The 144179-nt window shown below is 38.4% G+C and overlaps 2 protein-coding genes and 1 non-coding gene across 3 annotated transcripts in view; all 3 read left to right on the plus strand.

The window, feature by feature from the left end:
• The first annotated feature begins 3235 nt into the window (after nucleotides 1-3235).
• Nucleotides 3236-116154, plus strand: IARS1 (isoleucyl-tRNA synthetase 1). The gene is made up of 35 exons (XM_075053537.1): nucleotides 3236-3364; nucleotides 5906-5996; nucleotides 8667-8786; nucleotides 9324-9480; nucleotides 9966-10085; nucleotides 13018-13100; nucleotides 21757-21874; nucleotides 24657-24804; nucleotides 26738-26825; nucleotides 31007-31067; nucleotides 32629-32724; nucleotides 38741-38863; nucleotides 40334-40425; nucleotides 45393-45491; nucleotides 56918-57044; nucleotides 61979-62052; nucleotides 62409-62603; nucleotides 68487-68573; nucleotides 69283-69366; nucleotides 73388-73535; nucleotides 77558-77678; nucleotides 82156-82247; nucleotides 82616-82693; nucleotides 83173-83294; nucleotides 86435-86537; nucleotides 86750-86833; nucleotides 94584-94758; nucleotides 95528-95640; nucleotides 95921-96016; nucleotides 98076-98252; nucleotides 101990-102101; nucleotides 103170-103295; nucleotides 109752-109895; nucleotides 110890-111042; nucleotides 115535-116154. Exons 3-35 carry the CDS (start codon nucleotides 8668-8670, stop codon nucleotides 115615-115617), a joined length of 3798 nt encoding a protein of 1265 aa, XP_074909638.1. The 5' UTR covers nucleotides 3236-3364; nucleotides 5906-5996; nucleotide 8667; the 3' UTR covers nucleotides 115618-116154.
• Nucleotides 6574-6708, plus strand: LOC142042998 (small nucleolar RNA SNORA84). Its single transcript, XR_012653915.1, has one exon. It is a non-coding gene; the product is annotated as a small nucleolar RNA SNORA84 (small nucleolar RNA).
• Nucleotides 116155-137356: 21202 nt separating the features above from the next.
• Nucleotides 137357-144179, plus strand: part of ATP2B2 (ATPase plasma membrane Ca2+ transporting 2) — a 440103-nt gene continuing 433280 nt past the window's right edge. Inside the window, exon 1 of the mRNA XM_075053370.1 lies at nucleotides 137357-137555. The gene's annotated coding sequence lies outside the window, so the exon portion shown is untranslated. The remainder of the gene's footprint in view (nucleotides 137556-144179) is intronic.

The following is a 144179-nucleotide window of genomic DNA, read 5'->3' on the forward strand; positions in this document are numbered from 1 at the left end:
CCGGGCCGTCGGCGCCGCTGGCAGCGGCCTGGGGCCCGTGACCAAGCGCTGGAAAGCGGCGGCGCTCCGTACCGGCGCCTCCTGTCCCCCTTCCCCCGTAACTTCGGACGGGGCCCGGCGCCCTCCCCGGGGAAGGGCGATCTTCCCGCCCGTAGCCCACAAAATGGTGCCCGTGCCTGAGCGAGGGGTGACCGCGCCTGCCCCCCTCGACGCCCGGGGAGAGGAGGTTTCCCCCGCCGTGTCGGCGAGAACGGGCCCGGCGGGCCGCCGCCGCACGCCTCGGGGGCGGGGAGGGACACACGCTGCGGTGGGGGTTCTCTCCGGGCTGCCCCGCTCCGGGGACGCGGGCGGGGGGAGGCATCGCTTGACCGGCGACGACAACCGGCACACCCCCAGCGGAGGGGCGGCAGGGCCCGCCGTGAGGCCTGGCCGGGAGAGAGGGGCCGGGGTGTGAGGAGGTTTGAGCTGGCATTTAGCCGGAGGGGAGGAGGGGAGCCTCCTCTTGAGGCTTTCTGGGGTTTTCTTCCCTTTAACCTTTCCGGATGAATCGGTGCTTTTTAAACGGCGTTTTGTGAAAAATTAGAGCAGAGACGTTCATTCTTCAGGTTCGGGGGCTGTCCCAGTTACTCGTGCTGGGCCTCGATCCCTCTGCTGCAGATTTCCCCTGGTTTTCAAATCCGTTTTGTTCTTTTTTGGCTACTGCACTACTAAATCTGGCAGTGACTTCCCTCTTCACCCCTTTTTCTGGTCATTTCGTTTATGAAAAATGAACTCAAGTGTTGTGGCCCAAATGGTTTCAATTAAAGGCTGTCAATGCATAAGGACAGTAGACTTTAATGTAGATAACAGTTTATTATTACTTACTAGTGAAGGGCAAAGAAGTACAAAATATACAGGGGGGAACAAGGTGAAAATCTGGATGTGTGGTAACTGCGGAGTCAACATTGTCAACAACAAATTGTCAACATTTGTCCGTATTTCATTGCTTAAGAGTACATATTTTTAAGCAGTGTGTTAAATTCCATTCAGAAATCACATGGTATCCCATTTTAAAGTGAACTGGCCTTATCACCTATATGTTTTACAAACTAAAGTCCAACATTGAAGGAGTTGGCACAAGTTACAGTCGTCTAAAAAAATGCAACCTCTGTAATCTGAAGGAATGTGAAAACAGGGAGGCTGCAGTGCTTTCAGATTTGATAAAAGTGTATGTTTATAAAGAAAGAGCTCATGATGTAGTCTGAAACCATTTGGGTTTTTTTTCAAGTAATCTTAGACTACGAGGGGGGAAAAAAGTTCAAAGTAAATTAACATAAGCCACTGCTAAATGAAGTTCAAGGCTTACTGAAAGTAATACTGATCTGTCTGCATAGTGAAGAAATCTCTCTGGGTATAGAAAATGTCCACAATTGTAAGATGAGTAAAATCTCTGAATTAAATATTCTTTCCTGCGTTTTATTCCTCTCTTACTTACCTGTCTTCACTCTTGAATCACACTTACTAGATTTTCTTTTTAAAAAAAGCAATGGAAACTCCAAAACATGACAAAATAAAATGCTCAGTTAAAATGCTGTGTCAGGTGGTAGAATCCAAGTCCTCCTTCTTTCCGTTCTGAGTTGTCACAGGCTTTGTCAAGCTTTTAGATGCAGTAGAAAGCAATACGGGTTAAACAGATTTCTGCCACTTCCAACTTCCCTCCTGGATACAGAACATCCCTGTTCCACACAGGCAGGAATCTGCATCATGTTTATACTGGAGACTCTCTTCTGGCAAGCACAGGCATCCAGTCTCTCCCTGTCCTGTTGGTCAGTCCTGCTTAGTCTGGCCTCAGCTCACATTTTCTGTGTTGTTTCTCTGAGTTGGACACAGATTCAGTTCCCCTCTTAGCTATCCAAGAGTGACCTATGAAATTCAGTGTAGAGAACAGTCTTGTGCTGCTTTGTGCAGGTGAGAATTCCGTTTGATGTGACACACCTTGCATCTGGATGTGTCCCCCATCCGCAGACTGAGACACTGCCCTGTACGGACCAGTGAGCTGATCTTGTACCTACTCCTGAAAATTAAAATCACAAGCTAGCTTCTGTTGATTACCTACATTTCTATTAGTATACAAGTTTTAAAGAGTCATGGAAAATTGTTACATGGAGACAGCTGAGGCAGCTGAACTGTTCAGACCGTTACTGATCTGAACTTCATCCCCCACGATCTGTTTTGGTTAAGGGTTCAGGTGTGCAGATGTGCAGCCCAGAAAAAGTACCTGTCTCCCTTCATCACCTCGCTAGACTCTCTTACGTTTTTCACTGCCAAGAGCCTTTCCACAGCTGTTTTCAGCGTTTTCTATTGGTGGAAGGAAATGTTTTGTAATTTCACAGTGCTATGGTTGGCAGCCAGTAATACTTTTTCAAATTCCTAAGTTTCCTTTGACATATGGGGACCTATTTACAAGTTCATCTTTTTTCTAGTTGGAGTGCAGCGGTAGAGGAGGGGACTTCAGTTGTATTTACAGCCTTAAGAATCGGTATCTCAGCATATTTAAGAGTATTCCTTTAATGGAGGCAAGGTCAAGCTTCCGAGATGTGTGTTTGGTGGAGTCTCTCGAGACGCGCTGGGTATCCAGGTATTGAAGGAATCCCATCAAAACTGCCTGGGGTTTCACTCTAAGCAGAGGCCTTGGGCCAGCGCCACGCTGCTGGAAGCCCCTCCTGAACTCCAAAGTTCAAGTTTATTTCACTTTCAGGATCTTAGAGGTTTTTCTTTTTTGCGTGGGTGAGGGGAAATCCTGCGGCCGAGGGAGAACGTTTACACTTTTCTGGGTTCCAAATCCAGAAATACCACAGCGGGTCACGGCCTGCGGGCCTCCAAACAGAGGTTCCTTCCCCTCAGCCGGCACCGCCTCAGCCGACGGCCCTGCCCTCCCTCTGCGCAAACGCAGCGGTGGCAGCCGCCGGACGTTCGAAAAAGCCATTTTCGCTCGTGAAAGAAACGTTTCGCCCCGAGGACCGGAGCAAGACCGACCCTCCCCGCCGCCTCCCCGCACCCCCGGGCGGGCAGCGACCGCCGCCGCCTCAGGGCGGGGGAGCTCCACCCCCTTCACCGCCCCTCCCGCGCGGAGGCCCCGCCCCCCCGCCCTGTCCTGCCCAATGAGCAGGCGCGGGGTGCGGAGGGCGGGGAGGGTTTCCCGGTCTGCCCCGCGCCGCCGTGACCTGGCGTTTCCAGGAGAGCGGCTTGCCCAATGGGAGGCCGCCTTATTGCACCCTGAGTGTGCCGGGCGCTGACTGGCCGCCGCCGCCGGGTGTGCCCGCCGGTGCTTCCTGTCATGCTTTCCCGGGCGCGGTTGCATCATTGCGGGACGGGCGGCGTTGAGGTGAGCGGCGGCGGGACCCGGCCCGGCCCTGCCCTCGGGGCTGTTCTCCCGAGCCGCCCCCGCTGGCCCGGGGGCAGTGTCAGCGTCAGCGAGGCGGGGGTCGCGGTCAGAGGCCTGAGGGAGGGCCGGCGCCGGGGCCCCGCGGCCGTTGCCGGGTTTTCGGGGACGCTTCGCGCGGGCGCCGGGGCCGGGCGGCGATTTTGAGGGTGTCACGGGAAACCGGCGGCTCGTCCCGGTACCGGCGGCGGTGCCCGTGGCTGCCTGCCCCGCTCTCGCCCCGCGGCGGGCCGGCCGGCGCGGTTTGTGGCCCGGCTGGTGCCTCTCCGGTCACCGCCCGGAGCTCCGCAGCGCCTGAACGTCCAGCTCTGCGGGAAACCGGCCGGGCTGGCTGCCTCACTGCTCGGGTTTGAGGTTATTGGCGCCTTCTCAGGCGTTGGGTCTAATGTATTCCGTATCTACAACGTTATGTGTAAGATATTTTACTCTTAGGCTTCCCTGGGTGCTATACGCATTCTTTGCGTTTTCTGGAATTTAGTGACTACTTAAAATAGATACTTATTAAAGGTTAACCGGTCTCCTCGCAGAGTTCAATACCTGTCAAGGCTGAATTTCATTAATTAGTTGACCGAAGAATCTAAGGTGCCTTGCAATGCATAAAATGTCTTAAGCATTCTACTTCAGCATCCTTTTAATAGAGGAGAAATTTTTGAGGAAGGCACGCTTTTGATTAGTGTAGCTGTGATGGTTTTGATATTTCTATCTTCAGCAAATGTTGGCTCCCCGCCGTGCCTCGGGAGCCTTCTGGAAGCTGAAGAAAGCATATTTTTTCAGTTTGTTGGTGACGTGCTTAGGAAGCGACTGTCAGGTAATAGCAGAATTTAGTTGGCACGTAAAGCAGCGTCTGCTAATTTACCTGACAGTAGTTTCTGATTTTTTTAAAAATACATAGTTCGAAGTTATTTCAAAGTAACCTTTTTTTTTTTGTACAATGACAAATTTTACGCTTATAATCAAGGTAGTGTGAAGACAACAGAAAAATTGCTGAAGACATCGTAAGATATAGGGTAAAACTGAGTTCTTGTGTAGTATGAAATAAATTTGTGTATAAACATAGTATTAATTTATCAGTCCGCTCACTGTTTTAGCAGTCTTTTTTTTAATTGGCTTTTCAGCACAAAAAGAGATACTCCTTGCTGGGGAACAGATGGGCTGTAGTCCATTTCGGGCAGTGTTTCATCTTGAATGATATGTTGAGATGAACTAATCTTGATACACTTTCCCTAACCCATCCTTAAGTATCAAGCTCAGCTTGAGTAGATTTCATTTACCTGTTTAGAAATTAGAAACTGTCACTTCCTAGTTTCCAAGTTTAGTTTTCTGATCTGCTTACTTTGGGGCATATTTTTCAGTAAGAAAAGTCAGTAACTCCTCAGTTTTGTGACCCATCAAATAGAACAGTGGGATAATCAGGCCATTATCAGTCTGCTGTGAATAAGGTGTAAATTTTCTATGTTACTATCAAACCCAAAACTTTTGTGAAGAAAAGCATGCTTTTAGTTCTTTCCTGAAGTAATTACACTTCTAAATTACAGTGTTAGGGAGACTGTCCATGAGGGTGGCAGCTTTATGTCCCTTTGGAGAAGAAAACTGATTGTTCAATTTTTAATTTTTTTTTCTCCTAAGTTTATTCTTGCATTTCCAACTATTTTGCGGTTTATATAAAGTGCTAGTTAGAGTAGGATGAGATTATTCAGTTTAAAAAGAGGTTTTAAAGATAGGTGTGCATGATTGGTTTGGTTTTTTTCTCACCCATTCTCAGGTCTTTGATTAGCGTTGCAGTTTTATTCCCTGTGTAAGACATTAGCACAAGATTTTCAGAAGCAACGTTTGTTCTGTAGCTTAGTATTCTGTTCCCATCCATCCTTCCTTTTATTTTAAACTTGGTTGTTTCCATCTGTTCTAGAAACGGATGTTTTTGATTATCAGATGAACAGTTTAGAATATTGTTAACCCAGAAATTGCCTTGCCTCAAAGCTCAGTAGCTAAAAAGGCAGAAATGGGGAGCCTAGTTCTGTGTGTATGTAAAATAGCTCATTGTTTAACTTTGGGGAAGGCATCTGTAGATGGAGAAGGGAGGCTCCTCCTCATCTCTGGAGGGAAGTTTGTGCATAGGTCAGTCTCTGTATAGAATAGTTTGTGGGAAAAGGTGACTGGAACAAGGATAAGAGAGACTGATCATAAGCCCCTTGAAATTAGGAGAGTTTTTGTATACTTTTAGTTTGTGCTGGTTCTTTATCTTTTCTGTTTCTTGGTTAACAAATTAGTAATTGAAATCCACTTTCTTTTAATCATCTATCTGTATGTGATGTATGTTAAGTCCAATGAACTTCTAAAATATTGGTTCCTTTCATTCATAGTGGCATTTCTATTGAGTTTTTGCTGAAAAATTAAGTACTGACTTTTAAAAAAAATCTTAACATTGAAAAAAGCACATTCTAACTTCCTTTTATGTTTTTAATGCTCGTTTATTTTTTCTTCCAGATAAGAAGCCCAGCATAAGTTTGAGACTGCTGTAGTACAATCCACAAACTTTGACACCTTTCCTATTGAATGTTATTATCTTTTAGAAAAAGTGAGTGTACTTTAAAAAAAAAAGTTGTTCCCAGTGGTGCATTGTCTTAAACTTTAACACTTTTTATCAGCATAAAATGTATGGAGAAAAAAGAAAACAAAAATCCCTTCTGTTTACTAATCTGTATGTAAATTTGGAGTGTTGTCCAAAAGTGTTGTTTTGAGATGCATTTGTATAACAATTTCTGTAACATCATTTGTGTTGTTTTCACTCAGTCTGTGTTCAAAGTAATGAGTTGTCCTTGATTTTTTTTCTGATTTAAAATACCTAGATTGCTTATAGTAATGAACTTTTTTTGCTGTAGGTATATGGAATTATTCCTATCTCTGTCTATAAACTGATGATGCTTTTCCTGAACACAGAAGTCTTTGCTTTTTTGCGCAACTGAGGTTGAGCTGTAGATAGATTTTAAAAGTGGCTTGTCTTTTAAGTCAATCTGTTTAAAATTCTGTTTTGTAACTTGAAAAAACTGACCTGTAGTGACTGTTACATGTTAATTCTCATCAGTAATTTTTTTTCCTAATTCTGACATAATAAACTTCTCTTGTAATATTGATGAGAGTGTGTATGAATTTGTGCCCTGTGGTTACTGGACACTGGTTTGTGCATACAGTGCTTCAGTTGGTAGAAATGGGCCAAAAGTGATACTGTGATTTATGCATGGAGTCTGTGATATGTGAGCAGCTTCCATAGCCCGGTCACAGTTACAGACCAAATCTTGAACCTATATTTAATTTATTAGATTATAGGGACTTGACAGCCGGGCCAGTTGCCAAAACCTTTGTAGTTATGACTAAATTGAGAAGGCTGAGCTTAATCTAAGTAAAATGTACAGATCCTTAGTCCTCAAGTCAACAGGCTTGTAGGAAATAAGCTTTAAGGCTGAATTCTTCTATCATCTCCATTGGCTCTGTGATCTTGGGGCTGTGATCAAATTACTGAGAAATGGCATGGCCTAATTAGTGCTTTGTTGAGTGCTTTGAGGTACGGTGATGAAAACTCTTGTACAAGTTGTGTACACTGTAACTTACTGTGCTAAGTAATGGTGGTTATTACCTTTTTAAGAATATATCCAGGCCATGTCCACGTGTTCCTTGTCAGCTCATGATTTCCCCTCCAGCTGCTGTGTTGCCTGTGTACCATGTTGTGGGTTTCTCAATGAATTTCTTGTCTTATTTGATAATTTGGGTTTATTAGTGGGGAGAATGATTTGTCATTAATACAAAAAGTATGAATGGTGGAATTTGTCAGTAGGTTTCATTTTGGGGCACATTTTTTCATATGGGTTCAAGCATTGAGCTAGCAATTTCTGTGGTGTTCTGGGTTTCATTTAAGTAACTATTTTGGAACTTTAGTGCTTCCAAGCAGCATGTCAACTGTAACTTGAAGTATTGTCTTCATGTGTTTGCATTGTTGTTGCTTATGGTTGCTATTTGACAAACCTGAGTGAATCAGAAGACTCAGTTCTTGTGCCATTGCTTGTAATTCCACGATGCTAAGCAAAACTAAAGGCTATCGTACTGCTCAGCTCATTCTGGTGTAAGTGCTAAGGAGCAGCAGCACTAAAGTTAGAGGTGGAGAGCCTGTTTCTTCTCTGCATTCATCTATTGCAACCTTTGTAGCCAGTTTTCTTCTGTTACGGAACTCCTGTCTTAAAAATCTTTATTCTGTAGAGCTTTTGCTTAGTGTGCTTGCTGTAGCATTTTCTAGAAATTTGATCCCTGTGATTCTTGTAGCAGGTCTGGAACACCAGGCAGCTCCGTTGTGTGTTTCTAATGATGTTGAGAATTCTCTTCCTTGGGTTGCCGGTACATAATTTTGCTTGGAGCAATTTTCATTGACTTACCCAGAATTGAAGAATGGCTTTGGGCTCTTGTGGCCAAAACCCACCAAATAAAAAAAGACCTTCAGGAAATGGCCAGCAATAAGTAGTCCCTTGTGGCTTAGTTCTGACATACTTGTAAAACTGGAGGAAAAAAAAAAAAAAAGGACTAGAAAGAGACTAGTAGTTATGCCAGTACTCTTGAATTTAGAGCTTTTCAAGATTCACAGCTGAGGTCTTTGAGCTTTTTCCTTATCTGTTTGTTTGAATTCTTCCCACATGTTCAACTATGCTATCTGAAGTCGAGCTGCTTTTAGGAGCATCTGAGAATGATAGCCTAGTTAGATGGAAAAATGCTGTTTTAAAACTTTAAATGGTAGGAGTAGATGTACAGTCAAGAGGAGTCTCTTTCTTCACTAGTTTTAGTTCCTGCGCTTCAAGTAAGTCTCACTAGTTCATAAACTGATGCTGAAAGGTCAGTTTGAACTTGGAAACTTTTCCTAAAGAAAAAACCCCAAACTTGTAACCAAAAAAATAATTTGCCCTTGGACTGTTTTCTATAGGAAACTAAAATGAAAGCATAATAAAAAAGAACCACCATAGCTGAATGAATGGGGAATCCTCCTCTTGTTACAAAACTTTGATTCCAGTCTGTCAAGATTATTAGGCTTTTTTTAGAATATAGTGCTTGCTTTCATGTCTACACTGAATCAAGCTCTTTGAAAAACTGAGAGGTAGTTTGGTCATATGGATTTGTAAGACAATAAATTGTATTTGTGAAGTCATTTTTTTTCTCACTTCTGTTCAATATGTGTTTTCTTTTCTCTGCTTGGTCATTGCTGGGAAAGAATGGTTCAACAAGTTCCAGAAAACATAACTTTTCCAAATGAGGAAGAGAAGATATTGCAGCTCTGGAAAAACCTTGACTGTTTCCGGGAATGCCTAAAGCAATCAAAGAATAGACCTAGGTAAGAACCTGCTAAAAGCCGTAGCAACTGCGAGTGACAGTGCAAGGTTGGCTTAGCTGTAATTACTTTTTTTTTTTTGACCTTGGTTCTGTTAACAACAGCTGCTCCCTTTGCAGATAGCAGTCTTGGCTAATGTTGCTGTCGTGTCAGTTACTGTTTATATTTCGATTTCTGAAGAATCAACAGTGTTCAAACAGTAGTAATAAACCTGCAGTTTCCTGCTTGGTGGGTTTATAAAAGAAATCTGCAGGTAAGCAAGGACAACCCTTTCCTATGTCTACCAGCTGTGGAGCAGCTTGCTGGTATTTTCACTAGTAATCTTGGTAGAACTGGCACTCACTAGGAACTGAATGAGTTGAAATGTTCCAGTTGGCAGTGGGACTAACATGATACCTGTGCTGACTGGTAATAGAAGAGGAAGAAATTGGTGTTGTCGTAGTAAGACATAAGAAGCATAAGTGTACAGGTATACTTATTCTCTTTGAAGATTTGACGCTCAGTTTTTGATTAAATTAAGAATATTGTCTTGTGTTGTAGGTTTAACTTCTATGATGGCCCTCCATTTGCTACTGGGCTTCCACACTATGGCCATATTCTTGCAGGAACTATTAAAGACATAGTAACCAGATTTGCTCATCAGAGTGGTTTTCATGTTGACAGAAGATTTGGCTGGGATTGCCATGGCTTACCTGTGGTACGTGTAATAAGTATGCCTACAGATACTTCTGTTGGCTCCTCTTTCCATGTTATTGCCTGCTTAGCAATCGTGTTTCTACTGCTTTTATGCCTGGATTTGTTGCTGAAAGAGAAATAGAGTTCTTTGTCCAGTGTGTTGCTCTGGTTTTTACATGTGTGGTGATTTCAGGTGCTTCCTACTGGTTACCTGCCCTTCTCCAGGCACTCTGTTCATTACTAGAAAGATGTATTTATTTGGTATGTATCTCAGAAAATGTTTGGTTTTTTTTCTTTTTCTAAAGATTGTAAAGAAACAATCACACCAGGGTTATCCTTTGAAATATCTGCTTAGTTCAGGTGCAATACTCATGAAATGTCAAAAGGATAAAGGAGGCCCTTTAGCCTCATTAGAATGCATAGAACATAAATAAACTATCCAGAGAAATCGTAAAAGCTTTTGATAACAGCGTGGGTTTTTTGTCTGGTTGTTTTCAATGCTCTCAGGAATATGAGATTGACAAGACCTTAGGCATTAAAGGGCCAGAGGATGTGGCGAAGATGGGGATTGAAGAATACAACAACCAGTGCAGAGGAATTGTGATGAGATACTCGAAGGAATGGGAGGTAAGTAAAGGCTTGGTACATGTTCTGCTGTATGTTTCAAATTGTATGTGTAGAGAAGTTTTTCAGCCGGGATGAACTTCATCCTTCCCTTTGACTACGTGCATAGATCTCCTGTCTTTAGCTACTGTGTTTCTCAGAGGTGATCCTGAAAGGGGAACAAAAAGAACACCATTGTGGCTCAGAACAGGGAGACTGCTGTGATGTCAAGAGAAGGTTACTTTAAGGTAACCTGGAGCTCAAAGTGTCTAACTAGATATATTGAACAAATAATAGATACATTGAACATCTAATAGATACATTGAACAAGTTATCTCTTTCTTTGTGTCTTCTCTTGTATGGAAAAGTCAAAGTAAGATCTGACTTTGGTTTTCAAATGGAATCAATAAAGGAAATGCACATCAACTCCAGGCTTTTTTGCTCCCTGCCTCCCCCCCCGCCTTTTCAGTTTTTTCATTGCCGGCATGTAGGACCATAGCTTCTATTTTTGGAACAGCAGAAGTTCCAGCATCTGATTTTGTGTCAGAATAGGTGTGGGTAAACCCTCAGTCTTCCAAGAGAATATTGGTCTAAACTTTGCATCCCGTAAATAAAGTGATAGAGGGAGCATTGGTCTGTGCAGATTCTTGAGGTTGGAGAGCTGTTCCAAGTAGATGGGTTAGGTGTTTTCTCAAGAGATGCACAGGTTTTTTTTCTAGCTCTGAATAATATTCATCCTGTGCATAGCACCTAATGCTCCTTATTTTTGTCTTTAGCAGTGTGGCTGGAATAAAGTACATCTAGCCCATTATTTTATTTGGTGTCAGTCTGATATGTCTGTGAAGTGATGACTCTTCTCTGTGGCTTTCTTGAGCTAAGGAGTTGCCCAGGTGCTTTCCTAGTTGTGCCACTATATTACAGTGAGAGCATGCAATAGCAAGTGCCAAAGGAAGAATGGAAGAACAGCCCATATTTTTTCAGCTTTTGTGGCACAAAGCCTTCCTAGGCCAAAGAGTTTTAAATTTTTTCTCCCTAGTTTATAAACCCTAACAGATTTTTTCCCTCATTAATTTATCTAGCTACATTTTGAATCTAGGTATACTGATGGCCTCTAAACAGTCTGTATCAAGGCATTCCTATATGCAGTCTGAAGAACTGTAGTTCTTCTATAATATGGTTTCCAGTAAATCTTGATCTTCACCCTCATTTTTTCTAGGCAGAATAGTCATAATTCTTTAGTTTTTCCTCATGCAGAAGCTGTTCTACCTCATCACAATCCTCTGTATGTTCTCTAGTCCTGCTATATTCCTTTTGATTGAAATAGCAATTTCTTATTTGAGTTTCACTTGCCTCTTGCTCTTGGGAGTGTTTTGAAGTTATGGCCAGTATCTGAAGAAACTACAGCTGCCTTTGTTAGAATAGCTGTGGCCTAAATCTAAGCGAGTGGCTGGATGAAAAGCACAGAGTTTGTTTTTTCAAATACACAATCATTCATCAGTACTCTGAAATTTTGTATTTCAAAAACATCATCAATGATTCTTTGTTGCTTTTAGAAATAAAAGTAAAAAGGTTTATTCTGGTTCATGTTTTGTTTTCCATAGTTGGTCCCTTTAACTTGCTGCGTCTTCAGCAACTGGTATTTTTGCAGTGCCAATTAGTCCAAATACTTAGTCTCTTGGATGATAAATGGATTTTGTATTTTGTTTTGTGCATAAACTTGTGCATGTACATGTGTGTATTTCCACACACAGACATATATTTTAGATTATTAAGAAAAACAATGAAATTTGTTTAAATATCTTGTTTGTGATCTGGCTGGTAATAAATTCAAATATTTTGGGATGGTGCTAGGAGAGGAATTCCGAACATTCCTATTGGAGATAGTGTTTATTTTCTGTCTGTAGTGGCTAGCAAATGTTTGAACCTTATGAAAAAATATAAAAGTTTCCTTGGATGTATAAGATCCTTCAGTGTTGAGACCAAACATAATACTCCAACTTCATGGATCCTTGTACTAATCAGTCCTAGGCTTTGGATCTTAATAGTGGAATGTCAGAGTGGCTTAAAGGTCAGAATCAAAACATATATTTCAGGAGCTCCAGTGTTATGTGAAAATATAGAGGTGAGAGAATTAATTTGCTTTGTTTTCACTTTACTAGTTTGACATTCAGTATGGTCTGTGTCTAACGGTATCAGGACAGGTGTCTTGGGCTGGGTTATTTCCAGAGCTAGGGCTTCCGATAGCTGTGAAATTAGCAAGAGAGTACCACTTGTCCAAGTGAATCCCATAGCTAGCTTATTCCTCCTTAGTTTTCATATCCTGTGCCAATGGACGTGACCATAATCTGTCCTGAGACAGGGACTAACACCTGTCAGTCTTGTGGTCTTTGGCAGCCCTGTCATAGCTTTGGGAAGTCAAAGAAGGCAGTTGGCCTGAAATAGTTTTGATAACTTCTTGTGACATATCAATTTCTTTCAGCATTTCTTTGTCTTCGAATTACATCATGTTTTCATATAACTGAAAGCTGATAGACTATGTGTTCTGGATTTTGACTATCTCTGCAATGAGTAGTTTTAAAAATAGAAGCAAAAGACTCTAATCAAAAGCAATTTTCAGGCATTTGAACCTTGGCTGAACCTTGAATGATCCACCACTTCTATTTGGTGAATGATCCAAGTGACCCACCATATCTGTTTAGTAGTGTTGAACACGTTTGCTTGTTGTGTGACCTTGGTTCTAAACGATTATGTTTATGACTTCATTTTTTTGCCTATTTTTGCTTGTTTAAATACACTGTTTGGAACTCTTGTCAGGCTAAAATATTTCATAGATGTGTTTCATTGATATGGGACAAACACTACACTTAAAAATCAAGCTGTTTCACAGAATAAATACTGGAAATGTATCATGATCTTTAACGTTAAGATGCCTTTCAATCTGTGTGTTTCTTAACAGTTCAGTGTTACCAGATTAGGACGCTGGATTGATTTTGAAAATGACTATAAAACTCTGTATCCTGAGTTCATGGAGTCTGTGTGGTAAGTTAACTTATATACATTGCATGTATGCTTTCTGAATTTGAAATGTTAAGAAGGCCTCAATTGTTGTAAACTTGTGTTGGTCCATATATCACTAGAACTGTTTTGAAACATGCCAAATTCAGATAAACAGCGGGCAAAGTAATTAAGGTGATGTGAAATCTCTTGATGTCGAAGTGAGGGAATTAATTGACCTACTTTTTTCTTCTTCAGGATAGTACGCTTTTCAAAATAAAATACAACAGTACTGCTTTTAGCGAGCCCTGAAATCTTACTGCTCCATGGCAACTTAAAAGAAATTCTGAAGATTTACTAGTATGTTCCTTGCTTGGTTTCGGAAATTGCATTATATCTCTCCATTCTTGATATTCTTCACACTGTCAGCTGCAAATGGGCAAACTAACCAAACTCAGTTGAGTTCTAAAGCTCTTCTTCAAGCCTGAATTGAGAGGCTGGGAATCTGCTGCTATCTTTTTCTTGGCAGCATAGTTTGACAACTGTCTTGGACTCCTGGTGCAGAGCTAAGTAAAGTTTGGGTATTTTGGCAATGTATTCAGGGTGACTGTTGGAATTCCAAAAGACAAGATGACCTTATAGGTCAATCAAATTGACCTAACCCAGTGAAGAAGTGGCAACGTTGAGTCCTTCAGGTGATAGAATTACAAGGTGAATTGCAGGGAGAGGTTTAGCAGAGTATGTGCTGACAAAAAGCCATTGAAAAGCAAATGATATGCATACTAATATATTATTGATGTTCTTTAATATTAATTTTACTAGTAACCTTTAATTGTATTGTTACATATAGTTATGACAAAGGATTGACAGAATTTCTAGATGTGTCTGAAGCTGTTTTATAGGGCTGAAGTGCCAGTGAGTTTTTGATGAGCATTGAAAAGATGGTGGGAAGGGAGCAGATGTTTAACTAACTTAGCTGAAGAAACCCTGCATGATAATAAAGCTAAGACTGACAAGAAACCTTCCTTTTATACATTATAAAAATACTTAGTGGCACCTTAAATCCTGTTTAACTAGCATCTTCCAAGGACCGTTTAGAAAACAAACTTGACTTGAACTAGCTGCAGGGTCTCTCTCAACAGCCCAAGCCTTTTTTGGTGGATTGTTTGTTGTTTTGGGGTTTTTTTTTGGTCTCTTTTTGGTGGTGTTGGTTTTTTTTTGTTTTTTCCACCTTTGAAAGAAAATTTCTAGTCTTTCACCTGGTTTACAGAGGTTACTGTCTCTGATGCTTACTTCGGATACAGATTCTAAAATAGAAACTTTGGATCTGAAATCTTTGTGGTATGAGATTTCAGGAAGTATAAAGGCAGTCAACCCCTTAATTTTGTACTTTTTTTGCTTCCTGGTGCTATCAACTTTCTGTGTAATCATGTAATGAAATACATTTTAAGAAGTCTGTTTTTAAAAACTGGGTTTTCTGAAGTCTTCTAAGTCTTGGAGGGGCATGTTGCAATGCCATTGCCAGCTTGCTCTCACAGTAGAACAGGAGGTGGAACCACCAGTGTTTGCACAGAGTGGATGGAGGAGGGGAATGGAAAAGTAATGCCTGTTTCAAGGCAAAGGGAGATAATTCTTAGCACTGTAACTGTAGTTACAGTAGTGCTTTTGACAGGATAATGTACATTTTTCTAAAAAAATCATATCGTTACCTAGGCGATCATCAAACCGAAAATCTGTGTTACTGAAGTTATTTTACGTCCATTAGGAGTGTTTATTTGAACGGTAGATTCTAGGGTGGTTCTCTTCATATTGACTGGATTTTTTCTTTAATATGAGTTCCTTCTTAAATAAATAAAAAAAATAATTTAAAACTTTAGTGTCCAGCTAAGTACAAAAGAGAAACTGCAGATAAATTTCTGCATTGACTGTAACCTGGTGACAATATTGGCCTGTCCAGTGTTTTTATCTTTTTTTTTTTTTCTTGCCTGTGGGAGTAGAACGCTGCTTTTAGGCCCAGAAAAAAACATCGATAATAATAATGGAAGTGAGCATGGCAACCATGAATTTTGTGGTTAAAATATGGTAAGGACTTTGTCTCTAGTCTTTTAATCAACTAAACCTGTCTGTTTAGGTGTGTTGTGAGTTTGTTTTTTTTTTTTTATCTCTAGCTCTTACTAAGGCTTGCAGTTCTGGAGTGGTCTCAACTGGAACGTCTAGCTTTCTATGAAACGTGATATTTTCATCCATGATGTTTATGTTGAGTTCAGTGAGCTAATGTAATAATTGTGATAAATGTTTTTTCCAGTGGTGGCTGATTTTATCCAAATTATTTAGACTTGAAATAGTTTAGGACTCAGACACCAAATATATCTTTTATTAATATCTTGTTTTGTAGAGATGCTGTACAAGCTCCGGATGCTAGAGAGCTTTCTTTTTCATATTTTGTAATGGGTTTGTTGGAAATGGCTGCTTTGTAAGCATTTTGGTGCTGTGCCATATGGTTGTTGACAGAGTAGAATGAATTTTCAGCTTGCTAAATTTTGACTTAAAACTTCATCCAATGATAAACTTGTGGCATTGTGGCATAATTTTTCAGGGGAACATTGAATGATGGTGGTGGTAAGAGGTGATACTGCAACGGTTTCTCATGTGAAGGTATAGTCAGCTCTTCATGTCTGAAATAAGTTAAATAGAACTTCAAAGTTCTAATTCTGTAGAACTTGTATATCCATCTTGCAGCCAGCTTGAATCTCAATGAAAACATATCCTTCACTGAAAACGGTACAATGAGAATGGTGTTCTTGAGCTAGTGTGGAACAAACATGCAATATATTCCTGCTTTTTCTTTTTTACAGCTCATGGGATGGATGCAGTGAAATTGAGAGCAGTTTGATGTGATCATAAACTTTTTACTGATCTACAGTTGGTCTGAAAGAAGTATATGAGCTTTGGGAAAAAAAAACCCCAACTAGTAAATTATTGTCTTCACTGCTGGCTTCTTACATAGTTCTCAGGCCAGCTGCGAGTTTGCACCTCAAGAACAGTTCTCGCTGGCACTGAGGAAAAAAAGCCTGTGAAGTGCTGAGGAGGGGGGGGGGGATGTCAGAGCTGTGCCATGCTTCTGGGTCTGATGACCAGGGATTTTAATTCCCTCCTTTGCGCAACGTTAGGGTTAGTTAAACAGATTTCCGTCACCATCTAGTGGCTAAATTTAGCAATTGCAGTCTGAGCGTAATTCAATTTTCAAAACAGTTGAAAGCTTCGTGTATCTTTTGAAAGACTTGCTTGTATAGTGCAAAACCACGGCGTGCTTACGTAGCACTGGTGGCGGAAACACATCTTACCTACTTCTGTACCCTAAGAAGAAACTCTTGAGTCCTTTTGTCGTAACACTAGATAGTGAGTGAGGAGAGAAAGAAAAACACTCCTAGTTTTGGTAACAAATTGGTACTTTACATGTTTGAGATCATTGCTATATGCTGAAAACTGCTCTGTTTACTGTGGAAATGCAGTATGGAGCTCCCTTTGGTAATGGGGCTTTTTGTCCATTTCTGCCTTCCCTCTACCAGACCCACCTCAGTTGATCCAGCTTCAGATTTCCTTTTAGGATTGTTATTGAGGGGGGATCTCTCTCTCCTTCCTTACCAGGTGTGGCCTCGCAGCCCTGCCCTTTGATGTTCTTTAGAAGCATCAGGCTTGGGGTGCCATCGCACTACTGCTGTGCTGCAGCCGAAGAGGCTGTAGGTAGCTACTGGAACATTTGCCTTGAGTTGCTTGACTCCCTATGTGTAGCTTTGCTTTCATTTTGGCATGATGGTTTTTTCGTACTCTTTATTTCAAGATGAGCTCTGTCACCGAATGTCAGTGTACAGCTGCCTTAGCCCTTCTCAGAGAGAAGCTGAATGGGGACTCCCCATTGAAAGGAGGACTGGTTTGTTGTAAAGACCAAAGCAACTGGATTGTTATGTTGTTTTTTTTCTCTTCTGTGTAAGCAGTAGAAGTTGTTTTCTGACTTCATTTTTTTTTTTCTGCTTGTGGAGTTTATCGTTTATCCAGCATTAAACCAGAATGATTTCAGAACAACTGTTCTCTGGGTCCTAATAGGAATCACTACGCATTTTGTGTATTCCATGATTCTTTAATGATTTTCTAGAGAGATACCATTCATAAGAAATTAGGTTTGTCCATTTTTGTACTAGCTATCTGCATTTTTTTCTCGTATTTTTATTTCTTTTGCGCATTTATTGCTCTATTCCCCTTGTTGTTCTCTTCTTGCCAATGACTGGAAAGTCCTTGTTATTTTATCTCCTTCCCTGTGTTTTGAAGGAGGAATACGCTTGGATGACCGTTGGGGTAAGTCTAGTATCAGTTTTAGATATTTGTATTTCCTGCTGTACAGGTATTTTGCACTTGTGGCTTGATCCAGAATCATTTAACACACTGATCCAAAGATAACATCAGGAAATGCCCTCATTCTTGCTAGTTGAGCGCTTGGAGGGGCAGACCTGGAGCAGAATGATCTCTATAGGCTGGGATTTTAAAGCTTTCAGGTAGTTGAGCATAAGACTTGACAACTTCTGTACTGACGATTCCTAGGCCCCAGAACAAATGTTTTTCCTTTCTTTAAGAAGGTGTCTTTCAAACATGCTATTCTAAAGGCAGGCTGTCTGTGTTTGTTACTGGACTTAATGTTCCTCTTACGTTTATGCTTTTTTTTTTTTTTGATTCATGTCCAGTGTTGAGTACTTTTTTTCTAGTTTTTGTCCCCATGCATCTGTTTTTGATTGTTGCTTTCTTTTTGATTTCATCTTGTCTTGCAAATGTTGCTCATGAGTCATGGGAGAACCTTTTCCTCAAATCCTTGCTGCTCATGGTGCTGTTTGGATGCAGTCTGCTTGCTGAACTGTGTAGGTGACAGGACTTTTCTTACATAGTGTGGTGTTTGTGTGTGGTTTTCTAGGTGTGGTGTTTTTTTTTTTTTTTTAGTTTACAGAGGCTGGTAAATTGTCACTTTATCTTGACATGAACCTGTACTAGGGCATACAGCAATAATTTTGTTTATCTGTACTACCATGAATATGTTGAAATCATACACTTCTACATCCTGCAGTTGTAATATTTTGCCCACCTTACTTCTAGCCTTTGTCGGTAACTGGGTTTACAGTTCCTCGTTTGTTGTTTTTTTTGGTTTTGTTTTTTTTTTCTTTAAAATAAAAAATAAAAGTTTTCAGACCTTTAGAAAAGCATTAGGTACTGAGTTATTGTAAACAGAACCACTTTATCACTTGAAATCACTTGATACCCCAAAGAAATGGCACTAAGAACTTGAGAAGCTCTAAGGTCAAATTCTTTTCTTCAATATGAAGTGTATGTACGTATTTGAAGAGGGCAACTTGATTTTGCATCTGCTAGAGGATACTGTGGGATATTGGATTTTGTGTGTGATGCCAAGGGTATTTTGAGTATTGCATTAACTGATTCAGTATCTTTTGGAGGCAAAAACTCCGTTTGTCAGTGTGATGTTTGCATGGTGTGTATGTGATTTCTTGGAAGTTATGCCTATGAAAGTAACTCAGTCTTGGTTACTGACAGGGCTTGAACCAGTTGTATCATCCCTTCATGACACTTTCAGTTTGTGTCATGCTTTTTAGAAGTTAAAGCTACCTTGCATCTTTAGGGACAAGATTCTATGTTAAAAAGTAGCTCAAATATGCATCTTGAGTTCACATTTTCCCTAACCTCATTTTTCTTCAGTGAAGGAGTAAGTACTGCTGCCATAGCTGAGAGGATGCAACTAAGTTTATTTATATTTGAGGAGAAACATAGCAGAATTTAGGGTAACAGGGTTTAATTTCTAACTTCTGTGAATGAACTTTTCCTGATTATCGGTAGAAAAGAGCTCTGTGGTTTTGTTCATGTATTTCTTTCAGAAAGGACTGCAGTTTCAATTTTGGCTGACAAACCCAGAGCCTCTTTCTTGCAAATTGTAACTCTTTTGTTTGCAAAATGTTGAAAACACTGTTTGATATATTATTGTCTAAACATAATGTGTTGAATTTTTAAACAAAACATGATATCCACCTCTAAGTGACACTTACTGTTAGAGCTAGGTTCATCTTTGGCAGTTGCTTTGTTTTAGGTGGGCAGTGCTGCTAGCAGGAGGCTCTTTGAGTCACCTCCTGTGCATTTCTGATGGTCACACAAGAACTGTTCTCAGAAGCTTTCTTGCTAAGGAAACCAATTAGGTGTTTTTCAGGATAACAGAACAGCCTTTTGTAGTGATAAGAGGGCTATTGCATCAAGCAGCAGTCTCGACTCAATCACAATTCTACTTATGTTGGAATGGTTGTCTGAGAGAAGTGGTTATGGTAAACTACAAATGAGTGGTCGTTATGAACTGTTATGAGAGCTTTGAAGAATGATGTGGTTTGAAAGCCTGTCTTGTTCAGCAGTGAAACAACTAGGGAGCACTTGGTTTGCGATGGGGTAGAATTACCACAAGAGGGAGATGCTGGCTTGGGTTTTGAACTTGGCAGCTCCATCTAGTGTTCACCTTTCCTGAAGTTTACAGTTATATTTACAGCTGAATTAAATATTCAGTGTTTCTGAGTAGTTTTCTTCTATGCTGTTAGTAGGCAGTGTTCTTTAGAAAGTAGAAATGAAGTGGAGCTTTTTTCTATAGATATTTTAGTTAACTGTTTTTGAAAAGCAAGTAGAACACCTTCAGTATAAGTGCTGTCACTTGTCACAATCTGCATTAATTATGCTCTGAGGTGGTAAGCATACATTTAAAATTTTTTTTTAACTTGCACAAAAACTTCTGCAATTAGCCAGCTCGAATGTATATGCTGAAAGTTGATGAAACTATGTTCACAAATCATTTTCATAAAAGACTGATTTATATTTATGCAAGCTTAAGTTGACACAGTCTGTTGTAAAACAGATGCACTCACTGCTATGTTTTGAATCTGGGTTAGGGGTCAGGCACCCACAACTTGCCTGAATGTGGGTGACATTGCTTTAACAAGGTTACTTTTGAGTTGTATGTGTAAGGTAAGGCACCTTTGTTGGAGTGCATAGCTCTGAAAGACTTCTGGGTTTGGTTCCTCTGTGGCAGAACTTGATACTGCTGAGGGTCTCTTAGCCTTTATCCATCCTAGAGTTCGGATTATTTAATTTTTCTCATGTTAGTGATCACTCATAGGAAATTTTGGACTTGTACTAGAGGCCCATGGCTGAATCTGAGTGAACTGCATGTCTTCTCCCTTTGACAGTGTATTTTCTCCAACTGTCTAATCTGCAGGATAATAAGTATTCTGATTAAGATACTGTATGACTTCCATGGCAAGCCAGTGCATATCTTTTGATGTTCTTGTCTCAGGCTGCAGATAGAAATCAGTGTAGTAATCTACTTGCGTTTTGTCTTGAAGATTAGGATTTCAAACATAGAAGGCAAGACACTGACTTAAATACAGGTCCAGATTCTCAAGCACAAGATGACAGTCTGCAGAAGAAAGTGCTGCTTGCCAGGATGGGGTTGGTTGCTTAGCAATGAGCTATTTATCTGGAAAGGGACCCAGAAAAGTGATCAGGGTGGTTTGAAAGGTAGTTTGAGTAGAGGAGTTTTTAAAGTCAGCAGTGTTGAACAATTTGTATGTGGAATTTGAAATGACCAGACTCTGCAGAAACTCTGATTTTTCAGTTGAATTTGGCATGATTATTTAAGGCTTGCCCTCTCCTGCAGTAGCCAACCTGCAGACTATACCACTAAGCGTGCAAGTCAGTGAGACCTGATAAGCTGATAAATGTTGATGATCCTTTAGCAAACCCTGCAGTTTTCAGATACAGAGAAACAAAGGCTTTTGTCCATCACGTGGACACTTGATGAGTTGCTATGTGAAGTATATTTCTCTTCCAGCTTCCATTCATCTTGAGCATTGACTCAGTTTGTCATATTGTAATATTATGTGCTGTCTTGATTATTTCAAGAAGATGTAAGAATCCAAATATGCTACAGGCTGTATTGAAGATTTTTATAAGCAGAGTTAAAGCTTGATGTGAGACTGTGATCTTGGAAAGGACCTGAGTCCAGGGTGAGATGAGCTAATAAAAGAGAACATTAATGTAAATTGTGGGACCATAAAACTGAGTTCATTACTTTGCATGGTTAGCTGTGCCCTCATGTGAAAAATGCTCTTCAGATCGTCAGGATTTATTCAGGGTGGGTTGCAGGTATTTCTGACCTGTATCTGTCTCTCTTCTGTAGCACTGGTTGCTGCAGTAGGTGCTTAAGATCATGTGGTAAGTGAGCAGCCACGTCACTATATGTCTTCTCTCTAAATTATGACTGACTCCAGCCTTGTTAATAGTTAAAATTTCAGGTGGTCTGTATTCAAGAAATTTGAGAGAGATTAAACAGCGATACGGATTTGTTTCATTTAAATACTGTGCGCTGTGCAGACAGTGCATGGAAAACCAAGCTGGTGGAATCGGCTAAAGCTAAAAATCAGCCAGAAATACAGTTGCAGTCAGTTTATCTCTTTTCTTTTGCCTTGCAAATATAGTGTTTAGTTGATGATTGATTGTTTAAAAAAAGGTGTAATTCAGAACGGCACTCCAGCTAGAGCAGAACCCCATTTTGCAGTTGATTGACTAAATTTGAAATGCCAAGTGCTATTCCGTATTCCTTGTTTACTTCCAGGTGGGTTTTCAAGCAACTGTATGACAAAGGACTGGTGTACAGAGGTGTTAAGGTCATGCCTTTTTCAACTGCATGCAACACCCCACTGTCAAACTTTGAGTCCCACCAGAATTACAAGGTAAGTCAGTATATGTGTACATTATGTTGCAATCAGATTTCTCTGTTGTCTTCAATTTGGATTTGGAAAGCTTTAGTATTTTTTGCTTGGTGGTACATAAGCATATTATTACACTCCAGATTGATAGTAAAAATTTAGGTAAATGGGTTAGTTTTTATTATATTTTGCTGTATTTGTTTGGATCACTTGATCTTAGCTGCCTTCTGTTGTCTTAGTTACTGCTTACAGACACATAAAGTACATACTTTGTTTTAGTCTGGTAAGTTACTTTCACTTTCTCTCTGGGGTCTCAAGATGAGTATTGTACTGTGTTGAGTTTTTGTGGTAAATACTTATTTAAGAGCTACAACTGTCCCTGTCTGTGCAGATCTGAAAAGAGGAAGGTCCTTGGCAGAGTTGAAATCTTCTGTGAGGGGATTAATAAGAATTGTCAAAGACTGCGTTTGGTTGTAGAACAGTAGGATAATAGTTCTTCTAAGAATCATTAATTTAGATTGAGAAATTACAGGAAATGTTTTACCCAATATAATGCATGGTATACTATGTTTTATAAGATGCTCCTTTGAATGATTAGATATAGTAGGTGCAGCTTTTCATTTGCAACAAACTCATGTTCACATAAGCGAAGGCAGAACTTGTGTCCCAATTTTCCAAATTTCATCTTAGTTTGTGGACAGAAGTTTTGTATCCTTTCCAATCCCCACCCAGGCTTCCATTTTTTTATATCGTAAATCTTTCACTTACATTGTTGCAGCAGAGAGCTGGCACAAATTGTACAGCTGGTCTTTTTTACATCTTGCCGAAAAAAGGCCAATTTGCTGGCCAAAAATAGTGGTTTTAAAACAAATGTTTAAATATAGACTTGTAGTATAATGCAGTCCACAGATACTAGAGCTTTCAGTATTGTTGAGGGTTATTTGACCATACTCAAGAATAAAGGTTTTGTGATTTCATAAAGTGAGACCTGCAAAGATATCTTCATGTTTGACTCTGTGACAGCTGAAATAATTACTTTGCTTGTACTTATTAACTGACATTTCATATAGGCTCAGATTAATGAGCTTTCTTTAGAACAAAGACTATTCTGGTGTTTTTGTGTGTGTGTGTGTGTGTGTGTGTGTGCCCCTTTTCCACAGAGCAAAGCTGTTTTCTCTTCTTGAGTCTTAGTGAAATATTTAGGTGCTATTTCTTACTCTAGAACCAGTAGAGTGTGTCTGTGGGGTGTGCTGCTCTGCCACTTCATACAAAAATTATCTTTTTTGTCTGCTAGAGGTGGTATTTTGAAGACTGAAATGTTGAGGGTCCATAAGCTGACATGATTTATTCTTGGCAAGACCAGTCATTTTGGGGGTGTAAGGCAGCTGTTATCTTTTTCACCGTGGAAGGCAGGCTTTGGCTTCTGTTTATTGATCCTGTGAGAATCAGGACACAAATCATGAGAAACAGGACATAAGAAGGATGTTCAGAAACTGAGTTAGGTGTCTAATGTATACTTGAGTAAGCTATATCAACAGCTTGTATTACATTTAACTGAAGAAGTGTTGTCTTCAGATGAGAGCAGGCATAATTTTGTGAACAGATAAAACATTACACAATGCCATTACTTGGCAGCCTGGATGTTATTTTTTTTTATGGCTTGCCAGTTGTTTTTATCTACTTGGTCAACTTTAGTGCTTCAGAAAATGAAGTGAATAGCCTACAGTGTTGTTTAACAATTGGTGGAGACAGGACTGTAGTGATAGCTCAATCTTTGCTTGGTATTGAGTGTGGTTTGAGAGTTATGTAATATTTATGTTTTACTGTTGACTGCACCAGATGTTCACAGAAAATTCCCTCTGGAGCAGCCCTTAGCTCAGACATAAATAGCTGCCTGTCCCATGATGCTGTTAACTGTTCCATGATGCTGGACAGAAACCAGAGAGCCTTGCACTAGACATGATGAGGGGATAGGACTTATTCACGTGTTTAGGGTCTGTGCGCATAGCACCCATTTTTGTTTGGCATTTAAAATTAATAGTGATAGTTTCACATTTGCAAGATGAGACTTGCTTTTTCAATCTGCTTTTTGTAATATATGAAATGTGAAGTGACTGAATAGCATTGTACTTGTCTGAAAGAAAAACTTGTTTTCAGGGGATTCTTTTGACTCATTTGGAGGCAAAGTTTTATAGGGTAGCTGACAAAGGTCTCCTTTCCTGAGATCTTTTTACTCTTAAATATTGACATACTCCTATTTTTAAGTACGCCAAACTTTTTTTCCCCCTTGTTAACAACAGTTTCCTAATAAGAGATTTCATCATCTTGAGTGATGGCTATTCTTCCTACTCCCTGACTCTAGAGGAAAAGGTGGGAAAAGGCTTTGTGTAGCAGTATCTGAGAAACTGCTGATTTTCTTCACAGTTGAAATTGATTATAAACTTTAAAAATGGGATTAAAAGAGGTACTTGAGGGAACCGGCACTCAGCTCTCTTTGGTGTTTTGGCAGCTAATTCCCAAAATCTCACTGCTAATCTGAATTTTTAACCCTGTTGGCCTTGTTGGACTGACAGTTTGCGCTGATATAGTAGAGTAACATTGTGACTGGTGTTCTCTTCAAACTTTCTTATGCTACCACTTCCCCTTCTAACACTACAGTGATGAACTAGGCAAGTTGCAATATAGGTTTTGGTGGATGGCAGTAGTAGTTACTACTTCTTAGATTTGTGTTTTCTCACTAATAGATTCAGTAAACCTTTTTTTTCCTCCTCTCTTTTTCCCCCTTTGACTTTATCTTGTTTTTAAGGACGTTCAAGATCCTTCAGTGACTGTGAGCTTCCCACTGGATGAAGATGCAAGTGTTTCTCTTGTTGCTTGGACAACTACTCCTTGGACCTTGCCTAGTAATTTGGCCCTTTGCGTTAATCCAGAGTTGCAATATGTAAAATTGAGAGGCAAGTGTTAACTGAAAGTGACATATAATGAACACTTCTTTTTTCAGTGCCTGTGAATACATACTTATATTTTGTATGATAGACTGTTTTATGTTACATTTATAGCACTTTGCTGGGTTGGATCAGTGTTATTTTGAAGGATGACATTTACTTCTTATGTGGCTGATGACTTCCGACTGCTGTGCTATTTTTATTTACATGCATTGTGAGGACTGTTCCTTAAAAAATATTGATAGACGAAATAAAGAACAAGAGCAAATGTTTTATCTATCTTCTTAAAGTCACACTATATTTGAGAGACAGGGAAGTGTGACTGCGTGTCCCAGCTTTTTTGATTCCCTCCTCTCTTGGGGCTCAGACTCATGAATGAGTTACTGCTACATGACTGCTGAGTTGCAGTAACTAAACGTCTCTGTACTCTTAACCCATAGCAGATGCAAGGTGTTACATGCTAGTCTCAACCTGACTGAAGTGTGGTTTTTAGCACAAATGTAAGACAAGGTATGTACTGTGGTTTCCAATGTAAGAGTACATTTGACCAAGTGCTTTGGGTTGCTTACTCATGGACCAGTTGGCTGCACCTGGCTAAACAAGTTGTGTACTATAAGGTAATCTCTTTCATGAGAGCACCCAGCACTTCAGGAATTGTATGCAACAGACCATGTAGGGTGCTTAAACAATCTAGGCTGTTGCTTTTCTCGTTACTGCTTCAAGTAGTTTTCTAGAGTTTGCAGTTCCATTTTTTTCAGTTGGCAATGGAGTATGTTATGATGTGTCTTCCTTTTCACTTGGGCAAGGAATTTATTTTATCCTTGAAATCCAGTTGTCTTTAATTATATCTTCATCTACAAAATCCTTTTTTAAAAAAATTTTAAATGAAATGGTAAGCAGGAATTTGGATGAAAGTACTTTTTGCATTGCTGTTTTCAGGTTCTCCCAAATTGCTTACCTTTTCTGACTTATCAGTGTATGTTTAAACAAAGAAAAAAAGAGATATTCAAGTTAATGATGGAATTTAATATGGAGTAAATATATGTCAGAGAGATAATTTCCAGTTCCAACAACCATATGAATCTAATGTGTGCCTAAGGTGTTAAACATGAAAAGTTGCAGAGGCTTTTACAGTGAACTCCATATGTTTGGGTTTTCTTTGTTTTAAGAGAGAACTAAGTATGTTTCAGTTTTCAAAGATTTTAACATAAATTTGGTCATCTCAAAAAGAGTTATTGAGTACTTTCAGAAATAACACCTACACCTGCCTGAGATGCTGAGTTATTGGGCTTGGATGTCTTTGGCCTACAGTCTGTTGGTGGGATAGTGATGCTGACTAAGTTGGTAGGGTAGTAGTCTGAATAAAATTTGAAACTGAATTTAAGAGATGAGGGTTGTTTGGGGGGAGAAAATGGGTTTCCTTCATAACGTTTCACTTTGTATTTACTTTAAAAAGAAATCCAAGCATAAAATTGATTGGAATAGTAAATCTCAGAAAGGCAGCATAAAGTGCAATCATAACCCCTAACGTCAACTTAATAATATTGATTTTATGTAGTATTTGTCCATCTTCCAATTGTTTCCCTCTGTTTCATATACTGAAACTTTCAGTTGCTTTTCTTTGCTACAATGATAATAGACAAGGTAGGGTATTTCTGCTGCTCGGGAAAAAAAAAACACCAAAAAACCCCACAAACCCAGAATGAAAATCAGTGGACTGGGTTTCGTGGTTTCTGTTTAAACTTAACCTTTGGAAAGTGTTCATTAAGTGGCTGTGTGGGGAAGAAGTAGCTGGGAACTAGTGGTCGATCAGCAGGATTATTCTGGGCAGTTTTATAGCTAAAATGATACTATCTTGCATAAATTGAGAGGTTTCATAATGGTGCAAATAAGGGTATTAAATTGAGATTTATGTAACTTATTGTTTTATTTTATATTCTAGATAATGCCACGGGAAAGATTTACATTTTGATGGAATCTAGGCTGATAGCACTGTACAAATCTGACAGTGAATATGAGATACTTGACAGGCAAGTACATAAATTATTACACACTTGTTAACTTCCAGTATTTTTATAGATCAGAAGTTAAATGTTTCAAGAAGTTGGATTTTGCAGTTACCTAAAGACGGGTTTCCCCGCATGTGTGTATATCTTGCAAAAATCTATAAAAGAGATTGAAATTTACTAGAACAAATTGGTCTTGATGTGAAGTTACAAATAGAATAAAAGTTTCATTGGGTCATTGTATTATGGTGGGGAAAGTTACTTAGTCCGTCTTTTTCCTGTGTGTTTTCTTAGAAAGACATTAATTTAAAAGTCTCAGAAAAACCCTGGAGATTGTCCAAATGCTGAACACATTCTAAACTTTATGTAACTATTTAAAGGGAAATGGGCAAAAGCAAAACCATTGTCTTTAGCAAGCAAATACTGCTTCCGTAGCATGGTCTACATAAGTTATGTAGTTAGTGGCAGTTAATGCTTTCTGAAGACTGCTTATTCATCTTGGTTCCGTGGAAAAATACAAATTATTTAATAAGTCAGACTGGACAGGGGACATAGGTATTAAATTCTGTAGCTCTCTTAAGCAAAATATGTGGCTTGGCTTCTCTTAAATCTTTTATATAAAACATAAATCTGTTAGAGGTAAAATACGACAAATATTTATTTGCTTACTTTATTTAGTCCTGTGCAGTGGGTAAAAAAACAAACAAACCCAACACACAAACAAAAAAACCCAGCAAAAACTCACACAATACAAAACCACAATAAAACAAACCAAAAAGACTGAAAATTTTTTTGAGAATAACAACCCTTCTTCACTGGCATCAGGTTTTTGTTTGTGATGTGGTGGTTTGTTTTTTTTTTTTTTTACCAAGCAGTTGAAAGCTTTACACATAAAAAACATTTACAAAAAGGATATGTCTTATTTCAGATAAGCAGTTGCATGTAGTCATTGAATTAGGGGAATATAGAGCTGGAATATTTGCTTAAGATGTTGTCTACCATGATGCCTCATACTGTGACAGCTGAGTAGTTCTTATTTTGTATTTGCATTGATTTCTATCCGCGCCCCCCCCACCCCCAAGTGAGTTCTCTTCATCTATCACTTACTCTGTAGCAATTCAAGTCAGTGCTCAATTTATAAAGATGATATTCAGTAGTCTCACTCTTCAGGGTTGACAGAAGTTCTGATCTCCAGATTTTTTTCCTCCTTTCAGAGTCATCAGTAAAAACATTGAATAGTGTCAGCATTATGATAGTCTCTGCCAGGATACCACTGGAAATTTTCTTTCAGTCTAATACTGAATTAACAATAACTTTTTTTTTCTCGAAGTGATTGTGTGTCCATGTAAACATACAGTCACCCAGTTAAAATATTTGTGTGTGTCAGAATGGTATGTCAAAGTGTCAAAAGTCTTACTAACCTTAAGTCTTAAATCTATCTGCTTGCTTGCTATCTAAGCTAGTTGGTCTGCCTAAAAAGAAGTAATTTGGCTTGGTGTGACTTATTCTTGACAAATTCATATTGTATGTTTTTAGCACTTTACTTTTTAAAAACTGTTCAATCACTTAAGTTGAATCAAGTTGTTATGCTAGTCTGACTGGTTTTTAGGTCCATCAGTACTCCATTTCTCTCTTGAAGTATAAGTGCTGTGTTCCTTTCTAGTGTTTTGAAACCTCTTCAGTGTCTAAAAACTAAGCCTTCTACGAAAAGATCTCTATTTTCTTAAAAATTTCTGAATGCATTTCCTTTAGACTTAAGAAAAAAAAAAAAGCAAGGTAGGTGTATTAAACTTATTATCTATTGTCTTTTGGTTCCAAATCCTTCTTTTAATGGAATACTACAAATTCTGTATCCAGGAATGCACTGAACCTTTCAGCCTTTTTTTTGGTGTGGTGTGTTGATCACAACTGTGAAGTACCTGTTCTTTAAGACAATCATACACAGGTTTCAGTTGTCATTGCTTATGTCCCTGGCTAGTTGTATTTCTAATTTCTGCCTCCGATCTTTGATTCCCCCCCCCCGCCGCCCCGTACCTATGCATAAGGGTGCTAGCAATTTTTTTTCTCCTTGCAGAGCAGTATATTTTTCTTCTTTCTGTATTAGTGCTACAGTCTTCTCAAGATGGGTTTTTTTTGGTCATGCTCCAATTTTTATGTTACATAATTAGTTCTCTCAAATGTGAGATGTGAGACAATGAAGAGGTAGCTGGTAGTTGAATGGATCTTTTAAAGATTTAGATCTATGAGTGTATAAGTTTATGGAAATGAACTTTCCCATTTCTACTCTTAACTTTTTTCTTTCTTCAGCTCACTTCTAAATTCTCAGGCAGTTAGGCCCTTGAGGGAGAAATTCATGACACTTGCTCCATACCAGGTGGCAGGCTGAGGTCAAGGAATGATCTTATAGAAAATTTTCTGTATCTGAAATCATCTGAACTTCCTGAGTACTCTCAGCCTTCCCACCCTCCCTCAAACCTGACTTTTCTCTCCCTTTTCTTCCCAGATGCAGATGGTAGGTTTTTGTGTGAGACCAAATGGGAATACTTACTTGTTTCACTGATGAGATGGCTACCATCTTTATCAGAATACTTTCGGCTGCTTTGCACAAGTGGGTTGGTCTTTGTATATTACCCCACTTTTGGCCATTGAGTGGCTTGTTGTTTTATTCAGCAGTGGTAGATATGAAATGATTGATGAGCATTTTCCTTCCTTTGTGTTACATTTCAGTCTATTTGCATATTAAACACTTAATTTCTTTAAACTATTTTCCACTGTTGTCTCTAGACTCTAGAGAATCCAAAAAAGGATTTCTGGTCTCTTGAGAGTGAAGGTTTACTATAGTGATTTTAAGTGAGTCTGTTATTACTATAACTTAGGTCACAAGAAGGCAGCACTGTATAAATTTTCAGCTTGAAGTTCAGGATTTTGATAAACAAAGTATTTCCGATCTCAAAAGAGAAAATCAGGAATGTGATCCACAACCCTTGCCTTTCACTGGCTTGCATTAAATAAGAATTTAACTTTTTTTTTTTTAAGGCCAGTTCTAGTGCTTCACATTCTGTGTCTGAGCATTCCCACATCTGTGTGGCTGAGCACTGGGATGCTTTTTTCTCATCTGATCCTGATTAAGCACCTCAAACATTCCTAAGGCTGTATGTAATGTAAAAGATATAAACTGTCCATGAAGCTGTGGCTTAAAATAGAAATCTCCCCTTTTCCTAGTGGATATTATGTATGCTGAGCTGAGGAGTCATGCTCTTTAACTTAGCATTAAAAACTGCTTGAGTTCCTTTCTGTGCAATGAAACAGCTTTGAAGAGTTCCTCACTTTGAAGTAGTCAAGTGTTTTATGGTTTGACCATTGTTTTGGAAGATGTGGATCAAGGATAGTATAAGCAAAGACCACAGCTGCGACACATTCAGAGAGCTATCCCATCTATTAGATGAAGTTGTGTTTTAACTAGACTTTTTCCTGAAATGGATGATTTAAGCACTTTCAGGAGAGTTCTGAGCAGTGAATCCCAACCCAATCACTGTCTTTTGTCAGCTGTTGTCGGAAGTCTGAAGAGAGCGAGATCTACAGGCTCTGTCTCTGTCTTGCATTTCTTGTCTGGCTTAGCTGGTTCCTCAGTCAGTCCTGTCTGTTGGATCTTTCCCTGAGATACCCGTGGAGAGTTTGGATGCCTAGTTTTAGAATAAGGAATGAGCCATCCAAGCTTTAAATGCTCCAGTACCCTGCATCACAATCTTCTGTGCATGTAACTTTTAGGTGTTTTGGATCAGTGCTTATTTAGTTCTGTTGAACATGCTGAGGTACAGGGCTATGTTGTTACGAATATTAAATTGAAATTGCATTTTATCCAGAAGCTCCTTGTCCAGCTTTACCAGACAGTGATTGTTATTAATGTTTAATTCCTACATTAATTTACAATGATCGCTTGACTGAAAGACCATCAGGTACAAGTGTACCTGTTGACTGTAGCAGAGATGCATTAAGACATGTTACAGTTTTTGTCCAAGTCCAAATTGCCAAAGAGTTGTAAAAATGAGAAGTAAGCTATTGAGGAAATACTTTTTTCTTCACCTTATGAAGTCAAATTCTGTTAGAGATGGGGAAAAAGGAAATTGGAAAAAATAGCCTTCCTACCAGCTGACTAAGCAATTTTCAAGTTGTTAATTTGTGTTCATGTAAATCCTTCTCCTCAGGTTTCCTGGCATTGCCCTTAAAGGCAAGAAGTATAAACCACTCTTTGAATATTTTATTCAGGTAAGATGAACAAGTTTGGTGTTTGATACAGGATACAAAGACAAAAATAAAAACCATTCTTAGTATTCCTCGTTTATATTATAAAAATCTTGTGTTCTAGTAACAAACCCCAGGTTGTATTAAAGTAGTTCAAAATCCTAGTGAAAGGTTGAAAAACAGAAAGTTTACTTTTTTCTGTATTTTTTTCCCTTAAGTTTTAAATATACCCAGAGTAAGAATTCAGTGATAAATAGTAGTTTGATTTCAGGTTGTGGAGAAACTTCCTATAAACATTAATAAATAGGCAGTGTCCTCTCAACTTTTCATCTGGTGAGCTTCTGTTGCCTGCATATTAAGTCCACAAATTTTATATTCACAAGAGAATGACTTTGTGGATAACAGTTGCAGACATGTAGTGTTTTTCCCTGAAGAGTTAAAAGCCTTTGATAAAATAACTACTGATATATCTCGTTTTTATGGATGTCCTTCTGTGCAGCATATAAGCACTGCTTAAGTCCAGTGTAGTTAATAGCATCACAGATGATAATAGAATATGTAGCAATAAAAGAGGGGGTTATATATTTAAAAAAAAATTCTGATTAAAAAAGGATTAAATTTTTCAAAGAGTTTAAGTGGGTTACAGTACTGCTGGACAAGCAGCTGTTAACTCATATAAGGGATTTGGCCATTTGTGACTACCATCTGTTCTGAAGCATGTGCTGAAGTCAGCAAAGGTGAGAAAACCTCTGTAGGGAGCAGGACCTGTTATTTCTAGAGAAAGGTCAGACACCAAGCTGAATCTGAAAAATGGGACTGCAGGTGTAAAGGTTTGGAATGGATAAATTTTTTGAGTCCCGCTGTACTTTAAGGAGCAGATGGGCATCTGCTTTTTTAATTTTTTTTTTTTTGAATGGATGTCTTATCTCAAAATATCCCTCTTCAGAACAAGCCAAACCTAATACTTTGTAACATATTTGGTTCAGCTGTGACTGCAGTGATTTTTTTTTAATACTTTTGTATTAAGGAATAGAAAATAGCTCTTTATTTTTCATTATCTACATACTGAACACACTGAAAATTGTCAGATCTTTTCTTGGCAATTTTTTCTTTCTTTTTTTTTTTACTTACCACTTTCTCATTCTCTGGCAGAAATAAAATATATGACTGTACAAGCAAACTTCTTTAAAATTAGAAGGTACAGTGGACACATAAAAATGCAAGGAGACTTCTGTATATAGAATCCCTGTAGCTTTCTTGTTTGTATCCTCACTTAGAGAAGTATATTGTTTTGTAGTCTGTTAAGCACACAACTGTGTGAAGATCTGTGGCTTGAAGAGTAATTGACTATGAGGCCTTCTGGAGAGGTCTTAGATTTACTCACATTTGACACAGTTTAATGAAGTATGCAGCCTGGGTGTCTTAGCTATGAGAAATGATTTAATAATGTTAGGAATGTCACATTTCACTGTGTCACTTATTTTTGATGCAGTTCTTTACTCTTGCAGGTGGCTAGTGGCTCTTCCATGTTCTTAAGAATTCTGCATTGCTATATATATGTATACATATGTATTTTGTGTTACAGTGCAAAGATAAAGGTGCCTTTGCTGTGGTAGTAGACAGTTACGTGAAGGAGGAGGAAGGCACAGGTGTTGTACATCAGGCCCCCTATTTTGGTGCTGTGAGTATGAACCATGTATCTGTAATGTTAATTTTGTTCCAACACACATTGCTTGGCTTTCCAGCTACTGGGTGACTATGATATTAAAACAGTGCTCCCATTTGCTACTTAAAAACGTACAAATGCAATGCTACATTGTATTCTAATGAGTTTGTGCACTCACTAGTGCCCTTTGTGTGCTAGACTGGAGATTTTAGGTGTCCCTTGATTTGGTTATTGTTGTGGTATGTGAAGTGAACTCACCGCTGTATCTTCTGAGTGTCACTGATCTTAGCTGTTCTCAAAGTCTAAATTTACAGTTTTGAGAAGAAATGATCTGTTGCACTGATAGTCAAAACTGGCTTTGCTAAGTGGTAATTTTGGATGGTAACAGCAGTTTTGCTCAGCACAGTGCCCCTCTTCAGCGTTTCAATTTCATTACTCATTGGGCTTTTAGAGAATGAGAAAAATGCTTTGACTGCTTTTGTCTGAGACTTTATCCCTTGGTGTGAAAGGATTTTGTTGCACTCCATTCTTTTTTCTGTCTTTATTGTCCTTTCCCTCAGTCTATTCTTCTGAAGGTTAAGAGAGATAATTTTTCATGGATTTAATCATTTCAGTTTTTAGACGCATTAATTAAATGCACTAGTTTAGATTCATTGTCCTTTTTGTATAGTGTCCTGTCTTCAGCCATTATCCAAAGATGCCCTCAAAAAACTTGCAGTAGAGCTGCCAATGCCTAGCAATTAGCAATCCCTGGACCATGAGCTCTATCATCATTTTCAGAAACTGTTGGCATTAGTAATAGGCCTCTTTGTATTCATGTGTCCCATCCTTTTCTGTATTTTTTTTCTGCGTTTTTCTGAAGGGTGCATCCATTGTGATGGTGTTTTCCTTGTCAAGATGAACATTGACATGAAAAGTTGTCCTAGCTTAATGCAGCTGTGAATAAAGAAAATTAGACTGGGCTGTATGTTATCAGTTAATAAAGAAATTAATGGTGACTGGTAAAGGCGTCTTAAGGAGTCTAAAGCCTGTCACAGTACTTGCACCCCAGATACTCCCCTATAGCTAAATCTTGCAAGGACATGACTGAAGGGTGAGGGAGCAGACTTGATTTTGATTGAGGAGCTTTTTCTGTGGGAGATGGAGTAAAGGAAGGGAATAGGCAGCTAATAGAGAAGGAGCTCTGGAAGAAACTCTCCTTTGGCTGCTGTATTGTTTTGTTGTGTATTTGCTCAATACAGTTTAGTTGCTGGAAACAGCTTGTTGGAAAGCCTGACTGGCCAGTTAGAGCAAGGATTATCTGCCGCCTTTTATTTGATTTTGTTGTAAGCCCACAGAGATTTGTATAAAAACAGAGGAAAAAAAATCTCCTCTCTCTCTCCTGGGAAGTCAGCAATTATCTTTAAAACCATTCTTTTTAAAAACATGAGAGTATCAGTTAAATGCATTGCAAAGCAAAAAATGCATAAAATGTTAGTGCACTTCTTCCTCACACAAACATCACAAACAAAACTTTGCAGTCGGTAGCTAAGGAGCAGCTTGACCTTATAATGCGTGATGCATAGACCCGAGTCAGCCGGCTGTGCTACCTTTAGAAGGAAACTGCACAGCACGCTATGTTGCACTTAGTGCTGCTACCTTTTTCTTTCGGGATGCATGTTGTTCAGTTTTGATAGCGCACTGATTATTTTTGTTCAGAAAGGCTCACAAATGAGTTCTGGTTTAAGTTCAGGAACTTATCATTGTACAGTAGACTCTGTATAGAATATTGAGTGTTACATGTGTTGGTGTGGCGGGTTGACCCTGGCTGAACGCCAGGTGCCCCCCAAAGCCGCTCTGTCACTCCCCCCTCCTCAGCTGGACAGGGCAGAGAAAATATAACAAGGGGCTCATGGTTCAAGATAAGGACAGGAGAGATCACTCTCCAGTTACCGTCACGGGCAAAACAGACTCAGCTTGGGGAAAATTAACTCAATTTATTACAAATCAACCAGAGTAGGGTAATGAGAAATAAAACCAAATCTCAGAACACCTTCCCTCCACCCCTCTCTTCTTCCTGGGCACAACTTCACTCCTGGATTCTCTACCTACCCCTCCTCCCAGCGGCGCAGGGGGACGGGGAATGGGGGTTATGGTCAGTTCATCATGTTATTTTCTGCCGCTTCATCCTCCTCAGGGGCAGGACTCCTCACACTCTTCCCCTGCTCCAGCGTGGGGTCCCTCCCATGGGAGACAGTCCTCCACAAACTTCTCCAGCATGGGTCCTTCCCACGGGCTGCTCCAGCATGGGTCCCTTCCACCGCGTGCCGTCCCTCAGGACCACACTGCTCCAGCGTGGGTCCCCCACGGGGTCACAAGTCCTGCCAGAAAACCTGCTCCAGCGTGGGCTCCTCTCTCCACGGGGCCACAGGTCCTGCCTGGAGCCTGCTCCACCGCAGGCTTCCCACAGTGTCCCAGCCTCCTTCGGGAACCCACCTGCTCCAGTGTGGGGTCCTCCATGGGCTGCAGGTGGAGATCTGCTCCACCGTGGACCTCCCTGGGCTGCAGGGGACAGCCTGCCTCACCATGGTCTTCATCACCACGGGCTGCAGGGGACTCTCTGCTCTGGCGCCTGGAGCATCTCCTCCTCCTCCTTCTGCACTGACCTGGGGCTCTGCAGGGTTGTTTCTCTCACATGTTCTCACTCCTCTCTCCGGCTGCAGTTTCTGTGTGTCCCAGCAACTTTTTTTCCTTCTTAAATATGTTATCACAGCGGCGCTACCACTATCACTGATGGGCTCGGCCTTGGCCAGTGGTGGGTCCATCTTGGAGCCGGGTGTTATTGGTTCTGTCGGACACAGGGGAAGCTTCCAGCAGCTTCTCACAGAAGCCACCCCTGTAACCGCCCCCCCGCTACCAAAACCTTGCCGCACAAACCCAGTACAGTTGGCATTAAATGTTTGCCTTTAGACAAGCTTAGATAAAAGAAGGGAGATAACTCATGATTGTAGGCAGGACTGTCTTCCTAATGAATTGCCTTCTCTGCAACTTCCTATACTGTTGTGTTGAAGGTGAATAGGAAAGGCGTAAGTGGAGCTGGAGGCAAGGGTCAGAGGAGAAGAAATAAAGCACAGTCCTTCACAGGAGGTGTCATATCTTGTCTCTAACCCTTCCCCTCAATATAAGCAAGTCCTTTTGATAAATAGGGTTAGAGAGTAAGGGTTTTTTTAATCCTACTTACTGATATAGATTCTGTATTGCTGATAGCTTAGAAATGTCTCCTTCTCCAACAAAATTTGAAGTAAAATTTCACCTTCATTTAGTTCCAGGATATGTAGTTTCATTGTCTTGTGTGATGCTTTTGCCAAATACAATCTGCCACACAATATCAGAGCACTCTATTTCAGTTCAAAAGACATCAAAATTAAACCTCACAGAACAAGATGAACCTGTATTAAAAACTCTGTAAACTCATTGTACCTCCAGATTAACATGACACTAAAATTCAGCTGCTCAGGCATCTCATCATATGTAGATGCATCTACAGTCAACTTAAAAAGCTTTAGTAACATTTCAATTTGCATACAAGCCGTGTACTTCTAGTGCCTGTGCAGACTGAGTCACAGAAGTTTCACAGATATATTACTGTTACACTTTCTTTTCAGTAGATTGCAGAGGTATACTTGATTTTTGTTAAGAAATGTTGAAGGTGAACCTTTTGACTTCATGTTTTTGTTGCTTTCATTTGTTTGGGGTTTTTTTTAATTTCATGTAGAAAAGCTTTGAGTTCTGATCAATGAACTGTTTAATAGCTTCTGCTTCATTCATTTTGTTTATTACAACTTTTATTTGTAATCTTTTGAGAGATTTAATTGTGGCAGGGGTACAAAAGTGAACACTATGACTTCTATCCTGGAAAGAATTGAAATTTGTCTTAGCTTTCCAGTGGAGCTTAGCATTTGTGGATTTCTGTATGTGGCTGAATATATTCTTGGATTGTGGTTACTGAAGCAAATCTTCATTAAATCAAATGGCAGGTCAGTCAGGAAAGCTTTTACATTCAAGTTTGAGTTCTTCAAAAGAAAGGAACTAACTGTAGAAAACCAAAATAGCAAAGCCCTTTATATATCATTGGCTGCATCAGTGATGCAAATCGAACTGAACCACCTCTTGACCTAGGTCCTGCGAAGTGCAAGGTTTGTTATTATGTTTTAGCTAGGTTGTGAGCGTGCCAAGCTTTGTAGTCTTTGCTGGCTGCTTCTTCAAAGCCTTTTACAATTCACTGCCAAATCAGGGTTGACGTTAGTTATGTCATCTGGCCTACATCTTAAACACCGCAGTCTGCTTGCTATATCTTAGTAATAATAGCTGATGAAAGGTCAACTGAGAATGGGCTTATCTCAATTAATCTATTGACTGAAGAAGCTGGTTGACCAAGTGGAGGTTGAATAATTGTGATGGCTGTCTGCAGCTGCTGGAGAGTGGAAAGAGACTCTGGTCTGGAGTAAATGAGTGCTGTAGCTGAAGTGGTTTTTTGTTTCTACGTGTAATGCCTTGGTACATGAAGTAGCCAACTTCACTATTACTATGGATTATTTTCATCGTTGTAAAATATACTATGGATCAACAGGCAACATCTGCCAGATCTGGCTTGGGGGAGCTGGTAACTACAGGGACTAGAGGTTAGGCCTGGAAGTACAGGATGAGGACCACAAAGGATCTGGAAACCCTGCTCTGTTGCTCTAGAAGTTGGCTCGCCTGTGTTGGTTATATCTAGGAAAGGAGAATTCAGCTAGCTATGGAGCACTTGCTTATTTAACGTTTATTTATACGCTTGCTTCTAGTGTGGTCTCCTTGATCAAGGCGGACAAATTGCTTTAGAGTGCAACTCTTACAAAATAGTTGCTGCATTTTACGAAAGGTAAATGAGCTCTAAGCATAGTGGAGGGTGACAGTTCAACGGCTGCCAGCTTTGGCAGGCAGGGTCACCGCAGGTTCTGTTTCACGCTACATAAAACTTCAGTTTTTGTCCCTGAAGCCTGTGGTTTCCCCCGTTTTGTCAGAGCAGCAATACAGAAACCTCTAAGTCTTAAAAAAGCAACCTGACTTGATGCAGGCTTAGACAGGGCCTTTTTCTTTGAGGAAAAGGAAGCAATTCTGTGAATGTGCTGAGAGTGACTGATCTGCAGCTGTCCCCTTCTCCTTCCCCTTCCCACCCCCAGTACCCTTCAGGCAAGAAAGTGGGTAATCTGGAGTGATAATTGGTTAAGGTATGGATTTATTCCCCTAATAATTTTGTTTAAATATTTTCTAAGATACCATTGTTGTTCAGTTATGTTCAGGAAAGCCTGAAGTGACCCTCTTTTTCTTAATTTTTTTTTTCTTACTACTGCAGGAAATTAAAAATTTAAATGGAGGCTGGCCAGGAAAATAAACTGTGATGTTGTCCATGTGTGGTTCTTGGTCAGTTAGATTTGCCTACAGGCCAACAAAGATTGAGAAATACAGATTTAAAGGCTTTGGACCATTAAGACATTCAGAAGATGGGATTTCTTATGTGGAGTTCCAGAATTTGATTGATTAAAACAACCTGCCTTCTGAAAAATGCCATGCAGGCTTGTGTGCTAAACAGACACAAGTCTCTGGCGGGTACAAGAACATGGCACAGTGGTTGTCGGTTCCTTTGCCATGCAGTAGTAGCCTGCAGGTGTTGACTACATGTATGTATGTGTGTACGCACACATATAAAATATGTGTGTGTATATATATGAACGTATATCTATATGCACAGAAGCACATGCACATATCCTCTCTACTAGCTGAGAGAAAACACATATATTCAGAAGAATTCATCATTTCTCTGATGAATAAAACTACAATGCTGTAAAATACATATTTTCCTATGCATATTTGGTATTGGTGAAGGCTGAGATTTTGCTATTCTTGTCTAGTCATCACATTATCTATTTAATGTTTAATTTCTTTTTCCAGGGATGGATATTTTAACCAGTATTTTGTTTTTCTATAACTTGGTACTTGTCTCTCTTTGTAGGATGATTACAGAGTGTGCATGGATTTTAATATCATTCAGAAAGATTCTGTGCCCATTTGTCCCGTTGATGCATCAGGCTGCTTCACAGCAGAAGTGACTGACTTTGCTGGACAGTATGTGAAGGTTAGTGGTCTTGGAGGAAGTAAATTACTACTTTATTCAAGATAAATTTTATATATGGTAGAAGTGTTCTTTTCTTTCCCTAAGATCTTTCCCTTTTCTTTCCCTGGCTTTTTCTTCAATGTGTCTTTGGTATCTGGATGAATCAAAATGTGTTTTAACATTTGCAACAATGTTGCAATTGTTTATTACAGTATCTGAAGAATAAAGAATTTTGAAATGTAATACTGTGTATCTAGTACCAAAAGAGAAGAAGAGTATCCCCTGTTTACATCTACTGCAGAAAGAGTCTCACTTTTCCCTTGTTTCTTATGGAAATGTTACACATGCAGTCTCTAGGCAAGTGTGCAGAGGCCTCCCTTACCTCTGGACGACTTCTGAATTAACAGATATCATCAAGTTTATACCAGCCAGTTAGTGTAACACGACTTGTTAGAGGAGAGAAATCCAGTCATTTTCCCCACTTGTGGGACGTGTTGCAATGTGAATTTACTTGCCAATAGATGCAAGAGAATCCATGTAAAAGGAACCCACAGGAACTCCAGATTGCTACAGACACAAATCCATAGAAAGCAATCCCTCTTTAATTCTATGTGCTAAGAAAACAAATTGGTTTTAGTCGGTTTCCTGCTGCCACAGTTTGATAGCAAAGCATGTTCCTGTAAGTGCCATTTACTTGAAAAAGACTTAAAAAACTTATATTGCATTTGAACTCAAACAGCTGTCATTGCTTCCTGCTATATATTAAGTCAAATAAGAGGACACTGGAGGCTACACGTTTAGCTTCTTGCTGGTAGGTATCTGAACTTAAAGCTCTTGGAAAATACTCTTATGATGCTGAATTATTATGCTTATGAATATTGCTGTATCATAAATCTTTGTATTTTTATTCCTTTCTTAATGTCATGTTGACACTTGTTTGTTCAGTAGATTGTCTTTGATTATCAATATACAACTTTCACTTCCAGTTTAGAATGTAAATCCTGTTTAGTTAGTAAGGTATTACAAAAGTTGCTTCAACTTCTGTAACTGTAGTCACATTAGAGGAATGTGTTGTAGTGAAGTCTAAGTATTAGGTAAGAAGCACTATGTGACTTCCTGACACAAAATCAGGAGACTCAATAAAAGATTTAAGATATTAAATAATATGAGTTCTGGCTTGTATTAGGGCTGCAGAAAATCTGAATTTTGTACACAGTTGTGTTTATGTAGAAACAGAGTTAAGGGCAAAAAAGGACTGATGCAGTATACCAGGATTTGTAGAGCAAGTAACTTTCCAAATGTAGTGATTTACAATGCCTCTGCAGTAAATGCATAAATTGTATAGAAACTTTTTGGAATTTTTGTGTGTGTAAATGCTGGATTATTTGTAGGGATTTTTCTTAATCTGGGTACTGGAGACAAATCCTGTAGTAGCTTATTGAAATAGTGAAATTTGTATTCCAAGGACAATTTTTTGTTCTGTCTTTTTAGGATGCAGATAAGAACATCATTAAAGTACTGAAAGAGAAAGGCAGACTGGTTCACAGCAGTAGTTTTAAGCACAGCTATCCTTTCTGCTGGAGGTAAGGAGAGAAGTGCATATGGCTTTAAGACTGAGGGTTCTAACTGAGTAGTTCTTCAGGTTTGTCTCATTTTTCCCCTCCCTTGACCTACTTAATTTTTTTTAAACAAGACTAAAAGTAACAGGAATCAAGAATATTGAATTAGGAGAGCTCCAATTTTGGTTTAGTAATCAAGTAAATTAAATTTTTTTTGCCATAAATCTAATGAATTTAAGTGTAGTGCTGATTTTTTCTATTATGATTTTACAGGTGTGTTTTTGTAGTTTGAATTTCTCATTCTTCAGTGTTGCACGTAGTACTGCTAACTACCCTTTGAAGATGGCTATAAGTAGTCTAAAAAGCTTATTTTCTAAGCAGCTAAGTACTGAATGGTGGAAGAGGACACTTTTGTACCCTTTGAATTGTATCGAAATAAGTAGATTGCAGAATGTCTTCAAATGTTTGTGTTCAAACTTTCCATATTTCAGATAAAATGGCTATATTATAGCTGTAAGCATAGTTAACTTCTTTTTAACCTTGTAAAATTACTTCTTTGGAGTCTAGTAGAGCCCAGTTGGTTATAATGTGGAAATGTCTGTATTGTTGATTAAAATCAAAGTTAGCATTTATCCACTGCAGTGGGTAGTAAGTGTAATACATAAATATGTTTTTCTGCTCAGTCATTCCTCAATGGAGTTCACACACAATGGTTATGTCTCTGATCAGAAATAGCAGTTGACATGTTTATAATGTCTGTGGGGACTTCTTAGAAATGTTTGTTTTTGTCAACTAGAAATTCAAGATTAGCTCTGGAATGTCACATAGGTGGTTCAGCACAGTGGCCTGTCAAGAATCTTCCTTGCTAGACTAGGAGTTCTGCAGAGGTTGAAGGAGGACTCCATGTGCAAGTCTCCATGGGCCTTCAGTATAGTAAGCTAACAGAAGCAGTTTTGATTATGAGAAATACAGGCTAGACAAATTTAATCTAGAAATGAAGCATGTTTTTATTTGTGTCCTGTCTGGTTTTAAACATATACGATTGCTATTGCAAAATTGAGAAAAACACTGAACAATGTCAAATTTAAAAAGAGAGACTTCAGTAAACTTTTAGTAGGAATATTGTATTAAATTGTTTTATTGCAAGTAAAGACACACTTCAAAAAATACCTAATTTCATATCTGAAATGACTTGAACATAAGTCACATCTGATGCGTACAGCACCTGTACTGAAATAACTATGATAAAAGCTTTTCTCTCTGTCTAGCTTTAATGCTAGTAGATGAAGTGTGCATTTATCTTTGATCTATAGCAAGAATAACCTTTTACTTGCTCTCGAATAAAGTGATTGGTTTGTTTCTAACAGCTACCTAGAGGAAGAAGGGGAATTACTCTGCAAGTGTTAACGTCCTTGATGATTTGGGACAGTTTTGGAAAAATGGCAGCCCAAAACCAAGCAATACTGGTCTTTTTCTTATGTAGCAATTCAAATGTACAGTCATGGCCTTCTGAGACGAGCTAGTAATGTAGAAATGCTGATTCTGTAGAACATACTTAATCCTGCCACTCTGTTGACATTTTTGTTGATTGATGATAAGTTGCAGGCAGCACCTAGCAGCAAATTATCTGGTGGGAAGAACAGAATAATGGATCCTACTTGAAAAGCTCATTTCACTGCCATCACAAATCAAACCATAATTAGAATATGCTAAAAGTAGAAGAGTAGTTCTTAACTTCAAACATAGTTGTAAGTTATTTTGATTAATGGACGAAAACTTTGAAATCAGTCTCTTCTACTTAATGTACTGTTGTTCATGCTTTTCCCTGAAACTAGGCAGTTGTTGAATCCTCAGGATGTTGCGATGTTTTCCCTTTTTTTACCTATCATCAAATTAGGGTCCTTCTCTACATTTTCTTGTTATTGTGATATGTAGTAATTTTCTGTCAACTAAACTTTAAAATCTGAGAGAGGAACAGTAACAACTTGGTAAGTACACAGCAGATAGTTTTCAGTTCGAATTCCCCTTCATTGGAATTGCTGAAGATGGAGATCATTGGTCTAAACTGCTTTATGTACATGTGAGATCTTGGGAGTCTATATGGTCTAGGTAGCAGTTTAACAACTGAAATAGCAGAGGTAACTAACATGACAGCTGAAGTGTCCACAGCAGCTACCGTGTGCCATTCTATTAGGAAGCAATGTTGGGAAGCTCTATCATTGACAGATACGGATCTTTGTCTTTTTCAAGCCAGTGAAAGCAAAGCCAAGAGGCATCTTTCATAGCGCATGGTCAGTTATCTATTATTTGTTTTCTAAATTAAGAGAAAATGGGATGGGAATAAGATCACAATAACTTATTTTAAACAGCTGTGCAGTCCAAAACAGATATGAGAAAACTATTGGGAGTGTGTAGTGTCCACAGAGAATGATCTTGCTCTTTTCAAGTATAAAGATTGTGTTTCGGAGAATGCTAATAATTGTGGCACTGCTAGGGAACAGGCAATTTGCTCAGGTGCTTTGATTCCTCTGATACAATTCTAAAGGATGTATTTATAAGGGGAACAAAACATCGTTCAGTTCAGACAGAGAGAAATGTTTCGGCAGGAATTTTGTAAGCTTCAGTCTCTGATTTAAGGTCTGCCTGGGTGGTTTTTCCCTTGTCTTCTATTGATGGAAAACAGCCCAGTAATGGGTATTTCTCATTTGATTCTACAGCGAAGAATTGAATCTGATTTCCTCAACCTTCTCACCTCTCACGAGGGGCAGAAATGTGTAAGATGTCACTGGCTGGGCAGATTTTCAATATATTGTTCTTTTTGTCTCCTGCGGAGGCACTGCTTGGCACTACAGCTAGAAGAAAGAAAATGTTCAGGGAAACTGTGCCGTCTCCCCTTACTACCTTAGTGTAGGTGGAAACAGTGCTCTGTGGGTGCTTTGGAATAGTTATCAAGTGTTATAAACCTACAGTGTTGGGTTGAAAGCCTGGGAAATGGTTAGGGCTTCATCTGCTTGTTTCTCTTTCATAGATACCTTCTGTCTGAAGCTACTTTTGCACTAAAGCTTGTCTTCAGTCAGCCCCACCTGTCAGCTGCTTACTCCTGATGGAGGTTGGGTACCAGTTTATTGTCCCAGCATTCTCTTTGCAGTATGTTAAGACCATGTGAGAAACTGTTATTACTGGGTTTTATTCTTCTTGTTTCCAGTAACTCAGTATCTTGTATGCGATGGCAGTTCATCATTCTTCAGCACATGTGAAACAAGATGCTCAGTGAAACTTTTTTATGTGATCTTGCTGCTGTGTGAGGAGTTAACTGTTCCCTTTGTTTAGGTGTTAGGACTTAAATTTCAGAAGCAGAACATCCTAGCTTAGTATGTTTGCGTTTAATAGATAGAAAACTACTACATTATTATTACTACTTTGAGCTCTTACTATTTCCTGTAAGGTTATAGATAGTTCAACTCTTAAAAGATACAGATTGAAATGTATAGCTTATGGTTAAAAGGAAGTATCTTTTGAAATACAGTATTAAGAGAAGCAATGTGTTTTTTATTATTGGGCTTTATGCAATGTGAGTGCAGTTTTTTAAGGTTTGAGCAACCTTTGCTGTGTTGGTTTTTTCTGTGGGTTTTTTTTTTAATTCTGTTGGTTAGGCAGGTGTACCTTTAGGAAGTGCTTCCACAGTAGCAATTTTAATTTACTTCATAATCTCCAATAGTTTGTGCATTTCAAATGAGTCCTTGCTATGGATATAAATAAAATGAATTAAACTTTTAAGATGGGTTGTTTACAGTAGCAACTACACATAGGAGGTAACAGTAGTTTCTCAGGGTCTTTGCTTGCAAATTATTGTTGAGCAAGTGTATTTCCAAGTTCTGAAGCAAAGCAACTTAAACAACAGGAATATTTTAAGAAACATTTTGTGGGGTGGATTGATACTAAGGGAGAATGAGCTTCTTGTCCCAGCGTTGTTGAAGCTGCTCTGTACCCGTAGACAGATTCCATCCCCTAGGGCTCAGTCTCCCTTTTAAAGTTGGAATAATAGGATGGATGTGAAGGATTAGAAATGTCTGAACTCTCCTATAATGACTTTTACACACTATTTCATCACTGGATCCTTTAGAAGGATGTATGCTACATGAACAATCTATCAAGACCTTAAGCAGTTGTATTATGGAACTGACAAATAAGAGATCAGGTTGAGTCACAATGCAGTCAGATGCTTGGAGGTACTAATATTACTAGGTAATTTAGGGAGTTTATCAGTCTGTACACTCTGCGCTATAGTGCTACCATTTCTAAGCAATCCCAAGTTCTGAAACTGCTCCCACACCATATGGCTTTTGTTTCATTGAATGTTGAAGTAAGGAATATATTAAGATGTCTTTATAACTTCCTACTTTTATATACTTACCTGGATCTCTTTCCTTCTTCTGGAATGGGACATTCTTATAGTTAACCCTGGGTACTATTACTTCATCTTTATGGTTTATTATTATTCTTTTAAATGCAAATAATAAAAACATAGCATAATTTTTTCTAGTTTTTCAGGTTGATATACATGTAAAAAAAGATACAGAATGAGCTCACATGGAAGACTTGAATATGACTCATTTTAATAGTTACTGAAGTTCATATTATACTATGTAGGAACATAAATTCCAAATTCAAGTATCGTTTATATGTTCTCATGATTTCTCTTGCTATACAAACTCCTTAATTTGCTGGGTTTGAAGGCTTTCAAAAAAAATTTTTTTAGGATTTGACTTTAAAAAAGTAGCTCACATAAGTGTAACAGTTTGTGTAATATAAAAAACAAAACAAAACCCAACCTTTGTAACTGTGATAATATTTCAGGAACAATGAATTTAATCTGTGGAAAGGGGACTGTCGTGTGCAAAAATACATTTTTAGAGAGTACTTCATAAATAATGTAGCACTGAAAATGTTTTTGTTTGTTTTGCTCCCTTCCCATCACCTTCCCTCTACAGGTCAGACACTCCGTTGATCTACAAAGCTGTGCCAAGCTGGTTTGTAAGAGTGGAGCACATGGTGGAGAAGCTACTGGAGAATAATGCACAATGCTACTGGTAATGTCTCCTGCATTTTTGTGGTGTTTTTTTATTTTGCCCAGGGTTGGGGGTGTGTGTGTGGGAGCGTGTGTGTGTGTATGCTGGAACTCCACAAAGCTCTATTTCACTTAGTGTGCTCACTCAACTTCATGTTTCCATTCTGTCTTTCTGAACCAACGTTACTGGAATGGGGCTAGTAACCAGTTTTAAGTAGTGTTTTATCTCAGGTTTCACAAACGTGCCTCAAACTGGTAGAGCAATGGGATAGTCTTCCTGGCATAAACAGATAAAACCTGCTTAATTGCATATCAGCCTAGTGCTTGAAAATGGTTGTGTACTGTTCCTTTCTTGTGTTGAGAAGGCATTCTTTGCTTGTGTAAAATCCCAGAAATATATTTTAGGGGGTGTAAGTAAGATTGAATACGTACTAATAATCTATAGTGAAAAACATTACTGGATCATTAGAAGTATTCTGAAATCGTGTTATACAATCTTAAGCAATTCAGCATGGGAGAAAGCGCAAAGGAAAGTCAATCTGCAGAAGCATGGAAGTGCACAGTTAAGCCTCCCAAAAGGGTCCACTAGAGAGAAGAATTTAGGCAGCTAAATTCTGGGTATATATTGTTCTAAATTAAACTAATTTTTAGATGATGATAAGTCGGGGTTTTTTTCCTTTTCATCTAGTTACTACAGATAAAGTTGATTACTTTATCATAGGTTTATTTGAAGAAAAAAAACAACACCCCCACCCTGACCCACCTTCCCCCCAAAACACCCACAAAACCCCCAACCCAGCTGCCCTAGCTTGTGTAATACTTGTAAGTAAAGTCAGTTTCAGTGGTTGAAATAAAAATTCTCTACAAACGGCAAAAATTAAATCTTTAAATGTGTATAGGGAATGTGAAAAATATTTGTGTGAAATTTATGTAGAAAAGAACAGATAAGTTTTAGATAAATTAAATGCACTATTAAATTAGCAGAAAGAGGGAACTGTTGGTGACAGTAGCCATTTTGAGAGTGAATTGTGGGTTTATGGTGTGTTAGTAACGAAAGGACCCTATCTTCTCCACCTCCGTAACCTTTATTTTTGTTTCCTTTCCTCCCATAAAAAAACTTGTGACTGAGAAGTTGAGACCAGGTGGGGAAAATGTGGAGGTTACAGCCTCATTCAGTTGTACTGTGTGCCGTTTCAGTTGTCATTCAGTCCTTCCGTATGAGGACTGGAGGAGAGTTGGGATTCTACCACTGTGTGCCTCTGCTCAGCAACTGAAATGATTTTAAAGAAGGTGACTCAGTTTTCAGTGAACAATTACAGCTTATGCTGTGTTTTTTCATGGACAGTAGTTAGCAATTAAATTCTCCATGAGCAGCTTTTGCATAACTGCTTACGTGGTACAAGCACTGTAAATATTGAAATATGTGGGAAAAGTTAGTGATCCATGATACAGACTGTCCAAAAATGCTGCAGCGTTGGCTTGCTAATCAGCACATGCCCAGTCTGGATATGTAAGAAGATTTTATAGATTAGTAAGTGTTGCTTTCTGTTTTCCATAACAGAACATACTGTGATCCTTCTTTTGGGGAAAATAAGCTGGAGAGGGGGTGAAAGTGTTTGTTCTTAGCTTTAATTAGCTTTCTCAAGATGCTTTTACTGTTTTGATGACTGACAGTAGACCTGCATACTTAATTTTCACACGAATGTAAGAAAAATGTAATGATCCTATTAAGGAAGTGTTTGAATGTTTGAGGTAGCTTTACTTTTCCAGAAGCAAAGCTTTAAGAAGAAACTAAGTGACCTCCACTCATCCAGGAGACATTAGTAAGAATGAATAAACAGTTTGAACCCTACCTTGTCTACATATTTGTGTTTTAAGTGGTGCTTTTTCTAAGTGTTGAATAGTGGGGCTACAAGTGGAACCAAATGTGAGAGCAAAGGTTGCAAAGCTTGGGTGGAAAGATGAGGCAAATGTATGAATTGGCAATATTCAACATGCCTTGGTATTAAAGTAACCATTTGTCCTTTAGGTAATTCTTGAATCTCAACAGGATTCCTCAGGATGTTTCTCAAAACAGTATGGTCTTAGAGATTTTAGGAATCTTTTTATAGGGAATATGGCTCCAAGTAGAGATGTATTATCACCAAATGATTAGTAAAATAATATTAATACATATTTTCAGTATGTGATTTCATAATTACTAGTTTGAATATTTGATGGCTTCTGTTACATAAAGATGGCTTTTAAAATTTAGCTTTTTAAAAGAAAAAGGCATTGCTTTTAAGGTTTTCTTCCTATGTTCTCCACTGATGTCAGTTTTGTTTGGGCTGTAACTTCTTAAGCTGGTTTAGAGAATGCTAACCTTCTTCAGTATTCATTTATTTAAATTTTGGGAACTCCATCCTTTACAAAACCTACTTTTTTTGCTTTTGAAGAGACTTGGTCTCTGAAAGTGTTACAGGAATAATACCTAGCTTTTTAAAAATTTATTTTTGGACTCTCTGGGGCTTCAGCATGTCCTGAAAATGAGAAAATTTGGGATAAATGCTTTTCAGACTATATTAACCTTTGCAAAATGAGTTTGACTGCATTGCTTTTTTTATTCCTATAAATGACTGATAGGTATATTGTCCCTTAAGAATAGCTGCACTCTTTATAGATACCCTTTTTGATGAAGTAGATTAAACATAGTTGGACAAACTTTGCAACCTGATTGCATTTCTAATTAGTTTTTTAATGAATTAGCCTACTGATAAAGCCATAGTTATTCAAAATTATTAAAGCCAGCAACTGTATCTCCATTTTTTCAAAATGAACTTAACTATAGCTTTCAAGAATGATTACATGAGTAATGTCCCAGCATTTTTGTAAAATCAGAAACCAAAAAAAATGCTCGTCTTTCTCCCAACCTTATTCTGATCAGAGTGGAAAGTAACTTGTGCTGGATGTTGCTGAAAATGAAGAATTGGAACGGTATTCTTAAGAGGCTGTGTTTCAGTCTTTAATCCAAGATCCCTTACTGAATGTTAATGTACTCTACCACACCACTGGCAGAAGAGATTATTTAAAAAAAAAAATTAAAAAAAAAGGGGGGTATCTCTTATTTCATACTCAGACAACCTAATACTGTGGTACTTGAGATAAGAGGGGCAAATTCAGCTGTCGTACCATTCAGACCTTGGTTTCCTGTTATGTTGATATGGAGAGTTAGATGCAGCACCAAAGCTGGGTCCCTGGTGTAGGTGGTCTGGATGTCAGTCTTAATTGTTGTATCTCTTGTCTTATAGAATGATTTGTTGAAAGAGCATTTCCTACGTAACCACAGACAAGCAACTAAACCATGCCACCTTAGATTCCATTGTATAATATAGCACTAATTCCTATCATCACAGAGTTCAAAGTTGGTATAAATTACAAATTTATAAGTTAATGTAAGGAGTAAATTAGTGCGATTTATACTTATGTTTCTAAACTATTGTAGCTTACAGTTCTAGCCATGTATGTAATATTTTTATACTTGCAGGCTGATAGAAAAGGTTCTGTAGACTGTGTAGTTTGTATTTAAATACCAGCTTTGAACACTTCGGTTTTTTACTTTTATTTTTTTAAAAACTTCCCTCACTTAAAGTTCTTCTTCAGCAGCTTCTGAAAGATTTACCTCAAACTGTTGACAAGTTTCTAGTGTTAGAGACTATTGCACAGTTCTGACATTATTTACATAAGATATACAGCACTTGGTATAGTGGAAAAATAAGCATCAGTGGAAGGAAAGCGGTGACGAAAGACAGTAAGGGACTTCAAAGAAGCCAAGTCTTTTGTTCTTGCATCTTCTTGGCATTGAAAAATGCAAGCATTGTAATAAAGAGCTTGATGTATAGGTCCATAGTTGAAGGTATCCTTTTTTAACTCTCATCGCTTAAACTGTTAGTTCTTATTTGAAAATACCACACAGAACACATCCAATAGGCCTTTTTGCTAGAAGTGAATTTCCTGGTTTACAGAGTGTGAATTTTGCACACATTTCCTGCTGTTCCTGTATGAGCACTCAGACCCAGTGTTTTCACATGCGTCAAACACGTTAATCTTTTGAGAAGCTTTTGATCTTGGTCTTTCTAATCTTCGACCAGCCGCTGCCTTTGCTGAGCAGCAAACTGTCTCCCACCTTCTGAAAGGTGTGATTTGATCACAAATGAAGCCTATCTGGAATCGTAAACCCTAAGGCTGCTAGGGTGTGCAGAAGATGGGCTGCAGAGCCCATCTGCAATGGGAAGCTTAACGCTTGTTGTGCTAAACTTGTCATTTTTGTGCAGATGAGAAATCCCAGTCTGTAGCAGGGGCAACAGAATTGTAAGTCATAACAGAATTGTAGCATAATGGAGGAAAATCAGTTACTGAGTCCTTTGTTTGCCTCCTTTTACTTTTTTTTTAGACTGTCTCATAGGGTATTTTCTTTCCTAGTTTGTTAGCATTAATAAATACATTTTATCTGAACAGTTTTAAATGCATCTTGTGTGTGTGTGTGTATTTCTACCTCCCCCCCCCCCCTTTTTTTTTTTTCTTTAATATGACTATGCAATTGTAACTCTTCTTTTTGAATCATCGATCGCACTTTCCTTACTCGGGAAACGTGAATACAAATCAGGTCTTCTGTCTAGTAGCGGTTGTGAAGTGTATAGCACCGGGCAGTCACTAGATGGCAACATTTCCCGAGGAAGAATTCGAACTAGTGTCATTGCCTACAGTAGGAGGTGAAAAAAAATTGCTGCAGGGTTAGCTTTATGTTTGTCTAATTTAAAGCAGCGTAAGTCAGAAGATTTTATTACTGGCTCTTATCAGACATAGTTGAGGATTAGAAGTGAATTTTGAGGCTTGTTCCAGTTGATTTTGATGGCTTGTGTTCTGCCGTGTCCTAATTTTGCTGTTTCCTCTCACAGCCTTTTGAGCAGAGATTGCCAGTTATGTCATGAATACAGCAGGTATCTTTTCAGTCCCAGTGAATGGTCATCAAAAGCTTGTTTGGTTCAAGTAATACCTCACTAAATAAAGACTCCAAATGCCAGTTCACTAAGCAGTTATCGTACCATGTTCTTAGGCAGCTGGTAAATCTAGCTGCATGTGCAGGATGTTGAATGCCTGCCACTGTTACTGGAATGCAGACATATTTGTACATATGAATTGAAATGAATCCGAAGGGGTAATGCTGAATAAAAGTACTTTGTAACTATAAATGTTAGAATATTCTGAAGGAAACTATGCAGAAAGAAGAAAAGTGAAAGCTTCATTTCTCACTGGCTTCAGGACACCGGGATTTTTGCCGTCATTGGTAGATTAAGAATTTTAATAGCAATTAGCATGGTGTCTGGGTCATACAAGTAAAATATATCAGGATTTTTTTAATATGAGCGTAACAAAGAATTGGAGGTTACGGCTTCACTTAATCTTGACTTGTCAAGCAGCTGTGCCCTGCTGACGGCAGGGTTATGATGCAGACTGCAGCAGCATTGCAGTCTCACGCTAAAGTGTTTGTTGCTATGGGAACCAGGATAAAAGAGTGAAGAAAAACATTGCTATATCAACATGATTGAAAGCACTATTCATTTAGCAAATGTAAGCTGCATATAAGCAGAAAACTCTCTTGCACTGGTGGAGGCGACCTGAACTTGTGTGGGGTACGTGGTCGTGCACCATTCTAATAAGGTTTCCTGAATTGAGGAGGAGAGAGTCTGCTGCAGTGGAAATTCTGCGTGCTTTGCAAACAGCTGACCTTTCCTCTCTCTTCCCCTTTTGTCCCTCCCGCCTTCGCCGATGTTTAATTAGGTCCATGATACAGATTGGCACTAATTAAAGTGTCAAAAGGGCATGAGTAGTTGCTTATTTTATCTCCTTGAATTAAAAACCATTAAAAATCAATTTGAGGGCATGTTGAAGGAGGCTTGTTATTAGAGTAAATTAACATAATGGAATTTAAGACTTTGTCTTCTAAGGATTGGTCAATGTTTAAGAAGAAAATTCTACACCTAAAACAAAAAAACCAACTGTTATGCTATGAATTTAAAAAAATCCCCACTTATTTAGTTAAATTACATGGGAATACTACTTAATCAGCTTTGGTTTTGCTGTTACAACTCAGCTATCTTCTGGAAGAATGACTTCTTCCTTTCCAGGCAGATAAGTGATTCCTGCTTTCAGGTGTCACTTAAAAAGTTACCAGCTCGCTAAATGAAAGGATAGAACTGGGACTATCTTCTCAGAACCAAACATATCAGATGCTGTGTGCTAATCTAGTATTAGATTTCTCAATTCACACTATTTAAGCTAGTGGTTTGTTTATCGACTTCATAGTCTAACTCTTATGGGACTGTTTTTCAAACAATTCATAAGCTAAAAGCTTCCTTCAATTAGTAATTATGAAGTAAATCTTACCCCATACATAAAGCCTCTGGTTTTTCAAAGAATGTAATGAATAAAATTAGCTGATGAGAAGAATGATGAAGAGTGAGAAAGGATTAGTATATCTTTATGTAACGTCTTAAACAGCTTTTAATGTTAAATTGATGATAAAACATATGAGGCTTCTGCTGTGGCAGTTTTTGACAGCTGTTTATTTCAGCAGTGATGTTTGTGTTTACAGAAAAGAGGGACAGTAACTGCTTTGAGACAGAATTCCCGTATCCTGTGACTAGGGCAAGGTGAGCCAACACACAGTCATGCAGAGCACATCTGAGCTTTGAAATGGAATAAGTTGAATTCAGTATTTGCAATTGTGTTATGATCACAAGAGAGATACTTCAAAATACACGTACAGAAAAGGAACAGATGTCTTAATCCTTTTAATAAGTGTCCTTCTGGATTATGTAATGATTTAATTTTTTTTTTTCAGTCAGAAAGCAAATACACTGATTTTAATTGGTGCTGTTCCTTGGGTATTAATTGGTGATGAGAAGTCACTAGCTCAGCAGATAACTTACTGTTACTGCGCCCATTCACGCTCTGTGATTGAAGATGGTCACTAATTTACTATTTTCAAATCCATGCCTGCTTTGCTTGTGTGACTTGGATGCTGAGTGGTACATAGACTTTGAAGGTGAAGATGACAGTTTCTGTTGTGATAAGCTAATAAATGTTGTTAAAGTACTGCATTTTGTTTTGTTCTTCATGGGGTTTTTTTGCTTCTCAAATGGGATTTTTATTTTAGACGCTAAGAAAATGAGTAGTTACTAAGAAAGGATGTGGGAGTTCACTGTGCAGAGGACTTAGCAATGCATAAATTTAGCAAAACCCGAGATCTGCATTAAAAAATAGGAATAAAGAGTCAAAAATGGACATACAAATTTGGAGTGAATTAATAACTTTCATAATTTCTAACTTGTTACGATGGAGTTTTGATGTTGGGAGAATAAGGTAGAAATTAGCATTCAAACAGGTTGAAACTGATGTACTTCCCTTCAAAATCTTCCTAATTTATGATTTGACAAATCAATATTTATTCCTTTGTGTTGTGAAGTTCAGTTCCCTGAACTTTTCAACTGCTGAAACGTCTGCATCCTGAAGTTTATTTAGTGCACTATCCTGGGTGCCAAGAAAGTAGAAATAGCTATTATCCCACACTATTCTACACACATGAATCAAGAGCTTCATAACCTGCTGAGACAGCGGTCTCCTTAACCTTGCTAAATGTTTGAGAAAGAAGTATGATATCCTATCTGTGTCATTTTGCAGAAAAATTCGAAGGTCAAAACCAACACAAATTGTAGGCCAGTTGAGAAATAAAAAAACCTGTTCCTAACAGCAGAGTTTTAGGAGTAACAGCACGGTTTTAGGAGCTGCAGCAGGATTGCATTAGGAGAGAAGTTGCTGCTTTGATTTCACTTGCAACCTTGTGGAACTATTTGATGCTGGAGCTTGACCTTTTCTGAGATCTGAATCCATTCAGTGCTATTAGCAGTGGGTTGCTCTAAATGGGCTGTAGCACTAGTCACCTTGCTTGTCACACCCAACTGCAAATTCAGTGGTCACCAGCATAAAACTGAAATTTGTGCTTTCAAGCTGAAGGGGGTTTGTGATAGAGACCTGATTAAACGTGAAAAGCATAGGTATTGGCATGTGGGAAAAGGCTTTTTTTCATATATCTTTGTGTTGTAAAATAGGAATATTTATGTGGGTGGCCTTGCTTTTGTTTTTGTCTCTTATTCTTTTTAAAGCTTCTAAATATCCTTGCTGTGAGGACAGTTTTGATGCACAGAGGTCAGCGTTTGGCAAATTGTGCAGCCATTAACTTTCAGGGGACTGTCAGCTTTTGGGTTTAGGTAAGCGGTGTTTAACACAGCCCAAAATTTTCTGAAAGCTAAGGACCAGCGTCAAGTGATTCATAGTTTTGTCACGGTCTTATCAAAGTCACAATTCTGTTAGCAATGTACTTGGGTATACAGATGGGAAAATTAACTGGGAATTATGAGGAAGACTGTGGGCTGATAGATTAAACACAGTATAGTGTAGTCTGAGGGTGAGGCCAAGTTTCTTCAGTTACTGCATGGGAGAAAAGGGAGCAGAATTCACCGGAGGGCAGCATTCCTCAGGCTGTCCTCACTCTCCTTAATTGCATAAACCAAACTATTTTTATGCAAATTTAAGAAATCATTGCTTTGTATAGATGGAAGAGTAAAAAATGCTTTCTTTAACTAATAATATACACCTGGGGCAGGATGCTATCTTTATTGAAATTTAAGCAGAGAAGTATACCAAGGAAATATCTAAGAGAAGAGGATTAAAAAGAAATGGAAAAAAACCACTATAGAAACACTAACCTGGAGTTGGTGTAACATAATGATCAGGTGTTGGTAACAACGTTGTTGAGTATACTCTGTTCTGTCTTCCCAGCCTAGTGAAATATTTAAATAGATGGTGCTTATAAGGCACCTTTTTTTTTTTTCCGTATGATATGTAGGTAAGTCAGAAGTGTTGGACTGAGATATCTGTAGCTAAATTAGTGAGACTAAATAAAAGAAACAGGCTCCAGCCTTGAACTGTGTGGCTGGCAAGGCTGTTCTCTGCTGCAGATACCTCCTCTAGCTTGTTCCCAGTTGGAGGCTGTATCTGCTGTTGGGTATCTGGGTAGCGTCTATGGGCAGCATCTGTGTGGTGGTAAGAACCGATTGTTTTAAGTAACACTTTCTTTGAGTGATGGGCTCAAAATGTGTTTGAGATACAGGCTCTTTTTATTTTATTTGATGGCTGTGTCAGTGTTATTTCTGTATTGTACCTCTAAAGAGCCATAAATCATTGTTGCAGATGTGGTTCATAGTAGATGAAGTGGTTTGTGTATTATGTTCCACTAAAAACTGACAGCAGGGTCAGACAATTTTACCGGAAGAGGTAAATGATATGCTTTCGGAGTTCAGAGAGACAGAGATCACACCACATACATTTTTGTGGTTAATGTCCACGTTGGGGATAAAATTAATTTTTCATGCATGTTTTGAGGAGGCAGTCGAAACTCTTAGCATTTTAATGTCATTGGGGGATTGTTTCAGCCTCTAGCTATGTTAAATGGGACTAATAATTTCAGCTAATCAGTGTCTAACAGCTTCTGAAAAATGGAAACTTGTTTAGGAGTGATGTAAAGAGAAGTTTTCCACATTAGTGGAATGTTAGGCAAATGCTAATGATCTTTGTACAGTTTCCACTTGTGTTTGGAGAGAGGGTCTCTTAAGGTCACCACAAAAAGTTAATAGTAATGAGTCCCACTCTAAAACAAATTGCAAAAGCCTGCATACATTTCTAAATTTCAAAGCAGGGATACAGAAGTCATGCAAAGCATTAGTCACTGAGTTTGTTTAAAGTATTTTTTTATATTAAATTCTTGTTTAAGAAATGTTACAGATGATAACTTTGCAGCTGAAAGTAAGTCTGGAAATAACTAGTGACGCTGTGAAACTTTGAGCTGATATTTAGTGAGTCTTTTAATGGTAGTTTTTAGCCACCTGAGACATTGGCATCAAGAAGCCTTCAGAACTCCATGTGGCATCATCATGGGTAAAACTTTTAAAAGACAGTAGCTTTCATTTTCATCAGTAGATTTTTGAGGGATGCTCACACTTACTTCATAAATCTCCCTCTGCAGGGCCAAGTCCTACCTTAGTCTGTCATGTGAATCGATTCCTTTAATTTTTGCTCTAAAGGATTCTTTTATCTTTGTTGCTCTTGGGGCTGATCTGTGATGAAAAATGGACCAAGAGCTTCAAAAAGAAAAGGTAGAAGAGACCATATGTTTTCTGTAGTTTGGCTGCTCCTCCTTTAGAAACTCTGGGTTTCTAAATCCAGCTCAAACTTTGGGAAGGGCCCTTCTAGTTACACTGGAAAAACAAACCCAGAAAAACTTGCTGTGGTTTGCTCAATAACTTAATTCTAGAGTTAATTTGTATTATTGTTAGCTGCACATTCACAGCTTCTGTGCATCTATGACACTGTCTTGAGGTTATTCTTCCTGTGAGTTTCATTTGAGGTTGGGCTTTTTTAATGCACCTTTAGGCATGATGGGAGTCTACTGTTGACCTCAAACCCCATTGCTTTTCCTCACCTGCCATATAATCCTTGTATAAATAGTTAATTATTTGTTTACATCATAGAAGAACACAATTGGTTCCTAATCAGCCATCAGGCCATTGAGCATATCCAGGAAACTTGCTAGGTATCAGATTCTGATGTTAGCCTTGGAGCTCTAAGACACTTTCTTATGATGAAAATTTGTCTTTAACATTCCTCAGATCCCATTAGTGCTCAGAATGAGTTTTTAGCAAGCATTGATGTGTTTTTGTGTTTGGGGGTGTGTGTGTTTTGTTTTTTAATGGGAGAATTAAAAGTGGAGATGATAAATAGCGTGAAAATGCTTTTTTGTAGGAGCTATCAACCTGAGATTTCTTTATTCTGAAAGTCTAAAAGTAATGTGCAGATACCTGGATGCTCATGCATAATGCAAGGTGCCTTTTGATGCTATTACTGCAGGCTTTTGAAACTTTGTAATTTCATTCAGCACCCAAATCAGTAACTGGTGGTTTTTTTCTTTATGTAAAATAAAGCAGTAGTATTGTTATCCACCCTTAGCCGTAATCCTACAGTGCTGGACTATCCTGAGGATTTTTGGCCATTGTTTCATCCTTAATGAATCTATTGTATGTTGCACGTATTTTTACTAAGTTATTTTAGAGTAAAATAAACATGGTATTTTTCACTTCTATAGCTTACCTGAAGATCAAAGAAAGGCAGAAGAAATGGTGTTATGTCTTTGGCAGCAAGTCTGTAGGCTTTGCAGTAGCCAGTACTGAATGTGCTCCAATTCATGCAATATGCTGAAATCAACTTGTTTTGTGGATGAATTCAAATATAAGCATTCTTACTAGCTTGTAAGTGGAATGTAGTGATGAAAGAATGCTTTTTGTATTTTTGGAACAGGGTTCCAGACTTTGTGAGGGAGAAACGTTTTGGGAACTGGCTTAAAGATGCACGAGATTGGGCTATATCTAGAAACCGGTACTGGGGAACACCCATCCCTTTGTGGGTCAGTGACGATTTTGAAGAGGTGAGTAAGAAAACAAAAGTTTTCAGTTGACAGAAAAGCCTGTCTGTATATGTTGTTTGCTTATTTTGATAAGACTGTTATATCTTTGGCTGCTGCAGTCTGAAGTTCTATTAATACGTCTTGACATTATATGTATATCTATAATAGGTTATAGATATATGCATATGTATGCATGCATTTGTGTGCCCATACACGCTTTCTTCGCTTTTGCTTGAAAACGGCAAGTAATTTTTCTTGTTTTTTATATTAGAATTAATCTTATCTTTCCTGGAAGAATTTGGAGTGATGATAAATCTAATCGAAGTAACAAATGCAGTGAGAAAATGGCAAGGAAGAGATTTTTTTACTCAGTCCTTTTTATCTGCTTTTGAAATTCTGATGGTTGGTTACTTCAAGCCAAATGAATTGCTGAAGGTGTAAAAGCAAGCCCACCATAGTAGAACAGTGGAAGTATATATTTGTAGTGCTACAAATGTGAATGTAACAGACTGTAAATATGTGAATCTAGTGGAATGATGAAAGTGTATGGTAGGAATACTAGAAATGAGGTTTTTGAAGTTGCAAGGTACCCTGCAGTTGGTAGCATAAAGCTAACTGCACAAGTGAATACTTCACACAGTTTTGATGACTGCTGTTTTCTAAGTGTCAAACACCAAGTTTTAAAACTGTTTCTGAAGATAAAATTGGGGTTGTTTGGAGTTTTTGTTCTTTTTTTTTTTTTTTTTCCTGTGTGGGTTAGTTCCATTAGACTTGTATGATAAGTCTTCCTCGTGCTGGAAATAGGAAATGGTAATCAATGGCAGGATGTCCATGGAACGTAAATACTGATGGCAACACCCCAAGCCTTTATTTTTATCTCCCTTGATTTGAAAAAGTTTACTTTTCATTTTAGATGTGGAAGACCTCAACTAGGAGAACACGTGTGCTAGAAAAGTATTTTATTGTCTTAAACTGCACTATTGTTTAGATGTGCACCATAAAGCATTTTTTATTTCCTCTTCATTGGAAATCTTGCTGATAGGCAGGGAGATATTGGGGGAGGGAGGGAGATACTCCTTGCAATTACGATTTAAGTATCTAAGAAAGCCTTGGCATTTTAATTCTATGTATGCTATGAGCATGTTTGTAAATTACTGGCAAACCAACTGCTTCTGTCTCTCATAGAACAGTTAAAGTTTAGTTTAAAGACTGATAGTTCATACCTAAAAATTTTGAATGGATGTTAAAAATTAACTCCCCTGTTTGGTATAACAGGTTTTTTAGATGGAGAAAAGGCTTTCAGTTTTGTGCTAAAGTATTTCAAGGCTTCACTCTACAGCTGAAAAAGATTGTGTAAAGGTTACATTACTCCCACTCCTTGCCTCTAATAACATTTCATTTTCTGTTCAGTTTCCCCATGTCTGTATTCCTGGATGTACAGATTTTTGTGTTTTGTTTTTTTTTAGGTTTGATTTGTTTGTTTTTAATAACAATATGATGTCTAGCTTGGAAGATTGACCTTTCCTTTGATATTAGCTGCAAATATTCCTCAGGGCTTGGCATTCTGAATAATGATAGAAATACCAACAGATCTATTATTTTTATCAGTAGATGTTATACATTTCTGTTTACTCTAGAGCCTGAATGTCATGCTTCAATAGTTGAGTATGGCTTCTGGACCATGCTAAATTTCAGTTAGGTTTTTTTTTCTTTTAATATTCACTCTCCCTTTATGCACATGGGATATAGCTTGAAAATTAAATACCATTGGAACTGATGTGGAACTTAAGGCCCAAGTGACATCTGCTCTCATATAGAAATAATACTCACTCAAAATTTCCTTCAGTTTTACTGCAGCGTAGTGCCACGTGAAATTGCAAAGCCTCCTCTTCATGTCTTGTTCTCAAAAGAACACTTTGTCGCATGCAATTATGCTATGCATATTAAATCCTGAAGAAGTAATAACAGTTCCTTATTTAATACACAGTAAGGTGAATTAATTGGTATTAAAGTGAATTTTATTACAAATCAATATCTGGTTTCCCACAGTTTTATTTTAGCTTTTATTTTAGTTTTATTTTAGCATAATTATCAGGTAGAGACGCATAATGGAAGTCAAATTTTGAAGCTTGTGTTTATTGCCATATTTTTGCAGACAGTTTATCATTTTAAGCTCTCAAATCTCAATGATTTCCTCAGTGGAAGAACACATTTCATTTGGATTAGATAATAATGTTTTTTAATAGAGCACCCAAGTTGATAAAGCGGACATAGGCTAATTTTACAGGACTTGCATACAGATTTATAGTAGTAAATATTCAGTGATGTTACGGAAATCCTCTGATTGTTTCATTGCTTGTCACTCACGTAAACTGTTAACCCTCTGCTTGTTTTGGTGTGCTCGGTCTTGCATAACGGATTTGGAATAAGAGGACTCTGGCTGTGCTCTCCTGAAGGGTGAGGGAACTTCTCCAGGTCTGTGTCTGGTCTCCTTTAAGTCTGCATTAAGAATGCCACTTTTAGCTGACCTTAGCAGTCATTTCTTTTACTGATTACTATTCAGAAGATGTTTTTTAAAGATCCCAGAATGTTGTGCTGATATACTGATACACTACATGGACTTCTTTCTTCCTGTGAACACTCCTTACTCTTTCATTATAGGTACTTAACCTGAAATGACAAACAAATATATGCAAACATTTTTATTTAATAGGGACTGCAGGACTATGTCACAGGAACATTGAGGTCCATGAATACTGCCGGGTGGCTTTATTCTTCCTATTTGCATGGATAATCCTGGACATAATACTAATGTTCATTTTGTTAGAAGTATTTAACCTTATTCTCTGATGTCACGTTAGGTCTCAGTCATGCTGAAACAAGGTTGAACAGCCCCCAGTCCCAGCCTATTTATTTCAGTCTCTACTGTCTGCTACTAAATGTTGATATAGCTGGTTTTGTAATTGATGTGGCTGAAAACATAAAATGGAGGAGGAACAAGTGACTGGTAGGGAAAGGGGCCAGGCTACTAAAGTAGACACCGCTGTTGAAGAAATGTATCCAAAGCAATAGCTTTAATTTGAGAGCATACACCAGTTTGCTCCTTGCAGAAACAAGTGGGTGCGGCCTAATGAGGGATCAGATTTGATTAGCATCTACTTGCTGTATTGTTCTCTTGCCTTCGAGTATCTAATGAGCTACCCTTGGGACTGAGTAGCTCCATCCTTCTGACTTGGACAGAGGCAGTCTTATTCAGTATGGTGATATCTGGCATTCCTCTGCTGGTTGTTGGATTTTTCATGTGGACTTGGGGTTATTGCTGTCTCGCTGCAGTGCTGCAGATGCATCCAGTACTTGGAATTTTACTTAAGTATTGAAATGCTTGGTTCAAAAAGCAACAACTAATGGGCAGCTTTTAACCCAGAGTATAGTGTGAAAGTCTGTTCAAATATTAAGGTTAGCGAAGATGAAGTAATCAGTGTATCCATGGGTATTTTTTACCCATGCTGCTATTAAAACCTTTTCTTCTGCCAGCAGTGCTGAGCGAAGCACCTGCTGCCTGCTCACTTGAGCTTGTACGATTGCATATGGGGCCACACGGTGAATGAAGAACAGATCTGGGTCAAAAATAGTTTGTTGATAAAGGCATTATTTTTAACTGGGATCAATCCCCCAGTGTGGTTTGCTATGTGAACTGCACGCTGTTGTACTTAACTATCATAGTCGTTGGAATGCTTTACTTCCTGTAGAAAAATAAGACAAATAGATAAGTAATGAAAAAATTACATTTCAAAAGTACTTTAACAATAAAAGATGGTGATTAGTAATACAGATCAGCAGTTGAATCAGACTAGGAAAATCATGTCTTAAAAACCAAATCAGACTGAGTTTCTATCTTCTCTGTAATTCATGACAGTTTTTCAGAATTGGATACACCAAAACCTTTTTGTTAGTCACAATTTCTCTGTGTATACATATGCATATATTTAAGACTAGCTATAGGAATTGAGCGGTACTCTGACTTTATTATATCCTAAGAGCAACTTAGAAAGTTATGTGAAAAATGTCTAGCCTACTTACAGCTTCTTTATGTTGGTACGTTTAAATCCTTCCCTGTCAGATCTTGCAAAACCCAGTTTTTTCCATGGCAATTCTAAATTGGACTGATAGCATGTGGGACTGGATCTCTAAAATCCAGACTTGTACTGCAGCTCGTGGCTCCTGAATCCTCCCAGATGAGAGAGGGCCATAGGGCTATGGGAGGGTTAAACTTGATTAAAATGTAAAGCAAAGAAAGCTTAGCTTTTCTCCTTCTCTCCTACATACAGCTTTTCAGAATAATTTGTTTCATGAACATTTCATGACATCGATGCAAGGCTGTTGCTGAAACTTTTTGCTTTTTTCTTAGCATGTGGATGCAATAAAACCCAGACAAGTCTGTACCTTTCTTAGCAACCTGTTGTTAGCTGTGACACCTTTTTTCACTTTAAATAAGATGCCATTAATATGAACAGTTTAGTGTACCTGGAATGGAACTCTTATACTCAATTATGAGCAATTTAGTTGCCTACCTTAGCTTCAGAAGAGGAACCTGGGATCTGAAACTCCTATCTGTGTGAAAGTCAGGATCATTGAATTTTCAGAGGTGATTGTGTTGTGGGTTGTTTGAAAAAAAAACCCAAACAACAAAACCCCACCTTTTTTGATATCTGACAACATGCTTGGTCTTCAAAGTCTCCACTTATTCTGATGTGAATTGTATTAAATCAGGCCAGTGGTCTCTAACATAATTTGCTGCTTTGTTAGACTGAAGAAGGGAACCTTGTACAAAATTTTTGTTGTTTTTTCAGCTACTTTAGACAATACTGACTGACCTACAAATCTCCTGTCTAATGTTAAAAAAAATTGCTACTGTGTGCAAATAACTGACTAAATTTCTTGAGTGTCTCTTACAGGTAGTTTGTATTGGTTCAATGGCAGAATTGGAAGAACTGTCTGGAGTGAAAGTCACTGATCTCCATCGAGAAAGGTCAGTTACAGAGTCTGTTGACTAGTTATTAAAAATAGTTGAGCAGACATTAAAAATACTGGGGTTTTTTTGCCCAAACCTAGGGAAACAGATTTAGGGAAAATAGAAAAGTAGTAAGAGGACATGTGATTAACATGTATAAATTTTCCTTTCTTCTGTCTTGGGTGCTGTTAATACAAAAAAATCTCTAAAACAGCTTTAAGTGATAAAAATTGTCAAAGGAAATGCTGACCTTTTTAGAAGAATCATTAAAATTAAAACTAAAACTCCTGTCATAACTAATGTGCAAGTATAACATTAACTTTTCATGAGAATTCTTGTTGTTCAGAATTTGTCAATCTTTTTCTTTCCCATAGTATTGATCATCTAACTATCCCTTCACGTTGTGGCAAGGGCTTACTGCACCGGGTCCCTGAAGTATTTGATTGCTGGTTTGAGAGCGGAAGCATGCCTTACGCACAAGTCCATTACCCATTTGAAAACAAAAAAGAACTTGAAGATGCTTTCCCTGCTGACTTCATTGCTGAAGGCATTGACCAAACCCGAGGATGGTAATTTTCTGCCACTTTATTATATGATATTACTGCCCTGCGTCTAACACTATTACATCTGGATGATCCTTTAATGTTGTATAGATAAGCATATGTTATCTTTTTTTCAGTAAAATGCAAAGTATTCTAAAGCTTGGTGACAAAAATGTTGCAGAAAGATGACATGTTAGCAAGCAATCTTCTTGGCTCTTGTGGAAAACATCATTAGGTAATAGGGCAGATCTTTGGCCTGGTAAGGAAGAATCTCAGCAATACAATCTCAGAATTCAGCAGCTGACTTGAGTTCTCTATTAGAAACAGAACAGCAATTGAGTCAGTTGAAATGGCAGTCAATTTTTTGAGGATTTCAAGCCAACGTATAAGCTAGTAATTTTTGCCCCCTAGATTAAATTAGAATTTTGGGTTTATATGAGTGGGGAAAAAACAAATTAAGTCAAACCTTATATTTTATGATCTTATAGTTTACAAAAATGAAATTTTCTAACTGCAAACTTCATCTGCTTATTTGGTTCCTCTCTGGATAAATGCTTTTCAATCATTGATGAAAATTTTTCTCTAAGATTTTCTCTGGGTAATGTTCTCATACATACATGCATGCATACATACAGTTTTAATTTTGGCATTTTTAAGTGTTTATTCTATTTTTGAAGCTTGAGATTGGCTGTGAAAACTGACAGATTTTTAAGATGAATTTGTGTTTTCTAGATCAGTACATTTGACTGTGTACAAGTAGAACTCTTCCGTCCATTAACTTGAGTTATTGAAGTTAAATAAACTAAATTCCTCTGGAGCATAGTTGGCACCTCCCTTTGCCCACTCCTCTATTCCCCCAACGAAACAACCAACGAGCCCAAACAAAGCAGTAAGAGGTCAGCTTTTGTGTGTTTGTGAAGTTGAGATCAAGGTTTATACAGACTCTCAAAACCAGGAGGCTTGAGCAAGGAAACATTTGAGACATGATGCTAAATAAAAATAAGTTTCATGAATATAGCGAAAAGTGTCTTCACTTTGCAACCCCTTACTCGTGATGCAAAAAAATTATCTCGGTCCTCAAAACGGAAGTTTTATTTGCAAGTTTGCCAGTTAGGGAGGGACCACTTAAGTCTCACTTAGTGTAACATGGACTCCTTATGGCATATTAAATAGTTTTCAGAATATACCTGCGCCTTGCCTAGTTAGTGCTATGCATAATATTTGTAATGGGTCCTCAAAGCATAGGTCAGAATTAGGGTAATCTGATGAACTTGGTTAAAACTGACCTCTTTACATGTATAGTGATTTTTTTTTTTCCCTCCCCGACCCCCCCCCCCCCCCCGCTGAAAGTACTCTTTGTTTTGCCATCTGTTTGTGTTGATCTTTAACTTTGTGCTCTCCACAGTTGTGTATTACAGCCTGTTAGTCATGGTGCTTTTCAGTGTTAGTATGCAACTGAGTAGCGTGAAACCCAGCAGTAGAGGGGCATAATGATCTCATTTGCAGGTCACTATTTTGTTCTTGCTGCTCTTCAAGCAGGGTTGGATCCAGTATGTACAGTATGTTTCCTCATTTACTTTTTCTTTACTGTTGCATGTAGCATGTGGATACAGCACTGTTAATTTGACAAAAGTTAATTTAGGAAATATTAACTACAAAATGGACTGTTATATACTATATTTAAATAATACCTGTTTCATCTTGAAGCAAGTGATACGTTTTGTTTATCTGGGAGAAAAACTGCTTACTCTGCAGCAGCTGTGCTTTGGAGACTGGGGGAGACTAGTACTGTGTTAGAACAAAGAAGGAATGGAGAAAAATAGCTTGAAAAGTTGTAACACTAGTGATTCCATGTCTTAGTCTTTCTGCAACATTGTTCATTATGCTCACAAAAGGAGAATTAAAAACTTAGTTTTCCCTCTTTTTTTATTCTTTCTATCTGAAAAAAATTTGAAAATTGTGCCCTTTTTTTTTTTAAGAAAAGAGACAAATAAAAGAACACACAATAAAGACATATTAAATGCATGCAAAAGGCATGGTCAGAAATGGATTTTCTCCCTGCTACATTTTATAAAGATAAAAGAGCATTTATTGTAATTTAGATGCCAAAAAATGAAAACAAACTAAAAACATTGAACAACACGTAGTCATTCTTACACTGTGCAAGGGAGCTACTGAATTATAAAAGTTAAACAGAATTAAAAGTGGTTTTGGATTTTTATGTGGATACAAAATCTATTCCTGGTAGTTACAGTTCCCGTAAAAATGTAGGAGGAATGAATAATTTTAGGTTTCAGGGTTTAGCTATTTGAGATTGGGATGTCACAGTGGATTAGTATGTGTCACACACTCTTACTGCAGTGTTTCTTTTAGTGCTATCCTTTGAAGCATGTGTGGGAGACATGACAGATGAAAAGATAAGTCTGATCTCATATGCATCCAGTGAAGCGCTCTAGTGCCATTAAAGAGTGCATTTGTAATTTTTACACAAGTTGGCCTTTTCATAGTATGATATTAATCTAAACTTGAGTGCAGAGCAACATCCAGATCTGCTATCATGTTTCTGCTTTATAATGTTATTTTCTTTTTTAAATAGTAAATGTAACCTCTGGATAAGCAGCTTCTTTCCCTTTCCTTAGTAGGCCGAACTGAATCATCTCACTAATTCAACTGAAGATTGGCTTTGGAAAAATAACAAGAGAAGTCCAAGCTGATGCTAGTGCCAGCGGTGACTCTGTGGTTGTAGACATACACCCGCTGTGCTTCAGTCTGAGCCCACACACTTGTGTTGTGTACTGTCGGCAATGTGCAAATGGAGGCTTTCACATTGCAATCTCGAGTAGATTGCTTTTTGTTTTTAACATCAGCATAAGAGTTACTGTAAGTCTTCGCCATACCCAAGTCAGTCTCATCTGTTTGTGGGTGGAATACCGAAACACTTGCCTCAATACATGATGCTTATACCTTTCCCATGGTGCTTATGCCTGTTAATGAGCTGGGGCTTTGATAACAGCTACTGTTCTGTGATTTGCAAAAGAGCACTTCTGTTTTGTGAAGGAAAAAAGGAATTAAGATGTGAGGTGGTAGGTTTTTTTGGTAAAAGGTAAAGCTATCTCAGGCTGTTCTTAAGAAGGGTTCTTATACTAAAACTGCTAGGCTTTTAGTTACCTTTCCCAAGTCTTGGAAAAAATGAGGATATCTTGAAAAGAAGACACATCTATCTTTCCACCAGTATGACAGCGCTATATCATGATAGGCCTAAGTGAACAACAAGCTGGTGAGTGAGTTCTGAAGTGTTAAGAGCATAGTATGTGATTTTTATTTGAAGCATTCTGTACAGTGTTAAGATTCAGAATGAAGATAGGTCTTGTGTCAGGGTGGAGGCTGCAGCTGACGTGAGGTGAGGACTGGTAGGTGGTGAAAGGCTCGGGGTAGAAATCTGGTGGCTTCTGTTTGACTCAGTAGAGAAGGGGAGAAAGTCAAGGGAGACAAGGGGAAAATTAATGTGACTAAGGTGATGAGCTAGGAGAGTGATCTTTTTCATGACTTTATGTGTGGATATGAGAAAGAGCTGAATTATATTTGTTGAGGCTGGAAGGAAAAAATGTTACAGTAGTTGGGTTGCAAGACTGGCAGTCCAGACAGATTGGCAGGAAAAGCTCTATCTCTGATTGTATATAGGGAGATGCAAAAAGATTTATAGTCATGGTCAGAATGTGGTGGCCTACAGGGAATTCACAGCTGAAGGTTTTTGGCATGAACCACAGGATTATGGATTTGCCCACAATTGTTCAAGAAGGGAGAAAACAGGCGAGGGAATGCTTTCTCCCTTTTGGGGGGAGTGGAAGAGGAGGGAAGAAGAGCAAAGAAGTAGACTTCTGTCACTGGTGTTAGGGGTTTTTTTTACTATTGTTTTGGCTGACAGCTATATATCTGCAAGGACATAACTAGAAGCAGACTTCAGATTTGGTGAATGGAAGATGAAGCAGCAGAGAAGTCGAAGTTGTCAAATAAATGTGTCTGTGGACAAGGTATTTCAAAAATAAGGTGCAGAGACACTCTTAAAATATTCGGAGTGAATGAGGTGAATTTTTTAAAAAGGATAATTTGAAAAAGAATGAGAAGAGTTGTCAGAATGGTGTGTAAACCAGTAGATCACAGGATCTCAAAGACAGTCTTGTAACTGTCATCAACTAAGGTGCCTCATTGCTGAGGCTCATTGGGTTTGACAATTCAAATAACTTAATTTGTGAAAAGTTCTTGGATGTATTTTTCCAGTGCCCATGGTCCATCTATACAATTTTCCTAATACAAACAGTACTGAAATATCTTCTAGTTGGTTCTGCTTTGTTCTTTTTAATTGCAAATGCACCTGCTCTAATACGAGAATTTGCGACTAGTTTGCAGAAAGTGGTGGGAGTTTGTCAATGAGGTACCTTCATACTAAATACTAAAGAAGTAGTACTGCTGTGTTTGTATTGAACTGTCAGTGCTGTAGGCTTGAGGTGTCAATCATCTGAGTAAATGCTCAGATGTTTGTGTTTAGGGGTTTTCTTAAGAAGGTTAAAAATTAAGACGGGTATTTTGAGTGCATGTGTTTGTGTGCAGGTAGAGGAGTGTTGGTTAAAATTCATGAAACTACAATGCAATTTAATAAAGAGAATTTGTATCCTGTAGTGTGAATTGAGGTGATTTTGAGAGTTAAAAGCCTGTCTGAGAGATAAGCATCAGAGTTATCAGGTAAGCCACTTAATAAATGCGGTAATGCACACAGCAGCCTCTACAGAGCTTTGGACCCTCAAGCATCAGAATAATGCTTTCGCAATTACAGGCAGCTTTTTGATAAAAACTACTTTGGAATATGCAGATGGACTTCCCCCCCCCGAAGTGTTTCTCCACTAAATCTTCATGCAATTGCATAGTTCTGAGGCATAACCTCCTGTGCCTTATTCTAAATCAATTAGCTTTTTAATAATCATCTGCTGTTTTAAGGTTGCTAAGCAATCGTCAGTGTGATACTAATTTTTAACCAGGAAAGCTGTGGCCCACCCTCCAGTTATTTTCTTAAAAGTGATTACCAGCAGTGCAGTTACAGAAGCTCATAGATATCTCCTTTGGTGAAGGTTCTGACTCCTGAGTATGAAATTATCACATTATCTTGCATTTCCACTTAATTTCTCAGATATAATCATATATCAACATATTGAAAAATAGGTGCCTGTGCTTGCTCCAACACTGATTTCTTAAGTGTCCTAGGCAGTTTATAGAGTTATTGTAAACACATCAAATGGTGGGGGGAACCCTCTACTGCCCTTTGTTCTGGGGAAGGCCTACATTCTCATATTTTCTGGTGATGGCTAATTGAACCAGCTAAGTTTATTTGATTGGAAGGAGGCCCTGCTCAGTTTTGCTAACTTGCTTTTGTGCTCCCAGCAGTAACGGTTCTGTCGTCTGCTAGGTCGAAGAATACACACGTTGACATACACACAAACCGAAAAAGTGTGCCAGTCCTGTCTGCTGTGTTTGTTCCTGACTGATTCTGTGTTCAGAGGTTTACAGTGAGCAAATGTGGAGCTTGTTCAGGGACAGGGTTCTCTTTCCTGTATTGTAAAGAGGAAAATGCTACAATTTTCGTCTTCACAACTTTCCTAATGCTTACTATTACAATTTTTCAGCCTTCTTGGACTAGTAGATCACAGCTGAGCAAACAGCACAATACATTACAAAGAGGAAAAAGGTCTACTTACAAGCTCCTCTTCTGGAACTTTGCCACATAAATGTTCCACATACTTAAAATTTAACTTTGCTAGAGTAAAACACTATAATGAAAATTTTCTTTTGTAATGGAGGACATGCAGACTTTAGCTTGGTGTATTTAGGAAGTCATGTTTACGTTGCCTCTTGTTTCAGGTTCTACACTTTGCTGGTGCTGTCCACTGCTCTTTTTGGAAGGCCTCCTTTCAAGAATGTAATTGTGAATGGCCTCGTTCTTGCCAGGTTGGTATGTTAGTCAGTTCTCCCCTGAACAGATTTTTAGTCAAGGAATATTTCAGATAAGTCCCTGCAAATTGTAAATTAAATCTGAAATGGACTTTGGAACCGTTAAGACTTGTCAGGGAGATATCGATGTTGCAGGAGGTAAGAGGCACCTGAGAGTGTGAGGTTTATACATCCCAGCAATCTGTTGCACTAGGTTCTTCCCAGCAGGTTTAGTCCTTCCTAGAGAGAAAGAGAACATGAGTAACAAGTCGGAATAGGAAAGAATAGAAAATAAATGATACTTGTTATGGGGAGTAAAAGGGATTATAAATGTAGCTCTAGATGTAATTTTAAATAAGTTAATTATATTTGTTTCCCTTTATTTTCTAATAAAGCTTTGCCAGTGGGCTGGATTCAAAACAAGTGCATCTTCCCTCAGCTTTGGTAGGAAAGACAGATTTCCTGCTTAGATTTGTAACTTGGGAGCCTCTTGGGTTGGGTTTTGGTGGGGGTTTTTTTGTTTGGTTGGTTGGTTTTTGTTTTTTTGTTTAGTTGCTCTCATGGGTTCAACAGCACATCATTTCAGTATGACTAATATATAATCATGTCTATGCTACTAAGAACATAATAGGACAGGAAAATTAAACTGAATTTGAAATGCCGTTTTTCTTTATCCATGTATTACAAGAATTTTGGGAATTTATGCTTACATTCTGATATTTTCTAGTGATGGCCAAAAAATGAGCAAAAGGAAGAAGAATTATCCTGATCCAATGAGTATTGTAAATAGTTACGGAGCTGATGCACTAAGGTAGGATTTCTTCAATTAATGTACAATCTGATATGTTAGCTTTCTGTTCATAGCAGACATATACCAGGAGGGCTGCTTACGGGTTTTTGACAATTAGCAGTAGGAAGAAAGTTAATTTTAGAAACTTCTAGACCACTATGGCAGCCAAATAGCTGAAAGAGTGGATGACTCAAAAGAACTGGCAATATTTACAGTGCCTGGCCTTTCTGTACTCTTGTCTTATCTCCCTCAAGGCTGGTACAACCAAAGCTGACATGCTGAATGCTTCCACTCGAACCAGCAGTGTCTGCTCTTGCAGCTAACAGTCTGAGTTGACCCAGTGAAAATTTGAATAAAATCTTTGAGAGCCATACTATTAGTTTACTGTTAAATTGTTATTTTAGGGAAAGATTACTGTGTAATACACAGAAATTTTTGTTTGCTGCTTATACTCCACATTTGCTAAAGAGAAAGCACAAGAATACAGTGTGTACCTAATAGTGGTGAAACCAGAAAAGCAAAAGTGGAGCAGCCTAATGTGTATATATAAATTGTCCTGGTCAGATATTAAACACAGTTCAAGTGTTTCACTAAAATTATACTGATGTATAAACGTAATTATGCAGTTGCCTGGTACTTTGGCTAGATGCATTAACTACATGCATGAAGTGATACCTTGAGGTAAAGGTACAATAAAGACATTTTAATAACTGCGGGAGTACACTACTTACACATTTCTCAAGAGCCCTGTAATTCTTGCTATATATAAGAAAACCTTAAACTATCACACACATTGAATTGTATGTTACAACTACACATGGTAATGATTGGGCTGAATGAAAGCTTAGTGTACCATGGGTTTTTTGTTTATCTGAGAAAGATGGTTGTTGCTTGTTCTATATAATTTAAAAAAAATAGATGTGAAGTTCCTTATTGTTTCAAGCTTTAGCATTTAAAAGACCTAGTAAATTATCTTCTCATATATGTTTACAATGGACAGTTAGGTGGATTTCTTAAATTTAATCAAGATTGTTCTGTACAAATAATCAAGGTGCATTAGCAGAATATCAGTGAATTGGTAGCTGGAACAATATGAGTGAAAAGGGTTGGACTTACTCATATTGGAGATTTTTAAATTGCGGGTGATGTTGAAAAAAACCCAAACATCTGCCTTCTTTATAAAACAAAGCAAAAAATCTAAACCACCAGAAGTTACATTTCAATTATTCAGCTTTTTTTTTATCTCTGAAAAGCTAATTCATTTTTCTGCCTGTGTACTCATTCTTTAATGTCACATTTATTTATACATACACCCACATAGAGAGTAAAAAGCATTGCAGACTAGGTTCGTTTGTGGAAGGAGCTCTGCGATTCAGTTGTCTCTGCTTATTCACTGAAGCGCTTGATGTGTTCTGTTTATAGAAAAAGCTACAACTGAGTTTTTCTCCTTGGCACTGTTTCCCTGCAGAGTTACTTTAGCTTTTGCAGTATGTGTGTGTATATATATATATATATATAAAATTTTTTTTTTAACTACACCTTTGAAGTATTCTCAGCAGTATCTTGATAAATAGATCAGCAGAAAATATACATGTAAGTTGTTTAAATGAATATGGAATTGAATGGAAAGGGTAAACAGAAGAAATAACAGCACAGTAAACTTAACAATCCAACTTCAGACTTACTGAAACTTGAATCCTGTGTGAAATCTGCAAGAATTGTCAAAAACATTTATATTTTAGTATTCCTAAGATCTATGACTTGGGTTGGGTAGCTGTCAAAGTTGAAGTATGTCAGAAAGAGAATCTGCTGGTCATAGTATTTACAAGATGTTTGATTTCATGTATCCTGAGGGTAAGTGTTGCTGTTAGAAGTGATGTGTTACATTCTCTTCTCAATTTGTTCTTAAAATGCAGAATAAATAACATAGTGCCACAGACTACTGTTTTAGAGAGATGAAAAGGAGGTTACTTTATTGTTTCTCATAGTGTTAGAAAACTTGATATTACTGGTTTGATTTGAGGAAGGTTTTATTTTCTGCCCAGTGGGTAATATCACTGGGTGTAACTAAATTGATGGAACTATCCCTTTATCAGGTGCCTTATTTCTCTTTCCGTAGGATAGATGTAAGATAGATTCCAATCTTTGCATTGGAATACTTTGGGAAATTACTATTCTTTTAACATTTACATATGGTGAGGCACTGTAGGGCTGCTATGTTAAAAAACAAAACAAAAAACCCCCAACCCCAAAACTGTAACCTGGGAGCACTACATTTGCTTCAGTTTCTCATGTTAAGAGCTGTTTTAACAAGACTTCTGATAGATTCTGCAGCAAGTGCTGCTGAGGTGGGTGCAGAGGAGCAATTTAACAGATCCTTCATAGTTCTGATTAGCTTGCATTGCTGCCTCCTCAGGAGGAAACCAGTGGAGGCAATTTGAAGTGGTCATTATTCTAGGTAAGTCCTAACCTGGTGAGAGGCCTGGAGTATCCTGGTGTGCCCTAGGGCCAGACCAGCTCTCCTATTCAGAGCAAAGTTACGTTTGACTTCTGAAATAAATTAATGAGTAATAAGCACATAAATAATTGTGACAGGAGGTTTGGTTTAAATATATACTTATAAATTCTAGTTTCATTTAAGGACTTACTAGTTCATTATCATGCCTAATTTGTCTGTACTTTTGTAAATTTATAATTTGAATTCAGATATCACGTTTAAAAATACTTTTTTTTTTCCTTCCCAATACAATAGTGAAAATGCCCATTTCTGTGCTGCATTACTGTCTGTTTACTCTTGCAGCTCTATTTTTATGTATTCATCTTATGCAACAAGCTGTCTCCTGAAGAATTTATGGGCTGGTATTCTTGAATGTGCTGTGTCAAACCCCATTAAGATTTTAAAGCCTCCTAAAGGAAGTGCCTGTAAAGATATATTAGTTTAGAATCATGATTTTAAAAGTTGATAAAATGTGAGAAAATGAGTTGATAAATTCTGTTGAGAAATGCCACAATATTTAAAATAAACATTTGATTTGTTTTTCATGTTTGGAAAATTAAATTAAGTGTATCTAAATCAAGTTTGTATTCACGTTTTTTTGATACCTGAGTAAGATCTGGTTTCTTTTTGAGTTAACTTGATAGATACCAGTTTGTCTCTGTAGACAGAGTATTTGTTTAGGGAAGAAGATGGGATAAAGTATAAAGATGATTTTTTGTGAACTTGTAGCCAGCAAGCAAACTGGGGGACGTGTCTTTCTGTCTGAAATGAGGAACTGTTAGCTTAAGAGAGACTGACCAGAGGAGGATCTCCCTAGGCAGGGTGGATATTCATGTATAGATGAACCCTCTTGGCTGAGGTGGGCATGATTCTGTGAGGGGCTGCTTCTGATAGAAGTAGTCAGCGTCACCTGAACCCTCCACTTTGCTCTTTCAGAGCTGTTTCTAGAGCTGAGGCACATTTGTCTTGGTAGGAGGTACATCCTTTGTCCTGTTTTGGGGCTCTTTTTCTTGAAAATGTTAATTTCTGCTCTTTTACTTTGATTTGCCTGTTTTGCCTTGCTCAGTAGTCTTATGTTTGCAATGGGCCCAAAGGTTTTTATAATTGAGAAAATTAACTAGACTGAGTAGAAAGGTAATGTGTCATTGTTAAGGAATTCAAAATATTACTGAAAGAATAGGTCCCGTTCTGAAGATGAATACTAATTCCATGTATCCACTGCTTGTTTTATACTGTGATAGCATCTGAGCATGTGTTATCACTTCAGTTAACTATTAAAATTATTCTAGAATAAAAAAAAATTTGAATTCCAATTCCATATGCAGTATCATAAAAATAATCCTGTAGCACTAGGAAGGAAATTGTCATATGTTCAATATGTTGCATGCTTACAGTACTGTCTTCCTTAGAATCCTTAGTGTGAAACTGCTCCCTTGGGTATCTTTCTCTTGCTATGCAGCTCTCTAGGGTTTACTGTATGTTTAAGTGCATTTCTATCAGTGTATGCATTTTTAAGCTTTTAAGTATTGTGTTCTTATTTTGCAGGTTATACCTGATCAATTCTCCTGTGGTAAGAGCAGAAAACCTGAGATTTAAGGAGGAAGGAGTAAGGGATATACTGAAGGATGTCTTCCTGCCCTGGTACAATGCATATCGCTTTCTTGTTCAGAATGTTCAGATCCTGCAACATCAGGTACAGATCTCTCGAGCGTGGAAAAGCAAAGTGGAAGGGGCTTTGTGCTTTTTCCACTGTTAGAGTGAATTAGCATTGTAGAGAAATTTAGTTTGGAAGGGAGGTCTGGACTCTGGAGGTCATCTGATCCTTACCTCCTTGTTCAAAGCAAGGCTGACTTCAAAGTTAGATCAGGTTGTATATACTTACTGTTAATTTCTGTGTTATTTTCTGTTTGTACCCTGTTTTATAAAGCTATAATCACCTGCATCTTTCTCTTCTTGACCAAGCTTATTATTATATCGAAAGGAGGAGTGGAAGGTAGGGGACTGTCAAGACATAACAGCTATCATTTCTCAGGTTAGGGTGCTCTTGATTCCCTATTATTTGAGATAAATGTGGTGCTATTGCATTCATACTCTTGAAATTAGAGAACAAGATAGGGACTTTGAGTTTGACATACTAAGTGATTATCTGCTGCTAGTCACCTTGCTGGGAACACCAGTTAAAAGCCACGTACCATATGTACTCGAGGGAATCAGTCTGAAATGTCCATACAAAGCCTTGTTGGTTTTCTAGTAATTGCCTTATCAGTGTTTGTGTAGTAGCTTGGAGGCAGTAGGTGTCACTAATACTGCCTTGAGTGCTGCTGCAGCTTTTTCTTTGCTGTTACCCTACGTCATGTAGTCAGTCATGGCTACATCGCAGGAAAGATGCCGTCGGAGGATGGCATCTGGACTGCAAATAGCGCTGCACTGAGAACATTGCTTAATAGCATACAGATTTAACACAAATAGAACTGCAAATAAGTAATGAAGAGAAAGTTATTTTCAGTAGCAGCTGCTGTGACAATTTCTTGAGCTAACTCATTTACTGTAAGTTTAATTATGAATCTGCATAAAAATGTTTAACTTGGGAATACTCAATACTGAATACATTAGCCACAGCAAGAAAATTGCCTTCTGTAACATGACAGTTAATTTTTTAAAAGTTAAATTTAAATACAACTTAGAAAAAAAATGAAGAAACGAAATGGAAAGAAAGGTAAACCATCATAAAAGCAATAATGCTTTAGACTTGTAGATTACATTTGAAGTTGACTAAAAAATGCTGGATGAGTGACATGAGTTTCTATACTTTCAGAATGAAAGCAAGATTGAAATTCCTTTCTTATAGTAATTTTTCATTTAAACTGAAGATTTTATGTGTATATTGTATAGTTTCTGTTGAAACCAATTTTAATCTTTCAGCTGAGATTAATGATAGAAGGCTACCACTTGTTAGTGCAGACTTTTATGGGAGAGAGAGAGCTAAGCAATAAAGTTCAAACCTTGTACTACACATGGAATTACAGTAGCAGCCTAATCACTGTGGAGAGCTGCCATTTGAAGCAATAAAGGCAGCTGACTTCAATAAATAGTACAGTAAATAGCTGACTTATTTAAGTAGTTTTATCTTTTTAACAACCCCTTTTGGGAAGAAAGTCTGGTAACTTCAGATCCTAATATTTAACAAATCTTTTCTTAGGATCCCTAGACAGCATTCATCAGACAAACTTACGCATTGCCCCAAAAATATACCTCAATTTTTCCTGTTTGACCTTTAACTTATCTAGAGTGTGCTTTGCAGCTTTTTGCTGTGATCCCATTAAATCTTGCAAGATCAGCCAAATTGGGGATGGAAGACCCCAGTGGAAAATCCAGGTGCTTAGGCAGATAGTTTTGGTAATTCAGCAGATGTCATTTTTCTTTCTAAACAGATAGTGGAACCATTCCTGTGCACCATATTAGGCAAAAGAATGTGCTATTGGAGGTGATTGTGCATGAAATCTAATTTAAGCACTGGCTTAAACAACTTTTTCATTGTATTCTATCTCCTGCAAGAGAAAAACTATAATCCCAGTGTCCTGGATAAAGTCTAATAATAATTTTATGCTTACTGTAATTACCACAGTAACTGTAGTTGGTAAAATGATTGCTGACCTCACACTGGGACTGCTGCACTTCTGGGTATGCAGATGCATTTCCTTCCTGAGTATCTTCTCCTTGATACTATGGAAGTGAATGCATAATTACGGGGTTGAATAATCCAAACAGATTTTTTTTTCATCTGGACTCTGAGGGAAGGGAAAGTCCAAAGACTCTTAAAACCAGATGTTAAATACTGTTTGTAAATCTGGGGCGAAAAAAAAAACCACAAAAAAACCCCAAACAAACCCCCTGTTTTCAACCAGTTATAAGAACATTCACATGGTAAAGAGTCAGACTGTAGGCTCTGACAAGTGTGCTTATGTGGTGGGTTGACACCTGTCTGGATGCCACGTGCCCCCCAGAGCTGCTCTATCACTGCCCTCCTCAGCTGGACAGGGGAGAGAAAATACAATGAAAGGCTCGTGGGTTGAGATAAGGACAGGGAGAGATCACTCGCCAGGTACCGTCATGGGCAAAACAGACTCAGCTTGGGGAAAATTAACTTAAATTGTTGCCAATCAAACCAGAGTAGGATGATGAGAAGTAAAAGCAAATCCTAAAACACCTTCCCCCCACCCCTCCCTCCTTTCCAGGCTGAACACCACTCCTGGTTTTCTCCACCTCCTCCCCCCAGCGGTGCAGGGGGATGGGGAATGGGGGTTGTGATCAGTTCATCACATGTTGTCTTTGCTCTTCCTTCCTCTTCAGGGGCAGGACTCCTCACACTCTTCCCCTGCTCCAATGTGGGGTCCCTCCCACAGGATACAGTTCTCCATGAACTTCTCCAACGTGGGTCCCTCCCACGGGCTGCAGTTCTTCACGAACTGCTCCAGCGTGGGTCCCTTCCACAGGCCGCAGTCCTCCAGGCACAGCCTGCTCCAGCGTGGGCTCCTCTCTCCGCAGGGCCACAGGTCCTGCCAGGAGCCAGCGTGGGCTTCCCACGGTGTCCCAGCCTCCTTCAGGCACCCACCCGCTCTGGCGTGGGGTCCTCCCGGGGCTGCAGGCGGAGATCTGCTCCGCCGTGGACCTCCCTGGGCTGCAGGGGACAGCCTGCCTCACCAGGGTCTTCATCACCACGGGCTGCAGGGGACTCTCTGCTCCGGCGCCTGGAGCATCTCCTCCTCCTCCTTCTGCACTGACCTGGGGCTCTGCAGGGTTGTTTCTCTCACATCTTCTCACTCCTCTCTCCGGCTGCAGTTTCTGTGTGTCCCAGCAGCTTTTTTTCCTTCTTAAATACGTTATCACAGCGGCGCTACCACTGTCACTGCTGGGCTCGGCCTTGGCCAGCGGTGGGTCCATCTCAGAGCCGGGTGTTATTGGTTCTGTCGGACACAGGGGAAGCTTCCAGCAGCTTCTCACAGAAGCCACCCCTGTAACCGCCCCCCCACTACCAAAACCTTGCCGCACAAACCCAGTACAGCTTACTTGTGGTCTTGCTTGCAATCCTCTACAGAATCAGCAAAGTGTTATGAAATGTCTCAGACGGGTGCAAACATCAGTATGCTGGAAGGCAACAAAATCCACTATAGGCATGTTGGATGCCTAAAAATTCCACCCGTTTTTTCAGGCTGTTAGGTTCTTCTATGTTTTAATCTGTTGAAAGTGTTACATGCTCTTAAAAATAATTATATTTTTTATATACACTTTCCCTGAATAGAATTCATCTTCATAGTACCTTTCTTGTAAATGCTTCAGATCCTCCTAGATGAAGGTTTTATGTAAATTCAAGAGTCCTACCCTGTGTCTGGAAGCTATGACTTAGACTGCAAACAGGGAAGGAACGACTGCATACCATTGTGTGCTGTACTACTTTTTATCTGGTTTACCAGATCCAAATAACTGGCCTCCTTTGTAGTTGAAGGTGTGGTGAAATCAGCAGCAGTGGGAGTCAGGTTTTCCTTAGCTATTTCTCTTACATACTTGTTTGTGGAATTTAATGTTCTCTCTTAGGAAACCAGTGTAACACATTGAAGGTGACAAAATATTAGTGGCTGACAGGTGATTCGATATAGAGGTTTGAATATATACTCTTATGACTTGAAAATGTGTTTTGTGTTTTTATGTTGATGATAGGATGAGGGAAGAGAATTCCTTTACAATGAGAACACAGTTAAGGAGAGCAATAACATCATGGATAAATGGATTCTTTCTTTCACCCAATCACTCATTCAGTTCTTCAAAGCTGAAATGGCAGGTATGCACATGTTTGGTTGGGTGTGTGTATGGGTGTTTAGTTTTTGATTAGAGAACTAGCCATTTCATCCGGAGATTTCCAGATTTCACATAAGACTTACAGTTCAGATAAAAGGAAGGAAATCTTTAACCAGCTACCATAATACATGGAATGCTGCTTTCATGGGTGTTAATACAGATTTTGCTATGCTTGTTCATGAGTTTTCAAAAAGTGATGAGGTTTTTTTTGTCACAGCTAATCCTATGAGCTCAGTGACATAGCTTGTTGCTGTAACAACATCTGCAGTGCTTGGAGCAATTAATAATATTATAATAGTAACTGAAAGACAGCAGTGAAAAGGAAGCCAAATAGAATTTGGGGATGCTGTAAAAAAAGGTTAAAATGGGCAGTGCTCAAGTCAGCTAAATAAAATAATTTTGAGAGGTACGTGAGCATGGGGAATAAATTTTCCCGTGCACAGTTCCATGGAGAGGGTTGCTTCGTAATAGTATTGGGAGTGTGTGCAGCAGGATGGAATAGCATTAGGATATTGCATAGCTGTAAGAAGATACTCTCCTTGTGTTTCTTCCTGCATGTTGTCTTTTTCATCATCCCATACCTCTCAATGCTCACACTATACTAAGACAATATTAATCGCAAAGAGAAGGTGCTGCAAGAGCCCCCTGAAGTAACTGGTGCAATCCAGTAAGCTTACAAACTTACAGATAAAGTCACAATGGGATTTAGTGCCTTGAAGGGCACTAGAAACCTAGATATTGGAAAGAAGGTGGCTTTTGCTGTTGTAGTTCCTGTTTATGAATAAACTAACAATCCCCCCTATGTCCTCGAAAGAATTTTTAGAAGCTTTCCGCAGGTGTGCCTGAGCTAGGGGAAGGAAGGTATTAGTGGGATAATAGATAATGAGGAAACAGCCAAATGCCAGATCTGAGTTTATGAGGACACAGGACAGTCCTCCTCTGCTTCAGTCATCTCTTGTATCTCAGTCTCCCTCTTAGACTGGCATGAAGTTCACTCTCACTAAGACCAGTAAGGTGAGTTTACCTTGCTACAGTAGATAAAGCAGGTCATTTTGGTAATAACAAAATTAACAAAATTCAGGTGAGGTCATCAAATAACATTTCATTAAAGGAAGAAAGAATCCTCAAACTACCAAAACAAAAAACATGATAAAAGTTGGCTGTTGTTAATGAAAATGCGGCTTCTTCATAGAAGTTTTGTCCTTGAAATTTGATGGTGGTGTGTGAGTTTCACGCGTTGCCAAACAGAAATAGGCAGAGCCTATGCAAGTTTACACGCTGCATGTAAAAAGGAAAATACTTTGAGGAATAGTGGAAAATTCTTTTGTGAATGTGTACCTGGGATCTTGGATTAGTGCACGGTTTAAACAGAAATAGTATTTGCAGGAAGGTGAGTATGGGGGTAGAAACTTGAATTTGCTGCTCTGGATTTCTCAGAGGAAGATGAAGCTTATAAAAAGGCATGTGTCAGCTGACTTCTTTAAAAAGCAAGAAGATCCTTCCAAGCAGGAGAAGAAAATTCCTGTTGGAAAATTACAATGTAAAGACTTTCAAGACTGTGTGTTGGTATTAAACGCTATTGTCTTGTGTTAGATGAAGATAATATGATGTGCTCATCAAATGAGTGACACATCTCATTTGGAAGTGATTAATAAACAGGATTTTTCAATTTATTTTTCTGCATAAACTCTGAATTCAGTCAGACATTAATGAGATGCAGTAAATTTGTGTACTGCGACATGATACTCTTGTGCTAATCTCTTAAACTAGTTTGGGATTTTTTTAAAAGATTTTCTACTTCATATGACTTGAAGTAGGAAAAATGTCAGGAAGAGGCAAGGGAAGATTATAATGGTGACTGATAACCTCAAATGCTAGGTAAAGGAGGTAAATACACTACACAAGCTTCATTTTAGAACCCAAGATTTTGAAAAGAATCATAATAATGAAAAAATAATAAACAAATGCAGAAGCTGTTGTAGATGTGGCACGATGTGAGCAAAAATAAATGATTGTGTTCGCCAGCTAATGCCATTTAACTCTGTTACCTGCAAGGTGTGTGTAAAAAAAAAAAAAAAAAAAAAAAAAAAGTAACCTCTGCCATGTCTAAAGCATAGCTGAGGCAGTGGTGCTGATGTGATACATGGGCACTATCTGTCAAAGAAATGGCACAGTCTGCACTGTGACGTGCTGTTCCTGCTGCTGTGTGTGACCCTGTGTAAGAACGTACAGGCTTGAAACTCTAAATGGCAAGGAGACGCCACTAACCAGAAAAATGTTGCAATTGAGTTTAGCTTCTTCCATTTAATCAAGTGTATTTTACAGCAGAGCTAAATTTTACACCGATTGCCTGCCTCTAGAAAAATGTTTCCATTAAGTAAAACTTATGTTAATTCTGCCCCAGTTTCTACTAGTAGCTTAAATAGCCAGCAGTATTTCAGCCTAAAGGGAGTCCCTGTCAGTTTAGGATTGACCTCACTTGACTAGACTGAGGGTGGGAAGGGGAACATACCTGTGCACACCCCAACTTTGGGATGTTTTAGGGAACCTAGGAAAACTTCAGAAAGGCATTAACAACCCTCTGCTAATCCTGGCCTGGGGAGAGCTTTTGACTTCCTAGAACATACGCGATTGGAGCAAAAGGAGACAACACGTATCAGAAAGCAGCATCATTTCAATTATTCATGGAAAATTGGCAATGGTTAAATGTGTTGAAACCATACACATGGCTGTTTGTAAGAGGGTTTTTGCTGTTGGGTGTTATCTCTGGTTTATTAGGTGCCCAAAACTGGAGCTGTAGACACTGTCTTCAGAAGCGCTGCAAGTTAGGTAGATGCGTGCCAATAACCTCTTCAGCAGCAGCCGGTACAGCTAACTTGGCTTCACTTTGATAATAACGCGCTTATCCAAATGAATTGTTAGCTACTGAATAGTAGTATAGTTTCGCCACTAAACCTCATCTTTTATGATGGAAACTTCTGGGGTTTGGACCCTTTGATAAATAGGGCAAGTAGGAAGGTATTGGGAAGATATTATGGAAAGTAATAGGGCAAACAGTCCTTTGTGTGTAAGGGGGGTTAGAATGCTGTATTTAAAAACAGTAAGCCTTATTAGGCTTTTTTTCTTACGTAAGTGCCCAATACAAGAAATTATTTTACAAAACAACTTTTCTCCTGATAACTGAAATTGAAAGAAGAGTATGTGTGTCTCTGTGCATGTGTGTGGCCATGTATATGCACGCCTTTTTCTTGAGACATGAAAAAGTAAGATTTCATGATTCGGTTTATGAACTGGGATTACAGCATTGAGGGGAGAAATGCATGTTTCCAGGCTAACTTGAATCTCTTGTTAAAGATATACTATCCCTGAAGGGTGTTTTTTTTTAATTTGTTTTTAACCAGTCTCCTAACTAGATAGTGAATAGCTAGAAGAGAGCTGGGAATTTTTTAGGAATACAAATTCCCACAGAAATAATGTCTTCCCCATCATGGCATGAATCTTCTGAGCATTTGCTTTTTAGGTTTAAATACCAGTGTTCTGCCTTTAAAAACACTTCCATTTTAGAAAAGGTAATGAAAAGTGTGGTGGAGCTTTTAAACCAAAGATCTGTTTTATTAGATAGCTGCTTGATTAATGAAACTGATTCAGAATAGAGATCAAAAAGCTCTTTGCTTTTAGAGCAGTTATATACCAGTTTTTCCTTAGAAAACTGAGTCCTATTTAAGGTCCATCCCCACGCCCCCGATTCTCTCACGAACAACTGAAATTTGTTTTCCCAGTTGCATAGTGATGCTTGCGATGACCTTCTTTTTTCTGTTGGCAGTCCTCCATGCTTTTAAGTTACACAGAACTTGAAAATACAGCTATGTTTATCTTCTTACCTCGTCAGGCTTGCTGTTACTTTACATTCTTTTAGCCTTCTGTGTTACTTAGAAAAAATAATAAAAAATTGGAATTAATTCAGGGAGAATTGATTGAAATAAGCATCTCATTTTAAATCTGGTGAACAAAAAAGAAGATATGGGCTGTAATTAATAAAATTTTATTGTATGATTCTGCAATAATTTCTGTTAAACTTCAAGTGACTTGGCTGTATTTACAGCATGTGCAAATCTAGGATTTGCCAAATCCTTTGCGATTAATAGTCTCTTATCCACTATCCTCTTTACGAGTCAGATAAAAGCATAAGGCTTCCATAATGCATGTTTGTGTAGGATTAGGGAAGCAATTTGGTGGTAGATGTGTTTGTCTTGAAGCATGAGAATTGATGACATGTGCAATTTCAAAATATGGTTTTAACATAATAGTATGTCTAGTCACCTTTTTGATCTTACTAACACACGTGCTTCTGCTCCAGTTTTATGTTTAACACCAGAGCTACAAACGATAATGTATTTCTTTAAGCGAGGAGCTTGATGGAGAGAGTGAATGTTAACTACAGTAAACATTTTTCCTTCTAGCTTACAGGCTGTACACTGTAGTCCCTCGATTAGTGAAGTTTGTTGATATTCTGACCAACTGGTATGTTAGAATGAATCGCAGAAGACTAAAGGTAGGTATCTGCTCCTGCAATCTTGTACTGTAAACAAAATCCTAGTAGTCTATGTTAATTTAATGCATAGCAGCTTCATGGTGTTACACAAAATCTTTATGCTGCATTTTAAATTATATCACTTTGTACCTGATAGTGGGAATGAGAAGTTAATGTTTTTTTCCTCCTCTTTGCTTTATGAGGAAAAACAACCAAACAAAATGCCCAGTAATTCTATTTCATTTGCTGGATGGGATTGAGCAAAATGAATACAGTTTGGAAAACCAGTTTATTGCATTAACATAGGAAATTTTTGAGGTTTATCGAAGTGCACTTACTGATCCTAATATTGCAGTTGTTGGTTTTTTCTTGGTGATTTTTTCAAATAGGGTGAGAATGGAACTGAAGACTGCATTATGGCCTTGGAAACCTTGTTTAGTGTTTTGTTCTCCATGTGCAGACTTATGGTAAGGGAATTACAGCCCACTGTAACTGTTTGACATTTTTAACATAGTTAATCTGAAAGCACGCATCTTTGTGTCTAAGTTGACCATAGAAACTAGGGATACACAGACTGAACACGTGGGGAGAAAAAACATACTGCTACTGATTTGTGTAGCACAGTTCATTCTCTACTTCCCCCTTTAGTTGCTTATCTGCCCCATGGTACTATTACGGTATCAAATGCCACCTGTCTGATAAAGAGACATTATGATTTCTTATCTGATGCCTGAAGGTAACATGTAAATATCAGGAAGGGGGTGAATAAATAATAGCAATTTAATAATTTATTTCAGTCTGCATTTTGAATAACATCCCAGTTCTGCATTGAAGACAGTGTATAAGGATTGGTTTTGCTGAACTGTCCTTATGCAATTCATAAGTATTACTGATTCATAATATACAAACAATAAAGAAAAGATGATGATTGAATGCAACATTACAGGCACCATATACTCCGTTTATCACTGAGCTGATGTACCAGAATCTGAAGACACTTATTGATCCAGCCTCAGTTCAGGAAAAGAATACTGAAAGCATCCACTACCTCATGCTTCCCCAAGTGAGGTAAGAGACAGCCGTTATGTGGCAAAATGGGGTTTTGGTTTGATTGGGTTTTGGTTGGTTGGTTTTGGTTTGGCTGGTTGTTTTTTTTATTTTCCTTTCACAGAACAGTGCTCCTTCACTTACTTGCATTTTAAACTGTTTTGCATAACAAGAAAAAAAGCTGCTTTAATAAAGTGAATATTCCTTTGCCTCAGGGAGAATTTTAGTATGATAACATTCTTTTCTATAAGCAAAAATGTTTAAGTTTTGATTAAGCTCTGATTAACATTAGTCTCTTCGCTGTAGGAGAACATTTCACTAGCAGTATGCTTCACACCCCACTCTCAATGTTAGCTGGGAATTTTCTTTTCCTTCCACATTTAGGCAGTAGACTTGTGCTAGGTTAAAGGATTGTAGCTAGGAAGGAAAACAGTTAGGGAAGAATGCATGTTCTCAACTCATAATGTTTTTTTTCCTCATGGTGGGCAAGGAATCAAAATGTGCACTGACTAGAAGCTATAATGTCTACCTGTGAAGGGCCCAAAAGGATTATAAAACTTTCTTGTGGACCCTACATTTGCAAGTATGTGCGCATCCCCCCCATCTCTAGGCCTTTTGTAGTGAACGCTGATGCCAGACCCATGTGGTCTGGAATTACTGTTTTGTATGGATCGCATAAGGAGCCAGCAGAGGGAGTTCTTTTGGCTTCAGATCAAGAATTTTGACCATTGACGAGAGATTGCCACTTCCTTATAAGGGGATACATCGTATGAGAGAGAGTTTGCCAGACAGATAGTTTCTTTGGATGCTGATGGGTGAGGGTTTTTCTGTAAGTGCCAGTGTGTCTCAAAAAGGTTTGGGTCCATGATGGTTGGTTGTACTGGACATGCACTCTGGGTTATCCATAGTATCAAATCAACCCAGGTAGAACTTGACAACTGAAGTTGTTTTGTTTTGGGTTTTGTGGAGTTCCGTTTGTTTGTTTGTTTTTTTCTTCGCCCCCAGTCCAGGGAGACACTAGTATTACAGTAATCAGTTGCTCATTAGTGCCTTGGTGCTATGTTAGTGGATTAACTATTAAGTTAGTACCTGCACTGCAGTCTGCTGTTAGTCACTGAATGTGAGAGAAGCAAGCTTTCCTTTTGTATTGCAGCTCAATTTGAAAACCCTCAAGGACAAGGGAGCTGACCTTGATACTTTACGTGCCAGTTTGAAAATTTAAATCTTCTAGTAATGGTGGGTTTTTTTATGGATACTATATCCTTTGAGGAAGGTGTGTGTTCTTTCTGATAGCTTTAATAGTGAGAGTTACTGCAACAAGGAGTTTGAGATTGACATAATGATGGTGCTGATTTTCTGTTCCCTGGGAAAGTGCTGTAAAGAATATGTAATCAAAGAATGCAAAACTCATCAGTGAGCTATCAGAAATGGTTCTGAGCTCCTGTAGAATGGAGTAATGGAAGGATAGTGAGCTATTTGCAGGAACTCAGTTCAGGCATGGACTTAGCATCAGCGTTTAATAGTGGCTTAGTCACTTTTTATTCCTGTTAGTGCTAACTGACTTGCTGCTGCATCATGCAAACATATATGATGTGTTTGAGTGGCTTGCATGGCTTTCCTCTTTGTCTTGTACTTTGTTTGGATTTTTGTCTGCTACTAGTTTGTGTAATTTACTGGATCCCCTATGTATAAATTGTTCCCCTTGTCAGATAAAAAGACATGTTTTCAGAACTAAATTATTGTTGAAGTTTTAGTTTTACCTTGAGTTGCTAAGCACATCATTACATTTTTCTTTGAATATTTTTCTGATGACTGCATAAGGACAATATTGTCAGTTAATAATAAGAGACGGGTTTTTTTGATGCAGTTACAGAAAATACTACTTTAACAATATGATGGGTATGTACAGATAAAGCTAAGTGACTTGGCCATTTTCACAACTGAACTTGACTCAATACCTGTGTTACAAGCCCCACTGAGGTGTTATTTGGTTGCTTAGTGTCTGAACAGATTGGTTGCATTAAATTTTGTAGATGTGCATGCAGCATATGAAGACTATTCTTATTTTGTGGCTCCACAATGTTGTTAAGTAATGGCAAGTAATATTGAAATACTGCCACATTATAATATATGAACCTTTTGGGGAGAAAAATTTTCTATCTCGCAATTTACGTGTTTCCAAGTTTTTGGAGGACCATCCTGGAGACTGGCTTTGGGAAGAACAAAAGCTTCAAGAAGGGTTGTAACATCTTAATCAAAGCCTTAGTGCAGAAGATGGGGATACTTCAGTGTTATGTTTTGCTTTACCAGTTCTGTTTTTCTGGACAATCCTTATTGGATGCATGGTTTACACCCCAGTACTTTGGTTGCTTACATTACAGCAAGCAACTTCGTTCATTTTATTCACAATTGTCTTTTGAACCAGTACCTCTGCTCTTCGTATGACACTTGTGCAGTTTTAAGGTGCTGCTCAATTTATGCAGCTACTCAAGAAATCAAGAAAACCACATTTTCAGAACCGTTGGTTGCCAGTACATTTGCAACAAGATGTGAATGTCAGCGTGCTCAAAAAAAACCCCAAACAACCCAACCCCCTCCCCAAAAAGGCACCCCCACCCCCAACCCTGTCTTGCCTCAAAATGGAAGGGTGTTAAAATGATGAAGACAGGCAAAATGATGAAGCCAGGAAAGATGACAAGACTGTCTAAAACATCAAGCTAAAATATCTAGAATTCCTGGAAAAGATTATAAATTGAGATCCAGTGAGCTTGTTACATTATAGGCATTTCATTGTCATTTTAAGTATTCTGTTTGTAATATCTTTTTGCATCTTCTTATGATATTATTAATGTAAATCTTACTTTTTATTGAATATTAATAGAATAGGTAGTATGACTCAATCCATCATCTCTATCTTGTGAGAGGTGCTAACAAAAGATGATTTTAAAATTGCTCTGTTTTTTGTTTTCAGCAAGTTATTTCCTCATCATCTTCTCCACAAAGAGAGAAAAAACCCCTCTTTGTTCATTTTTCAAATTGCCCCGAACAGGGCATAATTGGGTCTCTTGTAGGAAATTTCAGAGAAGGGGGTAAAATGTTTTCAATGTGCTCAAACAGATACAGTGAAAATGAAGCAATATAATGTTTCCTTTTTAATCTAGGGAGCATCTCATCGACAAAAAAATTGAAAGTGCCGTTTCTTGTTTGCAGTCTGTTATTGAGCTTGGACGAGTAATCAGAGACAGAAAAACCATTCCAGTAAAGGTTAGAACTCTTAACATCTCTTATCAATACCTTGGGATGTGCAATAGCTTTGTAACTTTGGGATAAGCCTGGAGAAATTGAATAATGAGGTTTGGAATAGCAAACAGAGTTCAACAAAAGAATACTTCAAATGATAAATAATAACTTCTGAAGTTCTTTATTTTCAGTTGGAAGGACAAAAGTTTCTGTTGTTTTTTCTTCCTTCTCCCCAGTATCCTTTGAAAGAAGTAGTTGTTATCCATCAGGATCCAGAGGCTCTGGAAAACATCAGATCTTTAGAGAAGTACGTACTTGAGGTAAGAACATCACAAACATGATGCTTAACTGGATTGTGTATGTCAGTTACCTAAACAAACAAAACCCTAACCTTCCTTGTTGATGATATTAATAACTCACTAGGTAAAATTAATTTAAGAGAATTGCAATGAAAGGCGTTATCAATGGGTACTGTGTACAGAAATGAAGGTAAATGGGTGATGATCCTTAGTCAGTTGTAGTATTGAGAAATACTTAAATCACTCAAACTGACCACACAGGACTAAGAGGCTATTAGAAATGTTCTTTTTCTTGATCAGTGAAAGGAAAAAACATTTTCTGAATGAAAATAAAACAATAGTCAACTACATGTTGTCAAAGAGATGGATTGCAAAATTTGTGATCTCCTTCAGTTAAAGGGCATTAAAAACAGTTTGACAGTAAGTAGAAGTGTTGATGGAGAGAAGGAGTTCCATGTAAGGGACAATAGGGGACCAGTCCAGATTTTTGCAAGACGTTGTTTAGGAAATAAAATGTCAAATAAATAAGATGCTAGTCTATACAATTTCTTACACTTATCTGCTCCTGTATGCCACTGCAATACTCTTTTAATGTGTGTCCATTAGAGTAATGCAGCCTGCCCTGCTTCTAAATCTTTGTTTGGATAAAAGCCCCGTCATTCAAAAGAAAAGTAAGCCTTCTTCATTTTTTGAGCTTAACTTTCTGAAATTTGCTGCACTTTCTGCTTTTAGTCAGTCATGTAAAAATCTATAGCATTTTAAGAAGTGAAATGAAAAAGCAGTTTGTTAATAAATGAAGTTTATTTATATATATATATTTATACTATAAATGTATTTTTTAAACTTCAATACTCCATTTCAGAAGTTGTAGTGCAGGCACAAAGCCTATTACTTTTCATTGCTTAAAAGACTATAGAGTCGGCTTCTTTTAGTCTCTATGTTCAAGTAAATTTCATTACAAATAGACCATATGCATCTTCTTTCACATCTGTGATGTACAACTGAAATCAAACAGTAAGAGGCAATAGTGAGAAGGAAGAGTCTTTCAGCTACAGGGATGAATTTCGATGAGCCATGTTTTTTTATTTAAAAGGAAAAGCTGGCAGGGGTGGGGGGAAGGTACTATGCCAGTATGCTTTTGAACGTTTTTCTAGGTGTTGGGGTCTTCAAAACGTCTTGCAAACCAATGGTTCTTTCGGCTTAAACCTGCCATGGTCATGCATTTGGTATACATGAGCTATGCTGTGCGTAATTTCTCAGTGTTAGCAGCCTAGGGGCTTTATAATTGCTTTGCTGAACAGGGAGTTAGAGGTAATATCATCTCCATTGTAAGACTGGAGACCTTTCAGAACCACTCTGGAAGGCAATGAGGGAAGAAGGAAGACTGGTTAAGCAATGCTGTTCTTTCTGAGCAGTCTTAATTTCCTCTTGCTGCAGTTGTTTCTCCTTGGGATAGATGATCGCTTTTCACCCAGATGTTTCACTGTGTTCCTTGGGGAGATAAGCCAGACTTCATCTTTGTATGTGTTTTGGGGAGGAAAGAACTGCATTTCGAATAGTGGCTCCTTGCTAAGAAAGCAGAATTCTAAAGGAGCTGATTTGGTGTTGATGTGGGGCAGAATGCATGCATTAGACTTGAATATAAATTGGGGATTACTTCACAACAATAATTTCTATGTATTAATCTGTCTGGATTTTCACTTGAATCCTTCCCTTATGCAATCTTGTTGTATTTGTGTGTAGCTCTTAATTCAACGAGGCAGAATACATGCCAGCTTTTCTCTCGGATGAGAACTGAAGGAGTGGTCTTGCAAAACAAAAACACCTAGGTAGTTGTTCAGATGATCTTCCCCATTCAAGACCTCCTAATAAGAATGTTTCTGAGGAAGGGATACTAGCCTCAATGCAAGGTCCTTGTTAGAGAAGTACAATGTAATACAAAAACTAACCGCCTCCCCACCCCCAAATATCAACTCCTTAACTGTTAGAAGAGATTTCATGTAGAAGTCTTAATACAGTTTCTGAATGCCTGTGAACTGCAAGCTTAGCCTTCTCATGTCTTGCCGTCTCAAATCTACTTGTTTGAAACAATCTCTGTTTAAATGAGCAGAAACTAGAAGGAAAAAAAAATTTTGAACAGCAATGTAGTTGTACATCTGAACAGTTTATGAAAGACTTCCTTCCCTTCCTTCCCCTGATAACTTTGCATCTGGAAAGATGAGCCATAGAGTGTACTTTTCATTATCCTCTGAAGTCTGCCCTCTTCCTGTATTTTAAGTGCCTGTAGCCTATATACTAAAAAGAGATCACTGTTTTAACTTAATTCTTTGTCCTATTTTACCTTCAGTGTACTTCTCAGCTACTGTCATATTAGTGTATGGTTTCTAGGTGTCCAAGCAGAGTAATCAGGTGGGAAATGTAGGGGTTCTCCACAGTTCAGAGTGGTTCCTTTCCTTCAGCTCCATCCACAGCACTGAAGCTTTGAATCTGACACTGCAGAGGAACTTACTGTCTCATTTCTGTCTTCAGGAAATTCTTTCCTTGTATCACCTTAGGACCTCTATACTTCTTAAGAGCTGATGTAATATAGGACTGGTGGGTTCAGCAATCTGTCTTTAGTTTGTGTGTCTGTTTAATGGTCTCTGGTTTATTAAATAAAATTTATTTCTACTAATAATTGACCTTTGACCTTCCTATCGTCTTTCATTTGTTGCAATCCATCACTTTTCAGATCATTTTATATATGTTCATGACAGTCAGTTCCAATGGCTGTACTAAGACATGCTGGTAGTATGTGAAGCATAAGGTTATGATGCTTTCCATGTAATAGATTTTTTCTTTTTTTCTTCCATAAGTGTTTGTAACATTTTGCATTCTCTAAAGTCAGTGAAACAGGTCTTCAAAGAGAAGTGAGATGTAAGGTCTTTTTCTATTATAATAAGCACTGGCAGTACAGTATCTAAGGATTTTCTCCCTTGTCCAGAAATGGCATGTACGCTTCTTGCTTTTAGTTAGTCCTTTTAGTTACTTGCTTTTAGTTTAGTTTTATGGGACTTAAATTCTTAAGAATTGTGCGCTAAAGGAATTTTAATTTAAAAAATCGTAATTCATTTGCAAGTGGGATTTTAAGGCTTTTCTTTCATGTTAACTTATTATTTCTCTTAGGCTTGGCAGTTATGATGCTTCACTTCAGAGTTGCTATTATTATTAATCATTTCAATACATGGATCTTTTCGATAGCAGAATTTTGTGAAATTTAGGTTAGTGTCTATCACGTTTGCTTGATCTGAAAACTGGATTTGTGGATTTTACGTAATCCAATTTTAAGGGAGATGAGGTTTGCTTGCTCAAGTTACTTCCAAAAAGATAGCCAACAAAATTTGCTGTCAACTTCTACAGCTAGTAAAAGGTAACAAAGGAACCTAACAATTTGATAAATTATTACATAATTGGATTGTACAAAAGTATGTCTTAATTTATGTTCATTTGCTACTGCAAACAAAATTAAGATATGTCTCATGGGTAGATGAGTTACAAGAAACTCAAATACCTTTATGGAAGCACAAATACAAAATACTGTCTATTGTCCTATTTTTATTACGTATGTTAAAATTCAACAAGTTGATGCTGAAGCTTAGTGTGTGTTTTATTGTATTGCATAGCAATCAATCTAGTTGTTTACTAGGATGGTTCAGAGCTAAAGAGGTCAATGAATACAGGCAGACTGGGTAGTATTACTTAGGCTGTATTTGCAGCTTTGTTCATCAACCTCCTACATATTCAGACCTTTAGAACCTTTAGTTATTGCCAGAAGTGTGTTTTTAGTAAATTTGCAGGTGCCAGAGGTAATCTGTAAGAAAAATTACACCATTTAATTTCATGCTGTTGCTGACAAAAGAATTTGAAAAATTCACTTGTCAATCCTTAGAAAATTTCATTCATTGCTTTTTCAGAAGTAGCTGTAGTCTTTGATCTGCAGTCTTACTCTCTCATCATCAGAACATAGCAAATCATTTAAACAAATGGATTTTAATATTGGAACTGTCCAGAGTATAGAGTTGTCATGCAGAAATGGCCAAGCTCACAAAATGAAATAAATCCAGAACGCTTTTAGAAACTGAACACAGTTGCATTTTATTCATTAGTATTTGGGGCCTTTTACAAGTCTAGTTCAGGACTTCTTTACCTAACTCTTCCAGGGAAAGGTTTTATTTGAGTAAATTTTACTCTATGCACAATCAGAATCTTGTTTGCATCAGACTTTTGTATGCCCTTCAACCCCCACCCCTATGTATGGTTATGATAAAACAGAGAAAATTGACTTTTCATCAAATCCAAGGTCTACCAGTATTTCATAACGTTAATGGTGTTACAGTAATGTAGTAGACTGAGTCCATTGTCCCTGTTTCGGCTGGGATGGAGTCCATTTTCTTTCTAGTAGCTGGTACAGTGCCGTGTTTTGGGTTCAGTATGAGAAGAATGTTGATAACACACTGATGTTTTCAGTTGTTGCTAAGTAGTGTTTAGACGAAGTCAAGGATTTCTCAGCTTCTCATGCCCAACCAGCAAGAAGGCTGGAGGGGCACAAGAAGTTGGGAGGGGACACAGCCAGGGCAGCTGACCCCAACTGGCCAAAGGGGTATTCCATACCGTGTGATGTCATGCCCAGTATCTAAACTGGGGGGAGTTGGTCTGGGGATGCGGATGGCTGCTTGGGAACTCATCAGTTGGTGAATGGTGCATTGTGCATCACTTGTTTCATATATTCCAATCTTTTTTAATTACTATTGTCATTTTATTATTGTTGTTATTATCATCATCATTATTATTTTTTTCCTTTCTGTCCTATTAACCTGTTTTTACCTCAACCCATGAGTTTTACTTTTATTCCCCAATTCTCTCCCCCATCCCACTGAGGGGGGGAAGTGACCGAGCGGCTGCGTGGTACTTTGTTGCAGGCTGGGGTTAAACCTTGACATCCATGAGTGGGCTGAATTAACTGATGCATGAACTGTGGTAGTTGTATGGTCCTTCAGTATTTTGTTTCTTACAGTATTACATAATCAATATTTGGGTTTTTTTTTAGGATGTTAGCTTAGAGAGCCTAGACCAGCTGAAGCACAGCACTGGCATTTCTCTTTCTCTGTTCTGAGAATTGAGTGTAGTTGGGCTGCTTGTCGATCTGATCATGGCTGGCACATGGCACCAACAAAAAGCCCTTGTATGTAGGAATGCCTGAATCTACAGGTCTTCTAACTGGCAATGGGAAGGACTGGTTGCCTCAGTTTGTGTGTATGAGACTTGAAAGATGTGTTAAGGAGCTAATTTTGATTTATTGGGAAGATAAGAACTATTTTAAGTCAAAGCACTATATTGAGACAGATGTAAACAGACCTAAGATACAGGCTTACTTTTTTTTTTTTTGAAGAGTCACTCTGTTTTTTTTACTTGATAATGTATACAGAAGAACGGTTTCCTAATCTAATTAGCATAGAAAAACTTGTCCTGATGGAGTTGGCTTGTATGCAATTTATCTAATCAGGCCTTAAGTCATCTTTCAGTTGGTGCTATTTTTTTGGTTATCTGTTTTTCTCCACGAGGTTGTCATTTACCACTTGTGGGCTCATTTCCAACAGCACCCCATTAAAGCTGAATTTCTGAAGTACATAATTTTCATTAGATTTCCTAAAAGATGTATTAAATAAAATTAGATTCAGTATTCTTGGCTCCTCATGTCAGTAGCACTTCCTAGGCAATTAAGCTGTAGCTCAGAGGTTGTTTTTAAGCATTACTTCTCAGTCTAAATGTTTGGCTACTTGCTAGTCCTGCCATGCTGATGCTACCATTTACTTCTGCTTCCTAAATGACTTGGAGTAGCTTGCTTGCCAAATGCACTTGGTGATTCTGTATCATGTTGATGTGAACTCTAACAACCTTCTAGTGGAGATTTAAACATAAAATGCTTTAAGTATTGGACAGCCTTACAGACAAAACCTGCTGAATTATAGTGAAACATGCTCCTGATATGTGCAGGTTTGTACCTGTAGTAGAGTTGCATGTCAGCAATTAAAACTTTCCAAGATCTGTCCCTGGTACGTTACACCAAGAATAGAGAGTGAGACTGTGAAACTGGGAATTTAGGTATCAAATCCTGCCTTGTGTGTGTTTCTTACTTGGCTTTACAAAGCAGGAAAAAAACAAGCTCTCTTGAAGACACAAAATAACACTGGGATACAGTGCTCTTACTTACAGGAGGTATACCAAGACATTATTTCTTGGTGGTTTTAATAACGTGTGTAATGCATTTGTTCATTGGACAGAATCAAGTGTAGAGTGGAGAGGTTTGCTGTGTATTTTCAAATTTGGCATTGTATGATGGTCAGGGTGTGTAATAAGGTTTGTGCGGTTTTTTTAATAGTGATTTTTAATGTCTTTGTGATGAGGGAAATATTTGTACTTAAGAATGTAAGAAATTGCTTAGTGGTTTAGACTCACGGCTCATCTTAGCACATCGTGCTTTCTGCTGCAATGGTAGAGTCCTTTTAGAGAAAGCACAAGCATCTGGCCACTTCTTGCAGTAGCCTCCTGTCGTGGTCACCATCTGCAGCTAGTGTATTAAAGATACTCAAAGGCACATGCCTGCCTGTTCCCTTTAACATCTTTTCATGTGCCTACTGTTATGAGCTTAATTCCTTTTGGAACTTGGTGGTACACTCCTGCTTACCTCCTCTTGTGGCATTAAGTTCCACGTGTTAACTACTTGTATATCTCTTTTAAACCAATCTCCTACTATTTCCATTGCATGCTCCCTTACTTGAGGGGTGGTTTGTGTTTTGGTGAATAACAGTTTTACATTCCTTACCCACCTTTTCCATAGTTTTTTAAAACCTCAATTGTATTCCCCTTCAGCTTTCTTCTCTCCAAAGAGTTCTAGCCTTGGTCTTACCTCATATGGTAGCAAAGTTCTCTTCTTAATCAGTAGTTCTGTAAAACTTTCCACAGCACTACTATATTCCCCTTCAGATATGGGGAGAAAACCTGCACATATTACTTAGAAACTCGGGCGTGCCCACGTTTTATGTAGTGGCAAAATAACATCCTTGGTCTGGGGCCCCTCCTGAAGTTGATGCAAGTTTTATAAGCTTTTTTTGTCTGCTCCAGCACGCTGATCTTGTGCTGCAGGGCACAGACGGAAGTTTTTATGAGCACGGTGGTTTTTTGAACAGTAAGGACCTAGAATAAACAGATAAGGAAAGAGAGAAAATGAGGCAGTAGCATTTGTACAACCTAAAACATAAAATTGTCGGTTATAGTTTTCTGGCTAAATGCATACTGAAAGGACTATTTCAGCAAAATTGTTCTTCTTGAATTTTGCCAGGCCATTTTCTAATGCCATCGCACACAAAGGTAATACTTTTATCTCTTCAGGCAGTTGTTACGGTAAAATAAAAAAGGCTGTTGAATAGGGATCTGATTTGAGTTAAGAGCTGACTGGTGTCTATTAATAACGCAGAAATGTCTACCTAAAGGCTGAAGCGGAGGATAGGATCTTCTGCTGAAGGGTAGTTTCAGTATTGGTTGGGTTTGTTTGCTCTTGCAGTGTTGGCAAATGACTTAGTTCAAAGCAACAGCCATATAAAAAATTTGCAACTTGAGACTTGCGACTTCCCTACTACTGTGGCCCCTGGTTTTGTACCCTTTCCACAGCTGTCAGAGGTGGCTGTTCTTTATCTTCTTTTTTTTTCCAATTTCTTTTGGTGTATTTATATAGGAACTTAATGTACGTCAAGTGACACTATCTACTAATAAAGATAAATACGGAGTCCGGCTGAGAGCAGAACCGGATCACATGGTGCTTGGGAAGCGTTTGAAAGGTGCATTTAAGCTTGTCATGGCTGCAATCAAAGAGCTGAAGAGTGAGCAGCTGGAAGAATTCCAGGCAACAGGTATGTAGTGGTACAAACCACTAAATGATGACAATGTTGACCAAAAAAAGATCCAAAATCCTTTGGCTCATCAGAAAAAAAATCAAGCAATTGCACTTGATTTGTGTGTGTTAATTGAGCATTTGCAGGAACAGATGCAAAAGTATCCTTCTGTGGGCTTAGGGAACTTAAGGCCTACTTCCCTGTTGTTATCCCTATTAAATTTTGTGTTAATGAGAATAGGAGAAAAGTTGGTTTTGTTCTTTTGCTGACAGATTAGAAGGGGCTGTGTAGACTAATCTTACATTGTTCTCCTGTTTAAGTGCTATGGTAAGGCCAAAATGAAGTAGAGACTAAGCTGTTCCATAAGACCGAATCAGATTTGAACAAGTATATGTGCAATAGTTTTTATTCTAAAAGCATTGCTTCAATTACAGATTTACAAGTGGGTGTGAATTTTCCAGCTATATCTGTTTAACTGCTGAAATGTAAATTTTGATTTAGTTGAATGTACAGGTTATTTTTAAGTTTTATTCTGTTTCATTCAAACAGTCGCAGAAGTGTCTGCATTTGAGTGAGTTCTGCTGCCTGTAGAAGTGCTTGTGTGAAAAATCTGAATGTGGGGTACTTCAGTGTTTCTTACTAGTGCTTAACTGCTGTTTAACTGTGTCACAAATATATTGCATTTCAACTATTTGCAGTCTGATACTTATTTAAAGCTTTTTTGAATGTAAAAGAATTTTTTTTTACTCTGATTGTAAGAGATGCTCTTCATCTGCCAATTCTGCAGGCACCATTGTTGTAGAAGGACATGAACTCCATGGGGAAGATCTTCGTCTCATGTATACCTTTGATCAGGTTGCGGGAGGATCTGCCCAGTTTGAGGCACATTCTGATGCTCAGGTACTTTGTTGGTTATTTCTTCTTTTTTTTTGATTAAGGGAAGAGTTCCTCTAGAATTAATATGAAAATAGTGAGGTGAAAGCTGGGGTGGCTTTGTTTGTTCAGGTAGGCTCCTGGAATTTGTTGAACTATCTTCTGAATTTTGGAGATCAAGTACTCTCTTCAACATGATATTTTGTAAGTGAGGAGCTCTAAGAGTGTGCCTGAGCTTCTGAGTGAGTTAATACTAGCTTGTTTCAAGTTTGTCACCTATTCAACTGTCTTCTGTGCATTTCCTCAGGTTTTAGTTCTGCTAGATGTTACCCCAGACCAGTCCATGGTGGATGAAGGAGTTGCCCGGGAAGTGATTAATCGCATCCAGAAGCTTCGTAAAAAGGTTAGGAAGCAATGGTTTGGAACAAGACATTTTAATTTACTTTTAAGCAATCTTTGGGCAATATGCAGCAGAAACTGACCTTTTTAATTAAACATGAAGCCCTGTATCATTTATTGCTCATATGTAGCTTCCTGATCGGACGTAAATGATTGCAAATCATTATTTTCATTTTGAATTCCCATATTCCTAAGTAACTCGAGTTGAACAATGAGCTTGCTATACATCATCCATAGTGAATTAACTAATTTATTTATTTTACTGAGGCCCTCTTGTTTTCTATCTTCAGCCACATAGCCGTGGTTCAGTCCCAGTTAAGCAGCTCTCAGGCCTGCCTGCCTCCTGCCTAGAATCACGTTCTGTTCCGTTTCGGTTCCACTGTGTTACGTCAGCTGGGCTGGTGAGAGCCAAGACGTCTGAGCCTAGGACTGCTAAAAGAAACAAACTCGTGTCTTAGCAAATTGCAGGAGGCATTTCAGGCACTGATTTGTATACCTACATTAATGATTCCACTCTAAATTGTTCTCAGCATACATACAAATGATGCCGTCTGACCTTGATGTTAAAGCGCTTTGAACCAATGTAACGTCCTTCTCTCTACAATACTAATCCAGAAAGAGCCGCACTCATTATCTCCATTTTGTGCCAAAGAAGCGTGGCCATTGTGGAGGTGATGACAAGCCTACAAAGCCTTTCATCTGGAGAGGACATTAAGTAATATTGAACTTGGTACAAAGAATTCTAAAGGTTTCAGAACCCACAAGTTTAAAAAAACCAGCATGCAAACCTAAACAATCCCCTGTCCCCTCATGCACATACACATTGCAGACGTGGAACGTGTTGTTCTATGATATATGTAGGGTTTTCCTACTCGACTAACTTGATTACAATGTGCTGGAATTTGTGTCTTTTTCAGACTTATGCCTGAAGAAATCTTGCAAGAGCTCTAAATGATGTGTAGAGAAAATTTTCATGGGACATGTTTTTGGGAAAAGATATCTGTACAGTTAAGACTGCATGAATCTTCAATATAAGACTGAAAAATGACAATTTTGTACCAAAATAGTTACATGTATATATGTAATATATATTAAAACACCTATGTAGATTAATTTCTGTGTAAAATAAAACCAGAAATGAGAGAGCTTTCTTTTTATGGCTATATTCCTAAGTTACTAGATGATTTAGATTTACTTTTGTAATGACATAAAGCCATAATTTATTCTCACTTAAATGAATATCAAAATACTTAATCTTGCCTAATAATTAACATGATGCTAATGTGCATTTATTCTGTCATTCTTTCATTCCCACTCCTGTTATAAAAGTGTACATGTAATAAAAATACAGATTCCAGATCCACAGTAACTATTACTGGCATTAGGGCAGTTCTTATTTTTAGCAGATTTTAGAAATAAAGTTTTCTTGGTGCTGCTGTTGTTTTCCTTAAAACCGTTTTCTTATGAAGCAGAATTTTGCTCTAATTCAACTTTAATAAGCGTCCCATTCAAATTAATTGTTCTCTTCCTGAAGTATATGTTAGTATGTGAGCTGTGACAGGACTAGTGTGAAAACTCAAAAGTCTGGTCACCACCTTCCAAAATAATACTAAAATGGCTTGGAGACTGTTGGGTGTTAAGAAAATGTCACTGATTGAGCAACTGTTCAATAGAACCGAGGGCTTAATTTCAGGCTAACAGGATGTGTAACTGCTAGTAAAATTCTCGTGCATCAAGAAAAGCATTTTAATAAATTTCATAGGCTTTCAGCTCACTAAGGGGGTGAACTGGTAAATGAATTTGGAAGTGAGACATTTTGAGTACGGTGCACTGTTTGGTCATTACCTTTTGAAGAAAAACTCACCACGTTTCAAGCCTCTTTCTTGCCCTTCTGACAAAAGAATTGTTTTATTCTAAATCTTTTGTGGAAACTTTTAACAAATGCCTGGTAAATATCTTTGTAAGATATTTTTTTCTTTAACTTAATAAGTGTTCTTCTTTCAGTTTGTGTATGTGAAAGTCATTCTTGCTGTCACTAATAGTATATTTGGTGTATCCTACAGCGAAACCTGGTTCCTACAGATGAGATTACCATTTACTACAGATCACATCCAGAAGGTGACTACCTGGATACTGTTATTAAGGAGCATAAGGATTTCATTTTTGCAACTGTAAAGGCTGCCCTGAAGCCTTACCCAGTGCCTACCTCAAAAGAAGTTCTCATCCAGGAAACAACCCAGGTAAGAAGGAAAAAGCATTGACTGCATAGTTCATTTTGTTATCTGCTTTTAATGGCACAAAGTGCTTCAACTACAGAAAAATTGTATGCCAATATTTATTTGTGGGATATAGTGGATGTTGTTTCATATTTATAAATTTGCATATTAGTCTTTCTGGTTTAAAAAAGAAAATAGTTGCGTTCTGTATGTGTAGTATTTTTGAAAATGAAGCTGCTTGGGTACCAAAATAAATATCTTAAGTAGTTGTTTATGTAAGCTTAATACACACAGTTATTTGTACTTGGATTAGTGCATTGTTTAGACAGCAAAAATATTGTTGCTCTGATTTCTTTAAGTTAATAGGCTTTCATATTAAAACTGTTCTCCTTCGAGGCTAAATTTTGCCTTTTGGCTTAAGACCAACTTCAGTTATTAATGTTTGAGGACGCTTATTTTTTCTCCCCCGTGTTGCTAAAGTTCAGTCTTTTGTAACAACACAGTTTCGCAGATGGTTTATTCTTTCAGCAGCAGATTTGAACTATTTCCTTTGTTTTCTTTGATTGTTTCTTCTGTCATGTTTTGAGAACATTTTTGCCATGGTTTTATTCAAACTTACTATATTCAAAAGGCATTCCTAGCAGCATTGTGGATGAAGTATTCTTCAATCTAAATGTCACGCTAGACCAGAAAGACAAGAACTTAGGATATATCAAACTTAAGTTTTGATTTACAGAATGGCTTGTGGGTCTGAGAATAGCAGAAAGGAAAGCACATATTTTATCCATTGTAATAACAGTATGTGTAAAGGAAGTGTTTTATACTTACTAATTACACTTCTAAAATTGTACAGATTTTAAACAAAGCTCTGTTTGGCCTTTTTCAAAACTATTAGTTTAATCTAGTGACAAATATAGGGAAAAACACTACATAAAAGTGGAAAATATTGTGGTTGAGAAATCGGTGAAAATATTTTGCTATTTCTTCTAAGTCCTTGTTTGATTGGGATGCTGCTGATGGACAGTTTGATGTTAAGTCAACATCAAATCTGAATTAGAGTGTAAAAACAGCTGGAAAAAAAACGTGTAGTGCTGGGAAACACTTGTCTGAATGCGTGCCTCTGAAATTGCCTAGTACATGGGCTTTAATGTTGGTCACTGTGTCCTTCCATGAAAGCTTACATGCCTGTGCAAGTATAGTCCGTCGTCCTGTCCCCCCCCATTATTTTTCTGTTTTCTAAACCTTAATTTAGCAGATTCTAGTGAAGAAAAACATTGTGGAAAGATGAAAGATGAGTCTATTGGATTAGTTTTACATAACGCTGTCTACGTAAAGATGAAATCTTGTCCTGACAGAAGGTGCTGGTTATTATGGATGTAATTGATAGCTGTTGTCTGGATGTCAGCAAAGACCAGACATGCGTTTGGTTTTGGAAATGATGAGCTAGTATGTAAACCAGAGATAGGAGGTTTGTGGATCAGGCTATGCATTTGTGCAAATGTTACATATCAGACTGGGAAAACCTAAAAAATTTTAACTGGAATAACACTATACACAACAGACGGTTCTGTGTGACTATTGCAATTGATGACGAAGTTCATAGAAATGCAGTCATCTTATAACAGTCACACAGCTGAGAGTGCCTACCTGTCAGCTTAAAATCTTGGATATGGAAATTTTTTCAAACAAAACCGTTAGCAGGGAGTTATTGCTAGTTCTGTGTACTGAAGCTATATAGATTATGTGTGGTAAATGGAGGTGAAGAAAAACTTTTTAAGTAAATGCAGAGTTGATTGTTATTATTTTACTTGAAGGAGCTTCAATCACTACAGAGTACCTCCCTATGGAGTCAATCTGTGGTCTTTGCCGCCTGGGTTGCCTTCTGCCTATTTAGATGGTTACTGTGCTTACAGACTTGATGTGCCTCTGAATTGTTAGTCACATACTTAGACTTTGAAACAGAGGTTGCAGAGAGAAACAAATGACTTGAGATTTTAGTACAACTGTAAAGTCTTCCTTGGAAGTCTTGCTTCCTGGGACTGCAGAGATGGATTGCTTAGGGCAGATGTTTGACTCTGTGTTCTGCTGCAACTAGCTTGTCACATTAAGAGCAGTGCATGAAAACACCTGAAATGAAAAAGCCCTTCTTCAGAAATCTTTTCAGTGTAGAAGTTTGGCCCTTTGCGGAGAGTGGAGGACAGCTGCAGCTGTGTGCAATGAATTTGTAGTTTGGTGCATCAGACATGGCTGTGGTTAGTAGTCTTTGTTGGTCATAGCTGCGTTGCATTTTCTACTCGCAGTTTCAGGCGTAAAGACTATGAAGATGTGAATTCAGATTGAATTGTGCATCAACTGTCTTCTGTTGGTGGGGGCTCATAAGCAGCATTGACATGGAAAATGCTTTAGTGACCATTACATGCTTTCAGATATAAAAGCAGATGCAAGTTAAAAGAACAAAGTGTGTAATTCCACACCTGAGCACGTAAGTTGTCAACTGCAACAGGATCATTGCGTCAAATTTCTGGAAGTTATTAAAAGGAGTAACAGAAGTCTGCATGATGTTGGATATATGTGGAGACTGGGGCCAAAATGCAATGCAGTCTGTCTTTTCTACAAGTATTTTGATTACCTTTGGGATCATTATTTCTGTGAAATCATCCTGGACCAATTTTTGATACAAAGCCTTAATTATGAACTCCTCTCCCAAACACTTGCTCTGAGAGTCAACAAAAAAAATTAGCAATTGCTCAGAAAATACTGGGATGGAAAAGCAGCTACTTGAAGAATGTATTTTTAATTGCTGGTAGAATGGATAAACACAAAATGAGATTAGCTGCTCCAGGTGTCTCTCCCTACTTTGTAATAGGAGCTCAGTAAAGAGTGGCACTTCCAAGTTTGTCTGTTCACCCTTTGGACCGTGACTCCTACCAAAGGCTGTCTCTAAATGTACAAAAAAATTGGCTAAAATGGCCACATAGTACCAGTTGTTCATATAAGTGATTTTGGATGATGCTTGTTTAATCAAAAATTTTAATTAAGAGATCTTTTAAGGTGTGCTTCTCATGAAAATTGGTGTAGGTGCAGGAGTAATTCTAGTCTGTACTTAGCTCAGGAAAAGACCTGCGCTGAGAAAAACCGTAGTCTTAGCTGCAGTTTAAGGCCTCTACAAAGTAAGTCTGTTTCTGTGGTATTGCTGCAGATTCTCAAGTCTTTTCATCCTGTGTCTCATCTGCACATTAAGATACACGTTCCATTTCTGGATGGAGTGTTTCAAGTTTTAATTGATTCACTAACAGGTAATGGGGTGATAGTCACAAAGGCTGACTTGATATCAAGGCAACTGCTGCCCCTGGTTGTTCTCGGTAGCCACTTGGAGATGGATGAAGGCTTCTCCAGAGAGTGACTGAGGGCAGGGTCCCGCCTTCAGATACCCTGAATTACCTCTGGAAGAGTGTTCCTCTCAAGTATATTCACTTTTGGATTGTATTTTGGGAGGCTGTCATCACTGCTCATCACTTGTGCAAATTAGGCTGTTTATTACACTCTGTTTTTCTTATGTGTTTAATACTGCTATATCTTTAACATATATTAAAGGCAAATTCATATTTGAAGCACTCTGAAGGAAGATGTCGCAAGAGTTGCTTTTTAAGTCGTGTTTAAGATCATAAGACACAATCTTAATGTTATTTATTGAAGGAAAATACTTTGTGTTTCTTTAATAAAACCGTATTCAAATAATCATCGTAATCTTCTTTCTTCAGCTGAAGGGATCAGAGCTAGAAATTACACTTGTCCGAGGTGGTTTGTGTCAGTGCGTTGGTCCAGCCTGTGCCTACGTCAACCTCAAAGTTTGTGTTAATGGGACAGAGCAAGGTAGGAATGTACCGGGTTTGATTTGTCAGTGGTGGTGTTAAAAGATTGTTTGGAAAAGAGCGTGATGAATGTTGGAGCCACTAATTTGTTGGAAAGATGGTGTGAACTCCCTGCCAATAGTAGCTTTAAATAATTCTTGAAAATAAGTTTATTAAGAGCAAAACCACATGTTGTCTGTGATGTCTTCTGATGTGGACCTGAAGTAAATACTCAGGGGTGCATGTGAATTATTTATATTCCGCAGAAGGGTTTGCAGATGAATATCTATACACTCTGTATTTGTGTGTGTATGTTCACCCACTCTCCAAGTGTGTACCCTGAGAATTTTTAATTCTTGATGTAGTAAATCTGTACTGTACATGTACACCTACTGTACTGTACACCTACGTTGTAGTAAATCTGTACCGTACACCTATATTACACTACTGTAAATGTAGGTGATGCCTTTCTGTGGAGGAGATGCTCTTTTTGACAAACTTAGATATTAAGTATAGAGCTGAAAAGAATACTTAAAACCAGAGAATATAATGACTGTGTCCTGGATAATGAAAAGATGAGTGCAGTGATATTGTTAAAAGTATTACAAGGTTGAGTTATATATTAAAAGGAGAGAAAACTAAATGCACTCTCTGGAACTTTTTTTTCCAAGGCTTTTACAGTTTATGTGTCAAAGTAGGTGTGTGCCTTGTTTAACATGATTACAAAGTTGCTTACTGAATAACAACGAATGTAACTATGTAAGCTGGTGAACATCTCAGAGGACAGGCAATCTGTCAGTTTTTAATCACTACAATACTGGATTATAATTCAGTGACATAAAAATTTGACTGCTTGGTTAATAAAAACAAATATTACTTCCATACTCTAAATCTGAAGTACATTTGAGTCCATTTCCCTGTTTTCTTTCTTCTTTCCCTTTCTTACTAAAAATCTCTAGAAGACGCAGTGTTCCCAGTTTTAAGTTAGCTTAGAAACTCACTGGAAGTAATTAGAAGATGACATTAGAAGATCATTGAAACTTGGATGTTGCTTCCAAACTACATTTTAATTTCTTAATTTCGGTTTTAGATGGTGTGTTGCTGCTGGAAAATCCGAAAGGAGATAATACCTTAAACTTCACTGGACTTGTAGATGCTGTCTCCTGCATTTTTGGTCTTAAAAATTCAAAACTGACAATTTTTAATGGAAAAACAGGTAAATGGAGTATGACAAGGAAAACTGAAACTCTTTCTAGCAGCAGCTGGGAGTGAGTTACTGTATAATTATTAACTGTATAATTTTTCTATATATATACAAAATTGACAAGAAAATGCATAAGGAAATATTCTATTTTATAGTACTTAGGTTATGAGACTGTGTTTATAGTCATATCAAAATGTTTCCAAAAGCTGCTGCTAAATGATGCTCATCTCTTCTGTTATTTCCATTGCAGTTCTCATCAGGACAAAATCTGATTTATTTCAGAATGTGTTTCCATGGGGTCCAGGCTATGGTATATAGTTGATGGCAAGCTGCCATCAGCTTCTGCATGCTTTTTTTCCCCTAATGCCTCAGTAGGCAGGGTGAGAACTTAAATGGAATGCAAACTGTTATTTGTAGAGGAAAAAAAATGTTGTTTTTTCACCCTAGAGAAACTTGAGAATCTCTGCATTTTTTTCTTTTTAGAAAAATCTATCGAGTATTTTTGCAGCTCGAACTTTGGCTCTGTTAAGGCATGAGAATGTAAAGTATCTTCTATAGATTATACAAAGACTTACAGGCTATCTCATAGTTTGGCTCATTACAAAGATAATATAGCTGAAACAGAAGAAAAATGTTATGAAAGATGTTGCGATTAGTGACTGTGAGACTGTACCAGCAAACTGGCATTCTCTCCCCTGAGATGAAGATGCTGTTTTATTATGACATTACGTATAATATTTTAATACATCAGAAAAAGTTACAACTTAAAAATCAGCACACTGAGAACAAGATTACACTAATAACCAAATGCTTTAGTGAAGAAATACAGGAAGTAGAGTACTTAACAGTGGCCATGCTGTGATATGACTTTAGAGATGTTTCAACGGTAATAGTAAACTCTTTGTGTGTTCTTGGTGTTATTTACAGGCACATCTTGAAGTTCAAACTTTGTCTGTTTCTACACCATTCATATTAAGTCTAGAATGAGTGACAAAGTGTCATGGGGGGATTTAAAAAATGAGAGAGGGGGGTTCGGATTGCTTAAAGAATCACCTCCAATTGTATTAGCAATAGGAAAACGATGTAATAGAAATTTGTATAAAAGTGCGACTTCACAGAATTTGATGGCAAGGTTCACTCTATTACTTAGTACACAGATGAAATGCACACAGGAAAATTAAATCAGAATCAAACTAAACTTTTGTATATAGGGACCAAAACCGTAACAGGGTAAAAGGGAGTGTGGGAAAGGGTAAGGGAGACCCTCCTGTTGAGTCAGGAGGTTCAGAGAAGACCCCCTTGCTTTCTAAACTTCTGTTGGAGTCTAGGTGCGGCTGGATCGACTCCTAGTCCCAGACTTGGTCAATGGCTTATATCTAAAGAGGTTATGAGTATAATAGCAGCCTAAAATTCATTCACAGTTGAATAAAAAAATCATGACAGTAATTTAAGTATAAATTTGAAAGAATTATATCTTATAATCTACTTGCTATAACTTACTTATTATACACTATTCAGGTTAGTACACATGCGTGCATAAAGATACTAAGAGAAATACATACGAGAGAGAGAGAAAAGAGGTATACCTGTTAGAAATACCCCTTGAGGTCAGTGAAAATATTCACGTCGAATGCTTCGGCATTTGTCTCCACGGGCGAAGGGTCGAGCCTCAAGGAGCAGAGAGACTCAGCGCAGGCCATGTTGGCTTTCGGCAACAAACCTCCAATTTTCGCAAATAGGAAAGCTTCCAAGCTCTGAGAGGCGTCCTGCTCGGAGGGAGGTGCTGGTCGCAGCCCGCTGCGGTCCAGGAGAGCTCAAAGGGACTCCCTTAGCACCGCTCTTTATAGGTTCGGGAGATGATTGACTTTTGTCATCAACAAATTGCTAGAATCCAAGCTGTGCTGGAAAATTCCGAGACTGTTTGAGAATAACTCAAAACCCAGACACGGGATGCTCCACGATTGTCAGGGGAGGACTGTAATGTCTCAAGGTTGTTATGAGAAAGAACTGGGTGCCAGTTGTTATGAGAACTGGCTATCTCTACTCCCGTCCCCCCACCTTCACCAGGCAGCAGGAGTCCTCGAGACGCACAGCGTATCTCCCTGTCTTAGTTAGCTGCATAAGAGTTCCTGGCACAGTCGAGGGTCGCTGAACTGCCTGAGTCGTTACACGTATGCTAAGGCCTAGCGAGCCTTCCCAAGTTTGTAAATCAGCCTGGAGAGGAGGAAAGAAATGTACCACTACACAAAGAAATTGTAAAATACTGCAAAAATGGTAATTGGACAGCTACAGAAACTTTTGCTAGTGTGTTTCGTAGAAATATTACTGAAGCAACATCTAAGGGGGAGATAGTTTAATTGGCTGTTGTGAAAGGCTGTTTTGGGGCGCCCACAGGGCTGCGAAGGATCACCGGTTTATGTCTACCTATGACATCAGTAGGGGAATAGTCTTACTTGTGTCTGTAATGTCACTGTTACCGTCTCTGTCTTTAGTTTTCTTACTTGTCTCTTCCTGAAAGTATTTCTAGAAGAACGTTTTGGGGGTTTTCATATCTGATGTAATCCATTATGTCACTGTGATAAAACCTCTTTCCAAGTTGTGCTCAGCTGAACTGAATAGTTCTATCATACAAAATGATTATTCTTTCCTTTCAGTTATAGGTGATTTATAGGAAATTTTGGATCCCTCAGTATCTTCCTCGAGTTTCAGTTATGTTTTAAAGGAGGAAATAGTTTTCCTTGAAATCCTTTTCCAAATAGTAGTGATATACTTCATAGCAGTGCAGTATGTGCCTACAGAGGCGGGTATGTACTAGTACAATTCATTACCATCACAGATATAAAGACATGACCCGCAAAAGGCCAGAAAGAGTTGGGAAACTCATCTCATTAAGATTATAAGCAGTCTGACTCCTTCTTTGGTTTGTTTTCTGCCACTAACAGGACAAAAGGATGCAGCATAAATCTATTAATGCTGAATTCCTAAAGGAAGTGGTAAAGAAAATCTAAACCTTGCCTCTTCCTCAAAGGTTCTTTTCTGCTGTAGTAACAAAGACTTTGTTTCTTTCCTTTCCGTGTTGCTTTTGCTCTGTAGGTATAATTTTGGGACTTCCCATCTTGGCGTGCTGATTTTAAACTTTCGCTCTTTGTTAAGTGGTCTGGGCAGAGCAGGTTTTTTTCCTGCCCACTTATTAACAACATGGAAATTCCCTTGGAAAGATTAGATTAACAAATGTACTTCTGTTACTGTTTGGCAGAGATCTCAAATAAGTATTGGTCAGCAGCAGATATGGCTCCCTGAGGAGTCGGAGTTGAAAGCATGTACAAAGAAAACAGCTCTTAAAGATGTTAGAGAATAGAACTGAAATTCTTGATGTTTGGTTTGGGTACAATCCCTTTGCTTTATCTGCCCAACCTTTGCATGGGTAATGTTAGGTGAGGCCAAATGGTGATTCCAGGGTTTCTTTAGGTGAGGCCTGATGGCCATTCCAGGGTCCCTTTAGGAAAGGGAAGGGATTGGTATCAGCCCTTCCGAGAGGAATTGCAAAGAAAGGTCGCACACTCCGGACAAATTGTTGCTGAATTGTTCCCATGGGTGTTAATAAAGTTATGACCCAGTAAAACCATATTTCTGGCTCCTTATTTTCCTTCCTGTGGTTTATAGGGATGTCCCCTTTACTCGCAGTAATTTATTATCTTGCTTTCTAATTGTAATGAAGATGTACTTAGGGTTGCACAATGGCACAAAATCAGGCAGTACTTGTATTAAGGCAGGCTACAATATGTCATGTCCCTGTTTTTCAGTGCAATATTGAAATAATGGGATAAACATTTCCTCCCCAATGGTGTATCGAAGTATTTTGAGTAACTGCACAAACACTGAGCAAGGCTCTGGGATTTGTACTGACCTTCAGAAACTGAGAAAAGAATTTGTCTCTTTTTGCATTACAAAAAAAAAAAAAAAAAAAAAAAAATCATTTAAAGGAAAGAGGCCTGGCTCAAGTCAGATGGTAAAAACAGTTGTCTGTGACTTTCTTTTTGCTCTGGACTGCTGAAAAGCTGAAAACTTTCTGAACTTCTTACCGGGAATGTTTTTTGATTTGCACTTGGCTTTCATGGAAGCAGCCGATACTGAAAAAGACCTATTAAAAAAAAATTAAATTTGCTTATGGGAATAAATGAAGCTGTAAATCATGTAGGGATGTAGGGCTTAAAAAGTGGGGGGGTGGGGGTGGTGCGGCAAAAATCCTCCTACAAACTTCTTAGTCCATGTCTTATTTCAGCTTTATGATTTTCAGATGGCTAGTTTATTTTTTTAATTCTATTCTTAGCACTGTTTTCTGAACAAGAGTACAAAAAGGTTTTTTTTAATCTTTAATTTTTAAAAGGCTATGAGGCTGTAAGGCACCTTAGGAGAGCATTACCACTTCAATCTCAGCTGCAAGGAGAAGTGACTTTAAAAGTGATTTTAATATTGATGAGCACTTGTAATATCTGCTTGTTTTCGAGTCTATTGTTATATATGAAAAAATGATCCACTTTTTCTTGCTCTTATTAGAGGGTTATATGAACTGACTCCATTGACAGCACTGTACATGAGCTCTTCCTTGTGAAAATGTCAGCGGTCCCGTAGTGCAAAATGCTAGATTTGTTAAATACACAAATCACCATTCCTGTAGCTCATGCTCTGTTGCCCTGCATAGGTCGGCACAGATCCCGGCAACTGGGTAATGTCAAACTCAAAGTTACTCGAGCCGTGTGTTTCTTGCTCTATAAAGCCCCCTGCTCACTACTAGTGCTGTCTCCTGCCCAGGAACCGTATGTAAATGGCAGGCAGTGCTGCTTTAAGGTTACGTGAGGAAAAACCTGCTGCTAGCTCCCTTTCCCTATGATGCAATCTTGTTAATTCCTCTCCACTTGTTAATTTAGTTATTTTCTTGCTTTCCTTGAAGTAAAACCAAACCAAAGACCCCTCTTGTGCTTGAGCATCATGTGCCTTGCACCTCAAACATACCAAAGAAGTGTTTGCGTAGCTAGCGGATGGCTACCATCATAAAATCTTCATTCTTGATAACTGAATTTTATAAGCAGCAATGAAATTTTGCCTTTTTCTTTAAAGAGAGATACTTAGATAGATAGCTAGAAATTATTTTTTTTTAAAGCTTTTTAGAATCTTAGATGCAATCTGAGGTCTTCATCCTTCCTTAGGGCAGTCTCATAAGCCTTCCACAGTGCCTCGTGCTTTGATGTTCTGTGGCAGTTGGCAAAATTTTGAGACCTTCCAGTCTGTGATTACTTTTCACCTTTTGGAGGTTTGTTTTGGGTTTTTTTTGGGGGGGTGGGGGGGGGTGGGAGGGGTGGGGTGGGGGGGCGTGTTTGTTTGTTAGTTGGTTTGGTTTGGGGTTTTTTTCATTTGTAAGTTGATAAACATCCCTGGAAAAAGGAGTGCCACTTCTGCTGCTTTTGAAATTCATTCAGATGAACTGATGGAAAATAAGCTTTATAAAGCTCAGGCTCCGTGACATGCGACTAGGGCTGATACGCAATGAAAACCTGTTGGAAAGAGATGACAGATGTGCCTGTTCCGTAGGCAACACACACTTCTTACAAGAAATTAAATGTCTTAGTTCTTACTGGATTTGGCCTTTGGAGTTCTTTTGTAGCTGCAAAAGCTTTGTAACAGAAAGTGATGTTATTTCTCTGTATGTTGTGGCTATCAGCAGCTTTTTTTTTTAACCTCTGACAGACAGGCTCATGTAGGTAGTGCAGAATGCAGCTCTACGTATTTCATTTGTATTACAGAAACCTCATTACCTTCTCATGTGAGTGCTTTCAGGGTGCTGGTAATACTTCTAAACCCCTTTGAGACATGGGTCGTATTTTGGGTCTGATCGTCCACCATTTTCTCAATATGCATGGCTGGAGTCATTTGCTGAATCATCAGCTATTGTTGACATTAAACACAAATATTAATGCAGAGGGCATTATTCGTGAGCTCACCAGCCACTGATTTTGCATTTATTGTCATCTGGAGTTGAATGAGGAAGTGTCCTCTTGTTGCATACTGACACATATCCAGTGCCGTTTCAGCTAGGAAAGTCAGGGTCTTAGGTCTTAATTTAATGAGATAGAAATGGTTGGCTTAAGTGAGTAATTTCTTGCTTGTTTCAAGTTATTGAACTATTTTTATTGCATAAGTAATCATCTTGTATATTTATGTGCATAAGAAATGTTACATAGGAGCTAATTTCCACAGCAGATGAAGTATTCTGTGTTGTTAAGAAAACAAAATATTTCTGCACAAACTCCATTTTTCAAAATGGAGAAATGCTCTTTCTCGAGGAAGGATTGCAGAGAGGGAAACGCTTCCACAGTGGAGTCAGTAGTTAGACTCATTGTCAGCTAAACGAGTGAGAACTGGACCTCAGCTTCCCTGTAATGGCCTGACTGGTCTCATTTTCTTTTTCAGAACTGATAAACAAAACTGACTTACTGAGTCTCAGTGGAAAGACTCTACATGTCACAACAGGGTCAGCACCTGCTCTGATCAACTCCCCTGATGCTCTGCTCTGCCAGTATATCAACTTGCAGTTAATGAATGCAAAACCACAAGGTATGTAGGATACTGATCTCTCCTCATTTACAGGCCAAGCTTTTTGAGATACAAGTTTTGGACACCGTTGCTTACTGATGAAGATAAATACCTATGTTTTCACTGGCAGATGGTGATTTTGTTTATTTTTTTCCTAGTATTTGCTTTCTAATAAACACAATGTTTATGTTTAGCTTTTCTCTGTCTTTTCATAAAAGAAAAAGGAGAGCCAGTTTGAGATAAGCGACAGCATTTAAATGGAGCCCTTCAGCATTGTTTTCCTATTTCAAATCATCAGCTCACCTGCACAGCTTATTTTAAAAGGCTGAGTCTAAAACTGACCAAAACGGAAGGAGGAGCCAGCTCTTTACCAAGACGTTGTAAACAGTCTGTGAAACATTTCTTAGAGCTATTTAGAAGCCACATGAATTGTATTATTAATCTGATCTGGAGTACAGATATGTGTATGTAATTCTGTTTCACAGCTGCTAATCTTGTAATTTCTACTCTGAACCGTCATGTTGGAACAGCTATTAGTTGGAACAGTTATGTCACGTTGTTAGTAACTTGCTCTTAATCTCTGCCCTGGTATGAGTCCTTTCTGGACTGTCCATGTGGAATCTTATTGACGCTACTTGGACCAAAAATGTGTTTTTTAACTGGGGATTTGATGAACAGAAGGTGCTTTGTGAGCTTCTGTAGTTTAGAGTGGTTTGTGTGTCCTGTTGAAATATTTCACGTTTCCCAGTCTCTAGGTTATCCTGCTGACTCATGTAAAGAATTCTGCAAAGTTTTCTTTTGTTTGTCAAGCTGTTAATAATCACTTATACTTCTGATTCTGTAATTCATGAACTTATTTACTGAATATCTGTAAGTAGGTCAGTATTGGTAATTACTCAGCACCATGAAGAAATAGAGATGAAATGAAAGAAGAAATCCTAAATTTCAATTTACCAAGATAAATGAAATAGTATCATTCCTCACCAATAGTGATTCAACTGTTTATCTTGTTCAGAATGTCAGAAAGGAACAGTGGGAACTCTTCTAATGGAAAACCCTGTTGGTCAGAATGGATTAACGTACCAAGGTCTTCTACATGAAACGGCAAAAGTTTTTGGGCTCAGAAGCCGGAGGCTAAAATTGTTCCTGGATGAAGCGCAAACTCAGGGTAAGCACAAACTTTTGGTTTGCTTGTCCAAGGATACTTGGAAGTTTCTGTTGAGGAGCACCTAATGTGACCTGAGCTCTAGTTTAATTACTAAACGCACACTATTTACACATTGTTTTCTAATTTTGCCCAGTAATTCCATAGTTAGTAAAATCCTTTAAGCACACATAAACATTTAGAAATTCAAAGCTCTAATGCATTCCTTTCATGAAATGGCCAAGACAAATTCTGTAAAAGTTTCTTCCTTTTGAATTAGAAAGGTCAGTCAGCAATGTAAATGGTAGTTACATATTGCTGTGATTAAGCAGAGTGAATCTCTTCCTTAGAAGTGAGTGACTCTGAAGTGTGAGTATTTAAGAACCTGTTCAAATTGTTCCTGTAACATTCATATTGTTGCAGATGATATTTTTTTTCCTTCCTTCCTTTTGGAGAATGGGAGTGGGTGGAAAAGAGTATCGAATCTATTTTAGAGTTGTGTGAGTAGGTCAGACTTGGTAGGGTACGGCAGCTGCAATTCATTCAGAATACCTGGGAAGTAGGAAGCTTTATCACATAGTCACATATCTGAAATGTTAAAGAATCTTCCAAAACCACAGACAGATGGTGAGGCTTAGAAACAAAAATCTCTGATTCATGACAAAGATAAGACTAAAGACGTAGCCTCCTATAGTGCTAAAAAGTCAGACCTGAGAAAGATTTGGGACTTCATTTGAGAGGAAGAATGGACTGAAAACTACATGGTAAAATAACCAACAGGTATTTCTGTGTATTCAGGAAAATTCGGCTCTTCAAATGGAACGATACAAAGGACTGTCTCCCCAGTTTATCATAGTGGCATGATTTACAAGCTCTTTGAGAGGTGTACATGATACTTTACCTTGACTTATCACATGTTAGGTTACCTGTCCAGAAGTTAGACATCTTGTTTAAACTAGTTATCTAATCCTAGAATGGGGTGAATTTCCTTAGGAGGTGCTTGTCAGCTGATGAGGGAAGGAAGAGTGTAGCTCTCTAGTGTAGCTGGCTAAAACTGGGGTCACTTAGCCGCCCCCCTGGGCTGAAGGGATTCAGGTAGGATAAATTAGAATCAGGGCAAGAAAGGCGTGGGGATTTTGTTGTGGATTTTTGGTTGGTTTTTTTATTTCATGTGACCTGAACTCTGTTTATTCGAAAGCCGTTTTTGTAAGTAGAATGGATCTCAAATGTTGATGAGACTTTCTAGTGATAGTTTGAGCTAATGCTAAAAATAATGTGCTGAATGGTGTTAACAAACAGAGAGAACCGGAGACTGTAGTGTTTAGAAACAGCACAAGGTGTAAGAACCAAGTATATCAACCACACTTCATTTGCATAAATAAAAAATGTATTCATGTGCAAAACCTTGCTGACTAGGAATTTAGCCATTCTGGAGCAATTGATGTTATACATATTTCTTTTTTGGTTTCTGTCATTCTTACAGGGCAAAAGGGGTTCACAGCAGCATATGGTTTAGTTAAGGTACTAAAATAACTATTGTAGAAAACTTTTGAGCTTTGAAAGAGGGAAGAGACTGACAAAACAGGAAAATATATAGCCTTTTACCAATATGAAATCAGTTGAATCACTGTAACATATTTGTGGTATGAATTCTCCAGAACTGTTTAAACTTCAAATGAAGTGTATAAAGTGACAAATCACGATGATGTGAAAGATAAGATTTGATAACTCTTCAAAGGCTAAAATAACTGATCTGGTCTTTCTTAGAGTCAGAATGTGGAGAACTTGGTCCTGGAGGTTTATTTGTGTAGCAGACACATGCTTATGCTATATAGCTATGCATCTGCTATCTCAGAATTAATTCTCACTATGCAGCTTTCTTTATAACATTTTTTTAATTGTACAAACACTTAAAAGGTTGTACCTTATCTTCAGATCTCTTTATATGATAAATAAGTGCTGCATATAAAACAAATAGTTTGATGCCTGTGGAAAAATATTAGGTCAATTAATGTTAATGTGTATTGTTGCAACTTTGTAATCCTCTATTCATCTTTTTATCTATATATTTCAAGGTCCTACCTTCAAAACAAAAAAAGTTCAGTCTCTTCAGTAGCTTTTTTCATAGTTTATTCTAAAAATAAAAAATTATTTGCTGTTAACCATTTAAACCATTTGCTGAAAGTAACCCATGAATTGGAAGGTTGATGCCTGTTTTATAAAAAGAAAAAAAATAAATCACTTAGTGGGAAATGAGTTATCAGTTTTGCAAACATTATTTTTATAGATGTTGTCAGGTACAGGCAGTTGGGCATCTGTCTATTGCACAAAAGCTTGCCAACTTTTCATTAAAAAATGTGGTTTTCACCCCCCCTTTGTAGTACTGGAAAAACATTCTATAAATAGATGTCAAAGTGGTGACCGTTGCTTATTCATGAGATTTAAACACGAGTTACAGGTAGCCGATTCAAAGACACATTCGGGATGAAGGCAATACTTGTTAACGTGAGACCTTCAAAGCCTTCCTTTGGAGGAACTGGCACAGAGAGGAGGATGTCCTTACATCTTGTTGATAAATCAAGTTTCCAATTTCTAAAAGTAATTATTGTGTTAAACACTGTTGAAAATAGTACCTTCATGTAGTTCCTCATTTTTCAGGATTTTAAAAATAAATAATTTTAAAAAAGACTTTGAGACCAATTTCGTAGCTTGTTTGGCTGCTTCTGCAGACCAAAATAACTTTTTTATGTACTGATGTAACATTTTCACGGGGAGGGAAGGAAGGTTAATGAGGGAATAAAGCCCTAATTGCTGAATTGGATTATTCCTCCACACTTTCAGCTCTGTAGATGGGTATTCAGCTGCTTAAAGCAGAAGCACTACACTGGAAGAGAACTCTTTAAAAACAGTACCATCATGATCCGTAAGGGCTTTTTAATTCTTTAATTAATAGATGGCTTTTAAACTTCAATGCAGACTATATCTGCTCAGTCTAAAAATGAAATATTTTTCAAAGAAAGATAGGGGCCTTAACGTTAGAAGGAGCATGCATACTGTTACATGGAAACAAAACTCCTTGCTGCCATTTCTAGAATCCGTTTTCACTTGGACATCATGTTACTGAAAACTAAGCGGCTTTTACATTATCTCCATGGATGCACTTCGCAGACTTGCCTCCCCCTACCGCACACACGCTGCCTTGGTCTCTCTCAGCTGGAGGTGAGCCCAAGTTAGAGCAGTGTGAATATCAGACGTCAGTTCTGTGATACACTGCAGTACACTACAAAATGGTTTCTACTGAAAAAAACACCCAGACATTCTAAATGTTATTAATCTGTCATTTGTGCTAACGCTAGTGCCAAAAATTTAAAATTATCTTTTACTTGCTTGTGTTGTGTATAGGGATTCTAGTGTGCAGCATAAACACTGTAACCCCCAATATTCTTTTGCTTTGGTTTCACTGGATGTATTTGTGGTTACCACTTTGAAGTTTCTTACCACTTTGAAGTTTCTTAGCAAAGAGACCTCTGGTATCTTTGTTATTCAGATTATTTTTGTTCCAGAGCTCTACCTCCCAGTATTCAAAACAATCTGCTCTGTTAATGGGGTAGTTTGCTACAGCTGATGGCTCCTGGGAAGCCTTGAGCTAAGAAGCACCTAACTTCTTGGGGAAAAATGCTCTGTAAGGTGGCAAGAATAGTGGAAGAGATTTCCAGTTCCTACCAACTTTGCAGCCACAAAGTACAATTATTCTGTGTTTGTGTTTCATAAATAATTATAAACGCTGAATCAGCCTGTTGGAAGTATGCTGTATCCTTAGAAGACATTTCTGGGGAGACTTTATCCTATTACTGTTCCAAACAGTGTGCGTAAAGCTATGAAAAGACTTAAGGAATTGATCTGGTGTGGTATGAAATTCTTCATGCATACTTGACAAGATTGCAACATTAGTTTTTTCAGCAGATACTACTACAATCCTTGCTTTACATATAAAACTCAAGTTAATGTATGCACGTTCTTATTCGTGCACTCCTTCGCATGTACATTGTTTTATATTCTGTCAGAGATGGGATATTAGAGGAGATGGATCTCTGTATGGCCATTCTTACATAATGTTTATAAGGGATTCTGATTTTCAGTGCATTGTGGTGTATTGTTAATATTGACTTCATATCATTGCGTTCTGAAATAGTTTTCTGAACTAGGGATAATTCTGTTTGGATGTGAAGCTGGGAGCTGTGGGCTGACATAGGCTTTCAAAAAAATCTACTTTGTAGCCTAGAACAGTACCTTCATCTCTTGCAGTGGCAATCCTGATGAGTGGTGACCCTTCCTTTAATGCACCATGCTTTAACAGGAGGGAATTTTGAGCTGAGCAGTTTCTGTCCTAGTCCCATTTTGATTGAACCAGCAGAACAGTCTGAATAAATGAAAAAAAAAATAAAAAAATTCATAGTTTTACCTGTAAGCAAGAGCACTAACTGTGTTCTGTCTCTCTCTTGTTTTCTTGGTTCAGAGATCACAAAGGACATCTCCATGAAGAACTTGAACATGAAGACTGTGTATGTTTGTGTTATACCCACCACAGCTGAATGTTGAGAATTCCATTTTTATGAATAAAACCATGTAGACTTTTTTCCACAAAAAATGAAGTCAAATTAAATTAGTATGCTTTTAGATTAACATCCAAGTTGTGTACGGTACTTTTAACATCTCAAATTGCACACAGGATGTTTTCTACCAGTGCATGTCTAATATGCTGCTCTTTGGTTTCAAATACAATGTATTTTCATTATGTTATCTTATGATACTGTAAAAGCTGTTCAGAAAAATTTCAGAACTCCTTAACCTTAGATATCTATGCAGTAATTTGCCTGAAAGAAATGGGACTAGTACCTCAGTGATGCTGTTCTCTGCCTGCCCTTTATGCAGAGGGCATCTTTGATTTTCTAAACCATGGGTTACCTGCAAGGCTCTCTGATATATATGCCATGTTACAATAGCTTTGAAACTTATTTAAGGGTTACCTGGATTTGTTCATTCATACTAGCTGGATTTTCATGAAGTATGTGGCTGGTGATTTAAAATACTCCCTAATTTCAACACTTGGAACAATAAATTTGCTTCATCTCCAAACTCTTGTTTCCCTGAGTTCAGAGTACTTTGCTTCCTTACATTTTCTAAAGAAGATAATGCTTAGCACACTGTATAGATCAGGAAAACCTAGAGAAACTTAAAATCTGAAAATGTCCACAATGAATGCCAGTGAGTGTTTGGATTGTGATACTGACAGGTTTGGGGGATTTTGTTTGGTTAGGGGTTTTGGGGAGGGTTGTTGGCTTTGATTTCAGATTTAAAAGCAGTTTTAGATTGAAATTAGTGTTGGGTTTTTAGTTTTCATAATAATTGATGTAACCTGCCAAATGTTTTAATGGTAACTTTTGTATCTGCAGGTAAGTGAAATAACAGGCAACCTTTTTTCAGTTTGAGGATGTTTTTTGACTAGTTATCTTAAACTAGAAACTTAAGCACACTTAAGTTTCACTGCATTTCAGTAGTGTTGTTAATCAGCATTGAAACTTGCTATTGTACAGCGTACTGAACTTCAGAAGGTATAAGCGCATGCAGCTGCCTTCACTGCTGTGCCTTTATTATTAGCTTCCTGAGAACAAGATTACATACACTGCGAACAAGAGTATTAATGGAGAGTAATATTTTGTAAGAATAACAAAGTCTTGCTTAGCATGTTTTTCCATTGCTCTGTTTTTCATCTTTACACTATGAATATAAACCAAAGCTTTTTTGTGATAACACTGTGTTAGTGGGAATAACTATAACTATAACTGTGTTTCTGTGTAACTACTGTGCTCTAGTGGACCATACCAAAATTGTAAATACTCATTTGAAGTAAATCAAGTCTCTGGCATTCAGCTTACATAAAATTATTTTTATCAGTATTAAAAATGTCAGTGTCTGAACCTACTGAAACACTGGCTTGTTCAGTTTAATGAATATTGGACATTACCCTCTACCATTCCCTGTAAGTCAGCTTGCTTATCTTTTTATTGACGTAGTGACATGGAAATCAGATTTGTATTGGTTTTGGGTTGGTTTGTTTTGTTTGTTTTGGTTTTTTCACATTAAAAATGTCCAGGTTATGTCTTCTGCAAAGGTAAGACTGCTATTCCTAAGCTGAATAACTTTGCTTTATTATGGAGAATAAATGAAGATGGCAAATGACTGCAATCTAACCTCGTTCTTAATGAGACAATCTAAGGGGACAAAATTACTTGCTTTTTAAAGAATTACTTGGGATTTAGCATTTTGTGTGTATTTTTTTTATTTCTAAGGATGTTGGCTGGCCAAGTTCTTCTGTGTAAGAACTGGATTGTATTATTTTTATATTTTTTTTTATATATATATATATATACACACACATATATGTTTTCCAGTGAATTAAAAGCCCATCCAAGACTTATGAATTCACTCTGAGTTACAAACAGAAAAAGATAATCTTAAACAGATTTTTTTTCTTTCTCAAATATATTTATAGCTCCTTAATGTAAAAAATAATCTGCCCTTAAGAGAAGAAATACTTCTTGTGACCTTAGTCCAATAATCTCATACCTCACATGAGGTATAATTGAATTGGGTTTCCTGCATTTTCTTTAAGTAAATGACTGCTTTATACTGAGAAGGAAAACTGGCCTTTCCCTTGACTTTATACATGAGCTTTCTCTGTGAAGATGTTCTGCAGAATAGCACTGCCTGTCACACACTGTTAAAATAGATGCAGGCATGCTGATAAAACTTACAGTCAGAGATAAAGGATTTAAATTACTCACAGGAAAGGGGTGAAGGAAAAATATTGCTAATAATTCTGTGTGTCCCTTAGTTCTTCGAGACCTATGCAAAGGCAATAGGCTTTAACACAAAGTTAGCGAAGACAGCACTTTATTTTTGTAGACCTGAAATGAGTCTGGTTAGTTTGTGCGTGAGGCTGCATGAAGGTTGCTGTATTAGCATAACTACCCATTACCTGCTTCTCAGAGAGTGTTTATGGAATAATAGAGTTTATACTGTGCTCTGAAGAGCAACCTAAAAACCAAAGGGAGGCAAGCCATTATTTCAAGAAAAGGAGATGATGATAGACTACAAACTAGATGTGAAGCGCTTGTTTGTTTGTTTTTTAATCCTGTTTCACCGCAACTTCATGTGCAAGCAGGAGGCTGGAAGAATGCTTTCCTGTGGGTTTCTAGTCATACCACAGAATATGAGACAAAATATGGCCAAAAAGATAATGGAATGTTGAACTGCTTTTGCTGAGTCTCCACAGTGTAGGTACAGAGTGCACCTGTAATGTAACACTTACATTCAGACACAGCCTTAATGGAGGGATGCTGCCTACCTGGCGCTTGATATTTGCATAGGTATGGATGTCTCCTAGATTTGTCTGAATAATAATTAGCTGCATTTCTTTCATTTGAGTAAAATACAGATATATATTCATATTGCTTGAGCTGGAAGTAAACGGTACCCCGCTTGGAACAGCATGAGAAAGTACTTCCACTCGCTCTCAGTACGCGAACAGGGAATGCTGAAAGTCTCGTTCCAAGTGGCAGTGTAGCACAAAGGATTACCTTTCAAAGAAAGGAGTATGTTCAGCTAGCCCTAAATCTGTCTTTAGAGAAGTTGACCCAAGAAATCCTTCAGTAAGATCTGTTTTTCTTTTCCAAAAGAGACTTGAGCTAAAAAATTAGAGGACAAGCTTTTCAAGTAGCTGTACTCTGTAGGGCATGCAGTGTAAACAATGGAGTTAAAGCTGTTGTCTCTTCATGTAGTTGATTGTGCTTTTTTTCTGAGGTACCGATTCTTTAAAGTGAAATGGGTGCTGTATGGGCACAAAGTTACACTACCTGTTTCTTTCCAGGGTTATGGACTTGATTTCCAGGGTCAGAAATCGTGTGTGATGCCCGTTGGTGCTTCCCTTGCTCTGCTTCACCTCAGTCTCCTTTCCTCACTGCACACACTTTTAATTCTTCCTTTTTCCTTCTTCCTTTTCCTTTCTCTGTGTTTTTTTTTGGTTTGGTTTGGTTTTGGTTGGTTGGTTCATTTGGGTTGGGTTTTTTTACCTTGTTGCTTTGCTTGTAGTTTCTCAGCTGTGGCTTTCTGTCCACATCCACATACTCCTCATGGCTTGTGATGACTGGAACAGAAATCAACGTGTGCCCTTGCACTCTCCAGTCTGATCATATCACAAGGATGGAAATGCCCATAAATGCTATTTCTGTCTTTGGTATGATCAGTAAAAGCTGGCAGAAGGGAAAATTCAATATGCTTAGAACAGGTAATGGAAGAATGAGACCAGAGTTTATCAGAGGACGCTGCTGAAAATGCTGCTGGGTCAGTTAACTTTACGTCAACCTTTTACATAAGGAGTATGTAATTAAAAAAATAAATTTGTTGCAGAATTATAGTTTAATTTTACTTTCAGCTGCCACTTTATTAGTTGGCTATGATCTCTTATCTCCAAAACATACTGACAGTGAATGTTAGGAACAAGTTGTGACCCATTTGGGCGAACTTGTGCTTTTTCTGCCTTCCTTCTCCACATCCATTTTTAGTGTTCTTTTTTCATTATTCTGGATAATATCTAATCATTGCTTGAGAGAATTTGTCTTATGGGATCTTGAAGTGGGGAATGTTTCCTACTAATTTTTTTATTGAGTTTTTTTAATGCATGTCTATAACCTCATGTAGGTTGGGGTAATAATAGTATCTTGGCTTGATGTGATACTCTTCAGGATTTATATATTTCAATTAGCTTCCCTCTTAAATAGCTTGTTACACAAATTAGGTCCCAGACCACTATTGCCTCTCTCTGCACAGAGACAAACACTACCTAGGCACTCACAGAACTGCGTTCCTCCATTTATTGTACTCTGTAGGAGTTCGTATCCTTGAATTCTGATGCAGTCTGCTGACCTTCTGCTGTTGCCTTTCACCTGATAGCAATACAGCACTCAAACTCATTGAAATGTGTGCAGCATCCAGTGATCTGCAAGAGCTGGACTCTGCTGAACCAGCTTTTTGCTGTTGGGAAGCTGTAGGCACTGGTACAAAATAGATCTGTTGTTAGAGCTCTATCCAGAAATCATGGTGCTGTGGCTTAAAAAAACAAAAATGGAGACATCTCCCCGCCACCCCCGTCCTATTTCCCCTCCTTGTTTCAGACAACAGCCCCTTGAATCTATGGAGGCTGGTTTGGGCTCAAAGTGATTTGCTATCTGTCCCATTTCTACTAGAGAGGAATTCAGTAGCTGATCCGAATTGGCACCCTTGACAGCATATTTAGCAAAAGGGCCTGGCATTGACCAAAACTGGTGACAGGATGACATCCTCATCAGGCTTAGCCAAGATACACCAGCAAAGCTGTGTGGACAGTACAGCAACTGGGCTGTTTGCTCCCTGTCAGTCCAGTTTCCATCTTTCCTCAGAATAAATCAATGTAATGGTGGCTCAGGCTAGCTTTATACCATAGGAATTGTATTTCCTTTTTCAGTTGAATGTACAACAGTCAAAAACTTGCATTTCTGTTTTGCTTTCATGCAGTAAAAAAGTAGTGACTATTGGTATCCTTCTGCAAGTAACTTCCTTTCAGAGAGGTTTTAAGGAGAGAAAAATAAATCAGTTTCTTCTCATCCTGCTGTAAGTTGAATAGCAGTTGATCAGCTGTATGGCCCTCTTGCAACTCAGAATCTCTCCATTTTTCTGTCAGCAAAGGTAGAGTCTAGGAATATTACTGGTTAAGCACAAAGCAGTTATTCAGTATGTCAAGTCATTTTTTTCTCTTTATCTGATTTCTTATGGGATAGACTCTTGACACTGATTAAACAGATTGAAAAAATAGCATATGCAACTGCATAACAAAAGGTGAACTACAAAATAGTCTCAGATAGTTTCCTTTAACATTTTTCTTTCAAAGATGGAATGAGAGTGAGCAGCACAGTGTCATCCACGCACAGAAGCAGCTTTCCAGTATGAACGCTATTTGCTGAGTTAATTTTACTCTTGCTGTGCTGTGAGTGGTGGTTAACTGGGGTTGGGGGGAGGCTGTGTCTTCAATTATCTAATATTTTCCCCAGTTAAAATGTTTATGTAACAAATATAATTATAGCTTTTATGTAATTGGGGGGGATCCTGTTTCAGTATGTCTGGGTATCTCAGTTAATTTCCAGTCATCTGTCTGTACAAAGTTCTAATTAGGGGTCACAAAGCTCCTCACAAGACTTCTAAAGTTCCTTGTAGATGAAATTAGAATAAAATTGCCCCTAAAGATATTGAATTTTTTTTTAAGAGACTTTCTTGGGCCAGAGATAAGGGAGTTCTGTATACATTATCCTAATTTTGCAGTTTGTTCCAGTTCTCTTTAGTGTTCAAAATAGTGCAGTTGAAATCTCCCAAATAAGCAAAATGCACCCTGGCACTTAATGTTTGCTGTATTTGATCAAGTACGACAGCTGGACAGCTGCACGTAAGGTACTTCCATGGAATACCACTTGTAGTATACCTGAAGGACAAATTTACTTTTCAAGTCAGCAATTTTGCAAAGGTGAAGACTATAAAAATTTAGAGATAGGGCATGTGTTCTGTGATTAATAGTGCTGGCAAACCCCAAAATCATGGAATCTTTGGGACTTAAGCTGCTTATGGATATCGTAGGCCAGGCATTGCAAGAAGGAGGAGGGGAAGATAGAAGAAGCATGGCAAATTTAATTTAGGAGATCTTATACTGCAGATCTTACTTATGGACGTGATATAATCTAAACAAGGATGAAGGATCCTGAATATTCCTGAAGGTAAGTGAATGTTTGTAAGATGAAAAAGAAAATTTAGCTACTGGGTCAGCTGAACAAGCCAAAAAATAGGGTTATGCTCTTAGAAACCAAGAGATTTCCAGTAGAGGGAGTTGCAATGGATTAGTAATTAAACAAGAACTAATAATTTCATACTCTTGCCAAACAACACAAATACCAAAAAAAGCAAGCACTGGGCTGTATAAACAAGTCTATTTGTAAGATGATGAAGTAATGTTTCCACTCAAGTACTGATAAGGCTCCTACTGCAGCACTGTGTCCAATTTCGGGAGCCACGCTATGAGGAAGATGTTGACCATTTGGAGGGAAGCCAATGAGGAGAAGCAGGAATAAGATCTGGGAAACATGACCTGTGGGGAAAGACTGGAAGAATTGGCATGTTTAGTCTACAACAGAGAAGACCGAGGGTGAGATGTGATAAGTCTTCCAATAAATAAATAGTAATTGCAAAGAGAATAGTAATGAACTAGTTTTCAAGAGGCTTGCAGTTAAATTGGATTGAAATTTAGGCCACATATCAGGAAAAGCCGCCTGATTATAAGAATAATCTGTCCCTAGAATGGGTGGCCTAGGAAGGTGACAGGATTTTCATCAAGGGTGGGTTTAAGAAGGTGTTATGACAGGATCTCTAGGGAATAGCTTGGATACAGATTGCTCTTCCTGGAGCTGTGTAGGCTGGAAAACCTCTCAAAGCCTTTTGTGACCCACTTTTTAAATTTATTTTCTCACCTAAGGAAAAGATGAGTGCTCAAAAATGTCTTGATAAATTTCAGCCTGTCATTTGCTAATCTATGAAAATTACTGTGGAAAGAAGAAAATAAACTGTTTATTAGTTCTAAGGTATGTTTTCTATTCAGATGTCTATAATAATGTGTCCATCATTCTGATGTCTGAACACCTCAATGGCACCTTGAATGCTTTTACTGCACTCTATTTGATTTTATATTTAACTGTACTCTAATGTCATCTGAAAGACACATGCCAGCACAAATGCTGCTTAGGTGGGTCAGACCTGCATTTGAATATACATAGTAGGTTATTGTGTATGTGGTTTATCAGCTATTGTATGTACAAGCCAGATGCACTAGCAGATTTTGCTGGCAGTAGTCGGGTACCTTCAAGAATCTGTCATTCACCTGATGTTAAACAACTAGCATCTAACTTAAAAGATCAGCTCTGATGGAGGAATGACAGTGACTGTATTAAAGGCACAGAAAGGGGATTAAAAAAAACCAACACAGGTTATATTTATCTGTGTGTGTGATGGCTACTTGTCCCAAAGGGCAGTGGAGAGGACAAACTCAACATCTAGCTTATACCGCAGATCACTGGATGATACTATTAGTCTTGTGGACTTGGGAGGAGTTTACTCCTGATCTTAATTCTCCAAATGAATTAGCACAGAAAAGTGTCTTGAGTTCCCCTTTACCCTTTTTTTTTTAATGGTCTTTTTTTTTGTTATGGTCTTTTTCAGCTGCTTTGCTCTTCTCTCAGTGGCACAAACTTAGAGTTCAAAAGTAACAAAGCAGATTAACTGGTGAACAGCCACAGGAGTTTCTATTTTACCCACCCTAAAATTAAATTAAGGAAAAATTGAGTATCTCTTTGAAGAAAAAAGTCAAAAAGCAGCCATGTAATGTCTCTTCCACAGTGATTATGTGAAGAGGTAATCACTGATGATGACCTGTTATCAGAACATCTATATTTGTGATGTTTCAAGTGTATTGATGATCAACATTGCAGGATTAGTATTCTTTTCTAATCTATGTCCGGTGCTAGACTTTCTGCATTTTGTAATATGGAGTTCTGAATCTCAGTTTTACAGAAGGCCTTCAATCTCTTCCACTCCGTGGCTGAGTACAGCTGCTGCCCCATGAACCTGTGCTTTCACTTTTATCGCTTCTGTACATTAGCCAAAAACCACTGGCTATTTCAGGCTATACATAATCCAAATAGATGTCTTCCTTCCCCTGAGGAAAATAGCAAAGAACCAGTAACGTTCATCATTTAAAACATGGAAAAATCTACAAAAAAGTACTACAAATGTAGACTTAATGGTCTGTGTCCAAATGACATTTTTCTGATGGTATCATCAAATACAAAATGCAAACAAAAAAAGCCTATCATGAAGAACGACGGCAATCTTATCAAAACTGAGTTTGACAAAATTGTCACATATTTAGCACTAAGGATCCCAAAGCATTGTTTCCCTTTTCCATATTTCTGTGATGGTACGTCGCACAGTGCAACACTGTTCTTTGACTGTGATCTTGTTTTGGCAACCGGCTACCCAGTGGTTTTGCACTCCTGCCCTTCTAGTCTCTTATGTAGGGACTCAAGGGATTATTAGACCCAAAACTATGTTTCTTAAGCAGGATTTGTCTCTGTGCTGAACCTGAAAGACACGAACATGGTGACTGCCACCAGGGGGTCCAGTCTTAACATCTTCCCTCTCTCCCCCCCCATCACTGACACACTTTGAACTTCTTAAGAATGGTAGTCATGTTACTTTGCTGTTTTCCAGAAAGGCATTTTGCAGCTGACAGTTCAATAATGTCTATTTATATTTTTAAACATTAAGGGTCTCTTTGAAGACTTGGCTCTTGGTCTGTCCTGAGTTAATTCCTACTTTCAGATTTCTTCTGATGTACATGAGTTGCTAAATGAAACTGTGACTTTACTCGTTAATTACATCATGTATATATGACATGAACAGTGAAGTCATTGAGGGGAAAAAAAAACCCCAAACCATTATTTCTTTTAAGGCAAAGAAATATGCTGATTATTTTGTAGTTTTGTGTATTTAGAAGCTAATACATTAACTTGAAGCCTGTGAGTCTTGTCCTGCTTTCTACTTAGCTCAGTAGCAAAGTATCGGCTCTGTCTGCAGTATTCCTCCCAAAGCTGCCATTCAGAGCCTGAATCCAAATTAATCTTTGTTACATGATGTCAAAACAAAAATAGAGAAACTGACCCAGGAGTCACTAGCAGCAGGTTAATTCTTAAATAGTTTCCATTATAATATGAGGGGGGAAGACAAAAGGAATGAAGTTGGAACAAAATGAAAGGTTTTCATGCAATTGTATATAATGAAGAGAAAAAGAAGACAAGGGAACAGAAACACAGTGTATGCGTAGTCTATATTGCAAGATTGTCTTCCTTAAGCAGATGGTTTTAAGGTGTTGAGTTGCAAGAGGCCAAAGTAATTTACATGGGGCAATAATATCAAACAGTTTTTATACACCTTTGTAATAATATGCCTAAACTATTTCCAATTTAAAACTATTTTTTACATGGAATAAGAATCACTTTGAAAAAATATATCATTCCCTTCAAAACAGTTATTAAAATATTTTATAATTGTAGCTAGCAGTTTGTGTTACGGGTCTCAGCATTTTCCTGTGTTACACTGGATATTATCAGTAGAATACAGTTACAGTAGGGCTTCTTTTTTTGGGGGGTCGTGGAGGTTGGTAATATGATAATCTTAATCTTATGGTCATCTTAACAGAAGAAAGCAAATTAATTCCATTTGGGGCTCGAAACAAAATGCAGGGCTGTAAGGTTAACAGAATTTTCTACCTGCTCACGTCTCTTATTACAGTACTCCAGGACTGGTTCAGAAATTTTTCCAGCCTTGTTGAATATATCCCCTAACCTGGAAAGACTTTCTTAGAGCAGTACCTTATCTCTGTTCACATAAACATGTTAGTGTCACTTATGAAATGCATGTTTAGCACATATGTCAGCAATGAAAGGCTATCTATGACACTGGTGGTTTCAGAAAGGAATTGCTCCCCAGTGCCAGAATTTAGGGTGCATTTAGTGTGAAAATGGTGGTACCAGTTAGTGTCAGTAATAGTTGAAGTAGTAATCTGAGCACAATTTTATTGCATTAAGTATAGTTGTTCTTATTTAATTTTGATTTCAGCATCATAAAAGTTGCAACCAAGACTCAGACTTCCCTGCTGACCATTAAAGGTATGATCCGTAACGATGAAACCAGAGGGAGACTGAATGTAAGAGATCATTTTGAACTAGAATGCACCCATTTTCTGCTTCTAAAATAAAGATCCTAGCTCCCGTCTTTCAAAAATAAAGCTATACCAATGTTCTCTGAAGACTACCTTGTTTTAACAACCATTGCATTTAAGTCAAGCGATGTTACGTAGAAGAGCTTCTTGCAGGATGCACTGTCGGAGCACTGGTGAGTGATCACAACACCTCAGTATCGTGCTGAGGAAGAAGAGGCAGTTTCTGAAACAGACAAATCTTCATCTGTTAGTGGTTTTTCAAAGATTTAAAAGCGGCACTTTGGGGTTTTTTGAGCTTAGTAGAAAGCCCATGTACATCTGGCAGAACTGCTGTCTGCTTTCGGTAAGATGCTCCACTTAATCAGCAGACTGTTGAATTTTGCGTTAAATCCAGCTTTCAGATAGACTTAATGTCATGATTAAATGGCTAATACTAAAACCATAGAAAAGCTGCAATGTGTTATATTAATTCAGAGGTGGCAAAAATAGAGAACATGAAACAAAGGGATGTATTTGGGAGAATAAATTTTTATAGCTGTTGGTCAGACATACATAACTTGACCAGGAGTTTGTACTTTGGAAATCAGGAGTTCCATAATAATGCAATACAGTGCAATAATGAGTACAAACAAAAAGGGTGTACAGGTGGAGATACAAATTTAATCAAGGAAAGTGAATATTTACACCAAAATAAAAATATTTTTGAGTTCAATTAGTGAAGCTCTTAGGGATTTAACATCAATAGCAAGTTAGTAAGGATTTGAGATGAGATCTGTGGCTGTTGGTATGTGTGCACTTCTTTGAGTGTCATTTACGGTTTTCTGTTGGATAGTCTATTTTTCCTAATGTAACAATGATATTAAAAATCACTTCCCACAGCTCATCTATATTTACAGTTTTGAGAGACAACAGTGTAATATCCTTCATCCTCCCATTCTTTGGATAAAGCTTGTTAGTAAAGAAAACCTAGACCTGATATGCTTCTAACAGCTGAGGCTGAAACTTAGTCCAGGAGTTCTCAGCAGAGCAGAGTTGGATTAATGAAGTAAGTTTTTATGTCCTGAGTACAATATATAAATTGCTGACCTTGAAACTTATTAGAAATATCAAACTAAAGATTATTTTTTTCAGTTCCTTAAACTATTTTCTCTATTTCACAAATGGATAAACAGAATCAACTCTTACCATTGTCTTCTTTGTAGGGATGGTGAATTGGTACAGTGTGGTACATAAGATCTTGAACTGCTATGTTCTCCGCTGCTACGCAAGAACAGGAAATAAAGCACAGAATAAAACAATCTATTTTTGTGTTGCTTATGTATTGCTGGAAGTATGGGAATTTGTTCTGCCCTCAGTATTTCTCTTCATTTTCATGTAATTTGCTTTCCCCTGTGGCTAATAAGAGGATCAAGGCCTAACATTAAAATGAGATGTAACAAATGGAAAAGCAAGAGTGAGCTGGAGGATGAAAGTGTCATCATGGGCTTCTCTGGGGCTCTCAAGCTTGTATGCAAAGCCTGAAACTGAAAGGGGTGGAAGGGCTGGGTTTTTCTTTCCCCTTCTTCACCTCTTACTGTCTCCTCCCTCCAGTTTGCTCAACTGTAAAATGCTGCAATGTTTCACAATCACTTTGACAAAAATTGCTACATGGAAACATTTGCGTAGTCTTTGTTCATTCCTATGCAAAACATGATTTATTGAAGGTTGTAGCTTGACGAGGTAGCATCTGAATATATGAGCACCACTTTTCCACAAGAAAGGAGGGTTTACTCGTCTTTACCCACTTAAAAGTTGAATCATTTCCTATAAATACACTGAACATAATGAGGATTTAGGCATGAAACAGTCTGTACTAGCATTTTAAGAACCAATTTTGTATTTTTTTTTGTACACTTGAAATACATGCCAGGCTAATCTTAGAATGCCTTTTAAAGCTTAGCAAGGTCAAATAAGTGCTTTGTGCAATCACACACGTAAGTTGTATTTAACTTTTCATTAACTTTTCAGTGTGCTAAAAAATATGCATAATTCATTTCCCTGCTGTTTTTATGTAACCATATGATAAATGAATAGGAGAGGGGGAAAAAAGATGAGATATTGGTGAAGCTTTGTCATGTATGCCTACCACTGAGAAACCACTACAACTGCCAACTCAAAGGGCGTGCCACTGTATAGCTTCGTTTTTATTCATATCTCAGTAAGTTATATAATTAAAAGAATATTAATCTGTACTAAGTATGTCTACTCGAACACCCCCTTATAATTGTAGAACTTTGCAATAATTACTGCTTTAGTATAGACTTTCTGATTAATATATGCCATCACAGTTCACTAAAAGTAAGAAATGTGTGTACATAGTCTATGAGACGTTTTAAGGAATGGATGAAAATTTGCTGGTATCTTTTTGCTGTGCTATGAAAGACAGTTGCTTTTCCTTTACGGGTTTACTCTTCTATAATAAAAAAATTTTTTTGTTTTTCAAATATTATATCTTCATACCTAGGTTTGCTTTCTTTGGTCTTACATAACTGAACACACACTTAAGACTGTCCTCTGTGCTTATATGCAGATTACAAGATGATCATAACATCTGGGCAGATACTACTTTGCACTGTATTCAGTGCCTCATCTAAACCTTTTAACGTTTGCCTTAGTGCAGAAACTCCTGGATTTTCCTTACTGAAGCTCTCATAACGTTGAATCAAATGTGTATTTTCAGTTTTGCCAACTGTGGTAGACTAAATGCAGAAACAGCTAATAAACATTTGTTTAACCAAGAAATAAACTAGAGACAGTAGAAAACTTAGAGGGAACAGTAATAACTTAATTTACAAGACCTAGCCCTGCCTGCCTCCTTCCACTGTTAACAGAACAGTCCATCTTTGGTACCTCCGTTCTGTGCAAATACCTTGTTCCTTTCTTCATCAGCAGAGAAAGTAAGGAAACAGTTTGGAGTAACCAGAGTATTGGGGAGAAAGTCTTGATGGCCATCCCAACCTGTTAGTTCCTGGAGAAAACAAGTCATTGAACTGCAAACAGGAGCATTTCTGAAAGACTCAGGGGCTTTTTAGTCTTACTACTTTAGTCTTTAGACTTGCCAGTCATTCCAGAACTGTTTTAGCAAGCCATCATGGAAGGACTGGCAGACCATCACCCACGATCTTTTCCAATGTTATTCTAGCTTTTGTTTTCTGACATGCCCCAGTTCATTCCTGCTACCGAGGTCCATGCTTTCTAGGCATAATTAGGACAGCTAGCTGTGTGTAGTAACCTTTTTAGTTGCTGCGCTCAGGAAATGTGGTACATTAGATTTTTTTCTTCTGCTATTCAGTCAGAAAATTGTTTATTTTGGTGAGATACATAAATTGTAATGTAATATATAAAAGTAATATTTGCCTCATTAGGTAGTGTTTGTAAATGAGGGTAGACTATGCATCAGCCCAGAAGCAATAGCAGACTAGTAGCAAAGTACCATTTGCATAGGCATTGCAGGGAGACCTAAACCATGCAAATTCCATCTTAAGAGAATAATAATTCTCCCAATGACTTGTTGGTGTTAGGATATCACATACATATAAGAAAAAGTTTAAACCACCTCTAAGAGGTAATTAAATTTTAAAACTTCAGGGGGTGGGTGTCTGGGTAGGATGTTTTTGTGCAACATATCTGTATTCTGTGTCAAATGCTATCCCCAAAGTAGTTTTGATCCAATTATCACCAGAAAATGCTAGAGATAAGGTAGTATTTCCAGGATTAGTAAAACTGGGGAAACTCAGGTTGCTCCAGAAAAGCATTTTAAAATAAGATTCATCCCTATGTTGATCCATGATTAATTAAAAGTTGTGTAGAAAGTTAGATTGAGAGGTACTGTGGTTTGGATGCTCTTTGCCAGTAAATTGTCATTGCTGATAAAGATCAGGTTTAAAACTTTAAATGACAATTTTCATAGTGATAGGAATAAGAAAGAAGTTTCAACAAATCTGTTTGATGAGGATGGTGGAGGAGAGGCTAATTTCATTCATCTGTATGGGATATAGAGTAGTTGAGGCTGGAAGGCACTTCCAGCTTCCCTGCTCAAAGCATGTTCAACTACAGCAGGTTACCTAGGACTGTGTCCAGTTGGGTTTTGAGTATCTCCGAGGATGGAGAGTCCACAACCTCTCTGGGCAATTTCTGCCACTGTTTGACCACCCTTACAGTAAAAAAAGGTAGGGTTTTGGTTTGGGGTTTTTATTCCATTCAGATGGAATTTCCTGGGCTTCAGTTTGTGCCCATTGCCTCTTGTCCTGTCACTGGGCACCATTGAGAAGACCCTGGCTCCATTGTCTGTATTCCCTGCCACTGGGAATTTAACCACATGAATAAAATCCCCCTGAGCCTTCTCTTCTCCAGGCTGAACAGTCCCAGCCCTCTCAGCATCTCCTCATATGACAGATGTTCTGGCCCCCTAAACCTCTCCCTGGCCCTTTACTAAACTCATTCCAGTAAGTCCATGCCTGGACTTAACAGCCCCTGTTCTGGGAGCCCACCAGCACTGGACCGTGCACTCCAGATGTGTCTTACCACTGCTGAGCGGGGGAGATGGACCACCTCCCTCGACCTGCTGGCAATGCTCTGCCTAATGCAGCCCAGGAGGCTGTTTGTCTTTTTTGCCATTAATACAGAGCCTTTTTAGATTTTTTTCCTCTCTTATCTGGGGCAATCAGTTGACACTATAAATTTATGCTGATGCAAATAAAATCAGAATTTATTGTCCAAGAAAATACTACAAGTAGTTTTAAACTGGGAGTAGTTTTTTACCTAAAAGTTCCAGATCAATATAAATCAGTATGTTGCTGAAATGCTACAAGAAAACAAAAAGCTGAATGAAAAATAAGAAAAAAAGCTTGTACTTTTTCCATCCATAATGTATTCCATGTCCACGTTTTTTCCTTCCTGCTCTTTACACTCATCACTAGAATACATGTCCAAGATCATTAGACAAATATATGGATTTAATTATAAAACAATAGAAAAGATTAATCCTATTAAAGTGCTTAATTTAGGTACGTAGTCACCTTAAATTCCTTTCCAGATAACGGAAGGATGCAAATGGTGATACTGAAGAGGTCTTAGGAGACCTGGAATGCCATCTGGATGCACTTACTTCTCTTTTCATTGTTTTATATATGTGTGTATACATATGTATGTATGTATGTATGTGAGTACACACACACTGGAGTCTAAGAAGAATGCTCTTCAAACTTCAGCATTGTGGTTCAGTACACTGAATATAAGCCTATGTAATCATGATGATATATTAAATTTACAGGTAAGAGCCTAGTAAGAACCCCCTCTTTTAAGAATTAAAGCCTGTAGGTGAGATCACACATGAATCTTAGGGCCATACATGCTAAGAATATGAACTGTCTCGCTGCTGCCATTTCCATATGCAGTTAACCACATAAACTACTGAGACAGCACATCGTATCAGGCATGCTGGTAATTGTGGGATTAATTTGCAAGTACTTTGCTTGGAGGTACCTGAGTCTATCCATGTCTGACAGGAATGCTTATGTTCATCTCACCTCAGAGCTCATTTGTAGTAATTGCTAAGAGATTCAAAGTGACTATTTATAGAGTGCATTGGAGAAATAAGTACTATATTCATTAGCAGAAGTTTTGGCCAGAAGCTGAAAAAGTGAAAAAGCAGACTTCAACGTTGATAAATTGCAGAGCGGTCTAACAGCATTGTTAACTTCCTTTTGCAGTGACAGGGGTCTCCTGAGTGGATCCAAGGGCTTCCTGATTGTTTTTCCTGGCATCTATGACTTAAAGCAATCACTTGCTTAAAATGCACGCTGGCAGATTTACCTTGCCCTTGTGCTGTTTTTTATTAAGAGTTTAAGTATGAAAGGTAAGCGGGCTTCCCAACAAAATAGCATGAAAGTAATTTACAACCTTCAATCCAAAGAAGATATTTTAAAATGTTATTATTCTCAAAGCAAATGAATTATTTTTAGCCAAACAGCAGCAAACTAAATCTGGTATTTATAAGATGACCACTGGGACCATGTCTAGATTCTGTATGCCTTGCTAAATCCACTTTATTCGCAACATGAATTTTGTGTTATTGATAAATATTTTCTTTTAGGGATTTCATGTAGTATTTTTTCCAGCAATTTCTATTGAAACCATTGATGACAGCTAGTATTTAAATCAATTATTCTGTTTTCCCTTGGAAAACTGCTGTAGAAAGCAAGGGCTGAGTTTTAAATTTATAGGAATGTCGAGAAAATTTTGCCAATACTGAGCTTGTTTTCCAGTACTGACCTTTAGATGCCACTTTGTTTTCACTGCTTTTTTGGATTTTACTCTTGCTTCTGAAATGACCCACATCCCATATCCAAGGACTTAATTATCTTCCACATTCAAAATCTCTGTTACTAGCACTAAGGATTGTACAAACTGGTGCCTATTTCACTCTATCAGTATTTTTTCTCGGAAAACAAAGTCAAACAAGCAGTTGAAAAATGAGAATAAAAGAACCATATTTGAGGAGATTATTTGTGATTATGACTACTGTCCTCAGAATACAGCTAAAAGTTGTCTGTTTTTCTGGACTGTAAAATAACTGTGCTGCGATTTAACATTCAGTAGTTTACCATCTTTTGTTCCTCACATCTACACTGTTTTCAGGGTTTTCAATTCAGCACTGCATCCACTTGAGCATTTTCCTTTGTGTACTTTCCTGTGAATAAATAAATTAAAATATGTAAGTGGTTCTTAAAGTGATGCCATTCTTACTAAAACTTTTAATTTTGCCAACTGATTTCTCACAGTAATCTGTGGAATGGGTGTTATATAGGATTTTGGATTTTCTTTAAAGCAGACCTGGTGCATAATTTAAGAGGATTGTTTCAATGTGTTGCAAAAAGGTCTGAATATTGCAAAAAGCTCTTTCTCACAATTTACTCAATGCATATAAAGGAATTTTGTGACTGCTAATGAGTTCAGGGGTAAAAAAAGTTATTCTGGCCCCACTTATATACATGTATTCAGTAGATTATGACAAAGCAAGTAAGATTATGCATCTGATAAGCTAACTTGTGGTCCTTTCAGAAAATATACAATCATAATATTACGTTGGCTCCATTAGCCATATTCTTCTGATTAGTTTCTGTTGTGGTGGGTTTTGTATCCTCTTTTTGTAGGCTTCTTGTTGTTTGGTAGGTTTTTTGCTTGTTTTTTTGGAATAAAGGTATTATGGACACCTCTGTTGAAGTTCTAAATGACACAGAAAATGGCTTTTTATGTTGTTTCTGACTAAGTGTTTTTGGGTGCAAGATCATCAACTTTATGCCAGGTTTAACAAATTACTTACAGTTTGAGAATTCTTTTTGCCAGGGAAGCACCAGATTTATTTTATAGGGAAATCAATTAGTAACTTGTAGTAAATCTTATTTCTAGCCAGGGTCACTAGTGCCAACAGGGTCAGCATAAGAACTTTGTTCAGGCCCTGTGTCTGGCCTATACCATTGCTTCTAACATCAGATGGATGTTGAAGTCTGTCTACTTTTCGTACAGCTGAAGCTAGGCCCTATCAAGGTCATTTCATGTAAGTGCAAATATAATGTGCGCTTTGCACTTGACTGTTTTTGCTTTGATACTGAACTAGAACTGTGAAGCGATGGTTGCAGAATATCCCAATATATCTAATAATCCTCTGGTCAACTTTTTTTTTTTTTTTAAAGAACAAAGCAGAGAGCACATTTTTGTTATCTTCTCCTAGTCTTCTCCTGTAGTGCATACAACATTCAAATGTTAAATGCAAAAGGCACCTTCCTCGTGCTGACTGCTATAAAACTTCATGGCAATGTCACAGAATGTGCTACTGTCACAGCCTTTGTCTGTCATTACTTTTGCTTTTAAAAACAATAGAGATTTAGGACTGGTTGGCTTTTCACTGGAAGACTGTTATGTGAGGGTGTGAGATTACTGCAGGAGATCACACTGGCGATTCACAGGGATATGCTTTCTACTGTAATCAGATGCTGGACTTATGCCATGGTTTGGTGGCACATGATACCATGGGAGTTTTTTCTTAATAGCAACTAAGGCTAGGTCTGAACATTCTGGTAATTAAATGTCCAAATTCGTTATAAAAGAGTAGGACTTCATGGCTGTGAGTCAAATATGGGTACTCCAAATATCCTTCCTGGTCCTCATATTTCACAAAGCTCTGGACTGTTGTATAACAACTCTTCGTACAACATTTCTGCCTGCTTCGTAAAGAATGATGACAGGTTTTACAGTTGCACTTTGCTCTGTTAATCTACGTACTACTACATTTTTGGCAGATCCAGTATTCTTCACTTTCATTTTTAGTGTTGCCATTTGGCACCAACAACACTTCAAAGGTAAACTCTGTAAGTGCATAAGGCTTCCTTGGGATGGAAGAGGTTATGTATATATGATATGAGAACATTGTAGTTATATGCTTTAATACATACATCTTCTTTTAGAAGTTTCTTAAAGGATACTGAAATATGAACAGCTATTTCATTCTAACATAATACAGCCAAACTATAAGTTGTTGAATTGGCATCCATTATCACCTCCTTTTTGAAATTTCCTTGAAATTCCTCCTCCGTTTTGTTAGTGTGGAAATTAAGCTCTAGGTTGTGAAAATTACGTGAAGCTGAAACCTGAGAACAACTATCTGACAAGTATAATTCACTATTAGATTATTCAAACTTAAGGCAAGCATACTGCCAAAGTGTTTGGTGATTACATGATCTCTGCTCTTTCACATTCTTTTGACAAGTAGATTACCTGCACTATGCATATATTCCCCCATTAACCAGGAAAATGAGGAAGAATTTAAAGGAATATCTAAACCTTACCTTAGGTGAGAGAATGTGCAATGAATTTAGGGAAAAACATAATGCAAATGGTCCTAATCTCCAAAACATATTGAGAAGTGTTAAAGTAGATTAATTGACACTGTTATTGTTAATGTCACGTTTTATCTTGTAGCATTATTAAAACCTGTACATAAAAGGTTGAGTTCCTGGAAATAATGTAGTAAAAGAAAGATCTCCAAAGGCAAAAAGAGATGCTGAGACCTCCGTCATGTATGCTCTATAAAAATATGAGGCTAGCTTCTAAAGCTGACAGAAATTTAAGCAATTCTACATGACTGTTTGCATGGGAAAAGATTTTCATAGGCAGAAGATATTAAAATGAAGAAAGCTGCCCTGTCATTCATTGTTTATCACAATTGGTGAACAGCCATGTTAATTTTAAAAAAATCAGTCATAGGGGCTAAATATCTTAAGATGGAGAGGAAGCAAGGAGACTAATAATTTGTTTGTACTGCTCTGGTGTTATCAGTCCCAGTTGCAGTAGCTGACCAGCTGTGGATGTTATGATGTGAGGAATCATACGCTTGGAACTGTCCTTCTGTGTAATATTTAAATCCTGAGCTCTGCTCTGTGATCTTCAGTGTTTAACAGGTGTGGTTGTGTGTGGAATTTAGTATTTTTGTGAAAACAGTCTGTAGGATGTAATGTTTTTATTCAGCGCAGAATTATCAGCCAAATGTATTTGCATGCAGCTAGTAAGAATGCACATCTAATGCTTTTCAAATGGTACTCCAATCATCTGCTTTAAATGATTAATAAGCACAAGCTGAAAATAGCACCACATTTACCTAATGTTTGCATGATTATTTTTGTAAACATTTCATTCGGGCTTTCTCTGCCATCTTTCTAAGCATTGTCAAAACAGAAATGTTGCTATTCTTGATTAGTTTTTCTCAGTTTGTTTGATCTTCATCATGACCCAGAGAGACGTATCAGGGGAAAGCACCAGAAATGTTGATTCTCAGTTGACAGTAAGCATGTGGTTTAAGATCAAATGAGAAAATGAATCTAGATATTTGCAGAATAGTTACAGGTTTCTAACTTTTTCCAGAGCTAGTAACTGAACTTGGTGAGAACTACAAGTCTGTATTTTGCTAACGAGCTTGTCTGGAAGCACTACAAAAATAGGGTCACAGCCCCTCCTGGTTTCAAGTTAGTTAGAAATAGTTTTAAAAGATGTGGAGGGATTTGTACTTTTGTTACGTTGGCTGTCCTACTTTTTCGTTAAGTCCTTGCTGAGATAAGGTTAAGACTGGAATTTAAATGGTGTTAAGGAAGAAGCCAAGATAGTAATCAGAATATAATTAACAGCGTATCATCTCTCAAACAAGAAGGGCTGGCCAGCGCTGCCCTTCACCAATAAAAAGTGGTGGAAGATTTCCAGTTTTCCAAGTAAAACACTAGTGTTGTTCGCTGTAGCAGTCTACAGGTGTTGTGTGATGTGTACGAATCCTTTACACCAAACAAAAATCCATCCCATCTACCAAGTATTTTTTTCTGCTCTTCAAAATTCGCTCTATTTTAGTTCGGCTTTGAAGACATTCAGTAACTGGTTTTAACTGTCATGGTGAAAAGATTATATGGCACAGCAGAACTGCTATAAAATCTAATGTAAGCCCATGTATAAAACCAGGAAGATTTGGTTACCCAACATTGACTACTCTGACAACGTTTCAAAGATGCCATCCTCTTTTTGGCAATGTTGCGAGGAAAAGTAGTATCTTCAAAACTACGTTGTGGGGGTCTTTTTTTGGGGGGGGTGTTGACTTAATTTTCTAATACTGGAGTGTTAGTTCCTCAGTCTACGTAATGTACATCATCTGTCCATTGTACTTCCTTCATGCAGTGAAAATATACATACGTTCTTCCACAGGTCCTGCGTCCCAGGGCGGGACTCTCCATCTCTCAGAATCAGGGTCAGGCCTTCCCCATCTCTCAGAATCGGTCAGGCCTTCCCCTTGCGGTTTTTGGAGAATTCTGACTGAGAACTGTGAGTATTAAGGAAGAAAAAAAAAAAAAAAAAAAAGAGGCAGCGGTGGTAAACCTTAGCTATTGACAGACGGCACTGAATCCCCTCTCGCTGAGGCGGGGTCAGAGCCGCCCTCACCTGCACGGCGTCTCCGCGCTGTTCCCGCCATCGCCCCGACATCTTGCGAGCGCCAGAGGCGAATTTTAACGTCATCACCCGAACGGAGTCAAACTGGGGAGGGGGGGGTGTCCCCAGGCCGCCTCAGGACGCCCCTTCTCCGGCCCTCAAGCCCCTGGCCCGGCCCTTCTCCGCGGGGCCCCCGGCCCTGAGGGGTGCCGCGGGCGGGAAGCCGGTGCGGAGGGCTCCCCCCCCGCCCCCCTCCGGCCTCCGCGCGCTCCCTGGAGCCCCGGCGGAGCTGGGCGCGGCGCCGGCCTCTCCCCGCTGAGGGGAGCCCCAGCCCTGCCGGGGGAGGCGAGGCGAAGCTCCGCCGGGGCCGGGACCTCGGGCGGGGAGGGGAGAGGCGCTGCCCGCCTTCTCCCCCCCCCCCCGCAACCACCAGGGTTTCCCCGCTACGCCGCGGCCCCGCTAAGTCTGACGGAGCGTCGCCGCCGCCGCCCACCGCAGCGCAGCGGCCCGGCGCAGGAGGGAGGCGCCGTGCGCGGCCCGACTCCCCGGGCGCCGCCGCCGCCGCTGAGGGGACAGCGGCCCGCCTCCGCGCTCCCGGCGGCTCCGCTCCGCAACGCCGGCTCAGGTAGGAGCGGGAGCCCGGCGCGGCCCGGCTCCGCCGGCGCGGAGGGGGGAAGGAGCGGGGGGGTGCGGAGGGGTGCGTGGGGAGCGGCGACCCCCGGGGCTGCCCCGCGCTGAGGTGACCTTGAGGCGCGGGGGGCGGCAGGGGAGCGCTGCCCCTGGGGAGGCGGCGGCGGCGGCGGCGGGAGCCCGCCGGGGCCAAGCCCGCTCCGGAGGGGTGCCGGGGGCAGCGGGGATGCGGCCGAAGGGATGTTTTCTGGGAGGTGGATGGAGGCGGCTCCGCCGGAGAGGGCTCGCTCCGCGGGGCAGCCGGTTGCGCTGCCGCGGGGGAAAGCAGCCGCCCGGTCCGCGGCGGTTTCTTTAGTGACGGGGAATAGGGGCGGGCGGAGGTGACCGCGCTCTGCCGTGCCCTGCTCGGGAAGCCCGAAGGCTGGGAGCTGGCTGGCGGCAGCGAAGCCCCGCGCTGGCCCGCCCGAGGCGCGGCGGGTCCCCGGGCGAGCACCGGCACCGCCGCCCGGCGGGAGCCTGAGCAACCCCGGGGACGGGCTTCGGGCGCCAAATTTCCGAAGGGGACGCTCTTCTTAGAAACGTTTATCTGGGAGAGTTAGAAGGGGGTTCATGCCCCTCAGTCCTGCGCCCTCGGCTGGGTTGTGTGAGACGGTGAGCTGATGGAAGGAGAAGCCCCTCGGGAGCGCCGTCGCCGCCGTGGCCGCGGGCGGGGGAACTCGCCCGGCTCCTGTGCCTTCAGCCGAGCTCTGGTACGGCGCGGCTGGGGCTCTTTTCTTTCTTTTTTTTTCTTCTTCTCCCCCCCCCCCCCCCCCCCCCCACTGGGGGATTTAAGTATCTTTTACAAGCTGTAGTTTTCAAAGCCTCGCAGTACTCCAGTGAAGTGCTAAGAGCACCTCAGAGCCCGAGAAAAACTGCGGCGGGAGATAACTTTCCCTAGGTCACCCAGTAAACCACCCGCCGACGTGCCCCTGGATGCCGGCTGAGGTGTCTGCTGGAGTCCTCGTCGCCGCCACCTTTGCACGGATGTCGTCAAGATGTGCTTTCCTATCGTCACTGAACATAATGGATTCTTTTTCTGAAATTTTGACCTCGAGACTGTACTAGAAACGTGAAAGAAAGAACACTGTCTTCTGTTATGTATCTTTGAAAAGCTTGTTGTATTGTAGGTGGAGGAAACCTTTCTTAATTAAACTGTCAAAAAGTTTACTTCTTTCTGTGTATCTCTTGCTGATAATTTTTGCTTGTATTTTTTTTGTTCTTATTGTTGTGCTGCTTTATCACATTGCACCAACACAACCTAGTCCTGTGCTAGTACTTTATTTACTTTCTTCTTATTTAAAGCATACTTTGTAGTAAAGTGATATTTGAGAAGCATGGATTCCAAGATAAGGTCCTGGGAAGATAGGCAATCTGAAAGCAATGGTGTAGAGTACGACTTCACTGCTGCTGAAATAAACTAAAATGTAAGTTTATAAACAGCGTGAAAGTTGACGCTGCTGTAACTCGACTCCCAAACAGTAAAAAGAAATCTTTTAAGGAATACTGATATATTGCTGGTAGGTACTGCAAGCCATTAGTTACATAAGCAGTTCTTTGAAACTGAGTGGGACTGCATGCATATGGTCTTGTTTGCAAGTAGCACTTCGTTTCTGCTCCTGTCCACTCATCTACACGTGACTAATTTTCATATGGTGACTCAAATAGAATTCAGTATTTTTATGACTTTTATGTGAAGAAGCGGTTGCTTGTCTATGTCTGTGTATCTTGCTAATAAACTAGTTCAGTATTCTTTTTAATGACTTCATGATCTAATGGTGATCTCCATTTTCAAAGTAAGCATTGCTCTAAGTTCTTCCTAAAGCAAAAGAATATGTATTAAATGTTCAGTTTAGTGTCAACATTAACATTTTCATTTTAACATTTAATGGAATGAATGCAGGGTAGTATGTTAACTTTAATTTGTATTTGATATCATTACCAGTATTGTCCTTCGCTGACATGCTATAAATCCAGGACCACAACCTCTTGATTATCTAGGCTATTGAATGTGATAGTGATCCAAATTTCTGGCACATGTCTCTATCCAAATCATATCTTTTAACCATTCAGTTGCCTATTTCCTGATTGTGCTAAGTAAACTTTTTTTTTTTTTTACGGGTTCCATGGGGAGATTAATGGGTATACTTGTATGGTTTCCTGTAATGCTGTCACTTCAATAGGATTAATTTTGGAGGAGTGCAAAGGGGAGAGCAAATGGACCATTATAATAGCCAGTGGATTTGGTTTGGTTTTCCTTGAATCGGCACTTGGTGTCATTTGAGATGCCTCAGGGTACCCCTCTTGGCCTTTCGCACTGCTTCAGAGGGCTGTGAGTCTCCACTATGTCCCATGTCACGTATCAGACACAATAGGGCACCTCGGATAGCATTAACTACCTCTTTGTATATAGCTGAGTCAAACCTGGTGCATTGGTCTGGTTCCTTATCCTTTGTTAGCTAAGAATAAAGCACTGCAGATCACTTGCCACAGTAGCTTTAGTGATGTGACTAGAAAGTAGGACTAGTTGTCTGAATATACATAATCCTTTAGGTGTTAGTTTAGAGTTAATCTACATCAACAAAACCTGCATATTCTAGTTATTTGTCCAAAACTTGTAGTAGGCAGTTTAAAGTATAGCAAGTGAGGTAAAAAGAAAATTCTGATACTCAAAATACCCTAAAATTTGCATTGTTACTTCAGAATAGGTGCAGGATGATGAATATGGCTGGGGAAAAATAATCTGTTTTGACCATGAGGAGAGAACAGAGTAATTATATAAGATTTAAGTGATTTACTGACAGTCTGATGGGAGATGATAGTGGAGGAGATAACTGGGAACGGGATGAATGTTTACATTTAAACAACATTGTGTGGCTGCTGAAATCTTTTAAAATAAACATTTGAACAGAGTTCAAACTTCTGATGAAGCTTACCATTGGAATGCGTGTGTCAGATGTACTTAAGAATTCTGTTTAAAAACAAAGCTTTACATGTAAAGTATACTGTGCAGTAAATGTTTGCAATTTGCAAAGTTCAAAGTGGAACTTAAGTTGTCCTTTGAAAGAAAAAGTATGCAAAAACTAAGTAAAGATGAGTATAAATGCAGACTATTTATGTTAAGAATGGAACTGGCAAATGCAGAAGGATAAAATATTTTTTATTATCTGAAAAGGAAAAAATCTAAAATCTTTAAGAAAGGAAAAGTGAGTGTGGACAAATAATATTTACGTGTAATAGGATAATAGACGTAACAGTAATGCATGTCAGTTGCTGAGATACATGTTGGTCTCAGTATACTCATGCTACAAAACTACCAGTTAAATCAGAAAGGCTTATTTTTTGCCAAAGCCTAGTCTGAAAAACGTTTCATCTTCCATAAATGGAGTTATTTAGTAGCAAAATATTTCAGACTTCCATTTTATAGGTGCGACCAACTCTTTCACATTTATTTGATCTAATATAGCATATCCTAAGTGATGTGTTAACTGGCATTTTCCTGGGTGACTCCATACGCATCAGCATGGGCTTGTATCTAAAGGTCATTATGTGAAAGGCCTTGTTTTCACTTATTTCATTCTTAAATATCTTGTAACATACAAATAAAATAGCTGATGTGCTGCAGGGACTCCCTCCATACACTGGAATGTAAACCAAAAAGGCTTAAATGTTTCTTGGAGGCAGAAGTTACTGCATATGTAACATGTACAATAGGAAGTGTATTTTGAAGGGTTCATTGCATACCTTTAAGTGTGTGGAAAAAGACATCATTTCTGAAGAGCCTGAGTTTCTTCAGTTTGAATGCTCAGGTCAATGTCCTCATAGCCTCGATAGGAATCATCTTGTGGGAGCTTATTTATCTGCTTTCAGCTGTTTCTCTCCTCTGATCTAAAGGCCTCACATTGCTGGCAGATTTTAGTCTTCCCATCACTCCTATTTCAAGGCCATATGTCCCAAGAACTGCTCAGGTTCCAGAAGTCGCCATATTTGGAGTGCCAAATACTTGTGAAGGCAACATTGTGGTGCAATTTCTGAACATCTGTGAAAGAGCAGCAACGGTGATATTATGTACTAGGTAGTACAGTTGTCATATTACAAGAATCTTTGTTGGCACAGTGAATTTATTAATTGTGTAGTGGAACCCCTTTAAAAAGTAGTAGCACTGGGTTTTTCAGAACCAAAACTGGTTTCTTTCATTGGTGCTTCTTGTGAAGGAGGTACTTTGTCCTGCCTGCATGTAGCAGTCTGATTATGTATGCATTGTATGTATATATGGAAACCATCACATGGGTTTGCAAATTCATCAAGGAAGAATTGATTTTAATTGTTGAAGGCAGGATTCAGAGCTGCAAGACTGAATCATGTTTCCCTCTCACACCTACCAAGCTTCACAGCCATTTGACCTTGAATGTGCATTTCAAGTTTTGAAAAACTTTGTGCAGTATGAAGCCCAGAAGCTGTCTCTGTTCAGCATTTATATTTCTAAGATTAATAAGTCATTAATTCCATACTGTTTAATTCCCATAGTGGGAATTATCTTTAGCCTAATTTATTTTTTAACATGCCTAAAATAACTTATATTGAACTTCATGAAAAGTACGTCTAATATAAAATCATCCAGCAGGGATGAAGATTGCTTAAAAATATTGCAGCTGCTCATGTCCACTCCATACTACATGCATCTCTTTTTAAAATGCCTTAGGATTCAGCAGTTTTCTGATGAAGAAGAGCTTTTTCTTGGTGGTTAACAGTGAGGCTAACACCTAACATATTCCTTTTGATATCTCATTATAAGCAGGAGATACTTTCCAAGCCTCTGGATAGCTTTACTGTGGAAAAGTCACAGTGTCACCTTGAATATATTTGGTGATCATATATATTCTATCCTGCTTATTGAATAGCGGTTCTTCATCAGTGGAAGTTATTCCCTCTAATGGGAAATCTTCTATCATGGAAGGTGTGATTGCATTCAGCAGAACATACAAAATAGGCCCATATATTAGACTATCTGGCATTTCAGTTTTTGTGATGCAAATATTTTCTTGGTATTTTAAACCTTTTTTGTAACATTGTTATTATTTAAACAGGCTAATAATGTTTAATAGGATTGAAATAATAGGAATTTTTTTTCAGGAAATGCTAGCTGTAACCAAAACTGGACACTCCCAATAGGTTGTTGGGTCCCTAGAAAGTATTCTAATAGGTGTCTCGAAATGTTTTTAAGCAGCAGTATTAAATGAGGAGATTTTTGATAATCAAGAGCAGAAAAACATTCTTTGCTGTCATCAGATTTCTTTGCAATTCTGTTGATAGCAATTGCTGAAGCTTAAGGTAAATTCAGTTTATTAAAAAAAAATAAGGTTTTGATTCTTTTTCACCTCAGGAGATTGATCTGCATTTTTAGGTGCTGGCCTACAATCACAGTAAAAGCAAAATTGTAGTTTTGAAAATAAACTTACATAAGAAAAACTAATTGGTGGCAATATTAGGTGCATATACAAATGCTTTGCTGCACTGAACTTGTAGTCTTAAGTTCAAGTGCAGTTTTAATGCATTGCTTTATTCTACAAAATCTACATTTCACCAGCATTTTTCTAATGTGTGAAGTATTTTACTAGCTTTAAAAATCAGTTTTTGTGGACTGAAAGTAGAAGACTGGCATAAGTTTTGGCCTATAAATAGTAGAAAGTAATTACAGGAAGACAAAATGTCAAAACTTTATCTGGAAAAGATCTGTTACATGTTATTGGGTTTTTCTTAATTACGGTAAGTACCAAGTGTCCGAAAGCCCTGACAAAAACTAGGCCCATTTTTGGTTAAACATGCAAATGACACAAGAATTGTTCTGGGAGAGGTAGAATGATTCTTCTTGAAAGGTTAAATACTCTGAAAAATTAATGTTATACACTGTAGCCCCGCTGATTCTGTGTCAACTGCTAAAGAATTTGAGAGCAGTAGAAACAAGAAAATGCCATTATGGTCTGTGAGGGTTGGTGTTAATAGGTTTGTTTCCTCCAGAAGATACAGTATTATGTTGCTTTTTGTCTGACCCAACAGTGTTCCTGTCATATTTTTTCTTGGCACTGCTAACATTTATTGCTCCCTAGCTAAATAAGATGACAAGACAGAGTTGCATTTACTGTGAATTTTCGTGTGATTTTTTTTTTCCTTCCTTTTTTTTGACTCAGGTTTTGCAAGTTTCTGGACAGTAGAGAAAAATGGAAAGGTTACTTTATGTGCAGCACTCCTGTTATACACCCTGGCATGACATATGCCTTTTAAAAAAATACCATTGTATTTTTTGTTACGTATAGTCTACAATGGCTTCCAGATCCCTTCCAGCAGAACTCAGCTTATCTCTATTTTGTATTTTTACTTGATTTCTAGATTTGCACTTGCTCTGCTTACAGTTTACTTTCAACAAGTTCTTCAATATATCAAGTTTTATTTTGAATTTTGATCTTGTTGGCTTGTGGACTGAAAGTGATATGAACCCTACCTGCTTTCTTCTCAAACATTTTTCTCTACTGAAATTTGTTAATGTATACAGTCAGCTGTGATATATATTCTTGCAGTGTGCCAC

The sequence above is a fragment of the Buteo buteo genome, chromosome 21, assembly GCF_964188355.1.
Source record: "Buteo buteo chromosome 21, bButBut1.hap1.1, whole genome shotgun sequence".
In the NCBI taxonomy this organism is placed as follows: Eukaryota; Metazoa; Chordata; class Aves; order Accipitriformes; family Accipitridae; genus Buteo; species Buteo buteo.

Coding starts and splice junctions, on each gene's coding strand:
- IARS1 (XM_075053537.1), top strand. CDS start 8,668: ATGGTTCAACAAGTTCCAGAAAACATAACTTTTCCAAATGAGGAAGAG. Junction 62,053..62,408: donor ACTGATCTCCATCGAGAAAG/GTCAGTTACAGA, acceptor TCTTTCCCATAG/TATTGATCATCTAACTATCC. Junction 102,102..103,169: donor TGTTAATGGGACAGAGCAAG/GTAGGAATGTAC, acceptor TTTCGGTTTTAG/ATGGTGTGTTGCTGCTGGAA.